At 26.3% G+C, this 127,602-nt stretch overlaps 16 protein-coding genes across 18 annotated transcripts; 7 read left to right on the forward strand and 9 right to left on the reverse strand.

Moving 5' to 3' along the window:
• Positions 1-5,457: 5,457 nt before the first annotated feature.
• OCT59_005852 (uncharacterized protein) lies at positions 5,458-7,934 on the reverse strand (the record flags this gene model as incomplete). The annotated part of the gene is made up of 7 exons (XM_066140882.1): positions 5,458-5,486; positions 5,570-5,634; positions 5,707-5,749; positions 5,815-5,981; positions 6,377-6,433; positions 6,509-6,711; positions 6,801-7,934. The coding sequence occupies 7 exons, from the start codon at positions 7,932-7,934 to the stop codon at positions 5,458-5,460; spliced, it is 1,698 nt and encodes a 565-aa protein (XP_065997726.1).
• Positions 7,935-9,862: 1,928 nt separating this feature from the next.
• OCT59_005853 (uncharacterized protein) lies at positions 9,863-10,424 on the forward strand (the record flags this gene model as incomplete). The annotated part of the gene is made up of 2 exons (XM_066140883.1): positions 9,863-10,315; positions 10,383-10,424. 2 exons carry the CDS (start codon positions 9,863-9,865, stop codon positions 10,422-10,424), a joined length of 495 nt encoding a protein of 164 aa, XP_065997727.1.
• A 12,935-nt stretch (positions 10,425-23,359) lies between these two features.
• OCT59_005854 (uncharacterized protein) lies at positions 23,360-27,451 on the forward strand (the record flags this gene model as incomplete). Its single annotated transcript, XM_066140884.1, has 6 exons — positions 23,360-26,080; positions 26,150-26,349; positions 26,827-27,068; positions 27,154-27,199; positions 27,276-27,313; positions 27,399-27,451. The coding sequence occupies 6 exons, from the start codon at positions 23,360-23,362 to the stop codon at positions 27,449-27,451; spliced, it is 3,300 nt and encodes a 1,099-aa protein (XP_065997728.1).
• Positions 27,452-35,899: 8,448 nt separating this feature from the next.
• Positions 35,900-37,004, reverse strand: OCT59_005855 (uncharacterized protein; the record flags this gene model as incomplete). Its single annotated transcript, XM_066140885.1, has 2 exons — positions 35,900-35,932; positions 36,060-37,004. The coding sequence occupies 2 exons, from the start codon at positions 37,002-37,004 to the stop codon at positions 35,900-35,902; spliced, it is 978 nt and encodes a 325-aa protein (XP_065997729.1).
• Positions 37,005-38,554: 1,550 nt separating this feature from the next.
• OCT59_005856 (uncharacterized protein) lies at positions 38,555-39,720 on the forward strand (the record flags this gene model as incomplete). 3 transcript variants are annotated; one of them, XM_066140887.1, is made up of 2 exons in its annotated part: positions 38,555-38,776; positions 38,986-39,720. In XM_066140887.1, the coding sequence occupies 2 exons, from the start codon at positions 38,555-38,557 to the stop codon at positions 39,718-39,720; spliced, it is 957 nt and encodes a 318-aa protein (XP_065997731.1). The 3 variants fall into 3 exon arrangements, with proteins under 3 accessions (XP_065997731.1, XP_065997730.1, XP_065997732.1); XM_066140886.1 differs by having other exon boundaries at positions 38,774-38,776; XM_066140888.1 differs by lacking the exon at positions 38,555-38,776 and having other exon boundaries at positions 39,133-39,720.
• Positions 39,721-44,266: 4,546 nt separating this feature from the next.
• OCT59_005857 (uncharacterized protein) lies at positions 44,267-45,673 on the forward strand (the record flags this gene model as incomplete). Its single annotated transcript, XM_066140889.1, has 7 exons — positions 44,267-44,522; positions 44,785-44,994; positions 45,062-45,145; positions 45,222-45,257; positions 45,325-45,357; positions 45,428-45,527; positions 45,604-45,673. The coding sequence occupies 7 exons, from the start codon at positions 44,267-44,269 to the stop codon at positions 45,671-45,673; spliced, it is 789 nt and encodes a 262-aa protein (XP_065997733.1).
• A 7,666-nt stretch (positions 45,674-53,339) lies between these two features.
• Positions 53,340-57,845, reverse strand: OCT59_005858 (uncharacterized protein; the record flags this gene model as incomplete). The annotated part of the gene is made up of 15 exons (XM_066140891.1): positions 53,340-53,355; positions 53,428-53,743; positions 53,813-54,254; positions 54,328-54,410; positions 54,798-54,891; positions 54,959-55,429; positions 55,501-55,706; positions 55,956-55,980; positions 56,055-56,127; positions 56,413-56,546; positions 56,624-56,745; positions 56,977-57,157; positions 57,229-57,393; positions 57,604-57,687; positions 57,753-57,845. The coding sequence occupies 15 exons, from the start codon at positions 57,843-57,845 to the stop codon at positions 53,340-53,342; spliced, it is 2,505 nt and encodes an 834-aa protein (XP_065997734.1).
• A 2,305-nt stretch (positions 57,846-60,150) lies between these two features.
• On the forward strand, positions 60,151-60,939 carry OCT59_005859 (uncharacterized protein; the record flags this gene model as incomplete). The annotated part of the gene is made up of 7 exons (XM_066140892.1): positions 60,151-60,241; positions 60,312-60,342; positions 60,425-60,459; positions 60,518-60,532; positions 60,597-60,629; positions 60,801-60,851; positions 60,932-60,939. The coding sequence occupies 7 exons, from the start codon at positions 60,151-60,153 to the stop codon at positions 60,937-60,939; spliced, it is 264 nt and encodes an 87-aa protein (XP_065997735.1).
• Positions 60,940-61,762: 823 nt separating this feature from the next.
• On the reverse strand, positions 61,763-65,743 carry OCT59_005860 (uncharacterized protein; the record flags this gene model as incomplete). Its single annotated transcript, XM_066140893.1, has 13 exons — positions 61,763-61,909; positions 61,972-62,177; positions 62,307-62,445; positions 62,542-63,018; positions 63,090-63,295; positions 63,545-63,569; positions 63,644-63,716; positions 64,002-64,135; positions 64,213-64,334; positions 64,566-64,746; positions 64,818-64,982; positions 65,193-65,276; positions 65,342-65,743. 13 exons carry the CDS (start codon positions 65,741-65,743, stop codon positions 61,763-61,765), a joined length of 2,361 nt encoding a protein of 786 aa, XP_065997736.1.
• Positions 65,744-69,273: 3,530 nt separating this feature from the next.
• On the reverse strand, positions 69,274-70,892 carry OCT59_005861 (uncharacterized protein; the record flags this gene model as incomplete). Its single annotated transcript, XM_066140894.1, has 4 exons — positions 69,274-69,287; positions 69,399-69,703; positions 70,040-70,239; positions 70,314-70,892. The coding sequence occupies 4 exons, from the start codon at positions 70,890-70,892 to the stop codon at positions 69,274-69,276; spliced, it is 1,098 nt and encodes a 365-aa protein (XP_065997737.1).
• A 5,124-nt stretch (positions 70,893-76,016) lies between these two features.
• OCT59_005862 (uncharacterized protein) lies at positions 76,017-78,000 on the reverse strand (the record flags this gene model as incomplete). The annotated part of the gene is made up of 8 exons (XM_066140895.1): positions 76,017-76,133; positions 76,211-76,353; positions 76,425-76,699; positions 76,775-77,110; positions 77,177-77,271; positions 77,346-77,501; positions 77,593-77,676; positions 77,749-78,000. 8 exons carry the CDS (start codon positions 77,998-78,000, stop codon positions 76,017-76,019), a joined length of 1,458 nt encoding a protein of 485 aa, XP_065997738.1.
• Positions 78,001-80,131: 2,131 nt separating this feature from the next.
• On the forward strand, positions 80,132-81,665 carry OCT59_005863 (uncharacterized protein; the record flags this gene model as incomplete). The annotated part of the gene is made up of 6 exons (XM_066140896.1): positions 80,132-80,150; positions 80,460-80,590; positions 80,668-80,819; positions 81,165-81,328; positions 81,400-81,519; positions 81,604-81,665. The coding sequence occupies 6 exons, from the start codon at positions 80,132-80,134 to the stop codon at positions 81,663-81,665; spliced, it is 648 nt and encodes a 215-aa protein (XP_065997739.1).
• Positions 81,666-82,324: 659 nt separating this feature from the next.
• Positions 82,325-83,529, reverse strand: OCT59_005864 (uncharacterized protein). Its single transcript, XM_025309112.2, has one exon. It carries the CDS (start codon positions 83,458-83,460, stop codon positions 82,507-82,509), a length of 954 nt encoding a protein of 317 aa, XP_025183954.2. The 5' UTR covers positions 83,461-83,529; the 3' UTR covers positions 82,325-82,506.
• A 12,253-nt stretch (positions 83,530-95,782) lies between these two features.
• Positions 95,783-97,458, reverse strand: OCT59_005865 (uncharacterized protein; the record flags this gene model as incomplete). The annotated part of the gene is made up of 3 exons (XM_066140897.1): positions 96,379-97,458; positions 95,873-96,284; positions 95,783-95,802 (listed from the first exon to the last, which is right to left on the reverse strand). Exons 1-3 carry the CDS (start codon positions 97,417-97,419, stop codon positions 95,783-95,785), a joined length of 1,473 nt encoding a protein of 490 aa, XP_065997740.1. The 5' UTR covers positions 97,420-97,458.
• A 2,053-nt stretch (positions 97,459-99,511) lies between these two features.
• On the reverse strand, positions 99,512-99,799 carry OCT59_005866 (uncharacterized protein; the record flags this gene model as incomplete). Its single annotated transcript, XM_066140898.1, has 1 exon — positions 99,512-99,799. The coding sequence occupies one exon, from the start codon at positions 99,797-99,799 to the stop codon at positions 99,512-99,514; it is 288 nt and encodes a 95-aa protein (XP_065997741.1).
• Positions 99,800-103,014: 3,215 nt separating this feature from the next.
• On the forward strand, positions 103,015-103,818 carry OCT59_005867 (uncharacterized protein; the record flags this gene model as incomplete). The annotated part of the gene is made up of 3 exons (XM_066140899.1): positions 103,015-103,114; positions 103,205-103,230; positions 103,741-103,818. The coding sequence occupies 3 exons, from the start codon at positions 103,015-103,017 to the stop codon at positions 103,816-103,818; spliced, it is 204 nt and encodes a 67-aa protein (XP_065997742.1).
• Positions 103,819-127,602: the final 23,784 nt, after the last annotated feature.

Below are 127,602 nucleotides of genomic sequence, written 5' to 3' on the forward strand. Positions count from 1 at the left end.
AAGAAATTCATGTGTCAATAAATCAATATATTATTAGTTTTTACTATATCACTAAGCTAAGCAGAACATTATACTTGTGTATAACATAAACTTTAAATATGTTGTATTTTATATTATTTGTATTTTAGATGTAAATTCAATATATTTTTTATTTTATTTATTTGTATTATATTCTTTTTTGAATTCATATTTTGAAAAAAAAGTATAGTTTGAAATCACAATATTAGACCATACAAACTTAATTTTTCGGTTCTCATATCCTGGCCGGGTCAGTTTTTTGTTAAATTTCAAAAAATATTTTTATTATTACTACTATACCAGGTGAGATCTTTTAAAAGTAAAAAAAAATTTCATATGAATTTTACATATAAAATATTTGAAAAAAATTAAAAGCTGGGTTGCCGGGTCATTTTCAAAATTGTTATGTTATGAGAACCGAAAAATCAAGTTTGCATGGCCTAAAAAATAACTATAATTATAATATTAGTTATCGTCACTAAGATGAATTTTCGAAGAGATAATGCATTTAAAAGATTATAATTTATCGATAGACAAGAAGAATTTTCAATATTTATTATGCTGAAAAATATTTAATTTATTATGAAGTTGATTATAAGTATCAAATTATGAGCTTTGGAAAGTTCTTATATGAAGAATTATTTTTGTTTAAAAATAAAAAAAGTTTATATAATATTTTCAGGAATGATTTCCTTTTTTTTATTGGTGGATTCTTAATAAGTTGCTACTACAAATCAGTTATATTTCATATACTAGTTTTCCTAACTTGGATAATTTATACTGAAATTTACTCCTTGATATGTTCAGTTGACAAACAAATTTAATAACTAATTTATTTTTCACTGGAACAAATTTGTATGTATTTTTAATAATTTCTATAATTCAATTAAATTTCAGTTCAGTAATTTATGAATGACATCATTCTGTAAATTAGTATAAGCTGAGTTTTGTATTCAAGGTTGTCTATATATAGTTTACACATATATTTTATCAGAAAAAAGATAATAAGTAGTACTATACGTCATTAAAATTTTGGTTGTACGTACGTTTACAAAATTTAAAATGAATTATACTAGTACTTACGAAAGCTCCAATTTTAATGTTAATACAACTTTGAATTTTCGTACACATATGGACTGATCTATAGAACTGATAAAAATTAAGGGGATTTATAAAATTTATTTCAAATTCAGGGTATAGTAAAGCAGCGGTTAAGAAATAATGTTTTTTGTGATAACGGAAAAATAATTACTGCTCAAGGAGAAGGGAGTAAAATAATGGTAACCCTATAAAAAAAGAATGTCCGGAAATTGTAGCTGAAAACGTCCGGAAAATGTTTATTTGTCTGGAATATGTCCGGAATATTGCAATATTCCGGACGTTGGAAAATTTCCATTTTCCGGAAAATGTCCAGAAAATGTCTAGGAGGGTTCAGACCCGGCGTCCAGAAAGTGTCCGGAATATTGCAATTTTCTGGACGTTTTCCGGACACACGGACATTTTCCGGATGTTTTTAGCTACAATTTCCGGACATTTTTTTTTTACAGGGTAAAAACTTTAAAGACAAAAAAAGAGCAAATCATCTCATTAGTCGAAAAATAATGGTTAAAAAAATGCCAACTGATTATTTTTTTATCGCCAAGAATAAAAAGAGGGTAAAATAAATCTTGTTAAAATATTACTTAATTGTAACATAAATATAGCATATTATTCATTCTCGCAAATTCAATCACATGAGTATGAAAATCAAAAAAGTCCGTCTGAGTACTACGGAACGTATTGTACTAGCTTACTATATACAGAAAAACATATTCGGAAAATCCTGAACATTAACATTCATAAGTATAAAAAAAAGTCTCTTTATTGAAAATGCAGTATGGCTATATTAAAGAAGTTCATTATTTATTTATTTTTAAAATTGTTATACATTTCTGAAGAAATTTTGATAAAGCTATAAAGCAATAATGAGAGAATGTATTTACAACTGAATATACAGTATGTTTGTTTAATTAGCTATACCTGTAATAACAAAAAGTTTGGCTTACATGATTAATGGGTGATTGATTAAATTTTCCACATCAGTGGCTTAATCCGTGCGTACTATAATATTTATAATATTATAATTGTCCATGACTGTTAAGATTCATATTACAGTACTAGTTTCAGATCAAATAGCTAATTGATGTGACAAATGTGACTCATCTTTATAAATATTACAATATGACCATTTTGGAATTAAACATAAATCCGCAGTTCTTGATCTAATGTTGGAAATCCATTTTTCATCACGAAATACAAGTTCATTCTAAAAAGATAAAATAAAAAACACAATAGTATTAAACATACCAATCCAAAACCATCCTCAAATTACAAACTCACCACTCCTAGAATGGATTTACTATTCACCTCTTTTTTGCCAAGAATATTAAATGAAATGTGATACTATTCTAAGAAATACAAATTAATAACACGCTAAATACATCAATCTACAAACTCACATCGCCACACCACTAACATTGTACTTTGTTTCATCTTGTGCTGTAAAAGCTACTATATACTGTAGTTATTTGTCAATGTCATAACGCGAAATTTATAAATAGTTTTTTTAATTTTATCATTACCAATTAAGTCTGTTAAGAGTGGCCATATAACAGTTTTTAGTAAGAGAGTGTTCTTTAATTATCATGGATATTTGTATATGATATTGATATAATTTACATCATTTTCTTCTTTGTAAACCTTACACAGGAACAAAAATGGCAAGATATTTTTTATGTTATTTTTATGTGGTTAAGCCTAAGCCCAACTAAGCCCAATTGAAATTATTAATTTAAATTAAGCCTAATAAGCCTAATAAGCCTCAACTAAGTAAGCCTAACAGCCCAAATTAAAAAACTAAAACTAAGCCTAATAAGCCTCAACTAAGTAATCCTAAGTGCCTAACTAAGTTAAATTAAAAAAAACTAAACCTAATAAGCCTCAACTAAGTAAACCAATTAAACCAATTAAGAACTAAGCCAAATAAGCCTCAATTATATAAGCCCAATTGCACAATTAAAAACTAAGCATTTTTTTGAAAAATAAAAGGATAAAAAATCAAGTAAAAGAACCAATCTATCAATACCTCTCCCTATCTTGAATTTTTTTTCATTCTTAAAACTCTAATATTAATTTTAAAAGTTGCAAACAGATTGTTTCTACTAAAAAAAACCAACATTATATAAAGATATTATTCTTTTATAATAATACTGGATATTTTTATAATCATATATTCTAGAGATGGATATCGTAATATTTATAGGAAAAAATTTCTATTACTTATGAATTTAAAGGTTATTATGGCTACATACATGCTTGGTCTTCTATATATGATTGCAATTCTGCTATATTAAGTATGAAGAAAAATAAAATGTGCATGGCAAGGATAATATAAAACATTTTCAACTTCAGCTAAAGAAATACAACATTTATCCCTGTCGATCCGTTTTTTATATTCCGTTTTTTTTCCGTAAAAGGCTCATATTTTCGGAATTAATAACCTTATATCCACGGAATTTATCGAATTATTTACATTTTCCGTGAATGGATCCGGGAAAGGTTCATTTTTACGGAGTTTTTACAAAAATAACGGATAAATTTTTTTATAGGGTATGATCACCCAAAGAATATGAAATATATTGAAATAAATTATAGCATAGCATAGAATTATGCTAATATACATGGTTTAATTTCATCTGGATAGTATTTTAATAAGATTTCTCATGGACCAGATAAAAAATAAACAGCTAATATAGTAATAGCTCCATTAAATTTTAACAGCTATCATAGTTATTAGTTGTTATTATTGATAAGATATAAAAGGACTAATAAGAATATATTATTCGAAAAATTAAATAAGTCCAAGGTCGTTGGTCACTAGTTATTTTGACTAATAATAATTTACAATTAAGATATATAAGAGGAACAATTTGAATATTAGAACAAAGTTAAAAAAAAAAGAACCAAAGTTTAACAAATGGTTAAAGGAGTAAAAGAAATTTATTCTTATATCATATCATCCACTATTAAATGCATTGAATGGTTTCTTTAATGATGAAATAAGAGTTCCTAACAAAGCTATTCTAAATAATTCTTTTTCTTTAAAATGATTCGTGTACCCCTATAAAAATTTTTTAGAAAATTGATCACATGTTGGAGTTTTCTTGGAATATAAATTAGAAAAATGATCATTTATCAGAGTTTTTCACGGAAAATTTTTTATAAAATCCTTGACAACGAATTCAACTTAACGATAACAACAAAGGAAGTAAAATAGTATCAACTGTAAAAATGATATTATAGGAAGGGAATGAATGAAACTGACAAGAAGAATCCAAAGAGAAAATAAAATATAATACCAGAAATATAACCAGTTTAGAGTAATCTGTTAGGCCAAATAAATAAAATAGTTTCTCATCCCCGTGCGGGTCATGTGAATGTCGTGAAATGTTATTTTTTTGGTCATGTGACACCGGCCGGGTGTGAAACATTTATAGTCTTATTGGAAAAAAAATTATATATATATATTTATTATTTATATATTAATATGCTAATGGTAATAAAATTTATTTATACATTTACGATATCACTAAATTGCTATTATAATTATCTTATTTATATTTTCAATTTAAGGTTAAACTTGAACGCAGATGAATCCAGGGTTTGATCTAGGGTTTAACCCCAGACTTTTTGATCAGTATGGCGGCTCATAATTTTAATGTGTTTAGTTAATGTTACTAGATGGATGATTTATTTGTAAATATATAATAAGTTATATACAGTATATATATATTTTTATTAATATTCAAATGTTGCGGCCATATCTTTGATACGACAAATACAATCATTTGTTCTTTTTTCGTTCATAACGTTCATATATATAATTTTTAAATTTTATTACTGTATTAATATTTATAGTTCGAGATTTCAATATTGAATGTCTCGTAAAAATATCATTATAAAGTGTGAATAGATATTAATTTTTGATGATAAAATATTACATATAAAACAACAATTCAAGTATTTTGAATTAGGCCGTGCTTTGGCTGCGCCACGTTATTAAGAATTTTGATTTTACTAAAATGTTTATTAAAATACTGTGATATGCTGAAGCAAGAAAGTGTTTCAGCTTCGTATTTGACTAAAGTTTATTAAATATAAAAATAAATATTTGTAATTATGCACCCTACTTTTATGTTTTGTAAGTAATATTAATATCCAATTATCGTTATACACGTTTAATACTTTAATATCTCTTAAAATAATATAAGTTCGCATAGCGTACATGAAAATGTAAAAAAAAATCAAATTATATACGAAGAATATTTATTCTATTAATTCGGATTTTTTTCATATCATCATTATCGTTTACACTTAACGGCCTGTGAGAGAAATCTTTTATTAAGTGGATTCAATTTTAATGTGCTTTCCTATTTTTTTAAATTAAAAAATGTATAAGAATTAAATAAATATAAACTCAATATTGATAACATTTAGTCAAATTAATATATACCACTATTTCCATAAGAATCGATTTCTAATTCTTCAAGATTTCGCTTTGTTCCGAGTATGTTTGAGCTAATAGTATTCGAATCATTTGAATTTAAGTTATGTAATGATAGACTAAAAAATTTAAACCTTAAATAGTACCTTTTAATACCTATGTCAAACTCTAGTTCTATTGAATTGTAATCTACAAAAAAAAATTTGATATATTCATCCAAGGATTTAATCATTTATTTACCATTTACTACTTACCTTTTGAAAAATAAGATGAACATCTAGAAATAAAAGATCTTAATAGTCTACTTGTATATATTGCACTTGGATGAGTTTTTCCATTAAATTTAGGACCAAGTTCCTTCAAATTTATTAACTCTTTTCTTTTTATTTCAGCTTTTTTGAATTGTTCTAAATCATTATTTCTAAATACCATTTATTCAAAATCTTACGAATTTCCGTTATAGAAGGTCTTTTTTCCGGATCAGGATCCCAACAACTTTTCATTAAATTAGCGTAACATTCAGGTGTATCTTTTGTAATTTCAGGTCGCTCTCCGTCAAGAATTTTGTAAATCAGATTGATATCATGTTCAACATTAGCAAAAGGTTTACAACCTGTCGTAAGTTCCCACATAATCATACCCACACAATAAACATCAGATTCTTTGGAAAATGTAGATCCTTTAAATATTTCTGGTGCGATATATGGTATCACCCCATATATTTCATTATTTGATGATACGCTATCTACAGGCTGAGATAATCCTAAGTCTCCAATTTGCCATTGATGTGCTTTATCGTATGATAAATCAATTAACATGTTCCCACTATGAAAATCACGATGTATAAATTTTGCATTATGTATTGTTTCGAGCCTAGAGTAAAAGAATAGGAAATTAACTAATTATAATTAATACTGATAAACATAATAAATATATAATTATAAATACCCTTTTGCAATTTGCCACAAAATACTTATTTTTCGTTTATCCCATGTAATATTTGTAAATTGCTCTCGTAAATATTTATGTAAATCTCCTCCCGATGCATATTGCATAACTAGAATATAATCATCAGAGTTGGGATCTTTTGTAAAACCATAAGTTCTAATAATATGACGATTAAGTACATAACAATGTTGATTCGATTTTAACTATAATTTTTGAGAGTAAAAAGGTTAAAATCAACCTATTTATTTTGCAATCATAATAAATAATTTAAATATTAATATATTGTATTTACCTCATCTAAAAAATGTTTACTAATTCCTTGAGAATTATTAAACTTTTTTAATATGACAGTTTCATTATTTCTTCTCTCTCTTACTAACCCTTTATTATAAATAGCTTCATTACTTATTGAACCATCTAACCAAGTCGCTTGATATATAATACCAAATCCTCCCTTTGCTATTTCTTTTACATTTGTAAATTGAGAATATGGTATCCATTCCATCAAAATTTCTGCTCTATTATTAATCATTCTATAAATAGAACTAAATAATGCAGTTGGGTGAAAGTATTTGTCAATATTTTTTATTGTGTCGGTAAATCTAGTTATTTCCAATCGATTGTGAATTTCAAGTCTTAAATTATCAAGAAAATCATCTAAATCGCTATTTCCGCTTCTAAATTTTTCTATATCAAAAATTATTGATGATACTCTTTTACACTTTTTACATTTTGATTGATTTGTAACGCCAAAAATAACATTTGTTGTTAAACAATATCTACATCCGGTATAAAATATTAAACAATTTTCACAATACTTTTGACAGTCTGATGTAAATTTTAATTTTGAAAAACAAGCTTGACAATTAAATAAATTATGCCACCATGGTAAATAAATAATTGGTATTGGTTTTTTAGACAAAGTTGATTCTGTATATTCGGAAGAAATTAGATAACAATCTGAACATAATACAAAACCATCATATGTTTTATGGAATGCCTTTCCACATAATTTACAATTTTTTTCACTAATAATCACATTATTGATTAAATTATCATTCTTATCTACATAATATTTAATATGATGATGGTATATTTGTTTAAAGCATAATATTTCTATGCAATTTCTACAGCATTCTTGAATATTTTGTGGTTCTTTTGTCATACTTATGTCATGTTCATTACATTCTAAGTTCCTTGTAAATATATATACATCTAAATATATATTTTTATCAGTTATATTAGTAAGGTAACCCGATAAACATTTTTTGCAGTATTTTTGATAATTGATTGTTGTCCTAGTATATATATCACCGCAACGAATACAATTTTCATCATCTCTATTGAATGAAATAAATGAAATCGGCACAGGGCTAGATTTTAATTTTGGCGTCGGATCCAAAGAATCATCATTTGTAAGCTCCATTTTATAATATTATATATAAGTAAGTACTGACAAATAATTAGAATTTTTACAACATATATATAGTTTTTTTCGATGATTCATTATTTCGGAAATTTAAAAGATAGAACTTTCTAAAAAGTATTTCCAAGATTTTTTTTATCAATATGCATGGAATTTCAGAAAATTCGTATGTCATTTGGAAGTACTTTATCGAAGGTTAGCTTTGTGATGATCACTTAATTAGTAAACACGTTACATAATTTACGGTTTACAAAACCGCTTGACTAAACAAGGTTAATGTTACATGATTCTAAATTGACAATCACTAGGAATGGGAGGATTTTCACGTGTAACTTTTCTAATTTTTTTATTCATGCCGAATGTTCTTCAGCTTATTAGCTTAATAAACTTTAAACGTTAACGTTCCAGTAATTTAAGAAGGTCTCGCTATTAAAGTTGTCATATTTTGGTAAATAGAATAATAAGACTTTTTTCAATTGTTAATGTAGAAAATTTTCATATTCCTTTATAAGAAAATACACTTTATATTCCTTTAGAAATCAAAAAAAAAAAATTTATTATAATATATTTTTAAACGAATGTATTATTTTATGTACAAAACTTAAATTTAATATAAAGCTGACCCAACAATGATCAAATATTAATATCTCAAAAATATCATATCTTTTTGCGAAAAATAAATTTTTTTAATATACTTCAGATTTTTTTAAAGAACAAGTATAAAATACTATTAGATAACCATCCTTTTTCTCCTTACAAAAGTAGTTTAAGTATAAAATTTAGCTAGTTTTTTTTTAAAAAAAAAAGTCATCAATCATCTAATGTCCTATCGATAAATGTCAGTTGTCCCAAATACTTAACTTTCATCAAAAAAATATTTAAATAATATTCAAAGCTTCGAATTATTGAAATTTTAACATACTGTATGTCATAAAATTTTAATACCTATCATCTTACAGTTTATATAATTACCTAGGGAATAAAAATGACGGATGTTAAGAAATTTTAAATTTAGGTTTTATTTTTTATTTGTTCATTCGATCATCATGATCATATAATATTACGTTAATTTTTAATAAAGTGAAGACTCACAAAAAGATATTGATTTGCTTTGATATCTTAACACTTTCTGCTAAAAGTTCACCCTTGTACGCTTTTTAATATTTATTTTTTTTTCATGTTTAGTTACATTTCATGTTTAGTTACACCATTTAATGGCTGGTTAAACAAAATTTCTATTTGTCGAAGTCTTGGGCGTAAAGTTTTACTTTTTACCTGCATAATTGTATGAAATTTAGTGTCACATGTCGATCAAACTATTAATTGACACATTTTACTATAAATACTATGGATATCATTTGATCTTTGTAATGCTAAGCCACAATCGTATAAACTTCCGGTTCCTAAAAACCGATTCCTATAAATTCAGGACCCCGAAAAATACATATGGAGGTCATAAATGATCGGCAAGATTTTGGCCTAAAATAAGCAACTTTTCAGGGCCGGAATTATGATAATGCTGGCCTGTATCAAAACGGACAATAAAATTTAGGCCGGCACTATCTAAAAAAGGCAAGATTTTCATGAAAATTTAGGTTCTTTTTAAGCAAACTCAAATGTGACCTTTTTATGTATTTTTCGGGGTCCTATAAATTCCAAGGTTCTTATAAAAAAAAAAAAATCAAATAACAGATAATACTTTTTCATTTTATTTGTATAATTTCTAACTATTTTTTCGTTTCTATCTATTTTTTTCATTAGTATAAATAAGCTGTACTTTTTATTTTTGGTTGTTTTCGGTATATTTTCGGTATTATTTTTTTTATACAAGTAAGATATCACCTGATCACAGTAATTCGAAAACGGCGATAAAAGTATTTTACTTTTATTTTTATTTTTTTTTTTTAAAATAAAAATTACTTCTAATCATGTCTTCTCAAGACTATGATATTGAATCTCAAAATGATGAAGTCGAATCTCAAAATGGTGATATTGAATCTCAAGACGATGATAGTGAATCTCAAGATGATAATCAAGATGATGATCAAGATAACGATATCGAATGTAAATATTGTGGTGAAAAATGTATATTTGATAATTGGTGTAAACCATGTCAAATAAATAATTTAAAACAAAATTTTACAAATTGGACCAGTGGAAATGAAAAAGTTGATGAATTAATTCAAGAAATTCAAATGAAAATTAATAATTATGATGATATAATAGTTGAATGGATACCACATAATCAGTTTAATAATATCAAAGAAATTAGCAAAGATGATTCCATTACGTTATATTCAGCATTATGGCCTAATAATAAAAATGTTACTTTAAAATGTATACATAATTCTCAAAATATTACTGATGAATTTTTAAATGAGGTACGAAAATTTTTAATTTCTTAATTTTTAATGATTCAATGATTTCTCTTTGTAATTCAATTTAAAGTGTTTTCATTATCATAATTTTTTTAATATTTTAACAGGTTAAATCGTATCCTATTGTTAATTATGAAAATAACAAAATATATGGAATATCTCAAGATCCAGATACAAAGGATTACATTATAGTACTTCAAAGTAATTACTGTGAAATCTGTGGTGAAATATACACGAATATATATGTTGAATGGTGCAAATCATGTCAAATAAATAACTTAAACCAAAATTTTGTAAACTGGAGCAGTGAAAATAAAAAAATTGATGAATCAATTCAAAGCATGCAAATGAATATTAAAAGTTGTCAAGACTTAATTGTTGAGTGGGTACCATATAACCAGTTTGATGATATCAAAGAAATAAACAAAGATGATTCTTCTACATTATATTCTGCATTATGGATGAATGGTCCATTAGAATATGAATATGATAAAAAGGAATATGAAAGGATCCCTAATAAAAAAGTTGCTTTAAAATGTTTACATAACTCTCAAGAAAACATCAATGAATTTTTAAAAGAGGTATGAAATTTTTGATTCATTATTATCTTCGTAATTCAATTTTTATTTATCATGATAACTTTTAATGCATATACATGTTGTGTTTTAATAGGTTAAATCATATATTATTGATATAAATAAAGATGAAATAATATATGGGATATCTCGTAATCCAAATACAAGTGATTATATTATTGTACTTAGAGATGATTATTGTGAAAGTTGTGGTGTAATATATTCAAAAATAGATTGTAAATGGTGTAAACCATGTCAAATAAATAATTTGAAACAAAATTTTACAAACCGAACCAGCGAAAACGAAAAAATTGATGAACTAATTCAAGAAATGCAAATGAAAATCAATAAACCTAGAGATATAATAGTTGAATGGATACAATATGACCAGTTCAATGATATCAAAGAGATAAACAAAAATGATTCCGCTATAATATTTACTGCAATATGGATTGATGGTCCATTAGAATATAGTTATGAAAAAGAACACTACGAAAGAACATCTAACTACCATGAGGTCATTTTAAAATGCTTATTAAGTTCACGAAATATTACCAATGAGTTTTTAAATGAGGTATGAAATTTTAATTTTTGTAATTTAACAATTTCTTTTTAATTTTAATTTTAATGTGCTTTTATTATAACTTATAAATATATATATTAATAGGTCAAATCATATACTATTACTATTAACAAATATGAAAATAACATACTTTTAATATACGGAATATCCCAAAATCCAGATACAAAAGATTATATTATCGTACTTCAAAATAGTTATTGTAAAAGCTGTGGCAATGTATGCGTATATAATTGGTGCCAATCATGTCAAATAAATAACTTAAAACAAAATTTTACAAACTGGACCAGTGGAAATGAAAAAGTTGATGAATTAATTCAAGAAATGCAAATGAAAATTAAGACAAGTAATGATTTAATAGTTGAGTGGATATTATATAACCAGTTTAGTGATATTAAAGAAATAAGCAAAAATGATTCTACTATACTATATTCAGCAATATGGAAGGATGGTTCATTGAATTATGATTATGAAAAAGAATATGAAAGAACACCTAACTATGAGGTCACTTTAAAATGCCTATTAGGTTCTCATGATGTTACTAATGAATTTTTAAATGAGGTGTGAAATTTTTAATTTTTTGTAATTAACCAATTTCTTAATAATTTCAATTTTTATGTTAACTTTTTGTATTTTATAACAGGTTAAATCATATTTTATCAAAGCAGATGAAAAAAATGATCCTAAAGTATACGGAATATCTCAAAATCCAGATACGAAAGATTATATTATAGTTTTCAGTGATGATTTTTGTGGAAATTGTGGTGAAATATATGCAAATATGAGAGAGAGGTGGTGTAAACTATGTCATAGAAATTATTTAAAACAAAATTTTGCAAATTGTACTAGCGGAAATGAGAAAATTGATAATTTTATTCAAGAAATGCAATCAAAAATTAGTAATTATGATGATGTAATAGTTGAATGGATTCCATATAATCAGTTTAATAATATTAAAGAAATAGGAAAAGGAGGTTTTGCCGTAATATACTCAGCAATATGGAAGGATGGTCCATTAGAATATGACACTTATAATGTGAGATGGAAAAGAACGCCTAATAAAGAAGTTGCTTTAAAAAATTTATTTAATTCCCAAAATATTAGCGATGAATTTTTAAATGAGGTATGAATTTTTCTCAAAATTAACTTATATTTTTCTGTATAATAATTTTCACTTTATATTTTTTTAGGTTAAAAAATATTCTATTGATAATGATGAAAATATTATTCAAATATTTGGAATATCCCAAAATCCTGATACAAAGGATTATATTATGGTTCTTCAATATGCAAAGGGAGGAGATTTTAATAGTTATATTAATAAATATATTGTAAATTGGGTTTGGCAGGAAAGATTATTTGCATTAGGAGATATTATTAAAGGGCTTAAAAAAATTCATAAAAATAATATGGTTCATCGTGATTTTCATACAGGAAATATACTGTCATCATTTAATGAATTTAATGAATATTATATAAATACTAAAAATCCTATTAGTAATATATATATATCAGATATGGGATTATGTGGAGAAGTTAATAATGTAGATAAAACAAAAATTTTTGGAGTTATGCCTTTTGTAGCTCCTGAAGTATTAAAACAAAAACCATATACTAAAGCAGCTGATATATACAGTTTTGGTATGATTATGTATTTTGTAGCAACTAGAAGACAACCTTTTGCAAATTGTGCACATGATAGTATTTTAATGATAAACATATGTAATGGAATTAGACCTGAAATAAATGAGCAAGAAGCACCAAAATGTTACATTGACTTAATGAAAAGATGTTGGGATTCAAATCCGGACAATAGACCAAGTGCTATTGAAATAGAAGAATTAATTAAATTATTTATTTCAAATGAAAATGAAGAAATTAAAAATCAATTTGAAAAAGCAGATGAATATAGAATAGCAAATTTATTATCTATTGAAAATGACCAATCAACTACTCATCCACATGCTTATAATATTTCGCGATGCCTTAATGATATTCCAAATTATGACAATATTTCAGTAGAAGTTTTTGATTTTACCGAGTAAATTAAAATGGTTTATTAAAATTTAAAACTATTTTATTTATACTTTCTCAATTTGAAAATGAAGATATTTACATATCATATTTTCATATTTTTATTTTTTTATCCATCTATTCAAGTTATAATAATATATATTCTTATTTATCTTTTTATTATTATTTTGTTTAACACTGATTATAGAGTATGTGTAAACTTTTTTACATGAATAAAATCAGTCTGTAATTGAACAATGAATCAACTTCTAATATAATATAATTTCAAATTTTACATGCGATGGACCCATAAAATTTTTTTCACTAAAGAATAAATGTCAATACATAATAACTACAAAAGCATAAATACGCCTAATTTTAATAAATTAATAAATTTATTTTCTTTATTTTGTTATCATATTTATCTTCTATAACTACCACATTGTTCCTTTTATCATATTTTGTCAACTCACATTTTTCTCATTACATAACTCAAAATGTTAGCAAGCATAAATCTCTCATGATTAAAATTTTTAGTGAAAATCGATATAATTGCTCGATTGTTGATAAAAAAAATAAATTGGGGCCTTTATATCAATGTTTCTTATGGTTAACACCTGGTATGATATCAAAATTCTTTTAAAATTTCCAGAAAAATCTGATATCATTCCAAAATTAGCATATAATTTTTATTTTATATTAAGCTTTACCGAATATTTCTGAGTTTTTAAAATTTGTAAAGTGTCCCGTACATAGAGAATGGAATCGATTCTAGCAAAATCGAATTGATCGAAAATTGAATTAAAAAATCGAATCTTTTACTATGGCGCAGTAATTTGATTATTTTTATTTTATTGAAATAGTTTTAAATTAATTAATTTGTTTTATATTATTTTTATATAAATTAATTTACTTACATTTAATTATTGCAACAGTAAAATTACTTTAATTTATATATTAATTAACATAAAAAAATAAATAGGGCGTTGCTAAATCTCACCGCAGATGATTTTTACTGATTAATTTTGGCCAGAATTATAATTTGGACAGAGTTAATTGTGACTTTTTTAGTTAATGGTTTAAAAGTGGTCAAATGTTACCATCAACTAGGGTAGTTGATGGTTAAAAGTAGTCTAAATGACCCTAAAAGTGGTCAAATATCCATCAATTAAGTATACAAACTTAACCATTACGAAATAGATTTTCCTAAGTAAAGTGACTTATGCAGTAAAGTTACACAAGATTTAACTGTATATTGCTTTCTTTCGGGCCCATTGGTGCAATTTTTGTACCACCTTGTAACTAAAAAAGTCAAAAACTTTTTTATTAGGTTACACAATTAACCTTGGCCAAATTATAATTCTCACCAAAATTAAGCGGTGAGAATCACCAGCAGTGAAATTTAGCAACGCCCATATAAAATAATAGATTTTTAGCCTATTAAATTGTTGTGGCACAAATTGAATTACGAATGATGATCAATTTTTTTTATGATGTATAGAATCGATTAGAATCGATTTAATCGAAATTGAAAATCGAATCTTAGAATCGAATCTCAAGATTCGATTAATCGTGATTAATCGATTCCAATCCCTACCCGTACATTGTGCATTTTATTTGTTATAAAAGCAAAGACGGTAAAATAATTAATCATATTTAGAGAGCTATAAATTTAAGTTAATACTGATAGATTATTATGTGATCCATTGGATTGTTATTATCATAAAGCTGATTTTTTATACCCTATTTATAGCATGGATAGTGAATTTGATTGCATAGTGTATGTAGGCATTTTTAATTTGAGAAGCGATATTCAACCACTCTCAAAGATTATGAATAATAAATACAACATACAAAATAGAGTATTCATCATTTTTTAAATTAATACTCAATTTCCACATAAACATGGATTGTTGGTGTTAAACAATTAATTTATTATTTATATTAATAAATCAATTGAGTTCAATTTTTTATAACATCTATTTTTATTTATTTTTTTCATTTTTTTTGTTTTTAGTTATGAAGTAAACTTTTGGCCAAATTATGACTTACCGTTGTGACACCAACAATTTTATAATTAAAATTCTACATCCACGTGACCGGTGACATTAAAGGGATGTGAAAAAATAATTTCGGGAGGCAAAAAAAAAAATAAATAAATATAAACAGTGAAAATGCGATGGGTGTGACGCTGGTGTTGAATATTTTTAGGTCACGTGGGGTTGAAAATTTGTGCCAAATCATGATTTATTATGTACAAGGTTTTACTTTCTGCAGATCATTTTCTTATTTAAATACTGTAATGCCAGTGAATTTATAAACTGTACCATATATAATGTTTAGTATTATATAGTTCCTATTATACATTATTAGTATTATTATTACTATGATACTTTAAGAGTATTGTTACTATGATAATCGAAAACGAATCATTATTATTATTCAAAGGGGTATTATTTGGAAAACAAAAACACAAAAAATATTTTACTGAATTTGGAATAGTAAAAAGGGGTGATTCGATTTTGAATTAAAGATCGACAATTTTTATTATTGGTATTACATTAGAACCAAGCATTTTATATTATATTGGAACTCGTGTCAATATTTTATGTTATTAAAATAAATGATTATCTTTGTAGTTCAAGGTGGAAACGTATTTATTACATGGGCTTGAACCCTACAATACCTGAAACAGGAGGAATTCTTTACGGAAATATTTTTCCGAAATTCTATTATAGTTATAACTAGGGTAATTAAGTACAAGTTAGTGAGCTTTTAAACATTATAATTTATTTAACTATCCCTTAAATTGTAAGGGTTAAAACTAATTTATATAATCTATGAAGTTTTAAGAGTTCACATTATTACATTATTAAATTATTAGCAATTTGATAATAAATATGGTGTAAACCCATTATTTTCAATTAGTAATTTGATAACAAATAATGGGTATGCACCATTTTTTTAATGGTTTAATAAAGAAATGGCATGAACCATTTCTTGTTAAATGATTAGATAATAAAAAACAAGTTTGCACCATTTAATTATTAAATCAATTAAAAACTGTGCAAACCTGTTATTTATTATTAAATTTTTTGTGGTCAGCTTGCATGTCCCTTGAATTGCTATTAAAATTTCAAACCGTAATATCTCAGCCAATAATAATCCAATTTTTATGATCTAATAACCATTAGATTTGTCTAAACAAGATAAATCTAATGAGCTATAAATTATCAGTTTCTGATCATTAGATTATAAGATAAAATTAACAGTACTTCAATTGATATCTTATAATAAATATTAATCTAATAATTATAAAATTATAACATTTGATTTGACTTAATAAGATGAATCTTATAAGTCAAAGATCAATAAAATCTGATCACTAGATAGTAAGATAATGTGCTCTAAAATTTTTTATATATGTATAAAAAAAAAAATATTTAATTTTATATATAATATAACATTACATCCTAACAGGTATAATTTTTCAAATATTTTAATACCATAATAAACAAATATTTTATTTTTTAAAAAAATTAATTTATTAATATTGCTACAACAACAGTTTTAAATAATCTTTGATTAATAGTATTAAAAATAAATATTTTTATGACACAGTAAAATTACAGTTTTTCTATATAAAACTCAAAATTAGCATTCTAAATCTACTTTTTAAGATTAATACATCTCATAATTTTATCATGCAAGATACATTAGGTTATATTCTTTTTATAAATCAATTTATTTTTACTATTATAACAATAGTTTTAAATAATCTTAATTATAGGTAAAATTAATTATTTTTATGGCGCAGTAATTTTACACACTTTTTACTTATAATTAGAATTATTTAAAACTATTGTTATAAGAAAATTCCCAATATAGCACCAGAGCAATTTATGCGATGTAATGATGGATCATTTGGTCCTGGGATTAATGCCAATGTTAATATATTGGATGGTTTAAATCGTTCATTCCTGGGTAAGTTGTAGGGTTGGATCGGTCCTAGCAAAGACCGGTCCTGCGTCGGTCTTGGGACCGGTCTTCACGGTCTTCGGTCTGAGATTTGGGGACCAGTCCGGACCGGGACCGATCACATGATTTTTTGTATCCAATAAAAATGAGCCAGATTTTTGTGCTCATCATCTATTTCTATTCTGGCGATTTTTTTTTATTGTTCCATTTTGAAATTTTCTAAATTTTCGAAATGATTTTATTTTAATAAAGTCATATAAAGTTTTAAACCAAACCTCGGAGTTTCACAAAAATGTTTCGTTATTACTATAATTGTAACTTCAGTTACAATTCTCGATTCCAATTTCTAATTTAAGTACTTCGCCATTTAATACAATTCAATTTCTTATTTAAATGAATTAAATCCCACGATTTGTTAACTGAACAATTCATCGTTTCTTACTTAAACACACACGCGAACTCAATTTATGTAAAACTATAATGAAGAAAAGTAAAGAATATTCAGAAGATGAATATAAAGATGCTACTGAATTTGAAGACGAAGAAGAAACTATGGATGATATGACTGAGGACGAACTTGTGGCTGAAGATGATGACGAACACGTGACTGAAGGTGAAGATGAGTTCGTGGCTGAAGATGAAGGTGAAGACAGAGACGAACTTGTGGCTGAAGATGAACACATAGCTGAAGACGAAGATGAGCTCATGGTTGAAGACGAACACATGGCTGATGAACATGCGGCTGATGAACACGTGGCTGAAAATGATGATGATAATGGAACTAGGCCTGAAGTTCCTATCCAGCGTAGTAAAAGGGGAACGCGATCTATTAAATCACGATCACGAAATAAAAGAGGTGAAAGAGGTGCTTCTAAGTCATCTGTATGGGATCACTTTGATACTAAAACGGCCAAATATCCTGGTCGTCCTGTTTGTAAAAAATGTAATGCTATATTTTCAGCTGAATCAGGAACTTCTACTTTAAGAAAACACTTGTCTTCTCACAAAATTGCAGCACTAAAACAACGCCAAAAAACTATGCATGATTACCGTGTTGATCCTCATCCCAAAAATGAACAGGAGGAACGTGAAAAGTTGGTTGCTAATTGGGTTGTATGTGATATTCAACCTTTTAATGTTGTTGAATGTGAAGAATGGCGGCAAATGATTGCCAAATTTGATCCGAGATATTGATTTCACAATCGACACACTTTGAAAGACAATGTTGTAAATTTATTTGTGGAAAAATTAGAAGTCGTTAAATTGGCGGTGCAACAAATTCCAGGAAAGATAGCACTAACTTCAGATATGTGAACAGCCTCAAATAGCTCATCATTTCTGAGTCTTACCATTCATTATGTAGATTCTTCTTGGAAACTAAAAAATTTCCTTCTTGATATTATACCAATCGAAGTTCGACATAGTGGATATAATATGGCGAATGCAATAATGGAGGTTCTTCGTAAGTTCGGTTTAGCTGAGAAAACTTTAGCGCTAACAACCGATAATGCATCCTCGATGGTTACTTGTGGCGAGTTTATAGTAGAAGAACTCGAAGAAGAATTTCGGAATCTAGATTTCACCCATTACCGATGTGTTGCGCATGTTTTGAATCTTGCGGTTAACAAAGGCTTAGATCTAATTAGTGAATCCGTTAAGAAAGTAAGATCTCTAATGTCTTACATTAAATCCTCTCAGCCAGTGCGTGACTCGTTAAAAGCACTATGTAAGGTGAAGGGAATCGATTATCTGGCACCCGAGCTTGACGTTAATACAAGGTGGAATTCTACCTTTTACATGTTGGAAAAGTGGAAAAAAATGGAACCGGCTTTGAATTTACTTGCCGCTGATGATTTAAATGTTCGTAGAAGGTATCTTGATGATGTTGATCGTATTAATATTGATGTAAGTATCCTTTCAGCATATCTTTCAATAACAATATTGCGAAAACTTACTATATTTTAATAAAATTAGGATACCATGGTTCTTTTGAGTCCAATCGAACGTGCAACCCGTCTTCTTTCAGCGTCCAGTTATCCAACTCATGGTGACGTTCGGTTCGTTTTTCTCGGTATCCAGGAGCATTTGTCTCGATATATTAATGATGAAAGTTTTTCGCAGCATATTGTGGCAGATGCAATTTATCAAAAATTAAGTAATTACTGGCCTATTATGAGCGAATCTTCACAAATCTCTTCATTATTAGATCCAAGGGTGAAATTTTCTGCATTTGAAGATGAAATCGAAAAAACTAATGCAAAAAATTTGATATTAAATTTGGCCGGATATGCTTTCTCGTTGTCGCCATTACCCGCAGAAACTACACCGGGAAATAATATTATAGAGACGCAAAGTTTTTTTCGAAATCTACGTAACAATACCGTTACGTTAAATTCGTTAGAAAATACCAACTCATCGGCATCTAGGACACTTGATAATGAAATGGAAAGGTATTTAGCAATACCATTAGAAGACCAGGTTGATCCCCTGCTCTGGTGGCAAGTTCGACAGGAAGAATTTCCGATTTTAAGTCGAATTGCACAAGATTATTTATGTATTCAAGCCACGAGTGTGGCTTCAGAGCAGGCTTTCTCAGTAGCCGGACTAACAATTTCACCACTGAGAAATAGACTGGATGCTGAAACGGCTAGAGTAACATTGTGTTTGAAGAGTTGGATCCGTGAAGCCATTTGTTAATAGGTCATTCGATGTATTTGTTAATTGATGTTTTTGAATTTAATGTATTGAAGTTGCTACATAATAAATAATAAATAAACTTTGAACATTTAAAGGAACTAATATTTATTTAAAATAAGAATATTATATTTATTGGATTTTTGTAAATTTAATAAATTTCAAATTTATTTATAATTAAATTGATTGATTGCATGAATTTTACGATATTTTTAATTAAATTGATTGATTAATATAAGGATTTGTGTGAATTTTTGCTTAAATTGATTAATACAAGCGGAATTTTACGTGAATTTTTACTAAATTGATTAATACAAGCGGAATTTTGCGTGAATTTTTACTAAATTGATTAATACAAGCAAAATTTTGCGTAATCGCTTACAAATTTTGCTAATTTTTTTTGATTAAACCTTTTCATTAATCAAGTGAATCGTGGGACAAATTTCCTAAATATAAATCGGTCCGGTCCCAGTCCGGTCCGGTCCAGGCTGAAAGACCGGTCTTTTTAGGACCGGACCAGACCGGGCCGGACCGATCCAACCCTAGTAAGTTGCAAATGATAGCAACAGTAAAAATAAATTGATGATTTATAAAAAGAATATAACATAATGTATCTTGCATGATAAAATTATGGGATGTTATATTGTAAAAACATGTAGTTAACATGTAAACGTAATTTTCATATTGAAATTGAAGAAATGCATTATGCCGATCTATAAGTAAAAACATTTGTTTTGCATAGCACAAAACTTTCTTGACTTTTATGAACTTTTTAATATTTCTGGAGCTATTAATTAAAGAGATCCCAAATGCAAGGATTATATGTAATTTTATCGGGGCTATAAATTTAACTAATCTTAAAAGTTTGATTTAGAATGCTAATTTTGAGTAATACATAGATAAACTTTAAAATCGCTAAAATTAAGCACGAAATTAAGGCGGGAGACTTATTCATTTATTACGTAAAGTCTGTAAATTTGCAATTAAGTGTAACTTTATTAGGGCTACAAATATAATTAATCTTAAAAAGTAGATTTAGAATGCCGTTTTTGAGTCATACATAGATAAACTGTTAAAATCGTTAAAATTAAGCACGAAATTAAGGTGTGAGACTTATCCATTCATTATATAAGTCTGTAAATTTCTAATTATGTATAACCTTATTAGGGCTACAACTTTAATTAATCTTAAAAGTTAGATTTAGAATACCAATTTTGAGTTTTATACAGAAAAACTGTAATTTTACTGTATCGTAAAAATATTTATTTTTAATACTATTAATCAAGATTATTTTAATTAGAAAAATTAATTTTTTTGATTTTTTAATTACAACAACGTCAAGTTTGACGTTTTTAATTAGAAAAATTTTTATTTTTTATTTTTTAACTACAAAAACGTCAAGTTTGACGTTTTTAATTAGAAAAATTAATTTTTTTTATTTTTTAATTACAAAAACGTCAAGTTTGACGTTTTTAATTAGAAAAATTAATTTTTTTTTGATTTTTTAATTACAAAAACGTCAAGTTTGACGTTTTTAATTAAAAAAATTATTTTTTTTTGATTTTATAACTACAAAAACGTCAAGTTTGACGTTTTTAATTAGAAAAATTAATTTTTTTTTGATTTTTTAACTACAAAAACGTCTTTGACGTTTTTAATTAAAAAAAATTATTTTTTTTTATTTTTTAATTACAAAAACGTCAAGTTTGACGTTTTTAATTAAAAAAAATTAATTTCTTTTGTCTTTTTAATTACAAAAACGTCAAGTTTGACGTTTTTAATTAAAAAAAATTAATTTTTTTTGTTTTTTTAATTACAAAAATGTCAAGTTTGACGTTTTTAATCAAAAAAAATTATTTTTTTTTGATTTTTTTAATTACAAAAACGTCAAGTTTGACGTTTTTAATCAAAAAAAATTAATTTTTTTTGATTTTTTTAATTACAAAAACGTCAAGTTTGACGTTTTTAATCAAAAAAAATTAATTTTTTTTGATTTTTTTAATTACAAAAACATCAAGTTTGACGTTTTTAATCAAAAAAATTAATTTTTTTGATTTTTTAATTACAAAAACGTCAAGTTTGACGTTTTTAATTAAAAAAATTAATTATTTTTGATTTTTTAATTACAAAAACGTCAGGTTTGACGTTTTTAATTAAAAAAATTAATTTTTTTTGATTTTTTAATTACAAAAACGTCAGGTTTGACGTTTTTAATTAAAAAAATTAATTTTTTTCGATTTTTTAATTACAAAAACGTCAAGTTTGACATTTTTAATTAAAAAAATTAATTTTTTTTGATTTTTTAATTACAAAAACGTCAAGTTTGACATTTTTAATTAAAAAAATTATTTTTTAATTACAAAAACGTCAAGTTTGACGTTTTTAATTAAAAAAATTAATTTTTTTGATTTTTTAATTACAAAAACGTCAAGTTTGACATTTTTAATTAAAAAAATTAATTTTTTTGATTTTTTAATTACAAAAACGTCAAATTTGACGTTTTTAATTAAAAAAATTAATTTTTTTGATTTTTTAATTACAAAAACGTCAAATTTGACGTTTTTAATTAAAAAAAATTAATTTTTTTTGATTTTTTAATTACAAAAACGTCAAGTTTGACGTTTTTAATTAAAAAAATTAATTTTTTTGATTTTTTAATTACAAAAACGTCAAGTTTGACGTTTTTAATTAAAAAAATTATTTTTTTTTGATTTTTTAATTACAAAAACGTCAAGTTTGACGTTTTTAATTAAAAAAATTAATTTTTTTCATATTTTAATAAAATGATCGACATATTATTAAAAAATGTTGATTTATTCATGATCTGTCAAGTTAACATTCTTTTTGAGCAGCACAGTTAAACTCTGCGCAAAAAGTTTCTGTACATGTACATGTACATGTTCATGTTCTTGCTCTTGTACTTGTACATGTATATGTACAGAACTGTACTAATACTTAAGATTAAATTGAGAGTTTTTTACGAAAAAGGCAATTTTTTTTGTATCCATGGCAACTATGCATGTGGATGATTTTCAAAATCGGAATAGAAAATTTAGGTGAAAATCTGACCAAAATGAAATGATCAACCAAAATTTTTGCCTTTTAGAGTAAAAAATCGCCTAAAAATCCTACTTGGGTGTTAAATACCTTCATAATTTTAATTTCTCGAAATTTTCTTCCTTCATTATTCAATAAATAAACTATATCATGAAAAATTCTTTCAATCCTACACCAAAATTAAAATCCAGTCCTGTGCCAATTTTGTTCATTCCTTTTAATAGTTCCGAAAATAAGTGTAAATACTGCAAAAATGAATATTCTCGGACAAAATCTAGACAAAAATATTGTAAAAATTGCTTATTTGATTATGTTAATGATCTGACTGACAATAATTTATACTTGGATGTTATATTTTATAGAAATGTAGTTCGATGTATAGAGCATAAGGATTCTGATACACAAAGTATTCAAGAATGGTGCAATAGTTGTTTTAAAATTTTACATTTTAATCAGATATTTATATATTGTTTCGATTCAGATTATTTTGGTAGAAATGAGCTTTATTTAGATTATTTTGATACCAATGATAAAAGAATTAAATGTAAATTATGCGGACATGAGAAATTTTATTATATGAATTTGTGCTCAAATTGCTATTTTATTTCTTCTGAGTGGATAGAATCAACTTTGGTTAAAAAGCCTATTCCGATTGTTTATTTACCTTGGTGGCATACTTCAAATGGTTGTTTAACTTGTAAACGGGACTTGGAATATAAATCTGACTGTCAAAAATGGTGTTCATATTGCTTTATAATTTATACAGGGTGTAGATATTGTTTGACAACAAATATTATTTTTGGAATTACAAATCAGTCTAAATGTAGAAAATGTAAAAGAGTTATTGATATTGACGTCACAGGCATTGAGTATAATTTAGAAAAATTTCTTGCCTTTACTAGTAGAATATTCATTGTTAATTATATGAATAATATTGAACAAGGGTCAAATTTAGTGAAATTAGTATATCAATTTATGCAGAAACTTGAATATCATGATTTTAATCCCATTAAAGCAAATGGACAAATTCGATTTATTTCCTTTAGTAGTAATAGGGTAAAATGTAATTATTGTGGAATGGGATATTCTTCAACGCTCTTATTTGAACAAAAGTATTGCAAATATTGTTTGTATTTGTATCTTTATGACTTAAATGACAATAACGTATGTCTAGATATGCATATAATAAGTAATACTAGTAATACTCATTGTACTAAACATGAATCAGAAAATATTGAATCATGTACACAAAATATTCAAAAGTGGTGTATGAACTGTTCAGAGATTTTATATTTTAAGCAAATAGTTACAAAATATTCATTTGATATGAATTATTATTATGAAAGACAAAATGAAATAATCAAATGTGAAAAGGATTGTACACTATGTGGTCAGCAAAATTTATTAATCAATACTGAGTTTAGTTTGTGTCCAAATTGTTACATAATTTCTTCTGAATGTATAGAATCTACTTCATCCAAAAAATCTATTCTAGTTATTTATTTATCATGGTGTTATAATATTGAGCAATGTATAGTTTGTTCAAAAAGTTTACTCTCCGAGACATCAGATGATTGTCAAAAATGGTGTTCAAATTGTTTTACAATTTATGCTAGATGTAGATATTGTTTAACAACAAATATTATTTTTGGACTTACAAATCAATCTAAATGTAAAAAATGTGAAAGAATATCATTTATTACTATTGACACTAAAGTTATTATGGAAATTTTTATTGTTTCCACAAAACATAATACTGATAATCACAATCTGATTGAAAAATATGTTAAAAATAATAATATTTCCAATCCATTAAAGATATACAGTTTTATAAGTAATCTTTTTTATCTTGATGCAAAATATATTACATATTCAAATTTAAAAAATAATGAAGACTTTTTTATAGAATTTGTATTTATTCCTCATTATAATAGTAATATGTGTCGCAATTGTGGAAGAAAGTATTCTGTGACACTTTTATTTGGACAAAAATATTGTAAATATTGCTTATATTGGTATATTAAGTTTACAAAGTTTACAACCAAAAATATGATGGATGTACATATAATTACAAACAGTATAAAATGCACTGAACATGAACCAAGAACTTTGGATTTTTGTACACAAAGTATCCGTGAATGGTGTATAAATTGTTCTGAAATTTCATACTTTAAACAGATTATTACACAATATTCATTTGATATGGAAGAACGAAGTAAAATGATTCAAGGTGAAAATTGTAATCTGTGTGGAAATCTAATTGATCGACAAATTTCTTTCATGTGTTTGGATTGTTATTCAGTTTCTTCTGGATATATAGAATCAATTTTAACTAAAAAAAAAATTCTAATTCTATATCTACCTTGGTGGGATACTTCTAGTTATTGTATAACTTGTGGAGAATATTTTAAATATAAATCTTACCGTCAAAAATGGTGTTTACATTGCTTTATAATTTATAATAGATGTAGATATTGTTTAACAACAAATATTATTTTTGGGTTTACAATCCAATCTCAATGTATAAAATGCAAAAGAGTGGAGCCTTTTAGTATTAATGGAAATCATAATATAGATGAATTTCTTGATTCTACTATTGATACTAATGATGAGATTGCTAAATATATGAATAATACTGATGACCCATTAAAAATATATGAGTTCATTAAAAATAAAGTTAAAGTTAGTTGCAAAAATATAAAAATGATTGAATATTCTGAAACTGAAGATTTTGAAAGAATAGCAGAAGGAGGATTCGGTATTATTTATAAAGCAACTTGGAATAATAAAAGTTTAGAATCATATAGTAGTATTGTTGCTGTAAAAAAATTTTTAAATTCACAGGATATCAGTAAAGATTTTATTAATGAGGTAAATATGTGTTAATCTTTTATTTCTATTACCCTAATTAAATTAACCAATAACCACCTTATATATTAGTTAAAATCATTTGATCAATATCATAATAGATTTGAACATATTATTAAATATTATGGCATTACACAAGATCCTGAAACACGAGACCATATGATAATAATGCAATATGCAGATGGAGGAGATTTACATAATTATTTACAAAAGTGCTTTAAAGATATTACATGGAATGACAAGTTGGCCATTATATTAGAAATTTCAAGAGGGTATTTATTTATTAATTATTATTAGTTATTATTATATAATGTTAATTAACTTTATTTGCTTTGTTATAGAGTTGATTGCATTCATGAAGAGAATTATTTACATAGAGATTTACATAGCGGAAATATATTATCAGTCAAAAATGAACATTCTACAAGTCATAAATGGCACATTGGAGACTTAGGATTATCACGCCCCGTAAATGTAATTTCATCAAATAACAATATATATGGAGTAATACCTTATGTTGCTCCAGAAATATTTATTGGTAAAGCATTTTCAAAAGAATCGGATATTTATAGTATGGGTATGATTATGTGGGAATTAACTTCAGGTTGTAAACCTTTCGCTGATTCTGAACATAATACTGATCTTATTCTTGAAATTATTGATGGGAAACAACCTGAAATAACAAATGATACTCCTGAATGTTTTGCTAATTTAATGAAAAAATGTTGGGATTCTGATTCTTCAAAAAGACCAGTTATAAAAGAAATTCGAAAAACTATTGGTATGTGGGTGCATAAGATAAAAGATATTGACCAATTTTGTGAAGCTGAAACAACAAGACTAAAATTAATAGAAAAAAGGAAGCTTGGCCCTGAATATGCTGTAAAAACTCACCCTGGAGCAATTTATACTAGTAGATTATTAAACTTTTTAATTTCTAGTTCATCATCCATTAGTTCATCATCAACAACTTCATTTAATACGAAACAAGGTATTAATTTTATTATATTTATAATTAATTATTTTGAAACACTAACGATTTATCAAAATTTTCAACTACATTTTTTATATTTTAGAGTATATTTCAAAAGAATTTGAGTATGATATTAATGATGCTAAATGGTATTAATATAATTTGAATAGTAAAAAATTAAAACAAATATTAATGCAATTATTAATTTAAAATATTTATATTTAGGTCATCTTCATTAGACTCAAAATCTCCAACAAAGCAAGGTATGTGTAAAATTACAAAAAATAAAACTTCAAAAATTTAATTGAAACTTATTATAGTACAATTCTTATTTTTTATATTTCTTAGAGTATATTTCAAAGAAAAGAAAATTGAATTTAATATATGATGATGCTCGATGAATTATAAATAGAAAAGATTAAATAAGTACTAATGTAACTAATATAGCTATCAATTTACAACGTATATGTTTGGGTCACCTTTACCAATTTTTCAAAACTAGTTAAATATTCAACGTCTTGTAAATTCTTCAAGAAAGTGTAAAATTGCAAAAATGTAACCAAAATACAAAATAGACTTTACGAATTATCTAAATGTTAGGCTGGGAAAATTAGATTCTCATAAAATTTTAAAAATGATACGAGGAGGGCGGTTTTTTTTTATATTGAATTTTTTTAATTTTTTTATATGTATTTTTTTTTATTGTATATCATATGATTATCACGAAATAAATTGATATAAATTATATAAATTATAAATCATCAGCTCATTTAAAAATGTAAAATATCTTCCGAATCAGTTTTTGGCTGGGAAGGACTTTCAGTTGAGGAAAATATGAATATTGATGAATTTTATCAAGATGTGGTTAAGTAAGAGGATTATGGGATAATAAGATATCACAGCAATTTTTAGTCATACGAGACTAAGTGAAAAGGAAAAGATAGGGTTAAGATTCCGGACATTTGATAAAATTATTAGTCCGAAATGTAACTAAGATAACTAAGAACTATAAAACCTTTTTATTAAAAAAATCTCTTCAAAAACATGTCATCTCAAGATGATGTCGTATGTTGTTCTTGTTAAATGTTAAAACATTTAACTAAGTGACAATAGCGCTTAAAATGTAGTTATTAATTCCACTAAATATTTTCTGTATTAAGTCAACCTGGCTATCTATTATGAGTAAGCTTATTTATGCTATTCTTTAATTGTAATTAAGTAATTCAGATCGGTAAGAAGATTTGTTATTAAATACTTTGAGAGGAGTAAGAAAAGCAGTAGTTTCAGTTGAAAACAGTTTCTTCAGTCGAATTATTTAATCCAATTAATAGAAAGACCGTTACATCTTTATCAATAGAAACAAGATTTACTTATTACACTTCTAAACCATGAAAATCTGATCAGATATGCAAGAATTTAAAATAGTTCATTTTATACCAGATGAATTATATGATCAGAACGCTCAAATAATTGTTATACGAGAAAAACAGTCAATACAAATAATATATATATTTTATTGATAATAAAGACTAATAAATTCATTTACTGACAAATTGGGTAACCTTATTCAAATTTGTTGATTAATAACTGATTTTAAATTAAACTTTTTTATCATCAAATAGAGAAATCATAAACAATAATTTCATTATATGTAGTATCAATCGCAAAAAATTTTTAACAGCCAAAGCGCCAATCTTATTTTTAAAATATATTATTAAAAATCATATACCAAATTATACCAAATTTACGTTAACAATAAATTAAAATTCACAAATAAAAATCCTTTAATTTCAAATTGATATAATACAGTATACTTAATTTAACGTAAATTCTCCTACAAAATACTAATTTATATTTGGTACTCGTCAAATTTCGTCTCTTCCTCATTAAATTCTTGTACAGAATCTATTAAGATAAAAAATTATATTTGAATAAATTTACAACATAAAACGTCTTTAAAACTTTTAAAACTTTAATTACCTATTTTTGAACGAAAAATCTTACAACATTCTGAAATATTTTAAATTTAATAAATTAATTTTTATTTTTATTTTTATTAAACAGTAATAGTTAGCGAATACAAATTTTATAAACATATCAAAAATGAAAAAGTAAAATAAAAAAATGAACTAAACTATCAGAAGAATCTACTTCGACGGTGGGGCAATTAAATACGAAACTATTAAAGATATAACCAACTACACCTAAAAACCATTTCTTTAATTAACCCACTACCTCCCATACACTAGCCGAAACTTGGTAAGTTGAAGCCCGCCCTGCAGAAGAAAGTAAAATTGACCCTATAAAATTATATAAATCAACTACTAAAATCTACGATGGCGCTACGAAGTAAGATTAGTATAAAATTCTATTATATTTTTGCCAAAATAAATGTAATTTCTAACACTATCTAAAGAATCATAATGAATAATATTATTATTACTACTATTATTATTACGTAATGAACGAACGCTTTTAAACTTTAATTTTTTCTTTTTAGTCAACCCTAACGAACGTTCAAATTCCTTCAAGTGCGAACACCGTGGAATCCAAACCTCTTCAAATATTTCATTGAAAATAAACTGTCTCATTTGAATCAAAACATCAGCAACATTTTTCTTTGTGGTCCAAGAATTCAACAAATCCGAAAGTGACATAGGTATAATTCCTTTAATAATGTCAATAAAAGTAAGCATGTTAGGATCATATGATATATCCCATATATCAAGCGCCATAAGAGCATTGAAATCTTGTATATTATCGTTATATTCTAATATCCAAGTCAAGAGATGATTAATAGTTTTATCTCTAATATTGTTAATGATATCATAATGACCACTACACGTCCATACGTGATTAAAGGTTTCATCATACAATCCACATATAGGGCACATCCAACCATCATATAAGTCAAGCAAAGATTTCTTCATCTGTTCAATTGTAGGAATTTCTTCAATTAACAAGTGAACTTTTTGAGCTTTCGTTTTAGAAGAAGAAACAGAAGTTTCATTGTTATTTATATCACAATTTAAACAACTAAATGTGGATGTCCAGTCAACTTCTAACGTGCGATATTTAGAATTTCTATTCAGATTAATAAATTTTTCTAATCCTTTGTAGTTGCATAAATTTTTCAAAAATGAACGCAGCTTATTTTCAATAATAATACCATTCCAACAAGGAAGAACTTTCATCAAACAAGCGTCTCGTCTAAAACTATATAGCGATCTTGATCAGTATGCGCAATTTTCGCCAAATTATCTACATAATTATTACCCAAATCATCACCATGAGCAGCAACCTTAAACATTTCCACATGCAAGTTCAATGTTAATATAATTCTACATAAAATAGCCCATAAGAAATTATTATTAGCCTTAAAGTATTCTCGTGAGGTTTGAGAAAATCTTGATTTCTTTAATGTTTCAAATTGTGTAATAACGTTAAGCGAATCTGTATTAATCCTAACTTTGCTATTTTTTGGAACAACGCTTAATGCTAAAAGGACAGCTAATAATTCTCCTCTATACGCAGAAGGCCATTTATCAATAGTAGAATAAAATTCGACATGAGGTATATCAAATAAATCACTAATCTGAGCGAACGCGCAACTAATATTACATTGTTCAGTACCTAATTCTATTAATGATCTGTCGGTATAAAATTCAAAAATATAATAATTGTTGTTGTCAAAAGGAGCTAATGTGCGTTGTATAATTAACAAGTCATTTCTTGAAGTTGAAGAATCTAATAGATCCAAAATTATATTCTCTTGCAATTGTGGAGAAATCACGTGATTTTGCGTTAACGCTTGATGTATAATATCATATTTCTTTTTTGCAAAATCAAAAATATTAAAAATATTGAATTCTATTAAGTTTGTAAGTTGACTAGGCGCAAATTGAGAATCTGTTAATAAGGGTACTAAACATTTCCAGTCAGCAGAAAACGTACAAGGTGATCGTGTTGATAATGATGCATTAGCAGCACATCCATATTCCATACATTGATATATATAAGTATGTGTATCAGTACATCGAGACATATCAACATGAAAATGTTTAATAACAGGTCGTTGTGTTTCATCTATTCCTTGAATTTTACCAATAAGTACAGAGTTGAATTGTGGATTATAAAATGCTATTAAAGATCTATTCTTTTTAGTAATATCATATGATCGAGTCTCTTCCACATTATCAACACGAGCGCCAAATAATTGTGTTATATTATGATTCAAATGAACACCATCTAAAGTAATTAAAGATCTAATATCTGAATACCATTTAGTTTCTCTCCATTGTGAAAAAATAGGAATATAAGCCTTAATAAGTATTTCTTTCCATAATAATAAACGAGATTTGTTACCCGAAATAATTTGATCTAAAAATAAAATTTTCTTTTCACGAAGTCTCTCCTTATGTTTAGAATAATATGCATTGTCTACCACATCTTCCAAAGGAATTTTACCACCTTTAATTGTTGGAAAAGTATTACTATCTAAATTTTCTAACGAAATATTATTATGATGACATAATAAAAGCATATTAAGAATATAATTATTTTTTCGTGTATGCGGAACACGATTATAAGGAAGTTTTTTTATCAATGGGCGTGATGTCCATAATTGGTCCTGTAAGGATTTTAAACGAATTTCAGTAACTTTTCCTAATAGACCATTGTCGTTAAGTTGAATACAAAAATCAGTAATCTTGGCTTGAAGTTGATTGTCGTAAAAATCTCTATATCCATATATATAAGGATTATCGAGTATAGCGTTAGGCGCTGAACGAGCGAATTTTAGTTTGTTTTTAAACATCCTTCTAAAAGGAATAATTAAAGATTCTGTTTGTGTTTTTGATAAAGCCATAACTTGTGACCAGTATTCAACTCGAGGAACGATAATTCTATTAAATATATATAAAATATGTTTATCAGTAATCTTCTTTTTATACATAAGATTAACTAAATGGTCTATTTCATTCTTGATCTTGAACATCAAATAATTTCCATCATGTTCAATATTGAAATATACTCCCAGAATACGCATAGGTTCGTGTGGATGTTTGGCTTTAATATTAATTTCTTCACGACCAAACTTGATTGAAATTTTGTCATTATAATTATGAGAATATTTACGCTTCTCAATTGTAGTCCTCATCATAAGCTCAGACTTTTCTTTGTTAATTTGAATATCATTAAGATGATAAAATGTATCAGCGATGTATAACATTTTTTCCAATTTTGATTTTTCATCAGTAATCCATTGAGTATCATCCATATACGCCATAATGGAAACATTTTGTTGATTAAGAACACCTTCTTCTTGAACAACTGATTTTGATATACAAGAAATATTATATCCCAATTGTTGTTTATCAATTTCTGCTAAAAGAGGATCGTAATAAATACACCAAAGCAACGGTGAAATTACTTCTCCTTGATCAATTCCTGTAAGAACATCATAAGGTGCAGTTTTTCCATATGCAGTGATTACTTGATTTTTTCTATCTTTAAAAAGTTCTAAAATGAGGGACGAAAAATCGTTAGGAATTTTAATTCTATCCATCGCTTTTTTGAGTTGAAAAATGTTCACACGATCATAAGCCTTTCCCATATCCTGAGAGAGTATCCATAATTCATTATTATTATCGATTGAATCTTGAATAACTTCATTCATAATCCTTATCGGTTCAAATGTTGATTGTTTAGGCAGACCAGCGAATTGATTTGCCTTTAATACGTTATTATCTTTCAAAATAATTGCTAAACGACGATTTAGCAAGGAAATAAGTGCTTTTCGAGTGGTTTCTAAAAGAGTAATAGGGCGAGAGTTTGATAATTCACAATTAAAGGGTTTAGGTTTAGCAATAGGAAAGACCGTCGCTTCTTTCCATTGTTTTGGTAAATATCCTAATTCTATAATTTTACAAATTAAATAATATAAAATATGATTACAATCATCACTTAGATGTTTCAACATTTCATTTGACACGCCTGAAGGTCCTGTCGCTTTTCCATTAGATAGTTGTCGAATAATATCTAACCATTCATCATAAGATGGAGCGTCCATAATACTAGAATATATATTTTCGTTAATATGAGGCTGTGGTTTATATTGTTCTTTCCATCTGCCTTGTATTGGTTTCTTTCTATTAACAGAGCCCGCCACTATTTGAAAATGACGATTTGTTTCTTCCAGCACCTGATTCTCATCTGTAATTAAAACTTCATTACCATTATGATCTTTCTTATAAATTTTTTCAATTGAAATAGAAACCATTTCTTTTTCTGTAATAGATTGAATCATTCTCCCTTGATCATCTTTATAATTATCACATCGCTTTTTGATGTTAGAGATAATTTGTTCTTGTTCCATAATGTTAAGTTCAAGTTTAAAAACAATTCTCAATTGTTTTCTAATTTCATTAAGTTTGTCAAGATAACTATGGAACTGATCATTATCTAAAAAATTAAAATTATTGTCAGAAGTAACTAACTCATACTTGTCTTTTAACTTAATTATCGCGTTTTGATAATTAATCCATTTGTCGATCATTTCCTGATTTGGATGGTTTCTTAATCCTGTGATACATGAGCGGATTTCTTGAATACGGTTAATGATATATCTTAAATCAAAGTAAACTGACAACTTTTTCTCAGGAGCACATTTGATTTTCTGTTTTATAACTTTTTTGTTTTTTATATTTTCATTAGCAGATTTCATGATAAGTTGTCTAAGAGAATCCCACACATGATCAACATGTTTTCTTTTCGTGATCGAACGATCCTTGAGTTTGATTCTTTCGATTTCATGATCCAAACCAGCACGAAAATTATCCCATGTAAATTCATCATCTTCCTGATCCATTTCATCATATAAAAACACAGTACGAGTTATTTTCTTTTTACTTTTGTTAATCTTAGGTAATGTTTTTCCTATAAATAATTGTGTATCAAGCGATAAAGTGACAGTATTATGATCAGTTGTAAAATGATCATTTTCTATTACAGTACTATTCAAACTTTGGCCAAGTATTGGTAATGAAGCCCAAATATAATCTATTCTTGATTTTTCGTTAGAATCATTAGGCGGAATATAAGTATATATATTTTCGTCATCTTCGTTAAATATCGGAATTGTATCTAAAAGGTGTCTGTTTTCTAGCATTTTGAACAATTTGAAATACCATCTATTATTAACAAATGACATCAAGTATTTTCTATAATTAATGTTGAAATCACCCATAATGATTATTTCCATATTTTTGTTTTTCGCGTCATCAATAACATTTTCGATATATTGATATAGTTCCTCAATTTGTGTTCTTTCTTTTTTGTTAGCGTTAATGTACACCTGAATTAACCTAACATTTTTCTTTTGACTAAAATTTAAGTCTAAATATAAAATGCGGCCTTTATGACCAACCGCTTTATGAACAAATATATCGTATTTATCGCTAACGATAATTCCTACGCCTTGACCTTTACCCCCTTGTTGTGAATAATCAAAATAACCATGGAAACCAAATTGTTGTTGCCAAATTTTTGATTGTCTATAAGAAAGATTAGTCTCGGCTAATCCATATATGTCAATATCATTGTTTTTCATCGTGTCTAACGTGAAAATTAATTTGTCTTTACTAAGGGTACGAATATTCGTAGTAGCTATTTTCGTTATTGAAGAATGGTTTAAAGATTCTTTTGTAATAATTGGATTGTTATTTTCTATTTGGGGGAAATTTTTTTGTTGTTGAATGTTCGAACTAGAAGAAGAAATTATATTATTGTTCATCATAAAAATAATTATACAGCGGAATCGTCAAAAACTTCATCATTATCCCCCAATAATGATGAAGCTGAAGGGCCACCAGCTAACATGTTGTAAAGAGATGAAAGTAAGGATTTAGTTTCCTGGTGATTTTGTTGTATTTGCTTCTGTTGAGCAACAATATTTTGAATGTTTTGATCAGATTTTTGGAATTGTTGTGATTGAATATTGGACTTATTCGCAAGTTCATCTTCATCTTCACTCGATTCAGAATCACTTTTACAGCGTCTTTTTGCTTTAACTTCTGTATTATTATCAGATTGTTGATTTTTCTTTTTCTTACTAACTGGAACTGGATGCGCTTTATCACATTTAAGCGCTTGTTGAGCTGTAACAACTTCACCAATTTGTTTGCCAGTATCGCTAATAAGCGACTCCATATTGAGCAATTTATCTTCAACCTTCCTTATAGTATTAATAATTTGTTCCTTGAATTTTAAAAACATCGGATGGTTATTAAAGTCATCACTATCGTCATCATTATTATCATGATTACTGCGAGGTCTTCCTTGATCACGTGATCCAGAGGGAATATTATTATTAGATTTAGAATTATTTCTGGGCTTTTGTTTAGATTTAGCCGCATCCGCATACGACTTTTTTAGATTTTTCCAATTATCAGCGCCACTAACAAACCATTTAGAATGAGATTTGTTAATATCTTTGTTAGTACAGTCTTTGGCCATATGAGTGGGATTACCGCAAATATTACAAATGCGATCTTCCTCTTTACTCCAGTATAATTGTCGAGTACCAGCGTTGCCCTTTTTGAATTCAATATTCATTTGTCTGGCTGCCACCAAATCATCTCGCGAAGAAAAATGAATGTAAGCATAGCGATATCTTTGATATTTACCACGAATCATAACAGCTGGGATAAAACAAGTTTTCCCTTTACATTGTGTCATAACTTCCTTGAGATCATAACCACTAGTTTGATAATGTAACCCAGATAATCTTAACGAGAATTGTTTCCTTTTCTCGCGTTCCTCTTTGCTCAATAACAATGGTAAAACTCTAACTATGTCTTTGTTAATATGATAACTCCATTGCTCTTTAAAGTAATCAATAGAAGTAGCATCCTTATACGTAATAAAAGCAACTTGGTAAAGACCAGCACCTCTCGTATAAATCTTCTCAATTTCGCCAAGATCTTCAAAGGACTCACGAATTTCGCGTACCTGTCTAAACGCAGGAATATCAATCACTTGAATTGTACGATTATTGGAATTTTGTGACGTATCACTATCCTTGTCATTTGTAGTAGCCACCTTTTCAGGCTTTAATGGGGTAGGTTGAAGTTTCACATTAAACACTTCACCCGAATCACCTTCTTTTTGCTCCTGAATAACAAGTTCTATTTTAAGAAATTGGTCAAATTTTTCTTTGTCCAAAAATGATACCTTCGCCCCTTGCTTTCCCAACGGGGTAACTGGAAGTTGTTTGTTATACTGGATATTATAGGTTTGTAGCGCCTTTTTAATTTTGGTAGTTTTTAGACTTTTTCCTCCAATAAGCTCACCATATGGAACAAGTGCAATGTGTTCTTTTATTTTTTCTATAGTAATGATCGACGGGTCTTTGTTAGAATTACTAGGATCAACATCCATGGGCTGGGACCCTTGATCGGCTTGCAGATTAATCTTATCCTGATTAGGCAAAACAACAGATTGTTGTTGATCCTTATGAGGAGTTGAAATAATTTCTTTGTTAAGAGTCAGAACCTTATTGGTTCCATTCACGTTGTTTACAATATTCTGCGGAGGTAAGGGAGGGTCACGTGACAAATATTTTGCGACCACCTTGGACTTTTCAGTAGCTTTCCCTTTGTCGTTACCAGAAGAAGATTTGGAGTTTGGACCATAAGTATCCTGAACAATTTCTTTTTCCATGTCCATAGCACGTTCAGCTTCCATGGTTTCTGTCAGTTTTTTGTCAGAAGTTGGCTGCGGCTTTTTCCGATAGGTATTCCAAATACTCTCATGATGAGAAGCAGTTTCCTTCGGTGCACTGAAGGTGAACTGGTTTTCAGGACTAGTCGGCCTACTTCCACCTGCTTGGGAATTACGGCTTGAGCTACGTGTTTGTCTACCACCTCTACCACCTCGTTTAGCGTTTCCAGACATTTTCTATAAATTGTTAGATATTTACTGCGGATTTTAAGCGATTTTAACAATTTGCAAGAAAGAGTCCTGATCATAATTTAATAAATTAATTAAAACAATAAAAAGATATTATTGGGCGTTTTTTATAAAACTAGTAACGATTTTGTTGATCATTTGTTGATCATTTATTTTTAAATTTATTATAAATTTTGTCACGAGATTTTCTATGGAAATCATTTCTCAATTTGTTATTAAAACACCTGCTGAATTGCCTCGAAATTGAAAATCATTTCTCTTTTTATAAAAAAATTTCCTTTTTGGTAAAAAACTCTCAAATTAATCTTATATAACTTTATATGTAAATGACAATGACAATGACAATGACAATGACAATGACAATGTCAATGTCAATGTCAATGTCAATGTCAATGTCAATGTCAATGTCAATGTCAATGTCAATGTCAATGACAATGACAATGAAAAAAACTTCTAATGCCAACTTTTCGCAAAAACTCTTCCTGTGCCACTGAAAATACCTGTTAAATTGAGACATCATTTAATATTTGCATGTTTTCATTTGTTTGCTGATCAATTTCGCTATTATAATATTATTTACTGTTGTAGCATTTTCGCTATAATTTAAAAAATTTTTAAATAATTTTAACAAAAAACGTTTTATCGTTAATTAATAAATTATAGTTTTTCAATTTAATTTTTAAAATGTTAATTTCAAAATAATACATGTATTATGACAATTTCTCTCTATAAAAAAAATAAAATAAATAAAATAAATAATAAGTAGAGGTTAGAACCATCCAAAAAAACCTTAACCAGTTAATATGAAAAATATTTAAAATTTTTTTTTACTTAAAATTGTACCAATTTTCGATTTTACTAACGCTAATACATTTAGTTGAAAAAAGACTATTTGAATCACTACCATTATTAATAAATAGGAAAAAATTCGGTATTAAATTTTGAGTTTGGAAACATATAACTGAATTACTAAGTCTCTGGGCAGCATTAAGTAAATCTGATCAGAATTACTGATATATTTATGGTCAAAACAGTTTTAACCAGTTAATCCTGCTAATAAGATCCTTGTGTTAATTAAATTTTGACAATAATTTGTCTTATGGATTATAAAATTTTGATATTTAACACTTTTGGGATTATAGAATTTGATTATGAGGATAATGCACCATTGGAATTTTAATGGATGAGTTCCCTTCAGTGTACAAAAAGTTTTAGAAAAATTCCGAAAATCTTCTGAAAAATACTACAATCTGCAGTAAAATGTCCAAAATTATTCAAGATTTAAAAAATTTACCAGATTTTTCAAAAACCTTTTAGAAAATCTGGCAAAATTGAGTAGATTTTACACTGGCCCCCTTTCTTGAAGTGATACAATTAATTATGATAATCAAGTTTTTTCATCTTGTACTTTACCAATTATATAAAAATCTGTAATGCTTTATTCACATTTATAGATAGTTTGCAGGTGTTTTTTTCTCTACACTCAAAATAATATAAAATCTTTCAATTTTTTTTTATCAAAAAAATTAAAAAAAATGACCGCTACTCTGTCAGTTATCGCACTTGTAGTACGTTTAAGAGAATCCTCTCACACAGCATTTGGGGACGCTATCTATCGTGAGAAAGTTTCCAATGAAAATCCTGTTTTTGGATTCAAACAGTTTTCAAACGCGCTGCACGATTATAATGAGGCGTTTAAAGAAGGGGACTTAGTCCATTTTGGTGGAAAGTTCACTATTGATGACAATAAATTAATGGTAAGTAATTTTTGTATGTATCTAAGGAATAATGACATATAATAATTTTATTAATAATTTTATAATTTACTTAATAATAATAATTATAAAAATGATAATAATCTAATAATAATAATTATAAAAATTTATAAAAATGATAATAATTTAAATAATTTTTTTAATATTAATTACAAATATAATATTTTCATTTGTCTTTTTCATATAAACAGCTCTTAGTTGAAGCGGCATGTGTGCTAGAACCTCAATTAGGACGTAATGGAGAACGTTTAAAATGGGAACCTGAAAAAATTCCATCAACAAAGCCGTTCGTTCATATCACTACTTCTGCTTGTGAACCATTGTCAACATCAAATAATATGAATTTTGTTAAAACCAAATCGTTGATCTATTCACCATTTCATTCTGCTGCACGTTACATTAATTTTGAGATTGGATATTCAAGTGAATCAAAATGGCTTGAATTTGCCAATTTTTTCGTCGCTGGATTTCTTGAAACAATTTATACAGACGGATCAACAACATACGTACAGATAGATGCAAAGTTGATCGATTATGATGTTCGATTTCGTACTTCAACTTCAAGTAACAATTACCAACCCTCACCACAAAGATCAACCACCAACGCATTTGCTCAAAGGAGGAATAAATCAACTCCTAATTCACCAGTAAAAACACATATTACCCCAAAATCGGATTCAAATACCACAGAAATAGAAAATGCATATGAAGAAGAAAGTGATAATGATTCAGACAAAGAAGATACAGTAGGAACAAATCAATCTCCTATAGACCTGGTTATGATAGATGATAATACGCCTATTAATGCTAATAAAACTAAAAAACGCCAATTATCTGATTTGTGTGATGGTGAAATTGATCAACCTATTAAACCGAAAAGAAGTTATAATAAAAAAGGAGGTCGTGGAGGACGCGGAAAGAAATAAAAATTATTTTGCGTATTATACAAATAATAAGAAAATATGTCAAAAATCATTTCCATAAATTATAGAAATTAAATCTTAAAGAAATTAGTAACAGAAAATTTAGTATTATTCACAAGGATCCACATTTTTTTGTTAAAAAAATATTTTTTTTCTATAATAATTTGTTTCACTTCTTTTAAAAAAAGAATATACATATATTTTCTTATATATAATAAAAACATAAAATTTATGATCTGAAATTATGATATAATGGTTTAATTTTATTAAAAAAAATAAATCTTTTTATAACGAGTGATTTCGTAACTAATTAATGTACACGTTAACATAATTATTTATGCTACACATAAATCTAATCTAAATTTATCAAAAAATTTTCTTAATACTGCTTAATACAGGTTAGAATTTTTGCCAATTTACTTTTAATTTATTCATAATTTTAATATTATTTTACAATTTTACAATTGTAATAGCAGGAGATATAATTTGGCCTATCGGTCATATATGTAATACGTATTACCAATTTAAATATAGGATTTCCGATTTTAATATTGCAACATGTGATCACGTATTACGGTTATTAACAAAGAATTTTTTTATTTTTTCAGCTGATTATTTTTTTGTCTTTTCGTTTACAAAAACCTAATAAAATAGAAGTAAAATTTTATTTTTTTTCCTTAAATATAAACAAACACATTTAAATTAAATAACTCAGAATTTAAATATAAACAAATATTATAGTTTATTTACACATATTTCAAATTATGGTTTGAGCATTTTGGCCAAAGTAAATCTTGCTCTTTAATTGAAAGTAGTTCAGCAAGTTTGAAGCTGTTAAGATATTAATCTACATGAAAGCACAGTTAATATTTTTGGAGTTATTTACATTTTTACATAATAGTACTAAGTTACAAAATTTTTTTTACCTTCAGAGCGTATTTTGGGCAGTTTAGTCAAAGTAAATCAACTTCTTATATTAATTGAAAGTTTTTTGGCGGGTCAAAATCTGCTTGGATATTAATTTTCATGAAGGTACAGTTAATACTTGAAGAGTTATTCACGTTTTTCACAATGGAATTTTATTTTTTCTATTTTATCACTTTAGAGCGTATTTTCGGCACTTTAGTCAAAGTAAATCGACTTCTTATATTAATTGAAAGTTGTTCAGCGAGTAATAATCTGTTCGAATATTGGTTTTCATGAAGGTACAGTTAATACTTGAAGAGTTATTCACGTTTTTCACAACGGTACTCATTCACGAATTTTATTTTTTCCGTTTTATCACTTCAGAGCGTATTTTGAGCACTTTAGACAAAGTAAATTGACTTCTTATATTAATTGAATGTTGTTCAGCAGGTGATAATCTACTTGGATATTAATTTTCACGAAGGTACAGTTAATACTTGAAGAATTATTCACGTTTTTCACAACACGAATTTTATTTTTTCCGGTTTGTCACTTCAGAGCGTATTTTGAGCATTTTAGTCAAAGTAAATTGACTTCTTATATTAATTGAAAGTTTTTCAGTGGGTCATAATCTGCTTGGATATTAATTTTCATGAAGGTACAGTTAATACTTGAAGGGTTATTCACGTTTTTCACAACGATACTCATTCACGAATTTTATTTTTTCCATTTTGTCACTTCAGAGCGTATTTTGAGCATTTTAGTCAAAGTAAATTGACTTCTTATATTAATTGAAAGTTTTTCAGTGGGTCATAATCTGCTTGGATATTAATTTTCATGAAGGTACAGTTAATACTTGAAGGGTTATTCACGTTTTTCACAACGATACTCATTCACGAATTTTATTTTTTCCGTTTTGTCACTTCAGAGCGTATTTTGAGCATTTTAGTCAAAGTAAATTGACTTCTTATATTAATTGAAAGTTTTTCAGTGGGTCATAATCTGCTTGGATATTAATTTTCATGAAGGTACAGTTAATACTTGAAGGGTTATTCACGTTTTTCACAACGGTACTCATTCATGAATTTTATTTTTTCTGTTTTGTCACTTCAGAACGTATTTTGAACATTTTGGTCAAAGGAAATCGACTTCTTTTATTAATTAAAAGTTGTTTAGCAGTCAAAATCCAATTTTCATGAAAATGCAGTGGAGTAATTTATATTTTTTATGATCATACTATACTGAATTGCAAATAAATTTACATTCTTTAATGTATTTTTAAAATTTAAATTTTTATTTAATATTACTTAATAAATAAGGTTGCTTGCCGAAACTAGAGGGTTTCGGCAATACTTTCTATATGATTTAATTAGAGTTTCAGCATTTAAACAATTTATAAGAATAAAGACAATATGATTTTTTGTATGTAAATATTTATTTTATAATATTTAATATTAAACTAATAAAATATACGATTAAAAATATAATAAAAATTAAAATTATCTTCTATGTGGGGACCTGCTTCTACCTCTTCTTCTATCTCTACTTCTGTCCCGTCTTCTATCTCTACTTCTGTCCCGTCTTCTATCTCTACCTCTATCTCGTCTTCTATCTCTACTTCTTGATCTACTTCTTGATCGAGACCTTGATCGAGACCTAGATCGCGACCACCTTCTTTCCCTTCGAAATCTATATTCATATCGACGTCGATCATGCGCAGCATGCCGCCGTTGATACTCTCGTCTAAACAGATCTAAAATCCAATAAAAATATTAATGAATTGAATGAATTGCCTAAATAAAATTAATTTAAAATAATAATTAATAATAATTACCAGTTTGTAACCAGAATTCATCATTCATATCGGCAAAATACGCTCTATCGAAACTATTTGGGCTTGTAATAGGAATGCCGTCATCATTATTATTTATTATTCTACTGAGGTTTTCATAACCTCGTTTGAGGGCATTCCATTTTGTATAGCACTGCCTGGGTGTCGCTGCAAATCCCGTTGCAGCGAACACCCTATTTGCTATTATTGTCCATGCATTAACATGGTAGCGGTTTGCAATTCTTTCGAATTGCTGATGTAAGTTTCTTCGCTCCGCAATTAACTGCCTAGCAGCATTAATCGTCCATTGGAATACTGGTGGTGGCGGTGGAACAAAAGGTACTAATGCTGCCATTTTTTATTTTTTATGATTTTTTTGTAACTTGAAAATTAAATACAATTTGAAAATTAAAATACAATTTGGTTTTGAATTGCGAAAAAAAAATTCAAATTTCATAATATTTATAATAATTTTAAAATTCGTTATAATGTTTAAAACATGAACTGATGAACATAATAACATTCTACATAATTAAAGTATTTGTAACAAAATAAACACAGTTTTGATTTTAATGTAATAAATTTAATTAACGCAGTTCTAAATTTTTTTTTGTAATGCAGTTCTTAAAATTTATTGATCTAATGTAATAAATTTAATTAACGAAGTCCTTAAAACTTATTGATTCTAATATAATATGCTTATCCTTATTCCTTAATTAAATTGCACTATTTTTAAAATATAATATGCTTATCCTTATTCCTTAATTAAATTGCAATGTTTTAAAATATAATATAAAATTACAATTGCCTGCATTGCCTGCATAATTATATGTTAACTGGACTTTGATCGCGAATATTTTGCCCTGCATAATTACATCATTTATTTCCTAAATAGTATCATTATTTAAATCACATGATATTAGAATTAATTCTCATTGGATTAACTATTGTAATTATTTCTCATTATTATTATTCCTCACTATCATCATAATTATCGTCATTAACACTTTTATTAATAGAAAATTTAAAAACAAATTTTTATAGTGATAAAAAAATTATTAAAAATACTAAATAAATAAAAGAATTACAATGATGGAAAAAAAAATGACTGACTGAAAAAGGAATAATATTCATTTAAAAAAAATTTGTAATTACAAAAACTGAAAATAACTGGATAGCTGCATCAGGACCCTGAACAATACATATAAAGGTCACATTAAAATCAAAATTTTTTACTATGATCAATAAGCAAATGATTTTGGATTCTATCTCGCCAATTATAAGTGATCTACCTACTACTAATTTGTGATACTACAGACATCCCTCGCGCTCAAATTTTGTGTTCTTACAAATCTCTCCTTATAAATTCATTTGATAGATTTCTATTATTGGGGCTTTAAAAGTTCCTTTCATTATTTTACATAATTTACAATTATAGGTTAAATTATTGAAATCAGTATCTTAATTTTTAAAATTAAATAATCCTAATTATTTCTAAAAATAAATTAATGGTCACGACTTATTAATTTTATTATTTTAACTCCTTAAATTAACTTATCGAGTATTACTATTTTTAGACTATTTTCCTTTGTTCTGAAAATAATTTTTCTGATATGATTTTCCTTTTCCAGAATTTTCCCTCATGTAACATTTATCCTTTTATTTGTTTTGCTAATTTTTACATGTTTACGCGTCACATCTCTTCATTATATAAGTATCTTCATTTTTCCTTCCTTTCTTGTTTTTACTTAATATTTTTCAAAATTTTCCTTCACTACACCTTTACTACACATCTATTTGTTCCTTCTCAAAATGGTTGCCACTAGGAAATTTACCACCACTTCTGCTTTAATTGCTGCTCGTCTTTCTACTACTGCTGCTCGTCCTTCTACTACTGCTGCTCGTCCTTCTACTGCTGCTCGTCCTTCTACTGCTGCTCGTCCTTCTACTACTGCTGCTGCATCAAATAAGAAACGCTGTCGACGTTCTGCCACCTCTAACCGAAAATCTAAAAATCGCTTGAAGGCTTTGAAAGCTGCCAGAAAACCAAAGGTTCAACTTCTTGAAGGTGGGTATTGTACGCAAGGTTTACTAAATGATCTTAAAAGAGGTTGCCTGCAGACAGTATATTCGTATTCTCAGGGCATGGTTCTTGATGGTTCATTACCTGTAGACGGAGTATTCATATTCCCAGTGTCCAGTTCTTAAAAGGATTTTACCTTCTGCAGATCTTTTCTAAACTATCGACTTTATCCACTTAGTTCTCGAACTAACTATCCAATTATTATCATATACACATATATACATATATTTTTTTTAATTTAATTCAGAGGAACTTGAAAGTTGTTGTCGTCATCTTAATCATATTCAGAAACAACTTAATGAGGCACAAGACTCCCTTCATGACAGTATTCAACTAAGGTCTCAGCTGGAAGATGATCTGACTATTGCACGATCAAAAATATTAGACCTTGAAGATGAATTAACGAAGCAGCGAAAAGAACAGAGAATGTTGGGTAAAAAGTATATGGAACTAAAAGGTATATTTCAATATTATATCTTTTAACTGTTATTATATATTATTTCTTTAATTAAAAATTTTATTAGAAGAGAATTATACCATTAAAACTCGTCAACTTCGTTCTCATTCTACTACTCCCGCTACTCCTATACCATCACAACTGACTAAAAGTAAATCTAAAAAGAAAGTAAAATTTGCCACTTGATTTCTGTATTTTGGAAAGGCTTTTATTTCTTCTTTTTTTAGGTTTATGGATGATTCTTGGACAATTATTCATGGTAGGTTTATTTGTGTGGGTGTTAATGGTGACGTTATTAAACTACATTAACATCCCTTTTTTTATTTTTAGATTCCCAGATAATTTTAAACAACATTCTTCATGGTAGATCCTTTGCATGGTGTTTAATGGTGTATTGTTTAATAATATTAATGCCTTTTTTTATTTTTTTTAGATTTTTGGATGGTGTCAATAAATTTTTTGGATAATTATGTGATGGTTTTAATGGTAGTACTAACCCCATTATTTACTTTGTTTTCTAGGATTTTATTATGGTACGTAGGTTTTTTATTAAATTTGGTGATAATGGTGCTATTAAACAAAACTAATAATGCCTTCTTATTTTTGTAGCGTTTTTTGGATAGGAAACGCAAATGACATTAGACGCGATGAGATATCAAAGACATCTGAGACGTATTAGAAGTTTTTTGTTGGAATCGAACCAACTGGAAAAATGTTCCAAACCATTAACAACATTTATAGTTTAGAAAGATAAAATATTAATGTAACACATATAATAAATATCTAGTTTTAAGCAAATAAAATAAATAAATGATGTTTATTAATAAATAATAATATACAATACACATAAAAATCAGTAAAATATCGGGATATATCAGGATATATTATCAATGAAACATTGTATTTTGATAATATACGGCAATAATTGAAAGTGCGAAAATTATTAGTACTCCATAAGTATTGCTCCGATTACTATGAAAATTTACGTGCAGGTAGATTCGACATCGCCGAACAACATTACTTAAACTTGAAAAGGCGATTACATTTGACTAAAATGCATTCCGAGCGTACCGACGTTAGTAAAAAAATAAAAAAATAAAAAAATAAAGTAATATTATTGTGAAAAATACAATTTTTTTTATGAGTATGATGTCTAATTTTATGAGAATTAGATGTAATAAGTTCAATAATGTATTTGAAAACAAATTATCAGTTTAAAAATTTATTTTATAAAAATTTTTGAACGTGTGAAATTTAATTTTATTTTTTATATATAAAAAATTACTCCTGTTACGCAAATCTATATATGACTATTCATTTCTAATTTATTTGCTACGCAAATACAAATATGACGTTATGGAAATTTTACCCCTAAATACGCAAAATTCTATATGACTTAATAAAAAATTTTATATGATGAATAAGCAAATTTTTTTGTTACCGTTCATTCCAAAAGGATGGGAATAGAAAAATTATTATTAATACAACTGAGTTTTTTTGTAAAAAAAGTGATTAAAATTTCATTAACTGGAAAAATTATATTAGCAATAAAGAATTGTGTACATATGAACATATGACCTGACCGCTAATCAAATAACATGGACAGATCATGTTACATAATTCAAATTATTTATACAGACAGTATGACAGAATATTTCTCGGTTTACACAATTTTTTAAAAAGCTATCAATCGGCCGGTAAGTTGTACAACCGATACCAAAACTGCATATATATATAGTAAATAAATAATATTAAATTAATATTAATAATAAATAAATATTGCACATAATTATAATTTATTTATTAAATATATTAAATAATTCACTCAGTTTATACAATTATCGATCAGCCAGTAAGTTATATGGCCAATACCAAAACTGTGGTTTTTAATATATATATATAGTTAATAAATAATATTAATTATTTATCAATATATTAAATAATTTTAGATATAACAGCTAAGTCATATATATAGCGAATAATAATTGCATTAATTACATGATAAATAAAATGAATAATCACGTATTTTACATTATTTTTAGGAAAAAACTGGTAATTAATTACCAGAATTACAAATAAGAAAAATAAGATAATAAAATCCATGTATTACATAACACATATGATCTTCGGGAATCGGATATTTTGGCAGGTTTCGGCCTATCTTAAGATTCGGCCTAATTTTGAAGTTTCAGTCAAAATTACAAATTTCAGCCAAAATTTTGGATTTCTGGAATTTTATTGGTTAAACCCTTTCACAATTTAAAAATAGGGTTTTAGTAAAAGACCCTTTATTTTGGTATATTAACACTGAAATGTAATTAAAATTCTTACATTAATAAATACATTTTTAATTTTTTCATATAATATAAAACTATGAGTTTTACTGTTAATCATTGGAGAGTTGAAGTATCAGATAATGATTCTGAATCTTATTTGAACTCAGAACATGAAAATTTTGATAGTTCATTATTTTCAAGTTATGCAGTTCGTCAACAAGCTAATGCAGATCATTCTCGAATTCCAATTCAACCATCTTTGTCTTCTGCAAACATCACCTTTAGAGCTTATTTTCCATCCTGGCAACCTTCTATAAAATTGTGTAACTTACAAGATCGGTTTAATACAACTATTCTTACTCAATATCCATGTGTTCCATGTAGTTATTGTTCTCGTTTACAGTATCCAACAAAGGCAAAGTGGGAACTATATGATAGAACATTTAAATATCCTTTAGAAGAAGCTTATTCAAATAATCCACAAATCACATTAGTTTTTCATACTGATGATTCTCAACCTGCACGTATAGCAACATGTTCTTCTTGTTATAATTCTAATAATCATCTTAAAATACCAATTCCTGATCCTATACCTGATGAAATTCAAAGTGTGCCTTTATATCATCGAATTTATCTCTCACCTATTCATCTTAGTTGTTCATTAGGCCGAGTTCCAAATAGCAATGCTTACACAAACTATCATCACTTAACTGGAACCTTTAACTACTCAAAAAATATTAATGCACTTGCATTATATTCTGGTACCATTGGTGCTATACTAAATAATAATCAATCAAATTCATGGTATCATTCTTCACTTGATAATGCAGCAAGATGGTTACGAGATCATAATCCTTATTTTAAACCATATCAAACTTTAATTAATCGTGGAACATGGGATGGGGCACCAATTATCTTTCCAAATGCCTCACTTAGTAATACTTCTCAAAATCAAGACCAACCATTATTTAACATTAATTCACGTCCTTCTGCTGTAATACTACCTCCCTATGAACTTGATGCAGAAATTCATAATGAAGATTACCATTATAATCGATTAATGGCAGGATTTTTAACTGATCCATATAATAAAAAATTACCAATATCTTTTTATGATAAAAATATTGAACCACTTTTATTTCCTGACCTTTTTCCATATGGAAAAGGATTTTATATAAATGATGAAAATACAAATCGGCGATTTACAGATAGTTTAGGTAATTATGCAAAATCTTTACTACTTTGTCCTGATCCCAGATGGAGATTATCTTGGTATTGGCCTCATTATATTTATTTAACAATTGAAAAATTAAGAAATCACCAAAATAGAAATCGAATTTTAAATCAATATAATACTTCACTATCACATCAATTAACAACAGCAGATTTAATTACCAATAGTATTTATACTGGACGTCCAATAATTAATGAAAAAAATACAACAACTATACCTTCTTATATTAGAACAGGAGATTCTTATTTTCGCCAAAAAGAACATCATATTAATACTATGGTTCAAGGATCTGGTTTACCACAAATTTTTTATACTATGACTATGGCTGAAAATCATTGGTAACAAAGATCCCCTTCCTTCTAATCGTCCATTTCATACCTACTTGCATTATCATCATCGTTTAGCATCAATGCATCAATATCTTTGGAAAAATCCAAATTTAACTGATTGGGGTAACTGGTTACATCATTTTGAACGTGATGAATTTCAAAATCGTGGAGCAATTCATACACATGGTATAGCTTATTTATCTAAATCAATTTCTGAATTAATTGATTCTAATGTAATTAGAGCAGATATGCCAGATCCCAATTCTGAACCAGAATTATATGAATTGGTTAAAAAACATCAAATTCATACTTGTGATTCACGTTGTGGAGGTCCAGCTCCATCTGGTTCACGTTGCAAAAAAGGTTTTCCTCAACCATATTCAGATACTACACATGAAGATCCTAATTCCTTAAGATATATTTATCATCGTACTAAAGAAGAAGATTTATATGTTATTCCATATCATGCACCAACATTATTTTTATGGAATGGTCATATTAATTTTCAATATGTAACAACACATCAATTTGCAAAATATATGACTAAGTATGTTACAAAATCTGAACCATCAGAATATTTTGATATTTCTGAACCTGATGCATTTCGAAAACATATTTTAGCAAGACGTCTTGGATCAATGGAATTAATGATTCTTTTACTTGGATATTCAATATGTCGATCATCAATTGCTGTTGAATTTCTTCCTTCTATTCCTCCTGAAATAAGAACTAAATCTATAAAACCACTTTATTTATTACAACAAGAAGAACAATTATCTCCCTATTGGGATGATGCCATTGATAAATATTTTGATCGTCCATCTGATAATGAATTTGATAGTATGACATATCCTTTTTATCATTGCAATTATACTATACAAAAAAGTCAGCCAAAAAATGGAATATATTATATAGATAAAAAAAACTGCTTTGTAAGAAAAAGACAAAAAGAAATTCTTGTACATTTTCAACATTTAACAATTCAGCAATCAGAATCATTTTATTATCAACAATTACTACTTAGATTACCTGTTAGAAGTGAAACTGATTTAAAAAGCTTATATCAAACTTATAAAGCTCATTTTGAAGCTAAATATCCTACTGAATATTCATTAACTTTAAATTTTGTACAAAATTCAATGCAATCTAATATTCAAAGATATACAAATAATTATCAAAATTTAGTTAATAATTTGATATCTTCATTGCATGTAAACTTACAAGAAATTATTGGAAATCAGTTAAATAATTTGTTACGTCAACCTATTCGCTCTTTAAATCTCTCATCTATGCTACTTTCTGAAGATCAATACAAAATAATGAATATACTTACAAATAGTTGGGGAGAAAGATTACATTCTAAACATCCTTATTTTTTTCTAACTGGTTCAGCAGGTACTGGTAAATCTTTTATGATACATCTAATTAAAAATTTTTTAGCTGATAAAAAAACTGAATATTTATTGATGGCTCCTACTGGTGTTGCTGCACAAAATGTAAATGGAAAAACTATACATTCAGCACTATATATTAGAAATACTCAAACCTATTTTGAAACATTATCTCATTATAATAATCAACAATTTGAAAAACTTAGCCAGATTAAAGCTATTATAATTGAAGAAGTATCAATGGTATCATCAATTCTTTTATCTTTTATTAGTTCATTATTTGCAAAAATTAACAAATCACCAGTACCTTTTGGTGGAATTCCAACTTTACTAATTGGAGATATTGCTCAACTTCCACCTGTAAGTGGTAAACAAGTTTTTTATGCTCCAGAATGGCAAGAATTTTTCCCACTTTTTCTTACAACTTCTCATCGCCAACAAGATAGATCATTTTATAATATATTAGAAGAAATGCGAATAGGAAATATAAGTTCAGAAACAAGAAGATTAATTGATGAAAAAGTGCAATCATATCAAAGTAACAATGAAATGTCAACTGATACTACCTATATTTTTGGATTTCGTCATAGTGCAGATTCAATTAATAATTTAATCTGTGGTTATCTTCCTATTTTTAAAGATATCTCCTCTGGATTTTTAATTTCTACAGCTATTGATTATGTTAATGAAAAAGAATGTATACCAAAAGAATATGATAAACAATTTAGACATTATACTAATTTACCATCTGAATTAATAATAAGAGAAGGAGCAAGAGTAATGTTTCTAACTAACAAATTATTTAATGAACAACTTTGTAATGGATCAATTGGTGTGGTAACTAAATTAATAAATGAAAATCAAGTAGAAGTGGCATTTCCAATAAATAATGGGATAAATCAAGTTATAGTAGAAAAAATTACAACTTATTTTAACTTACATGGAGCTTCAGCACAACGAACACAATTTCCACTTCAAAATGCATTTGCTCTAACTGTACACAAGACACAAGGCCTTACATTACCCCATGTAACTGTATCATTGGATGAACAAATGTTTGCTCATGGGCAATCTTATGTAGCAATAAGTCGTGCCACATCTTGGGAAAATCTAGAAATCCAATCTTTTGATCCAAATGCAATAAAAGTAGATGATGCAATGTTGTCAGAATTAAATAGATTACAGGAGAAGTTCAATACAATGTATTTATCATAATAGCATCCAATCTAATTTTTTTAAATCACTATACTTAACATTATCATCATATCTAATATTTTACTAAAATTAATACAAACTATTATATTTATATTTATCTTTATATTATTATCACTTAACATGTTACAGAATCAATTCATTTTGATCATTAAATATAATATTTCTTTAATAAAACTAATAAACTCAAAATAAACCATAAAATTTATTATTTGATAAAAATACAAAATACAAATCAACTTTTTAATATAAACCCTATTATATTACTTAAAATATATATAAATAATTACTGAATAATGCAATAATTATATTATAACTCACTAACAATACCAAATTACCCTAGTTTATGTTTTATAATAAAAAAGAATATCATATATTATATACACAATATATAAAAATAGTTACCAAAATTTTCGGTCAACATTGTCTTATCATATCGGCGGATTTGTTTCATCACCTAAATATGCTGAATTTTGGCATTATGCAAGCATAGCAAAGTTAAGGATGCATTGTACGATATCCATAAAGATGTGTGATTAAAAAAAAATCAATTTTGATACGATTTTAATTTTGGCCGGAATTAACATAATTTTGGCCAGATTTATGATATGTAGATCAGTGTAACATCATATGATAACGCTAAGCCACTCCAATAAAATGTTTTTTTTTACTTTCGCTTCTTTTTAATTTAATTTCTAATTTTAAAAGGTACACAAGTAGTATACGAGTCTCAAGTTAAAACTAAAAAATTGATTTTTAAATTATAAATTTAATCTATTACAGTATTTATAATACTTTAAATTTAAGTATAATAAGAAACATAAAACATTTTGAACACTCAACACTTGTGACAAAAAAATAGTGAAATATAAAGATAACCACCCAAACTCTTTTCAAAAATTCACTTTCAAAATATCTTTACAATAAGTCTTCTCAAATGAACCTATATAAGCAAAAGGGGAGAATTTAGAACAATATTATTTAAAAAACTTAGATCTAAATGGTAAAAAGAAAAAAAAAGAAAAGAAATAGAAAACTAGCCAAAAGAATAAAAAAAAACTCCAGCACTAAATATTCATACAACTCACAGACTGACATACCTTAAGTCGGATGGGTTGTAACTATGTCGGATGGGTTAAAACACGGTTTTTTTTAAAATATTTTTTTTTTTAACGTTGGCAAGTTCAAAAAAAAAATTTTTTCAATTGATCTACAACTCACCTGATGTGAAATCTTGTGTTTGCTGATCAGTTTAGTATTACGCAAAAGGACCAATGAGGCAATAAAGCAATTTTATCCCGTGAATCAAATCCGCCCATATGTTATTGTCGGTCACAATTATTGAACTTGATTTAAAATTTGATTTAATTTTGCAGAATAATCTATTTTTCTACTCGTATAACAAGTTGACAGATGATTATTCTGAGTAATAGGTTATATAGCTACTTTGAAAAGAATTTATGATGAAAAAAATTTGAGAAGTCATCTTCAAAAAATTCCAATTATTTGTTACATAATACATACTTTTTTTACTATAACAGTAATATACTATTCACCATTGAATTTTATTGTTTTTATTTCCAGAATTTGTATTGATAAAGTAAGTTTTAGAATTAATAATCTAAAAATTTGCAAAGTGAGAGTATTATTTTGGTTTTGCCTTTAACATTATTTTAATTTAAAGTATATTAAACATATCTGTTTATTTACTTCAATTATTATGAATATTAAATTTATAAATATTAGAGATAATTTTTTTATTTTTTATAAGTTGGTACATTTGCTCAATTACAAACTGATTTTATTTATGCAAAAAAAAAATTTATGTATACTCTATAATCAGTGTTGAACAAAATACTGTGTATTTAATATAAAATATAAAAATAATGAATAAAATGGTAAATTATTCCGATGATAACCTATTAATAATTTTAATTTAATAAATTCCTTTGTTAAATCTTCAAAATTTGAATAAAGGTACTATAACTTACTTTGTAAAATCAATAACTTCTACTGAATTATTGTTGATATTATCATACTTTGGGAGATCCTTTGTAAATGGATTAAGTAACCGAGAAGTATAACAAGCTTTTGGATGAGTAGTTAATTGGTTACTTCTAATACATGAAAATCTTAATTTTTTATTTTGTGCTTCTTCAATTTGCTTATTAATTTCTTCTTTAATTTCAGTAGCATTTGGTCTATTATTTGGATTCGTATCCCAACACTTTTTCATCAATTCAATGTAACATTGTGGTGCTTCATGCTCATTAATTTCAGGTCTAATTCCATTGCATATCTTTAATGCTAAAATATTATCATGAGCACAATTAGCAAAGGGTTGTCTTCTAGTTGCTATAAAATACATAATCATACCAAAACTATATATATCTGCTGCTTGAGTATAAGGATTTCCTTTTAATACTTCAGGAGCTACATAAGACATAACTCCATAAACTTTTGTTTCATCTGTATTACTTATATTACTGACTTCTCTACATAATCCCATATCTGAAATGCATATTTTATTAATAGATTTAGAATGAGCAAAATATTCAATATTAGGCAATATTAATATATTTCCTGTATGTAAATCATGATGAACCATTTGATTGTCATGAATAATTTTAAGACAATCAATAATATTATTCAATATATATAATTTTTCAGACCAATACCAAGATTGTTTAATATATTTATAATTAACAAAATTTCCATCTGCAAGTTGAAGAACTATAATATAATCTTTTGTATATGGATCTTGAGATATTCCATATATTTTAAGAATTCCATTATCACAAATAGAGTAATTTTTAACCTAATAAATTTTTTAAAAAAAATTGTTATATTAAAAGATATTGATTAGCTTCATTAATTTAAAGAAATTATACCTCATTTAATAATCCATTTGAAATATCTTGTGAATTGTTTAAACATTTTAAAGCAACTTTAATATCACGTGTCCTTTCCAACTCTTCATAATTTGTATTACATTGTAATAGCCCATTTTTCCATAATGCTGAATATACTGTAGAAAAACCACCTTTACCTATTTTTTTGATATTACTAAACTGGTAGTATGGTATCCATTCAACTATTATATCACCACAATTTTTAATTTTTAATTGCATTTCTTGAATTAGTTCATCAATTTTTTCATTTCCACTAGTCCAGTTTGCAAAATTATTTTTTAAATAATTAATCTGGCATGATTTGCACCACTCATATCTTATATCAGTATATTGATTGCTACATTTTTTACAATAACAATCTTCAAGAATTATAATATAATCTTTTGTATTTGGATTTTGAGATATTCCATATATATTAGGCATAATGTTAATACTATCATATGATGTACCTTTAGTTGAATATACTATAAAGTTCATCACATTATGATTATCAGTAAATGTTAATTTATTATCTAGTTTTAGTTTAATAGAATATGATTTAACCTGTTAAAATGCACAAAATCATTAAAATAAAGTAATTAAATTAAATGACAAAAGATAAAATTTATACCTTATTTAAAAATTCATTGGAAATATTTTGTGAATTATAAAAGCATTTTAAAGCAACCTTTTTATTAGGTATTCTCTTCCATTCTTCTTGATTATATTTTAATGGTCCATCCATCCATATTGCTGAATATATTATATTACAATTATTTTTATCAATTTCTTTAATATCATTAAACTGATTATATGGTATCCATTCAACTATTATGTCATCATAATTTCTAATTTTTAGTCGCATTTCTTGAATTAATTCAATAATTTTTTCATTACTGCTAGTCCAATTTATAAAATTAGTTTTTAGATTATTTATTTGACATAATTTACACCATTTATAGCTCAAATCAGTATATATTTCATTACATATTTCACAATGCTTTCCATTTTCAAGAACTATAATATATTTTTTTGTATCTGGATTTTGGGATATTCCATATATTTTAATAATATTATCATATTCAACAAAATAGGATTTAATCTATTAATTATTAAATATAAGAAAGGTTATAAAAATAAATTATATTGCAAAGAAATTAGAAAATTTCATACCTTATTTAAAAATTCATTTGTAATATTATTTTGTGAATTAACTAAATATTTTAAAGTAACCTCTTTATTAGATATCTTTTTCTGTTCTATCTTATTATAATTATATTTTAATGAACCATCTGTCCATATTGCTGAATATAATGGAGCAGAATCATTTTTGCCTACTTTTTTGATTTCATTAAGCTGATTATATGGTATCCATTCAACTATTATATCATTACAATTTTTAATTTTCAATTGCATTTCTTGAATTAATTCATCAATTTGATTATTTCCACTGGTCCAATTCACAAAATTCTTCTTTAAATTATTTATCTGGCATGTTTTGCACCATTTATTATTAGTATATATATTAATACATTCTTCACAAATAATCCCATCTTGAATAACTAAGATATAATTTTTTGTATCAGGATTTTGAGATATTCCATATATTTTAGGAAAATTATCTATACTTTCAATAGAATAAAATTCAGTTTCCTAGATATATTAAAAATTATTATATTAAAAAATAATATTAATAAAAAAATTACAATGAAATTAAAATTTTGTACCTTATTTAAAATTTTATTGGTAATATTTTGTGAATTATATAAACATTTTAAAGCAACTTCTCTATTAGGTATCCTTTCCCATTCATTTTGCATATACTTTAATGGGCCATTTATCCATATTGCTGAATATAGTAAGGTGAGATCGCTTTTACCTATTTTTTTAATATTATTAAACTGGTTATATGGTATCCATTCAAATATTGTATCATCATGTCTTTCAAATTCTAATTGCATTCCTTGAATAAATTTATCAATTATTTTATTTCTACTAGTCCAATTTGCAAAATTTGTTTTTAAATTATTTATTTGACATGATTCACACCAATTTAAGTATATTAATGTGTATATTTCTCCACACTTTTCACAATGATTTCCATATTCAAGAACTAAAAGATAATTTTTTGTATTTGGGTTTTGTGATATTCCATATATTTTAGGAGGATTACAAGTAAAATCGTCCTCATCTATTACAATATCATATGGTTTAATTTGCTAAAATATAAAAGATTTTTATTATACACATGTAATAAGGAATCATAAATATTATAAATGAATTTGAAATTTTATACCTCATTTAAAAACTCTTCAGTAATATCTTGTGAATTATGTAAATATTTTAAAGCAACTTTAATATTAGGTATTCTTTTCCATTTATAATAATCATGTTGCAATGGACCATTCATCCAATTTGCTAAATATAATGTAAAAAAATCACCTTGAACTATTTCTTTAATATTATTAAATTGATTATATGGTATCCATTCAACTACTGTATTATTATACTTTTCAATTCTTAATTGCATACATTGAATAACTTCATCAATTATTTCATTTCCACTAGTCCAATTTACAAAATTTTGTTTTAAATTATTTATTTGACATGAATTGCACCATTTATAATTTAAATCTTTATACATTTTACCACAGTTTTCACAATGCCAATCTTGAAGTACTATAATATAATCTTTTGAATCTGGGTTTTGAGATATTCCATATACTTTGACGATATTGTTAAAACGATTTAATCCATAATTTTTTGAAAAAAGTTTAGATGCTTCAATGACACAATCCCTTATACGTTTTTCAGTAATATATGTTTTAATCTGTAAAATATAAGAAAAATCATTAACACTAAGTATTTATATTGAATTATAAAGAAACCAGAAATTCATACTTCATTTAAAAATTCATCAGTAGTATACTGTAAATTATCTAAGCAAATTAAAGTAACTTTTTCATTAGGCTTTCTTTCCCATTCCATTTTATCATAATTATAACATAATGGACCATTTACAAATATTGCTGAATTACTTTCATGTAATGCTTTGATATTATTAAACTGGTTTAATGGTATCCATTCAATTATTGTGTCATTTAACCTATTAATTTCTAGTTGCATTTGTTGTATGAATTCGTCAATTTTTTCATTTTCACTAGTCCAGTTTGTAAAATTTTGTTTTAAATCATTAATTAAACATTGCTTGCACCATTTATATTTTATATTTTTATATATATTATTACAGATTCCACAATAAACATTTTGAAGTACTATAATATAATCATTTGTAGCTGGGCTTTGAGATATTCCATATATTTTAATAATTTTATCATATTCAGCAAAATATGATTTAATCTGTTATGATATAAAAGTTATTTTAATAAAAGCACTTAATTACAAAAAAAATTAAAATTTTATACCTCATTTAGAAATTCATTATTAATATCATTATTTTGTGAATTACTCAAATATTTTAAAGCAACTTCCTTATTAGGTATTCTTTTCTGTTCCATTTTATCATAATTATATTCTAATAAACCATCTGTCCAAATTGCTGAATATAATGGAGCAGAATCATCTTTGCCTATTTTTTTGATATCAACAAACTGTTTAAAAGGTATCCATTCAATTATAACATCATTATGCTTATTAATTTTTAATTGCATTTCTTGAATTAATTCATCAATTTTTTCATTTCCACTAGTCCAATTTGCAAAATTTTGTTTTAAATTATTTATTTGACATGGGTTACACCATTTATACCTTCTATATGTATATACTTTACCACAGTACTTTGCTGAAACCTCAGATTTAGCGACTATAACACTTCTGGCATGTGACTATCATGTGACTATAGAGTCAATCGCTAGTGGCATTTTTTTCATTTCGACTGTCCAGTTTCTACCTCACTACTTTATATTTTCTACATGGAAGTAATATGAAACTTTAATTATTTTTTAATTTTGATAAATACGTTTTTATTTTTGAAAATACAATTATTTTTTTTTAGAAAAATTATGGAATTATATAGATTCTAGCTTTTCACTTCATATCTTCTATATAGCGACGATAAATCATTTATTAATTTTAATGAATAATTCGAAAATAAAATAAAATGTATTAGTATTATTAAAATGTACTTATAGTATTAGTACGAATCAGTCGAATCATTGTAAAATTTAGACATTATGAAATGCATTATAATAAATATATAATAAAAATTCCATAAATTTAAATAATAAATTTAAATATAAGATATATCGATATAATAAAAATTCTATAAATTTAAATAATAAACTGAATATAAATAAATTGTGTAATTAAACATAAGACATATCGATATAATAAAAATTTTATAATAAATAAATTGTGTAATTAAACATAAGATATATCGATACATATAGTTGGGGCTTCATAAACCTCGTAGCCGCGCTTATTTAAGGCAATGTATTACTAGACCTATGCTAAAGATGACTTTAGCAAGGCTTTCTTTGTGAATTAAAAGAAATTTCATACACTTTGCCAGCTGGTGAGCAAGCCTATGAAGTAACCCACATTCTTATAAGATTCACTAATAAAATAATTTAAAAACTTTTGTAAATTTTCTATTGTTTTTCACTATGATCTAATTAGAATATACATTAACTGAAATTAATGTTTGAAATTTACAAAAATAAAATAATAATAAATTTCAAAAATTAATTACCAGCTTTGACTTCATGTTCTTGAATCGGAATATCACGTTCAACTCTTGTTTTTAATTGCCCTGGTCACGATCACCTGGTTAAAGTAACACAATTTTTTATACAATGTTGTGTCATGTAAAACAAAAAATTCCAATATATATTTTGAAAGATATGACGTATATCTTTGCTTTTCATTAATAAAAAGAATTAAAACAAATATCGATGATTTTTTAAAAAGAGTGAAGTTATTACCTGCATTAGTCTTTAGCACTTTTGTCGGACTTGCAGAAGATTCAATTGAGTGGTTAATATATGATACTGCCACGACCATGCCCGCGACCACAACCTGACCTTGTTCACCACCATTTTTTCCACAACCTTCTAATCAAATTAATTGTGGCTTCTTTTTCATTTGGCACTGTAGCTTCTCGAACTTTTCATAATCTTGTCATATTAAATAAATACTAGTTATAATTGTTTAAAAATGTTCAAAAGATTTCTTATAAAATTGAAGGTACTGTAGACATGAAATTATTAATTTTATTATTGCGTGTGGTAAGAAACAAAGTTTATCAAGTTATATAAGGGAAAGTTTAAATGTCTATTTATTTAAGTTTAATATATTTATTTAAGCTTAATATAAGAAAAAGTCTATTTAGAGAATAATTTAAGCTTTAATATATAGAACCATATCGGCTAATAATCAAAATTGGGCCTAATTTTATATAGTAATTTTGATCAACGTTACACCATCACAATTTATTATAGCGACAATTGATCTACAATTAGGGAGCAACAGTTACACATGATAATTTAAACTATTTAACCCAATTTAAACTTTTTAACCTTTGTGGCTTTTCCCTTTTCTTCTTTCTGTTGGAAAAAAAAATCTTAACGAAATGTTTCTTGTTCTCTCAGTTTTCCTGGACGCGAAATTTGGTAAGTTTGTCAAACTTTTTATTTTTAATTGTTTTTATCTTATAAGTTTTATTTCAAAGAAATTACGAAACTTTCTGTTTTTTTTTTTTAGGAGTTCAGGTTTCAGATAATTTAGTACTTCTATGCAAATATGCAAAATTTTAAAAAATGATGCGTAAAAATTTTCAGTAGGGAATAGATATTTTTTTTTAATATGTTTCTTTTAACAAAACTTTCTAACATTTCGTTCTCTCTTTTTTTAGACAGGTTGGAACTTGGAACTCAGCTTTTAGATGGTGAATTCGGTGGGTTTTAGATGGATCTTCTTTATTTTATTTTAACGAAACTTTACTGGAATCGAAATCTTTTAAACAGCAGGAAGGGTCTTTAGACATGTGGGAATCCGGTGTGCTATTTTCATATTTTTTCTATAATTCATTTATTTTAATGAATGGTATTAACGGTTCATATCTTTTTTCTTTTTCTAGGTGGCTCTTTCGGGTCTCTGGAGTTCGGATGTTAAGTGTTTTGATGAAGAAGTGGCTACTAATGAACATTTTGTTTTTCTTTCATATTCTTAGAAGCGTGGGAATTTGGTGAATATTTTTTCTTCAAATTAATTCTATTAACAAAATGATTGCTAACATCTCATCTTTTAAGCGACTTTTTGGCTCTTTGGACATGGGGATTTTGGTTAGTATTGTTGTATAGTTTAAATCTTTGATTTTTAATGAACTATTACTAACAGCTCGTTTTTAGATTTTTTTATATAGCTAATTATTTGATATCTTTGGATAAATGAATGAATATTTTTGGATTATTCAACGAAATGATTACTAACATTTCGTTTCTTTTACTTTTTAGACGATCCCTCTCCCTTAAATAGACAGTTTTTCTCTTCGGACACGTATTTTGGTAGGGAATGGGCTCCTTTTCTTCTTTATTCACTGCTTTTAACGAACAGTTGCTAACAGTTCATTTGTTTTCTTTTTTAGACGCGTAGAACTTTGTAGAATTTTGGTGAGCGGTTTGGTCTTTTCTTTATGTTTTTAACGAACTGTTTCTAACAGTTCGTTCATTTTCCTTTTTTTTTAAAAAATAACGATAAGTTTTTGATTCTTTTTACGCTTTAGATGCGTGGAATTTTTTTTAATCTTTTTTTATTTTAATGAAATGTTTCTAATGGTTCATTTTCTTTCTTTATTTAGACATGACAGGTCATTCAGATTTCATATCTATACACATGTAATATAGATTGATTGTTCTCGAGACAAAGAATTTTGGTAAGTGTGTAATGCATAATTTTTTTTTTCTTTATTCCTCCTTTTAATGGACTCTTACGAACGTTTTTTTCTTTTATAGGCGATTTTTGGTTCTCTTGAATGAGTAAGCGTGTGGGAAATTCGAGTAGAGAGGGTTCTTTTGAATTTATTTTTTAACAGAATGAAACTTCAGGTCTCTTGGATGCGCGGGGAGCTCTTCGATTTTTTCTCCTTTTTAGACGAGTCTGTTTATTATGTATTTACCATGAATCTACTATATATTGATTATGTATTTACTGTAATTATCTACATATTTATTATAAAGTTAATACAAATTTATTATAAATTTATTATAAATTTACTACATGTTTAATGCAAATCATATATATCATTACTTTAAATCATTTATACAGTTTCTTGCTAACATTTATATAGTTTCTTTGTGTTGGCAATACAATTTCTATATTATGATTACATATTTTCTACATTAAATACATACAACTGCGTTAGAACTAACATAGAGTAGCCGTACGCCTACTACATTAAGTGGCGGCAGCATGGCTACTACATAGCCGCGATTTCGTGGGTTTCAGCAAAGTATTCACAATAACAATCTTGAAGTATTAAAATATAATTTTTTGTTTCTGAGATTTGAGATACTCCATATATTTTAATGTCAAAATCATCTGATTCAAATAATGATGAATTATCCTATTATAAAGAAAAAAATTATTATACTTAAAATGAATAGCATAGTAATAAAAATTTCATACCTCCTTTAGAAATTCATCATTGGTTAGTTTAAAAGAATTATCGTAAAATATTAAATTGATTTTTTCATTAGGATTTCTTTTCCATTCCATTTTATCATAATTATAACATAGTGGTCCATTCATCCAAATTGCTGAATATAACGTTGTGCCCATTTCTTTGATATAATCAAACTGATTATATGGTATCCATTCAAATATTGCATCGTCTAATTTATCAATTTTTAATTGCGCTTTTTGAATGAATTTATCAACTTTTTCGTTCCCGCTGGTCCAACTTGCAAAATTTTGTTTTAAGTTATTTATTTGACATGGGTTACACCATTTGTACCTTTTACCTGTATATATTTTGCCACAGTTTTCACAATAACAATCTTGAAGTACCATAATATAACCTTTTGTATCTATGTCTTGAGATATTCCATATATTGTAATAATATTACTATGATCGTCATTTTCAATAGTATATGATTTAGCCTGTTAAAATATAAAATAGTTATTTTAATTAAAAACGCTTAGATTAATTAGATTAAATTAGATTAACTTTCGAAGGATTCAAAAAAAATTTCAGACCTCATTTAAAAATTCATTGATAATATTATTTGAATCAACTAAATATTTTAAAGCAACTTTTTTATTAGGCATCCTTATCCGTTCTATTTTATCATAATTATATTTTAATGGACCATCTGTCCATATTGCTGAACATATTATACTATAATCATCTTTATCTATTTCTTTAATATCATTAAGCTGATTATATGGTATCCATTCAACTACTATGTCATCATAATTTCTAATTTTTAGTCGCATTTCTTGAATTAATTCAATAATTTTTTCATTACTGCTAGTCCAATTTATAAAATTAGTTTTTAGATTATTTATTTGACATAATTTACACCATTTATAGCTCAAATCAGTATATATTTCATTACATATTTCACAATGCTTTCCATTTTCAAGAACTATAATATATTTTTTTGTATCTGGATTTTGGGATATTCCATATATTTTAATAATATTATCATATTCAACAAAATAGGATTTAATCTATTAATTATTAAATATAAGAAAGGTTATAAAAATAAATTATATTGCAAAGAAATTAGAAAATTTCATACCTTATTTAAAAATTCATTTGTAATATTATTTTGTGAATTAACTAAATATTTTAAAGTAACCTCTTTATTAGATATCTTTTTCTGTTCTATCTTATTATAATTATATTTTAATGAACCATCTGTCCATATTGCTGAATATAATGGAGCAGAATCATTTTTGCCTACTTTTTTGATTTCATTAAGCTGATTATATGGTATCCATTCAACTATTATATCATTACAATTTTTAATTTTCAATTGCATTTCTTGAATTAATTCATCAATTTGATTATTTCCACTGGTCCAATTCACAAAATTCTTCTTTAAATTATTTATCTGGCATGTTTTGCACCATTTATTATTAGTATATATATTAATACATTCTTCACAAATAATCCCATCTTGAATAACTAAGATATAATTTTTTGTATCAGGATTTTGAGATATTCCATATATTTTAGGAAAATTATCTATACTTTCAATAGAATAAAATTCAGTTTCCTAGATATATTAAAAATTATTATATTAAAAAATAATATTAATAAAAAAATTACAATGAAATTAAAATTTTGTACCTTATTTAAAATTTTATTGGTAATATTTTGTGAATTATATAAACATTTTAAAGCAACTTCTCTATTAGGTATCCTTTCCCATTCATTTTGCATATACTTTAATGGGCCATTTATCCATATTGCTGAATATAGTAAGGTGAGATCGCTTTTACCTATTTTTTTAATATTATTAAACTGGTTATATGGTATCCATTCAAATATTGTATCATCATGTCTTTCAAATTCTAATTGCATTCCTTGAATAAATTTATCAATTATTTTATTTCTACTAGTCCAATTTGCAAAATTTGTTTTTAAATTATTTATTTGACATGATTCACACCAATTTAAGTATATTAATGTGTATATTTCTCCACACTTTTCACAATGATTTCCATATTCAAGAACTAAAAGATAATTTTTTGTATTTGGGTTTTGTGATATTCCATATATTTTAGGAGGATTACAAGTAAAATCGTCCTCATCTATTACAATATCATATGGTTTAATTTGCTAAAATATAAAAGATTTTTATTATACACATGTAATAAGGAATCATAAATATTATAAATGAATTTGAAATTTTATACCTCATTTAAAAACTCTTCAGTAATATCTTGTGAATTATGTAAATATTTTAAAGCAACTTTAATATTAGGTATTCTTTTCCATTTATAATAATCATGTTGCAATGGACCATTCATCCAATTTGCTAAATATAATGTAAAAAAATCACCTTGAACTATTTCTTTAATATTATTAAATTGATTATATGGTATCCATTCAACTACTGTATTATTATACTTTTCAATTCTTAATTGCATACATTGAATAACTTCATCAATTATTTCATTTCCACTAGTCCAATTTACAAAATTTTGTTTTAAATTATTTATTTGACATGAATTGCACCATTTATAATTTAAATCTTTATACATTTTACCACAGTTTTCACAATGCCAATCTTGAAGTACTATAATATAATCTTTTGAATCTGGGTTTTGAGATATTCCATATACTTTGACGATATTGTTAAAACGATTTAATCCATAATTTTTTGAAAAAAGTTTAGATGCTTCAATGACACAATCCCTTATACGTTTTTCAGTAATATATGTTTTAATCTGTAAAATATAAGAAAAATCATTAACACTAAGTATTTATATTGAATTATAAAGAAACCAGAAATTCATACTTCATTTAAAAATTCATCAGTAGTATACTGTAAATTATCTAAGCAAATTAAAGTAACTTTTTCATTAGGCTTTCTTTCCCATTCCATTTTATCATAATTATAACATAATGGACCATTTACAAATATTGCTGAATTACTTTCATGTAATGCTTTGATATTATTAAACTGGTTTAATGGTATCCATTCAATTATTGTGTCATTTAACCTATTAATTTCTAGTTGCATTTGTTGTATGAATTCGTCAATTTTTTCATTTTCACTAGTCCAGTTTGTAAAATTTTGTTTTAAATCATTAATTAAACATTGCTTGCACCATTTATATTTTATATTTTTATATATATTATTACAGATTCCACAATAAACATTTTGAAGTACTATAATATAATCATTTGTAGCTGGGCTTTGAGATATTCCATATATTTTAATAATTTTATCATATTCAGCAAAATATGATTTAATCTGTTATGATATAAAAGTTATTTTAATAAAAGCACTTAATTACAAAAAAAATTAAAATTTTATACCTCATTTAGAAATTCATTATTAATATCATTATTTTGTGAATTACTCAAATATTTTAAAGCAACTTCCTTATTAGGTATTCTTTTCTGTTCCATTTTATCATAATTATATTCTAATAAACCATCTTTCCAAATTGCTGAATATAATGGAGCAGAATCATCTTTGCCTATTTTTTTGATATCAACAAACTGTTTAAAAGGTATCCATTCAATTATAACATCATTATGCTTATTAATTTTTAATTGCATTTCTTGAATTAATTCATCGATTTTTTCGTTACCGCTGGTCCAGTTTGTAAAATTTTGTTTTAAATCATTTATTTGACATGGTTCACACCATTTATAATTAATTTTTGTGTATATTTCACCACATTTTTTACATGTAATATCATCTTGAGATTTCATTGTGATTTCAAGTTGTTTTCTTCGGAAGAGAAATTTGTTTAATATTATGATCGGCACAAAAAATGCATCATACAAATTACGTTTGATGTGCGACCGATCAACAAATTAATGACTTACACCAACTTTATTTGTGAGACAAATATAAATCTTGATATGCAAAAAAAATTTCATTTATAACAATTTTAAGCACCTTTAACAAAAATGTAAATAATGATTTTTTTTTTTAAGATAAAATATTAGTTGATTATTATTAACAAAGAATTTAAATTTATCTAATAATATAAAAATAAGAACTTTTTCTGAATTTTTATTTTCGATCCGGATAGAAACCGTTATCCGGATAAACTAAAAAAAAAAATTGTACGGTTTTTATCCGGATTATCCGACTTAGAGGATAGATACCGAATCTGGAGTTAGAGTTTCGAACCGGATTTATTTTTTGAATTCGGATTGGAAACGAATAAATCCGGTTACCTTCGGTTTAATCCGGATATAATAAATCTGTTTTAATTTCGGCCAGATTAATTATTAAATTTTAAATAAAACACGCAGAGGCATTGCAAAGCACCCTATTACGTCATTTACATAAGTTTTGATTAGTTATTTGTTTAATAATACTTTTTTTGCAACATTTCTAACAAACTGAAACGTTTTTTTTCTCACCATTAGACACGAATCCAGGCTGCTAAGTGGGGAAGGGAGGATTGGACGCAAACCCTTTAGACGCGAACCATGGGGAAGGAGTTGAGGAAGGAAATTTCTTATAATTAAGTAATGTTCCTAATAAAACATTTATTTCTTTTTGTAGAAGTACCATTAACACAAACACAAGGTAAATAGGAAAGGGTGAAAATTTTTAATTATTTTGAAGAAATGTTTTTAACGAAACATTTCTTTTTTCTTCTGTAGGAATACTGTTAAATGTTTAGCCGATCAAAAAATATTAAATTTGCAGGGTTGGGGGAAAATTGAATTATTATATAATAAAAAAATCATATTTGCAGAAATTTCATACGCACAAAAAGCATAATTGACCGGCATAATTCTGGCCAAATTATAAATTTGACCAGAATTATAATTTCCATTTAGGAAATTAAATGCAAAAAAGGATATGATCGGCATAGCCGTTGTTATAATTCTGGCCAAAATTATAATTTGGCCAGAATTACTGCCGATCAATAATAATCTTTGCTATGATAAACCGGATATAATAAAACCGAATATAATAAATCCGGATGAAACGAATCCGAAGCAACCAAATCTCTCCGGTTTTAAATCCGAACCGGGAGAATCCGGATTTAAATCCGAATGTCGAAGGTCGGATCCAAACTCGGTTTCAATAAATAAAATTGGTATCATTAGCTTAATCAAATTCGTATTACAAATTTAACGTGTGAAAAAAAATAAATTTTTAATTTCTTTCAGCACTATGAATTTTATCTGAATTATATTAGAAGTTTCAATTTTTGAAATCTTAGAAATGTAAATATTTTTGGCACTTGCACAAAATGTAATATGTATCAGTTCGTCGGAAATGTCACATGAGTTGACGATCATTAATAAATAAAGTTTGTGTAACCTATCATGCCAATCAATCTTTTAAGTAAATTAAGCTATATATATAATAAAAAAAAAAAAAAATTTACCGTTTATTCCTTATATGCTTTTCGACAATTTTTTAAAATTTTTTTTAGTTATTTTAATATTTAAAATAAAAATATTATCTAAACTTTACACACTTTTTTACCTACATGTCGATGATTGCACTTTTAAACGTACTTGAAAGCTCGTAAATACTACCCAGATATTTGTATTTCGTAGCTATTTTTCGTTTTACGTAAAAAAAAATTGACGTTTTGACTGCTGATTTTGTAAAAACTGCAAAATTTCGTTTTTGTATATATGATAACAAGGTAAAACATATATTAAATCAAGAATAACTTGTTTATTTAACTTTGTAAATATTATACAATAATAATACATGAATTTATTTGATTTAATTATTATTTATTAATACGATGATTCCACCAACCATATACCCTTTTCTTATCCCATTCAGCTCCAAGTAATTGAAGCGTCTCGTCATATATATGGCTTGGAATCTTTTCATAAGCCAACAGACGTTCCAGTATTTGCTCTTCATGCGCAAGTACTTTTCTTCGTCTTTTGGAAGTCTGGTTATTATGGTCATCAAAACGTAGCTAAAGTAGCAGATGTGTAGGAGATTAGGCATGATTTAAGTCCACACAAAGTATAATTTTAGCTTTTCTCGCTACTAATCACATCACTTTACCAATCGAAGAATTTGAAAATGGTGTTATTTATGAAAGGAGTGAATACAAGGAAAAACCAAAAAAATATGGAAAACATGGAAAACATGGAAAAGTCGGAAAACTTGGAAAATATGATGTCTAAAATATGAACTTGGAAACTTGGAAAATTCAGGAAATTAGGCAAATTTTGGAAATTTGGAAAATTTGGAAAATTTGGAAACTCGGTAAATTTGGAAAAAGGAAAAATGGATTCCGAAGATTATAAAGACAAACCAAAATATACTAAAACTAAATACTAGATTTTATTTTCTTTATTTTTTTAGTCAAAATGTTTTATAACGTTTATCCAATTGGTCAAATTATGTTTTTTTTTATTCAAGTATATATTGATAGCTTTTATCGAATTGAAGAGTTTAGTTACATCATTTAGAATTTTTAAATAAATCACAAAATTTTGTCAATTTTTAATGTGTCGTTAAATTTTTTTTTTTTTTACAATTATCTTTTGTGCCGTGAAATTGGATCTTTAAAAAATAACTTTCTATTTTTCTTTTACTTAGCTACAATTATGAGTAAATTTTATTATTAATATATATATATATATATACTGAAGTCAATAAAATTTTTGCTTTCAACTTTCAACTTTAAAAGGTCATCATAGTCTCGTTTTTTTCATTTAAACTTTGAAAATTTTAGTCGGCCTATAGAGAAAAGGATTACAAAATATTCGTGAGGAGTGAAAATCTCATAAAAAATGTGTTAAAAAGATATTCATATTGTTATTATTTATTAAAAAAATTATTAATTAATTTATTACAAGTAAATACGAAACTTTTAATAAATAAATATAAAGATATAAATAAATATGAAGATATAAATAAATATAGAGATATAAATATACAAATAAATTATAAAGATACAAATAAATGAAGGTTTCTAAGGTTTCTTAGATTTTTTTAATACTAAATAAATGTGATGTACTTTTTTTTTAACAAATAATTTTTTTTTTATAGAGGTTACCATAATTATATCGTAGATAATAAGAAATTCTGGCTGAAATCTAGATCGGACTGGGCCGGGTTTCAAATTATGGACTTGTTCAGTATTCCAATCTAGAAGACCGTTAAATTAGTTACACAGATTTGTTAAATTTAAATCATAAATAACTCCTTCAATCCCCAATTACAAAATACAAATACAAATAAAATAAATAATTACATAATAAGAATAAATATATTGATTTTACGTAATCTGAGCTTAATTACTTTTATCTATAATAAAAAATAGTTTAATTAAAATTAATAAATCAAAAAATCACACGCAAAATTTTGTTAGCATTATAAAATAAATTTAAATTATTATAGTATGTTATATATGTTTACCTGAATAATCTATTTCAGTATTATCAACATTTTTTGGTTCTGGAAGATTTTTAAAATCTAAAAGTTTACTTGTATAAACTGCTTGAGGATGTGTCACACATGATATACTAGTATCATTAGATATTAAAGGTAACTTTTTATTAATTTCATCTGCTTCTTTAGCTTGTTTATAAATTACAGAATTCGCTTTATCATCATCAATCCATAAATCATAAATTAAGTATCGTAATTCACTTGCATTAGGTCGTTTTAAAGGGTCAGCATCCCAACATCGATTAATAATGTCAAAAATTAATTGAGGAATTCTATAATTAGACTTTGGCCTCAAACCATTACAAATTTTCATTGCTAGGGATTCATCATGAGCTATATCATAATAAGGAGGGAAACCTGTACAAATTTCATATGCGATAATTCCATATGCATAAATATCACTTGCTTGAGTATATTCTTTTCCTCTTAAAACTTCTGGAGCTACATAAGGTAATACTCCATATATTTTTTTATTACTATTTTTAGGGGATTTGACATTTGCTGGTTGACATAATCCCAAATCAGTAATATAAGCATTATTATTAAAATTGCTTAATATATTCCCACAATGAAAATTCTGATGAATTAATCCTTTATTATGAATATACTGAAGATTAGTTGCAATAGTATGTAAACTATCCAACTTTTGAAACCAATTCAGTGAAGTGAAGTTGTTATTTAAATGTTGTCTTAAACTACCTTTTTTTAATTCCATTACCATCATAAAATTATTTGTTTTTGGATCTTTGGTAATGCCAAAACAACGAACTATGAAACTTGTATTATATAATAAAATGCTTGATTCAACCTTAAAAGAAAAAAATTATAAATATTATTTAACATTTATTTTAATAATACTAAAATATATAAAAAATATCTTACTTCTTTTAAAAAATCTGCTTTAATATTTTGTGAATTATGTAAGCACTTTAAAGCGACTTTTGTTTTGTCATCCCGGTCCCATTGATTATTGTAATAATTCCATATAGGACCATCTTTCCAAACTGCTTTAAAAGTAGTTCCAAATCCCCCTTTTGCTAAATATTCAACATCTTCAAATTTATCATATTCAATCCACTCTATGATATGATGTTTAACTTTAGCTTTTAATTGTGCTTTTTGAATAAATTTATCAACTTCATGATTTCCACTTGTCCAATTTTTGAAATTTTGTTTAAAATGTTGTGAATTACATGGCCAACAATATCGATAGTTAGTTTTAGGTTGATTACAATTATCACATAAACCATATTCTTTATAACGTTTTTTTAATTCTTTGTCTATTATTAGTTTATCAATTAACGATTCTTGTTCTTCAGTCAAAAAAAACCGATTTAAATCTTTTATTTGTTCAATTACATCATCACTTAGTTTATTATCAACTAACGATTTTTGTTCTTTAGTCAAACGATGACGATTAAAATCTTTTATTTTCTCAAATACAAGTTTAATTTTGTCCATTTCAATAAATAATTTATTTAAAAAAATATATTATTAATTCGTATAAAATAGTGGTGACAAACTAATAATTAGTTTAACGTCGAAAAATTTGAAGGGGGGGTGAGGGAATAATTTAAACAAATATGATATTTAAACATATTAAATTTTCGGAAGTTTTCGGTAAAATCGGAAATATTCGGTACACCCAATTTCAGAAAAGAGAGGGGGTGCTTTAAACATATGTGAACATATGTGTTTAAATAAATTAAATTATTTAATTATTTTAAAAATTTTCAAAAATAAAGGAGAACGTTAAACAAAAAATTAATTTGGAATGGAAATGATTTCAAGATCGACAATAAAATTATGAAAAAAAGACTAGTTAAAATACACAAAAATCTGATCGGCAATTAAATTGATTAAATGACGAAATTAATTAAAATTAATAAGAATTTTCTAACTATTAGGGGTGATGATCACCGGTGACTGAATTATGACGATCGACCAGCATTAAAAAAATATAGTGCCGGTAAAAATTGATAATTCTGGCCAACGGTGATGATCGTCCCCAGTGATATTTGAAGTAAAAATCAATTAATAAAATAGATGAATAATTACTAAAATATCGTTATAAATAATATGATTTAAACATTTCTCAACTGGCAAATCTATCATATTCAATCCATTCTCTAAATTTTACAAAATCATATTGTAATAATATATAAATTTTTTAATTATCACAAAAATTATTAATTTAAACGTTCTTTTAGAGCTGAATGTGTGTAAAACATCACATAATTGGTAATTCACAAATTAATCTTTTCCAAAGTGAGTATTAGCTTTCAAACTTTCAATTTTTAATATATTTTAATTCTTTATAATATTTCCGCTAGAATATGCAAACTCCATGAGATGAGGAATTTACCGGTGAAACTATTCTGTTTATTATAAGTTAAAATAATTTGATTGGCTGTCAGGGTCACGTATACGTTTGGTCAACCTGTGGATTTTTATTTTTTACTTAATAAATATTTTTTTTCAATTCTTACAGATCGGGAAATTTAATAAATAGCTTCAGATCAAAAACATCTTTCACTAATACAACTCATTAATAAAATAGATTAATACTAGGTAAATTAGATATATAAGTGTTGATTATAAATAAATATATACAATAAAAAAAGTAAATAAAAATATGAATAATAAAATCAACATAAAAAAAAAATTGAAAAATAAAAAATATATTTGTAAATCGAAAAAAAAACTAATTAAAATCAATTTTTTTTTTACTAAAAAATTTTTTTTTTTTTTAGTGTTCAGTGTCCGGATTACAACATTTGAGCGTTGGTTAAACCGAACTTCTAACTTGGAGGCGTAATATTAAATATTACGTGATCTAGTATAAAAGTATAAAAAGCGTAAACAATTGTTCACGCCAATCACTTTTGCCAAGAAAAAAATATGATACATGCGAAATTCCATACTAATACAATAATTGGACAAGTATCCAAAATTTTATTAATACAGATAAAAATAAATTTCATGTTTGACGATCTATACCTGTATATTTTACTACATTTCTCTTTCTATCTACTCAATATCATATTCGAACTTCGAAGGGAACGTATCTTTTTTAACTTATTTTTTGTATAGGTGGTACCGTGGTAGGGACTCCCATATTAGCCTTTTCTTAGGTGCTAGTCGCGATGATTTTTTTGTGGCGGTATTAAAGTGAATTTTGTGTGCTAATTTGTTGTTGTGTTGCGTTGTGAAACTATCTTGATAATTTCATAATTCAAGTGATATTTCTTCCATAGTAGGGTTTCGATCCTCGGGTTGGATCGCAGATTTGTTGAAAAAATTGGAAAATCGAAAAATGAATTATCAAACTAGCTTTTTTTATTCATTACACAATGTACTGCATGTATCGGCCATTGCCGCAGGTAACATTTATACAGTGATAAAAAATAAAATATGAAGTTCGGGACGCCCAATTTATCTGCAATTTGAACGTAGTTACATGTATTATAAAGTCATTGATTATAGGAGATCGAAACTTTAGAATTCTTGATCAACGAATTCTTTAATTTTTCGTATCCTTATGGAATAACAATTTCCGGGTCAATCTTTTTTGCCGATCACGATTAATGATGTTTTGATATCTTTATACTATGAGCCCCTTGCACTTCCAATCCAATTTGATGTTTTTGAAAAAAGGCATCAAGCTCTAGTCCATTCAAGAAAGGAGGATGATATTCAGTAATAGGTTCCTCATTAATAATTTCCTTAGCTGTCTGGATGCATCTGGTTTGGAATTTGCGATTTTTCTTAGCTCAACACTCTCAACATCATATCTAACATTCTCTCTCTATACTTCTCCAACTTCTCAAGCTCAGATGACATAATTAAGAATATTTTTATTCATTACGGGAATTATTAAATATTATACTACGAATGAATATAAAGAATTGCTTTATTAATACACACAAAGATAAATACAGAGTTCGGGACGGAGCCATAATACATGCAAATAAATACAAAGGATATGGTGACCATTGGCCAGCCGATACATGGCGAATTTTCTATGCTTAGAACTATCTACAGTTTTGATTTTTCTGCAAGATTACTCGATGACCTATGCCTTTTTATTACCCTTGGTTCCTCTCTACTTTGTGAAACTTCCACCGGCTTCATACAATATGGTACCCATTGAATTCCCTTTAAATAAAATAAATCTATTATTTTCAATCATCTATTAAGTTAAACTTTACCTATTTATTCAAAGTATTTTTTTTTTCATATAAAGTCGTTCGAATTTCTGATAGGGATGTGTTTCAGTCTGAGTAGAATGGTCTGAAACGGTTTGAAGACCGTTGTTCTCAGTCTTCGGTCCAAAAACATGAACATCGGCCTTATTACAATATTTAATTTAACATTATGAGGAAGACATCATTAAATGGATTATTTTTAAATTAATTAGGCAATTAAAGAAAATTTTTGATAAATAATAAGCAATACGTAACTAATAAGTAAGTACTCTGTACATATTCAACCTAGAATCAGTCTTTTGAATCAGTTCTAATTAAGGCTATTAAGAACGGTACGGATAGAGGCTTTGAGATCAGTTCAAGACTGATTTAAAGAGCAATCAAAGTTGGTTCGGTTAATCCAGGTTTAAAGTTTGGTCATTCCTAATTTCTAAATATATTAAAAGAAATGAAATCTATTCAAAATATGATCGCGATATTATCAGATATGAATCTGCGTGTGTCAAATGTGTCAAATGTGTCAAATTAGAAATAATCTTTAATAAAAAAATATGAAGAAATCATTCGAATTAGATAAATAAATTTGAATAAATGAAAAAAAAGATAATAAAATAAAGTATTTATTATTATTATTATTACTATTATAATTTCTTTATTAAACATAGAAGGAATAAGAAATAAGGATTAAAAAAAAATCTACTCTAAAAGAAAAAAAAGTGTGACTAATTACGACGCCTTAAGTCTCACATTACTGCCTTTATCCTTCCTTCTCTTTCACTAAATTTATGAGACGGTCCGTGTCTCATCTTTGACTTCTTTTACCTTCCCTCTTTTCTTCGCGTACTTTTTCCTTTTGGCTTGACCTCTAAGATTCTGTTGTCTTTGATTTCTTATGTTGTTAGTAGATTGTAATTGATATTTGATACCAACGTTTCGTTATGTGCCAACGGTACGTTCTGTTACGGAGATAAAAAATCCCTTGCGTAAATCTTTGTAGTTTGTAGGAACTCGAAATACCCTATTAATTGATTTTGAAGTTTCATTATCTTAAGGATTTGATCTTCAAGGAATGCAATTTTCGAGTATCATTGTACCTGCACGTCTCCCAAATCTTTTTCAGCTTTTTATATCAAACTTTGAGAAGGTCAACGAATAAAATACAATATCTTACTTATGATTGATCACCACCATACTATTCAATTCTATAATCAAGAACAAGAAATATTTTTAATTAGTAACATATTCTTGCTTTTTGTAGTATATTTAATCAAACTTACTATTCTATGATTACGAAATTCTTTGATTACCTCGTAAATATTGCAACTTCAAAGTCTTTATGTAATTATAATGTATAATACCATTAAAAACTGTAAAATCTCGTTGTTTATTTTTTTCCCTCACTGCAAGACGTAAAACTCTCCCGTAAATGATGACAAATTTAGATATAACTGCCATGAAAAAAAGGTATCAATTGATTATTATGAAATAAAGAAGGTGAAAGAATTTCAGACTGAAGTATTACCTAATAAAACGTGAAGTACGTTGTTAATTCTTTTAAATTGGGAAAATTTAAATAAAAAATTATTATAATCATGCCTAGTATACAATAGAACTTGATGGAAATTCGGTGAAAGTTTCTTGAATATATCGGTCTTTAAAAAAAAAATTCTAAGAAAAATAAATATATATTTACATGATAAGTTTCAATAGTCTCATTAACAATCACAAACCTTGATATAAATATTATCATAATCGTTTTATTCCTTTAACATAATATCATCCAGAATTCGTGATCTTATTGATTGAAAATATCATTTTTTTTTCTTGCCATTAACGTTAACCGTAAGTTTCATTTGAAATTATTATTGTACTATTTAATTGTCTTTTTTTTTTATAAATATAATTAACTAATAAAACTTGATCTATTGTCTAATGTTTACACAAGTCTTTCGAGAAGTGAGAAAAAAAAGATCGATCAATTATTTATTAGATCTATATATAGATGTTACACGATTTTTCTTAACAAATTAATTAGTCGAAACGCACTTTTATATTATTTTTAGAAATAATAAATATGATCTTGGATTATTCGGACACATGAATTTTTCACTATTTACAGCAACAATTTCTGCGACACCATCATTATCATTATTTCATTATTTAAAGTACCAACTAAATCACAATTTTAAAAAAAAAATCTTCCAAACTAGCTTAATTAAATGTTATTTTATTTCTTCTGATTTAAAGTTTAATTATAACAATTAAGAAATAGAAAAATTCACAAGTGTTTGCATCTACACTGATAAATCTATAGAAAGCATAATGTTATATTCAAATAATTCACTACCGTCACAAAACTCTCCTCCGATGTTCAACATCATGCTTTATTTAAATTTAGCCTTGGATCATTTTCAGCAACTAATCCACGACACTTTCCTTTTACGTTGTTTGAGAACAGATTTCTCACCGCTTGCTCGGTTTCAAGCAATTTGTTCTAAATAGAATAATAGATCCATAGGTATGAGTAAGCAAGCATTTATGATTATCGAAAAAAATAATAAATAGTTTTACCTCAAGTGATTTAAGAACACAGTAAGTATCCTCCAGCATGTTGCAATAATTTTTATTTAATGGTAGGGTACATTGATCAATCAATCCGAATCTGTACATACCATTTCCTCTCCAATCCATCGCATAAAAGTTTAGTTTTAATCCTGCGTTATCAAATATATAAAATTAATTAAAACCATCAGCCATTCCAGTATCTGCTATAAATAAAACATACCAACTTGGAGCCAACCATAGACGATGATATCCATACGTTGCTCGTCAAAAACATGCTTACACTTCATTAGTAAATCGTTGAGACTATCTCGCATGACGATCATAAGTGCTACTTTATCAAGAAATCGTTTTTCTTCATGGGCTGTAGGAACAACAATAGGTTGTAGTCCTCCGACGACCTTTCCATAAATCGCTTCAAATTTATTTGATGTTCTAATTAAAATACTTCTCATATCGACTCTTTGTGTATTTAATGAATCCACTTTGATCTCTCCCCTACATATAAAAAAGTATCAATACCGAACATCGCTAACCCGTAAACTAATACAACAAATTTATTTACTTACTTACCAAACATTTTGAATATGATCAGATGTAAAGATACCACGAAATAAAGGGAAAATTAAACTCATCTTTAATTCTTCTTCCGTTAATATACCCTTTGTATTTATTTTTATATATTGAATAGCATTGTCCAACTTTTTTAATGTTTCATAATTTTCATCAATTTCATAGATTCTTTTACAACCATTATCGAAGTATTCCTGGACACTTTCCTCTGCCGGCACGGATTCCCATTTAATACTGTTTGCAAAATCCTGGGCCAATTCTTTTATATCCTTATCTGTGAAATCTGTACCATTCAAGGTTTCATTTGTAAGGTCTAAAATTCCCCAATAAGCAGGCCTATAGGAAAAAAAATATTTTTAAATTATATAAATTGGACTAATTTTACGATCAAGCTAAACTTACGTCATGAATTTACAAGATTTAGAGACTTTAGCTTGGTAATTATGGAAAGTTTCAAAAACATCTACACCAGAAGAGAGTAAATAATCAAAAGAATCCTAATTTAAAGATAATATAATGAGTTTGTTGAATAATATTAATATGTATTTACAATTACTGTCTTAAAATTTACCTTATAAAAATTAAACCCTTTTGATGATGGCAACATAATTTCTTCTTTAAGAGTCATTTCGTTCATTATTGTATCTTTGTAGGGCTCATCAAATGTTGATTCGAAACCATCCATTGATTTATCATTTAAATAATCGTTATCATGTTTTACTGCACCCTATTATAGAGAATATAATTCATGAATTATTTTATACATTAGTGAGCTGTACAAAGTTCATCAACAAGAATATGTAATATTATTAACAAACCTTATATGATTCTCTATATCTTTCATTATTAATTCTTTCATATTGTATTTTTAGTTCTCGAATAAGTTCTTTAGTCTCAGGAAGCTAATTAATATTAAATTCTGTGAGCAAGATAATAATTAACATTTTAACAACTTATTATCTTTTGACGTTTACCTCTTTATCGATTATAAGTTTCCCAGCACATTCGCGAAAATACGAAGCGATTACCATATTTTCATGTATCCACTTCAACGAATCATAAAAATCGTCCAAACACGTCTTATATTGTGGTAAAATACGCATATTTTTACAAATCCAATCGATATAATTGCTTAAACTCCAAAAACTCTCGTCGACAGCGTAAAAATAAGGAAAAGAGACAGGGGGATGCTGTGGTTTAGTTTCTACATTAAAACAACTTTGCATATCGAAAAGTTCGTGTTAATAAAAAATTCGAAGTGAGAAGATTGTTGATCGTAAGGAAAAAAACTATTATGTAAACGCGACATTCGCGACAATTTATTTGGCGGATCACATGAAAATATTATATCACGTGATCCAACGAATAAATGTAATGAAAATTTTTTTTTGATACAGAAACTTCTAACCTTATATAGATTTGAAGAATATTTTACTATATTTGTAAAACAAATTATTTTTTTTCAGTAAAAGTAATTGTCATATTTAATTCATTATTTGTTATCATTAGAATTACGTATATTGCAAGCATTTATCACATGTTAGAACAGACGAATTAATCCTATTACTACTTAATTTATGGTCTTAAACGTTACTTATTTTTCATCATTATTATCTTAAAGAATCTCCTTCATCGATATTTGTTGTTATATACAAAATCATCAAAATAAAATTCGCGCTAAATCATGTGTGATTGATAATCATCAGTCGTCTCTAGTCACTCTAGATTGTTTCAATAGAGAAAGAAGCACAACCATGTGTTTACTCAACACTCATAAATAAAAAAAGCAAATTTAGACGCACTAACATCTGAATAAATTATACAGTAGTTGTATATAAACATAAAAAAAATTATCAAATACCAATTCTCGAAATTGTGCTAGATTTCATTCGTTTACGCAACAAGTTCCATTTGGATTTAAATGATCTAATAATTTTAATAATATTCGAAAAATTTAATGAATTATTATATAACAGATAATGTTTAAAAGTTTTATTCCGAATTTATTAATTAGTGAAAAAAAAAAATAAATATCAGTTTGTTTTATATTAAATTTTTTGAATATAAAGATAAGATTTTTTAAAAAATTTTTTGATAATACTAACAAGTTAATATCATCTTTATTACTAATATCATCTGTTTTATAATTTAATAAATTTATTTTTTAAATTTTTTTTTGTGTTCATGAGGATATTTAAATGTCGGGATAGAGATTTTGAATTTTCAGGATTAAGAATTGGATCGGGATTCTGATCGTCGGGATTTCATACTTTTTTACAGGGGTTTCTTTTGACATAAATAGCCTCTTTATATTATTGCTAATTAAGGAAATTTTGGATGTATTGTTTTTCTGTAAGATCATTGAAATGTACAGACGTATTCCAAAATTATGTAATGCAATTAATCAATATTTCAATGGGATAACGTTGAAAGGTCTCCGACTTTTAAAACGTTTCACCGATAATCATTTCACTAAAAGGATCAATTTTACCGACAGTTATAAAATCTTAATCCACTTATCCTAACCTTATTCTAACTCTAATCCTATTCCCTTACCCAAACCTAGCACTAATCCTAAATGGTGAAATGATCGTCGGCGAAACATTTGTCTTCGAAATTACCCTATCGGTGAAACGTTTTTTGGTGAGATAATAGATAATTGTCGGTGAAATGATTATCGGAGAAATGACTGCGATCTCGTGATGAAATAAATAAACAAATTCCACATATTTTGTAAAAGAAAAACACGACATGATATTTTACAATTTAATATCATACGATAATTACGATATACCAAATTACTGTCTCATACCTTACGAATACTACTAAAAAATACAGTATTCACTCATAAATTGAGAAAAAAACGTAATTTTGTTAATTACAGTATTTTATGATAAACGAAAAATTTAATTAATTATGTTGGTCACCAAAAATTTAAGACACTAGATGACAAATGCTTACCTTCAAGTACTTGGGAATCAATTAAAATATCTATTTTAATTTGGTCTTGCAAAAACGTCTTAAAAATTAATTTTACAACATTAAACCTACACCCCCCTAATTTTATTTTTAATACTCGGAACAAAAGTGTATACTCGTTTATCCTTATTTGTTTGTTTGTTTATTTATTTATATGCGAAAAAATAATTTTCAAGACATGGCTTATTTGTGTAATGAAGCGTTTTTTTTTAAACTTTTGAATGCACAAATTTATTAAGAATAATTTAGTGAAACAAATATTATTATTGATTAAATATAATACGATAATGTTTTTTAAAAAAATTCAGTCGAGTTGCATTAAATAATAAAGTGACTGAAAAATAAATTATTAAGAATTTTTTTTTTTTTAAAAAAAAAATGTCTTTATGTTCTGATTGTAAAAAACCAAATACTAGAATATTTTAGTGTCAAAATTGTAACTCAAAACGATTTCAAGAAAATTTCGATAATTGGACCAGCGGAAATGAATTAATAGACAAATTTATACAAGATGCTCAATTAAAAGCAAGAAATTATAATGAAGTTATAGAATGGATTCCTTATGATCGTTTAAGAAATATATTATTTCTCGCTAGTGGTGGTTTCAGTACCGTTTATAAGGCTATTTGGTTGGATGGATATATTGAAAAATGGAATAATGAAAGGAAACAATGGTGTAGACATATTAATTCAATAAATGATGAAGATTGTAAGAATTCAAAAGCTAAAGATGTTAAATCACCACTTAGTGGTAATGAAAATAGGTTCGGTAAAATAAACGTAGTACTAAAAAGTTTAAATAATTCCAAGAATATTAATCCCACTTTTTTAGAAGAGGTAACGTTAATTTTATTGTAATTCGTTAATTATATTGTCTATTATCTTATTTTATTTTTATATTATAATTTATTTAGTGGGAAAATTATTTAAAATTTGTATATTCGGCTGGAAATGATAGAATACTTTCGGTTCAATTATATGGAATATCCGAAAACGTTAAATTATATGGTCGTATTAAACGAGGTGAAACTCGGAAATTTAATAGACAATTTAATGATAAAAAAATGTAACCCAAATGATAAATATGGTAATTTTATATTACTTAGCATAAATGTAATTTATTTCACGGTGATCTTCATAGTGGTAACTTGTTATTATCTACTGATATGCACGCTCATATAAGTGATTTGGGTTTAAGTCGACCAGCTGATAAACCTTCTAAATCTGGTGATGTTTATGGTGTAATTCCTTATATCACTCCTGAAGTTTTAAATGGTGGACCTTATACAAAATCTTCCGATATATATTCTTTTGGTATAATCATGTGGGAAATGACTTCTGGCGTTCCTGCTTTTAGTAATGTTCCTCACGATTTTGATCTTATCTTGAATATTTGTTGTCATGAATTAAGACCAAGGATCGTTGGAGGTACAGAAGTTGAATACATAGAATTGATGAAAAGATGTTGGGATCAAGATCCTGAAAAAAGACCATCATCTTTAGAATTAATTGATTATTTTAGAACATGGAAGAATGAATATAGATTTAATTGGCACGAAAGAGTACCCGTCCCAGGTAATAAATAAGCAAATAGTGAAAACATATTAAAAAAATTTTACTGACTTATTGTTTTTTTTCGTCAATAGAAAATACATCTCTTCAATATCATCCAAAGTCTTGTTACACGAGCAGATTAATTAATTGCTCCGAATTAAATAAAATACCGTCTAAAACGAAAAATGGTCATAGCAGAATGCCTAGTCATGGTAACAATTATATACAGTACCGATAATTTTTTCTTTTTTTTTGCATTATATTTACTGATTTTTCGTATTTTTTTAAAAAAATAGCTGATTGTCAACTTACCCAGGATATTCTTGAAAGCCTTCAAGATGAATATTTACGAGATTGAAATGATTTTCTATAATTGGAGATACTATATTTTATAATATACCTATCGCAGTCAGGGCGCAGCAGTTGTTATTTTTTGTACTGCGGGATATTCGATACCCGAAAGTGGGCATCCTATAATAATAACAATATGAATGAAATCAAGATGATAATTTTCATGTTTATAAATTTTATTGCGCAATTTTGTGTTAATATATTACATTTTATATATATATATATTTATAAAAAATTAAATCATTTAAATCATTAAGGAATTTAATTTGTTTTAACGGATTTTTAAGAATCTTTTTATGCATACATATTTATATGCCAAAAATGACTTTGGAATTCAGATTATTAAATAAATACATTAATCCCCTGTCGCACTAAGTGTCACTCATGATCACCTTCATACTAATTTTTAAAAATTGCGAGTGATTAGCTGAGTTTATAAATGACCGGGAATCTTCGTTTAGTTATTTCCCGGTCTTATATAGATAGCCGGGAAATTACTAATTTTAGTTTAAAATAGTTAAAATAGTTAATATTTAACAAGATATATTATTATGTTCTGTATCCGATAATTTGATAATTTTGACATCTCACTACAAACTACGTGGTACGATAACGTTGCACTTCATGGTTTTTACTTTGGTCGATTAATCAATCAAATTCCCTATTGTAATATGACACTCAAAAGATCAATATTTTATAAATTTATTTCAGTTTTGTTTTATACATACAATAAATTGTCTTAAATTTTTTACAATTTTTTTACTATAATGACCTAATATACCCCCTATTAAGATAAAAGAACACAATAAATATTCGACATTATTATGTCTTTAATAATTTTATTAGCATTATAAACTGCCAATTCTTTTTATGCACAATCCATATGGTCTAATATCATCATCTTCTGGTACTAGCCAAGTATTATTATACTTACTTAATCTTACAGGGTTAATTCTATTCTGAAAAACAACCTTCCATCTAGCATTCTGGCGCTCAAATTGTGTAGCAAATCTTTCGGCAATACTGATTTCAGGGGTTGAATATATTCCCGTCCCATATGAAAAGCGTACTCCTCTTTCATTTCGATAACCCTCTCTCGCAATTTGTTCTGCATTGTCTACATCAGTCCCATGATAAGAAACTGGCCATTCACGAGAACTAGTACCAACACTTCCCAACCATATTGCATCAGATCCATACCTTCTGGCAACATTAAGAGCAAATCTTTTCCATCCATAAGGTCGTCTGTATAATTCCATTCCACGAAGGAAAGTTTCTCCATTATCACTTATATTTGTAAAGTCACGATCATATGATGGATCTAATAAATCAGGCCTTATAACATAAAAATCATGGCCTCCAACGACTTTAGACAAGACTTGTATTGTACAACCTTTCTGAATATTGTAAGATGTTAGAGTTTTATCGTCATTCAGTTGTTTACCATTAAATATAAGACGTATCATCTTAATAACTGTTCCAAACTTTGCACAAATGACGTTTTTAAACTCAAGAACGGTGATACTTGTATCAACAAACATTGATTGACTATTCCCAGCGAGAGATTCGAAAGGTTTGACGAAAATTTGAATTAGTTTGTTATTATCAGAAAAAGTTACATCTTTAGGAGGATCAATATCTTTGATTTTAATTCGTATTAAAGATTTTTTATAAATAGTATCAAGATCTAAGATTTGAGCGGGATCAATTTTTAAACCATCAGCTTTGCATTCATCATACGTTTTTACGGGACATTTAATTATAGACGAAATCGCTGAGGCAACAAGTGATAATTGAGACATTTAATTTTTTCTAGTTAATTTACTAAATTTAGCTCCCATAAGTTTATCTGCTATTTTCGAAATTATTTTATGAAAAAAAAAGAATTTTTTTACGTTATTTATATCTTTTAAACAATTAATTACTAACCGTTTTTATTACACCATATTTTTTGATGCGATGATCTGCATCAACAAAATACGTCATGAGTACTTGAATATAAAAAATACATATAAATAGAAACAATAATAAAAAATTTAATATTGTGCTCAGCAGTGTCAATACTCAATACAATCACTTGATCCAAACCTAAAGAGGAAAATTTATTCAAATATTACAAAAATTAGTATCATCTTTACCCGAAACCTATAATTTTAGACAATATATTTAAAACATCAAAACAATATTGTATTCATTTCATTTTTATCACAATATCATATGAAGATATCAATCGGTATCATTGTCCGAAGCGTATGCGTAGGACACTTCCATTCTACTCCAAACCATGTGTTGTCTGTCTGCACGCGTGTATGACCAATAAAATCTTAGGATCAGGTGTAATCTTAAATTTGTTTACATGTATAACATTTTTTGTTTATGTCCCCTGATTTAAAATTTCTTAAAAATTTTTATGTCCCTCAGTCCCTGATTTAAAACTTCTTAATATTTCTTAAAAGTTTTTTACGCCATTCAAAAAATAACCAATAAATTTTTTAATTTCTTATAATTTTTTACATGTTTTTTATGTTTTTTAATTTGTATTTGTTTTTTTTTAAAATAAAATTAAAATAACTGAAAATAAATAAAAAATAAAAAAATAAAACAATTGATTTCATAAATAACACTGAATTTTTGATCGTTGTGTTGTTGATTTCTTATTATGAGCATGTGATTTATGACGCTTCGGACGCATCAACGGTTACCGTTTCCTAGTATAATCATATTTTCTTTCAAAAATATAATGTATATAATTTATTTTATCATGTGTTGCTCCGATATTATTCGAAAAAAAATATCACGTTCATTTTACGCATTATAAACGCAATCACGTCTCTTCAATAATTTTATGTATTTTTAATTTTTAATAAACTAAATAAAATTATCTAAGAACGAACAATCTGCAGAGTTTTCACAAGTTTCATTTCAAATCTTAAAAGCTTCAAAATTAAACATAACACAAACATTACATATTGTATATCTGATATCAAATATAATGTACTATTATTATTAAGAACAAATAATATTTCTAAGAGCAATTTATTTTAACCAAAAACCAAGGACAATCAAATTAAAAAGAGTAATTTTTTACATTTTAGGATTGATGTTACAAAGATCTAGTCGACACATTTATCTATTGTCTTACGATTTACAAAATCAAACTCAAAAACATGGCCGAAATTATTTGGTAATTCTTGCCAAATTTGTAGTACCCGTCATAATTATAAATATGTTACATAACTTCATAATGCGGGGCTGGCAGACAATTTCGGCCTGAATTTCGACTTTGGTAGAGTTTCAGTTTCGGGATTGACTGGCCGATACCGTTATGCCAAAATTACTGAGTTTCGGCCAGATGAACATTAAAAATCGCGTAACTATACGATATACTAATACAGTTTCAGATTCCAGAATTGCCAATTGTTTAGTAGGATAATTATTCCTCAGTACAGGTCATTCCTTTATACCCTAATAATAATTGGCAAAACCTTATTTTGATTACAATTTTTGCAATATCGAACAATGACAATACAAATACAGTATACAATTAATTTCATAGTATAATGTAAACTTGGTATATCAAAGTTGCAGTTTAGGGCCAATATTTCGATATCTTAAAAATGAAATAAATAAAATAAAAATAACAAGAGTCCATCATTCATGGGGAGCTGTGAAATTTATAATAAGGAAAAAATGCTGTTTCAGCATTTTATATTAATTTATGAAAAAAATTGCTGAAATGATATTTTTTTCATATTAACCTAAGAAAAAAATGCCGAAATGGCATTTTCGTATCAATTATTGAAAAAAATGCATTTTCAGCATTTTTTTTCATATTGATTTATGAAAAAGTGCTGTTTCAGCATTTTCATATCAATTTATGAAAAAACTACCGAAACAACATTTTTTTTATCTATATAACTAAAAAAATCAATGTCATGTTTAGACTACCCTCTGTATAAATAATTGTGAATTGTGTAATGTGCGGTCTGTCTGCTCCTGATCTATTCTGTAATAATATAGGTTTTTTATTTCTTTTAGCTCTCTATATTATAGTTAAAAATAATTAATTAGTGAATGCTGATTATGTCCACAGTTGATTACTAATCTATTATAAAAAATATTGTATTCTTTTTGGTTAGATTGATAGTCCGGGAGGTTGACCAGCAGTTGGGTTGAAATATTCGGTTACTAATATTTATTCTTTTTATCTAAATAGTTTTTAAAAACCGATTTTAGTTTATTCCTTTATTTATTTTAATTAATATATTAAAAAATACCATTAAATTCTAAGAATTTTATTTTTTTAGTATTTTTAGTATTTTTACTTCAAATCACCGAGGGTGATCGTCACTGTTGGCCAGAATTATCAATTTTTACCGGCACTATATTTTTTTAATGCTGGTCGGTCATCATAATTTCAGTCACCGGTGATCATCACCCAATGATAGTTAGAAAAATTCTTTTAGTATTTTTCTATATTACTGAATTTTTTTCTATTTTAGTTTTAGTAATGTTTTTTCTTTAATTGATAATAATTTCTTTTAGTAATTTTCTGATATTCTTTTTCTTTTTAGTTTTAGTAATTTTTATAGATATTTTTTTTTATTCCCGATAATAATAGACCGCAGGGACGTTTTTTGTTACAGCTTTGGTAAATTTTTTTTTTGATGATAATTTTTTTCCGATCATATTGTATCTCCCCGATAACAATATGCCTTTCTTTCATCTATTTTTTATTTTTTATTTTTACAATGGATTGGAATTTGTTTTCATTTAATAATTTTTATTTTATTTTTTTTTTTTAACAATAGATCATTCAGTAATTATTTTTTTTTTCATTAGAAATATTTTTTTATTTTTTAAAAAAAAATTTTCCAACAATAGATCGGACTTTGCCCTTTCTTTATGTTCAGTAACTGACATTTACTAATATTAATTGGTAATAGTTAGTTCCAGTTATAAAAAAAATTTACTTTTTTTTTTGCTTCCTGGTAACTAACACTTAAGTAATAGTTCTATCAATTTTTTAGTAATAACAATAGGCTTTGGTGATAGGGATTGGAACCGGTTAATGTTAACCGGTTAATTAACCGGTTAAGACGGTTAACCGGTTAAAGGATTTTGAAAATCGGTTAACCGGTTAAAACTATATTTACCATAATTCTAGTCAGATTTATATAATGCGGCCCAGAGACATGTAAATTGCGGCCACGTGTTCCTAAACTTGAAGTTTTAATGCCGAATTTTTTTCTATTTATTTATAATAATTTTAGTGATACATAGTCTTCCTTATAACTAAATATGCAAGTAAAATCAAAAATTGGTACAATTTGCAGTAAAAAAAGTTTTTAAAATATTTTTGATATTAACCGGTTATTAACCGGTTAAGACCCTTGGTTAACCGGTTTTTAACCGGTTAAGGTTTTTTTGGACGGTTCCAATCCCTATTTGGTGATAAGAATATTTTTTTTTTTTTTTGTAACAATAGATTTGATAATGGAATTTTTTTTTTAATATAAATTTTTATTTTAAACAATAGATTACTATGATATAAATCTCTGTATAATACATTCGTATGATGGTATTCTTGGTGATGAGAAATTTATTTATTTTTTTTTTGTAACAATTAATTATTCAGAATTGATTTTGTGATGAGTCTGTAAACGTACAGTAAACCATAAATTCTATAATACCGACTGCAACATTTGTTTAATATTATAATATTTGTCTCAAAGTTATTGTAATACTAAATCATTCTAACTTAACATATTGTAAATACACTTCACATTATTGTATTGTAAATATTGTAAATATAATTTATATCATTCAAATATAAATAATTGTATTATACTAATAAATATAATGTATTATTCTAATATAATAATCATATTGTAAATATAAATTACTATATAAAATGTCCTCTAAATTCTTAGTCTAATATTAAATCAAATCTACACCTTTCTTATTAACACGCAAAAAATTTTTTAATGTGTAAAAGAATTTTTCTATATAAAAAAATTTTTTCTGAGGGTACTGCCTACCTTTTAGAACTCTTTTTTAGGCTTTTTTTACACTTTTTAAATTTTTATTTTATTTAATTTTATTATTTATTTTATTTTGAATTTCAATTCTTCAAATTTCTAATTACAAACAAAATTTAGTATTATAAAAGTAACAAAATTTCTAGAATTCTCTTTTCAATATATATTCTGGCGCAGCGCGACGGGTTACGGCTAGTATTAACCTAAGAAAAAAATGCCGAAATGGCATTTTCATATCATTTTATGAAAAAAATGTCATTTCAGCGTTTTTTTTTAATATCAACTTATGGAAAAAAATGCCATTTCGGCATTTTTCATATCAATTTATGAAAAAAACGCCAAAATGACATTTTTTCATATTAAGAAAAAAATGCCAAAATGGCATTTTCATATCATTTTACGAAAAAATGCCATTTCAGCGTTTTTTTTAATATCAACTTATGAAAAAAAAATGCCATTTCGGCATTTTTCATATCAATTTATAAAAAAAAAACGTCAAAATGACATTTTTTCATATTAACTTAAGAAAAAAATGCCGAAATGGCATTTTCATATCATTTTACGAAAAAAATGCCGTTTCAGCGTTTTTTTTAATATCAACTTATGAAAAAAAAATGCCATTTCGGCATTTTTCATATCAATTTATAAAAAAAAAACGCCAAAATGACATTTTTTCATATTAACTTAAGAAAAAAATGCCGAAATGGCATTTTCATATCATTTTACGAAAAAAATGCCGTTTTAGCGTTTTTTTTAATATCAACTTATGAAAAAAGGTTACAGTACGATTTCCTGAATGCCTTTTTCCTGAATATATCTTTTCCCGAAGTCATTTGCCTGAATGCCAATTTTCCGAACTGAACATTTTCCTGAAATATACAATTTCCCGAATCCTTATTTCCGAATCCCATGTCCTGAAGTCTAATTTCCCGAATCCTAAATCCAAATATCCTGAATCCCAATATCCCGAATTCAAATATCCTTAATTCCAATATTCCAAATTCTAATATTCCGAATGGACAATTTCTTGAATTATATAATAAACTGTATATTTTCGTATGATTTATAAATAAACTATATAATAAATTTAAAAAATAAAAAACTAAGTTTTATTATTCAAATATATTATAAGCAGATATAATGTTAACAATTGTAAAATTTATTAGAGATTTATTAATATAATTCAACTTTTTGTAATATTAAACTAACTGTATGTTACTAAACATTCTTAATTTCGCATTATGAATAGAAAATTACTAAATGAACAACTTTATCTATATAAAAACACCAAATTTTACACTAATTTATTACTTTTACATACTATGACACATCAATTTGTTGCAATAGAAAGCATTAAAAATATTCCTTTATTATATCAAGTGTTTGACTACATCGACTCCGTCTGTTAGCTTCAGGTGTATGATATGTTCTTTAGTACTTATCAATATGTGTTCCTCACCCTCTAAGTTAGTCATGGCTCTTCCACTGCAGCCATACTTTTTTCTGAACTCACAAGACCAATAATATCTTTGGTTTATATTTTTTTCTTTTGTATACAAATATCCATATACATTGATTTTTGGATTACATTATTTATTTTAAGTATTTGTTTTAATACAAGTTAGTTTATTACATGCAGTATTATATTTATACACATTATATATAATTTATTGATTAGTATACTAAATAAAATAAAGGTTGGGTTTATGAAATTAATAATTCTAATTTATGATGTAAAATTATACAAGATAATATTAAATTCAGTAAGATGTCCATTCAGAATATCAGGGTTCATGATATTGGAATTTGGGGTAAAATAATTCAGGATAAAAGAATTTGGGAAATTGGATGCTTCATATAATTCCAGAAATTGAGATTCGGGAAATTGGCATTCGGTAAAATAGAGTTTCAGGAAATGATCAATTTCTGGAAATAGGCATTCAGAAAATTGGATTCGGGAAAAGGTATATTCAGGAAAATGGTATTCAGAAAATGGATGAAAAAAAATGCCATTTCGGCATTTTTCATATCAATTTATAAAAAAAAACGCCAAAATGACATTTTTTTCATATTAACTTAAGAAAAAAATGCCGAAATGGCATTTTCATATCATTTTATGAAAAAAATGCCGTTTTAGCGTTTTTTTTTAATATCAACTTATGCCATTTCGGCATTTTTCATATCAATTTATGAAAAAAATGCCGGTTCAGCATTTTTTTCATATTGACTTATGAAAAACAACACTGTTTCGGCATTTTCATATCAATTTATGAAAAAACTGCCGAAATGACATTTTTTTCATATTAACCTAAGAAGAAAAATGCCGAAATGACATTTTCGTATCAATTTATGAAAAAAATGCCGTTTCAGCATTTTTTTTAATACCAACTTATGAAAAAAATGCCATTTCGGCATTTTTCATATCAATTTATAAAAAAAAAACGCCAAAACGACATTTTTTCATATTAACTTAAAAAAAAATGCCGAAATGGCATTTTCATATCATTTTTTCATATTAACTTAAGAAAAAAATGCCGAAATGGCATTTTCATATCATTTTATGAAAAAAATGCCGTTTCAGCATTTTTTTAAATATCAATTTATGAAAAAAAATGCCATTTCGGCATTTTCGTATTATTTTATAAAAGTTTAGGTAATTACTTACCTTTGACGTTCCAGTATGATGATCATTTGTTAAATTTTGAATGAAGATCAAAAGAATTAAAATATTTTATCAAAAACTATTATTTGATGGCTTAATTTAGACAATCAATAGATAATTGATGTACCGGTTGATGAAGATTTGTGAAATTTATTTTTTTTTATTTGATAATTTTTTTTATATATATGTTGTGCGTCAAGTGTCGATTTGCGTCAGATGCAGCTGACGCGCGTCAGATGTAAATCGACACTTGACGCGCGTCAGTTAATAATTGACAACTGAGGCGCGTTGGCTGTCATCTGACGCATTAATAATCAATAAATTACTATTGTTACACCATCTACTCTACGCTCTGCTCTTTACCTTTTAACGTCCTTTTTACATTTTAATTATATCAACATTTAATCTTTTAATTTTTTAATGGAATACAACTTTATTAGCAAGGCTACACTTGATAATATAGTTAATAATTATATAAGCTCTCTGCCAGAATGTCGACAAGAAAAAGCTTTAGTTAATGAAAATCTTTTTGAAAGAATAAAAAAAATATTACTTGATCCTTCCAACAAAGAAATTGATACAAAGACTACACGTGAGTGGGCAAGAAAACGTTTTATCCTTGAAGAGATTACTCCAGGAGATTATAGGATTATGGCCAAGCGTGATAATAAACCTGTTTTAATTGTTGAAAATATGTATGAAGTATTATGCAGGATACATGCTGAAATTGATAATCACGCTGGTCAGAAACAGTTATGGGAATCAGTTAAACAAAATTGGAGTTTTGTAAGACAGGAAATTGTTGAAAAGTTTGTCAACAACTGCACTATATGTGCCACCCGAAAGCCTTCTTTCCATCCTTTAGCAAGTAAACCAATAATTGCAAAAAACTATCTGTCTCGTGTCCAGGTAAATTATTTATATTGACTATGAAAAAATTCATTTTAATTTAAGAGTATTTCTTTTCTACAGATAGATTTGATTGATTTATCATATGACGCTGACGGGGATTACAAATACATTTGTCACGTTCGTGATCACTTTACAAGATTCTCTTGGGCGAGACCACTAACTTCCAAACGAGCTATTGAAGTGGCAGCCTTTTTATTTGATTTATTTTTTTTTATTGGCTCTCCTCCAACCATTTTACAATCTGATAATGGGAAGGAGTTTTGCGCAGAAATAATAAAGGAACTTGTTGGCCTTTGGCCATCTGTAAAAATTATTAATGGAAGGCCTCGTCATCCGCAGTCCCAAGGTTTGGTAGAAAGGGGAAATGGTATTTTACAACAAAAATTGGGGAAGTGGAGAGAAACTTCCGGAAGAAAAGATTGGTCATATGGGCTTCGTTTAGTAGTCTTGTCCATGAATAATTCCATTTGTAGATCACATAAAAAAACTCCTTACGAACTAGTTTATGGTGATAAACCTCGTGGAAATTGTAGTTTAATTGATGAACTATTTGCCCGAGGCATTTATGACGAAGAAAACATTCCTGAAATGATCAAAATTGCAGATTTTGAAAGTTCAGATGAAAATTTAGATAATGATTTTGATTTTAATGAAAATTTACTTGGTAAATAAGTTGTTATTATTACTAATTATATTTAACTTAATATTTAATATAGCTTTTTTTATTTTTTTTAGATTCTCCAGCATCATCTCATATGGTAATATCTTTATTTTACTTATTTGATTTTTCAGTTATTATAATTTTTATTAATTTTTATCGTAAATTTTATTAGTTTTATATTATAATTTATTAATTTTAATTGTAAATTTTATTAAATAATTTTTATTGATTTTTAAATAAAATTTTTATTGATTTTTAACGAAATTTTTAATGATTTTTAATGAAATTTTTAGTGTAATTTTTAATTAATTAAATGATTTAACAATATTTTATATAATTTTATCAACTTTCATTATTTTAGGTTTCGCAAAACCAAGATAAAGCAGTATATTTTGAAACCAGGGAGAATGAGACGTCAGAACAGCCTATTCCTATTGACCCCGTTCTTATTGACATTACAAATGAAGCTTCATCACAAGAGAGAGTTACAAACCATAAAATATTAAGAGAAGCTGCTCGGCGAGACCTTGAAAATTATACTGAAAAGATGGTTAACCAAATGAATAAGGGAAAGAAAAGACCAAACAACTATGAAGTTGGAGATTTAGTACGAATCTCTGTTCCAAAAATTGATCGCTTTGGTACTGACCGACCTATGCTCCCATGCAAAATCCTGGAAAAAATTAATAATCAATATCGGTTAGGTTCTCAATTTGGAGTCATTAATGTCTTCTATTCAGCAGGAGAAATTAGCCCCCTTGGTGTTAACCAATTTCCGGAACTTGAAATAATACCTACAAGTACAATTACTGTTAGAGAGGCTGCACGTCTCCAAAATATAGGTTCAACCACAGGTACAATATGTAATTGTAAAGGAAATTGCAACAGTAATAGGTGCTATTGTAGAAAAATGGGAAATAACTGTGGAAGCAGATGTCATGGTGGTCGACAATGCCAAAACAAAAATGAAGTTAATTAAGTAAGTAAAATTTTACTATCTGTTTATTATTTTTATTATATAATTATCATTCGTAATAATAGTATTTTTAAAAAAATTGTATATTTAGAGTATTTACCAAAGAATAATTAAAGGAAGAGATTGTATAAACTTTTAGTTCATTTGAAAAATAAAACAATAAAATTTCTTAATTTGATGAATAAAAAAGTACCAATTGTAATTAAAAGAAATTGCGTCAGACGACAGCTGACTTGCGTCAGATGACAGCCAACGCGCCTCAGTTGTCAATTATTAACTGACGCGCGTCAAGTGTCGATTTACATCTGACGCGCGTCAGCTGCATCTGACGCAAATCGACACTTGACGCACAACATATATATTGAAGATTTTTTTTGAGGATTGTTAAAATTATTAAAGAAAAAATGACTCCATATCAGTGTATATTGAAAATTTACGAGAAACTCAACCAGAATATGTTGTTCCTTATCCAAAACTATATGAAGATAATATGAACTTCGAGGAAAAGTTCCGATTAATGAATGAAGCCACAGAAAGATCTAAGCGAGTTGGTGACAGAGTCCTGTGGTTAGTTAATTTGTTTTATCTAGGACAATTGTTGGAACGACAAACTAAAGATAATAAGCAACGAAACTATTATCGACAACAATTAACGGAACATTACCGAACTATTGTCACTCAAATGTTCTATTTATTCGAATATCTGGGAGTCGAACAAATCATGCGCACGATCCGAATAACGCCCACATTACTCCGAGAGGTTAGCCAAACCGAATTTCAGAAATTGGTAACTAAGGCTCTTCAAATTTTCAACGGAGTTGAAAACTTGAGCGGGGAGTGATGTTACGCAGTAAATTGTTACGCAGCAATCACGTGATATAATTGAACCCGTGATGCCGATCAATGTAGTAGATGTCGAATATGTTCGATATGTTATATATGTCCGATATATAGAATATATGGTATATAGGGAACATATAGAATAAATAGTATATATAGATAATATAGTATATATAGGGTATATAGCATATATAGCATATATAGTATATATAATATGTATAGCATATGTAGCATAAATTTAATATATTAGATATTATTTTTCTTAGTAAAAATTTGTTATAAAAAGACAGTGTAAATGCGCATTAAAAAAAGTTCAGTTCTTTAGAACAGTTCTTAAAAATCTTTAATAAAATTAATTAAAACCCATATACCCTTTATTTTCGTGTTGTTATTTCTTATACACTTTATTTTTATTCATTGTCTGTATTTGGTTAGTTTAATCCCTTACCATATTCGCATTTGATCGGATTTTTGTTAAGATTTACATTGAATTAATTGAATTAGTATAAGATCTACGCCGATCCTATTAATTTCCGACCCTACCGATCCTTCTGCTTACACTAAATATACCGCTTATTTTTAAGCACACAAAGAACTGACACATAACAATATTTTTTTTTTTCGGTTTTTTTCCAACCGATTCTTTTTTTAAAAATTTTTCATTCTTTTCACCGTTTAGATTTGGTTTTTTTTTCCAAAACCGAAAAATTATTATTTTTTTTTTTATTAAATAATCTTTAAAACTTGTATTATTTTTTTCGGTCTTTTCTTTTTTTTTAGACCATATTATTAATTTTTTTTTAAAATTTTTTCTCGGTCTTTTTGGTCAGAATTTTTTTCGGTACTAACTTCTAAACCGATTTCTTTCTTTATCCTTTTTCTTTCCCCCAAAATTTTTTTTTCTTTTTCTTTCGAATTTTTTTTATTTTTTCTTTCTTTTTCCTTTTCGGTTTCTTTTTTCAACCCAATTTTCCTCTTTGTTCCTCCTACAAAATTTTTTTTTCGTTTTTATTTTTATGATTTTATTTTTGTTATTTTCCAGTTTGGCTTTTTCCCTCTTTTCCTTTTTGATTTGGTTTTTTTTTCTTTCAAACCGAATTTTTTTTTCCCGAATACATTCTTTCGCCATTTAGGTTTGGATCGGTGATCAGATCAATATTGCGGAATTGCCTTTTTTCCCGATTCTTATAATAATATTTTTTTGTATCAAACTCAATAATTCAATAATAGACTAACATAATTAATTAATTATTTATTTTTTGTAACAATAGATTGTTATAATTAATTTTCGGGAAAATTTTTTTTTTAATATTAATTAGTGAGATATTTTTTTTTCTAGAGGATGTAATTTTTTTTAATGCTACAATGAAATTTTTTGAGATAAAAAAAAAAAAGATTTTTTTTGTAATAATGTAACAATAAACTATTTATACAAAATTGTTTTTGTAATGAATTTATAAATTTCAACAGTACTGCAACATTTGTTTCGTGTGATAAATAAAATTTGCATTTAATATTAATATTTCATATACTTTATAACACTTGCACACAATTCATTGTTATTTGTATAATCATATAAATTGTGTAATTTATTACGTTTATTTCCTACTAATGGCATCATAATAATAATAAAAACTTATTCACACTACATGGCAAATAAAATATAAGTGTGTTATTACTCTCTTACTTGATGGGCAAGTATCATCCCCGGCGCGATGTGACAGGTTACGCCTAGTGATGATAAAATTATTTTTGAAAAATCAAGTTTAAAAATTCAGTATAAATTCCGCATCACAATATTCATTCCGTATACATATAGATTTATTATAGGGATTTAATCGCTGTTCACGATATTACGTAATAAATGTATGAAATTATGAATCAAGTGATTTATTAATATAAAAGTTTGGTTTACTATCTCTAGGACTACATTATCAGTTATGTTGAAATTTTCTTGGTTTAATCTTAACCATTAATTCCGTACAAACATTAATAAAATCAGAAGTAAATTTTAATGGAGAATTCATATCAACTAATTCAACATCATATTTTCTATAAATTAAGATTAATAAACATTTTAATTCTATAATTGCTAATTTTCTTCCAGGACAAATTCTAATACCACCACCAAATATAGGAAAAGTATTCTTCATTTTTTTCTTTTCAAGTAAATATTTATCACTTTCTTCAATTCTATAAAATCTATCAGGATCAAATTTTTCAGGTTCAGTCCAATAATCTTTATGTTTCATTAATGCTGAAGCAAGCATTTGAAAAGTAGTTCCTTCTGGCCAATCATAACCTCCAATATTATCATTTTGAGCATTTACACGACCAATAAAAAAAGCTATAGGAGAATGACGATATACTTCTTTTGTAACTGCATCACAATATTCTAATTCATCAAGATCTTTATTTGTTATTGGTCTTGTTAAATCATTACCAAGAACTCTATCAAATTCTTGTATCAATCTTTGTTTCACTTCTGGATAATGTCCAAGATAATATACAACAAAGCAAATAAAATTCGCTGTCTATGATTTTTAAAAAAGATTTTAAAATTAATTAAATTTGAAAGCAAATATTTTTAAATAAAAAAAATAAAAATAATTTATTTTAAATACTTACGGAATCAGTACCTCCGACCATTGCTTCGAGTATATTACTAAAAATTTCTTTATCAGTCATTGGTCTTAATAAATCAGCGTCGTCAACATGTTTCACAGCGTTGATATCACGTGATGTATTCGCGGTTATGAATGACGTTAACATATCATGACGAAGTGGTTGATCTAATGGTGTATTTTCAATCTCAATCCTTCTTTCTTTAACAATAGTATATAATTTATCAAATAAATAATCTTTATTTTTCAATAATTTCTTAGCTTTTCCACGAATAAATGGAATATAATTACGACTAAACTTATTAAAAGCGAAAAAATAAAACATTCCTGCTAAATAAGTTTCAATTGATTCAATAAATTTATTCGATTCATTTAAATTTTCATTTAAAGAATTATTATTATTATTGTTGATTAACATATTATAATAAGAAGCTATAGCATCATTTTTTGTTCCAGTAGAAATTTTAAAAATCATTTCATTTGTAAATCTACGCATCCATTTTATAAGATCCAATTCATAATCATCACCAAGTTTATTCCAATAAGAATCCATTTCATTCCATAAATCATTTGTCCATTCAATAGCTTGATAATTAAAACTTGGAGTCATTATTGCTTGACTAAAAAATTGACGATTATATTTCCAAGATTTAAGATCATTATTAAATGCTACTCCTATACCATCAAGTCCATATTCAGCGAAACCTTCAGTATTATGTAATCTATTAGGATATTTAGATTTTTTTGAAGGTATATTCATATTTTCAATTAAATCAGGTCTACATAATATTATTAAACGTTGACCTGCTAAAATTATTTCATACATATCACCATATTTTTTATGTAATGATAATAACCAATTATCAACTCCATAACCAATTTGTTGATATGCATTACCAATAATTGGAAGTGGAAATGGACCTGGTAAAGGGTTAGGACGAGTAAAATAACGATAATAAAAATGTGTTACATAGATAATTGAAGAAATTATCAATAGAGAAGGGATATTAGAAATTTCAAGAGATGAGATAATTGTAGTAATCATGTTTTTTTTTTTAAAAGGTAAAATTGATAATTGTGAATTAAAAAAAAAAATTTATGGGAAAAATTCGACTCTTATATATGTAAAAATAAAGGTTAGATTATAATTAAAATAGTAAAAGGTAAAAAATCAAAAGTTTCGTTTGAACTTTTGAAGTACCAATAAAATTAGTACCAATCGCATTTTATCCTGAGTATTGAGTATAATAAAAGTATATACAATAATACCAAAATTGGTATTATATTTAATTAACGGAAAATTTTATTTTTAAATCCTTGAAAATCACGATATGCATTAACAATTAAAGTTATAATAATTTCGGGTGAAAATACACCCGATAGTGTTATTTATTGATTATGTAGTTTCGCTAACATTCCTTGAATAAGAATCTTTATTTAGAAATTTTATGATGGAATGATTACACTAGTGAAACTAGTGAATTAAATGATTTTTTAATACTTACCTTAATTGGAAATTCCACGTTTTATGCAGTGAAAAGTTAATTTTACGTTTCAAAGAAATATTTTTATTGTATCAATAATTTCTTTTGTGAGGATAAAACAGGTATTTTTATTGTATCAATGATTTCTTCTGCGGATAAACAGATATTTTTATCGTATCACTAATTTCTTTTGCGGATAAACAAAGAAAAAGTGCATAAAATGTAAAAAGGGAATTTTACCTGCTAAACTTCATTTCTCCGAGATTTCCGGCACTTACCAAATAAATCGAATAATTTATTAATTAATGCCACGTAATTTTTAATTGTGTAACATAAAAACCTGTAACATGCCTGCGCCCAACCAATCCTTTTTTTATTATGGTTAAATTTGATTCCGGAAAAGTTATCCTTTTTGGGATAGTATGAATGACCGCAGCAGATCGTACTGAAAAAAATTTTCGAGTCAACCGCAAACGAATTGGAATCTGGCGTGGCGTCAAATAAAAGTAAAAAATTATGTAAAAAAAATTATTGTAAAAATCAAAATTATTAATGATCGACATAAACTTACATCGAAATTACGCATGAATATTTTACAGTTGACTTGCGGATCACGAAATTAATGTTTTGTTTTATTATTCCTTTTTTTTTCCAAAATTTTTTTTGTATTTTTTTTTTTGTAATATAGATTAGTATTATACATATATACATGTATTGTTATTTATGGATCGAGCTACGACAGACGTCTTCTTTTTCTGATTCATTATTTATTTATTTTTTCACTAACTTTTTTTTTCCGGTAATATTTTATGATATACATCAAAAAATTATAGGATGACTTATGTGTAATAGTTATTTTGTGGGGAACTGTGGATATCAATGGTTTTCATGGCGCAGCCGTGAAAATCATGATATTCCTCTGTGACTCCGTGATATAACTGGTTTATATCACGGTATCCGTACCATAAAGCCATTTAATATACTTATTTTGACTAATATTGATAGACTTTTTACCCATTTTTTTTACCACCCGTGAGAATATCAAGATTTTAACTAGGAACCATGGGATAAATCTAAATTACTTGACTCAAATAATCTGTGTTAGATGAAAGTAATCAGGTACAAATTAAATTAAACAACAGTTAATTAGTTATAACATTATTTATTAGTTCTGAAAGTTAAATTAATTTTAATTACGTAATATAATGTATTGTTATGTCAAGTTATAACTAATACTTTCACGAATTTTACAAAAATTTTTTTTTACCATTGATATCCGATTTCGATCAATAAAAACTACCGTGTATCTAATATTCTTCATAGTTCATATGAGTCAAAAAAAAAAATATTTAAATATTGAACGCTTGTATATTTATCACGTGATAAACTTATTTTGGAAATGAATTTCCGATTAAAAAAGCGCATCATTCACAATGAAAAAAACGAAACACAATGTTTCCTTTTTCAATTATAACCGTTCCTTATTTCCCTAGAATTGAATTCATGTAATATTTGCTTATTTAATTGTTTATAATGTTGTATCATGTAACATTTTAATTATTATGTTGTAAAATGTTAAAAAAATTTTGTAATCTGAATAAGCTTTGAAAATAGAATAATTTTTAATTTTTTATAATAATAATGTACATTACTTTATGTAATTGAGTCAATATCATCATCTTCTTTCATAAAATAATGTGCATTAATAATTTTAGAAACCACAGTATTAACATTATCTTTCTTATCTCTAGTATGTTCAATTATTCTACTAATTCCTAAAGCAATTAATCCTAACAATCCTTTAGTTAAATAAACACTATTACTAAGTAATACGGCAACTATATAACCTTCTAAAAGAATAATTATAATAAGTGAGGTTGTGTATGCTATTCTTATAAAATTTATTAATCTTTGACATGATTTTTTTAAACAATGATACATAATTAGATAAAAACAAATTATGTTGATATAAATAAAAATAATAAAATATATAATATATAAAGTTATTATACAATTTATTTCCTCAAATTTCTGAGTACAAGTCGTAGGTGGTCGATCAAATGTTTATTTCTTACATTTCTTCCTATAGTAATAGAAAATAATGAGATAAAAGGAAGTGTAAAAATCCAGAAAGGTGCGGTCTTTTTTTTCTTATAAATTTGCCCTATAAAAAAATTGGATACGTTTTTTATAAAGTTTTTATACGATTTTTTTTCCTTAGAAATAACGTATCATAATAGGATACGGAAAAATGCACAATTCCGTATCACTAAAAATATGGTTTGGATACGGAATTTGCACGGGATTTATATGGAATTTACATGATTTGATCACTGATTTTATCACGAAATTTATACGATTTGGTCACTGAATTTACTATTTGTATTACAGTTTACTATAATTGTATTTACATAAATCTAATTTTACTTTATTAAATTAAATAAAAAATAAAAAATAAACAAAGTACAGATACATTATGAAAATTCCCTCCTTATTAAAACCAAAATTATCTATAAGTTCAGGTTCATTTGGAGTCAAACAACCTAAAAGAACAAAAAAAAGATTGGAAACAAAACCCCCCCTCATATAGTATCTGCAATCGTTCAAGTCACCAAAGGTCAGCATTCCTACAAAAAAAGAAAAGAACTCCAGAATGTCTGACCTACATAAAAGAAAAGAATTATGAGGCGTCTAATGAAAAAGAAACCAAAACAACAAAATAAATCCAAAACTGACCTACAAAAAAAGAAGACTCCGAAGCAACAAAACTGAAACAACCTACAAAAAGAAAAGAATCTGAACCTAACTTACAAAAAAGCAAGAAAATTAGAACTGACCTAAAAAAAGAGAAAAATCCTGAATCATCCTACAAAAAGAAAAGGACTCCCAAACTGATCTACAAAAAAGAAAAAAGAAACTGAATATTCTTACAAAAAAAAACCTGCTGGCCTATGAAATTAAATAAAAAAGAAAGGGGAATAAAGAATAAACCAAAAAAAATATTTTTTTAAAAAAAGGGGTAACGAAGTTAGGAAAGTTAAAAAAAATTTTTTTTTAAAGGGAGGACGTCAAAGTTAGAAAATAAAAAATTTTTTATAGAGGAAATAGAAATAGAAAGAAGAAATTTTTTAAAAAAAAAAGAAGAGTGGGAATAAAAGAAAAAATTTTTTTTTAAGGGAGTGACGAAAAAAAATTTTTTTTCAAAGGAGTGACGAAAAAAAAAATTATTTTTAAAAGGGGGTGACGAAGAAAGAAGAAAAATTTAGAAAAAATAACAAAAATAAGACAAGAGAAAGAGAAAGACAGAAAGGAAGATCGGAAGATCAAACTCATCAAAGTATTGAAAGTAAGGGTTTATATAAAAACAAAAAACGTATCATAACAAAACAATAAACAATCATGTGATCTTGTGTTATGATACGGGATTTTTGTCTAAAAATATTAAGTTTAAAAATTCCGTATACATTCCGCATGATTAATTTTTTCCGTATACATTTCTTATACATTGGTTTTTTTAAAAAATGTTCAAAAATGAATTGCTTATTAAATATACGGAATTTGTATATGGAATCTATAGAAACGTACAAAAAATGTATACAAAACGTATCCTTTCCGTATACATATTTCTTATAGGGTTGTAAACTACATATTAATCCGATTATATTAATAAGAGAAAATAAGAACCACTTAATTTTCTCCAAATTTGATTGTGTTGAATAATATATATAATTATAATATGGTGGAAAAGCGAACACGAAGAGTACCATAAGACAATCATCGATTATATTTATTATTTGAAATCGATTTCCATCTTTTGAGGAACGATCAAAGAGTAATATGATTAAAAGTGGTGTCAAACCATTTACTAAAAACTCGAAAACATCCTGACTTGGATCATATTTGGAATTATCATTTTGAGCAAGAACGGGATTGGATATTATGATAATCGTAATGATTATAATGATTTCTCGCATTATGAAATTTTGAAAATTGTGCAAGTAAAATTTTTGTATTATATGATGTATACATTTTAATAAAATGTTTTATTATATATATATCTTGAATTCTTGATTACTTAATCCTTTTAATCATATTTATAAATGAATTCGATGAAACTGTCGGATTAATTGAAAATTTCTTCAATAATAATAGTACAAATATGTTTAAAAATAAAATATGTCTTTGTGTATTGTTTGTTAAAGGGATTTTTTGTTACATAATTTATTGTTTATGTAAAACGTAATGATTTAAATAATTTCTTGTTATAAAGCAATTTAATGGGATCTTCATCACATATGATTAAATAGGTAAAACAAAGTGTCTCTTTATAGTATATAACGAATGTACATGTATTTACTTACCAAAATAGAATGAAATTACCGTTGAAATAATATAATAAAAACGGAATTTTAATTTTGGTTATTAACCCAATCAAAAAGATCAAAAATGTATAACAAAATAAAATATTAAATGGAAATTTCTTATATTCTTATTTAAGTTCGTTTAATGATCGCGCTGACGGGCTGTGTCATATAAATGAATATCCGGCTGACCCCAGTAAAAAATTTTTTGAAATTCTGGGTTTGGTTTTTATTATTATTTAGTCTTATACTAAACACATTCTACACTTGAGACCTACACCATTATTTATTATATTTATTATTACAATTCCTACATGTGCGCGTCGGGCCTTTTTTAGAATCACCAAAATACACAAAGTCAGGTGATTTCCGCAGCTTATCAATTGATGAACGTAATAGTCGTAATACGTAACAAAATGGTAAAAACGAAGAAGATTAACATAACATCAAGACAAAAGTTTTTTTCATAAATACTACTAACAAAAAAACAAGGAAATATACGAAATTGATTATAAATCAACATTTCCTAAAAATATTAATGAACGTGCTACACTTGATTCTTAATTCCACCATAGAGTTTAATACGTGAAATACTGAAATATGCAATGATAGCTGATCAGCAAACGATTACCTCACTAATTCACACCCATGTGATTGAAGTCAGATTTTGACCTGCATGCACTTTGTAATCATGCTTTGCTAATTAATAAAAAAGTTACTTTCTCTTTTTTTTTCGTACTTTAATAAATATAACTTTTCCATAACAATATTATATACATATTCAAAATATCTGAAATGAATGAATTGTTTAAGTGGATTGATGAAGCTATTGCTAAAAAGCATATTAAACATTACGAATATAAATATTTCAAAAATATTCAAGAAATTGGTATAGGTGGGCGGTGGCTTTGGAAAAGTTTTATCGTGCGAAATGGAAAAATTCGTATCAATATTTTGCGTTAAAAATCTCTTAATATTGATGAAGGTACTATCAAGGAGCTCGTTCATGAGGTATAAAATATGTATTGGTAAATAAATAATTTATATTTTATGTATAATTTAAATAGATCGAACTTCAACGTGAAGTTACTTTCCATAATAACATTATTAGCTTTTATGAAGTTTACTATTTCAGATCAAGGTAATTAATTAATAAAATATTTTTTTTTAAAAAAATAATGTGTTTTATTATATTACAATCAATTTAAAGTGATAAATTCTTTATTATTCTAGAGATCAAAGTAACAGCATTAAGAAATTATCTTTTAGTAATGGAATACGCTGATGGGTGTTCCCTTAACAATTATTTCAATTATTTGAAAGAAAATTTCGAGAATCTTACATGAGAAATTAAACTTAAACTTGCTTTTCAGTTGGCTAGTGCCGTGTCATGCTTGCATGATGAAGACATAATACATCGTGATTTGGTAATTCATTCAATTTATTGATGAAATAATTATTACATCAATTATATTATTTTATCTTAACGTCAACAATTTATATTTTATTTTCTTATTATAGCATTCTTATAATGTTTTAGTCAATCAAGATACTATTAAATTGGCGATTTTGGATTGTCAAAAAGAATTGAAGCATTGACTAAAAAGAAAAAAGATTTATTTGATGTAGTTCCTTATATGGAAAAAGTTCAGTAATAGATCTTATTCTTTAAATGAGAAGAGTGACGTATACAGTGTGGGCGTACTTTTATGGGAAATATCATGTGGTAAACCACCTTTTTATGTGAAAGGAGAGTCATATGATTGTAGTTTAGTCTTCCAAATTATACAAGGTCATTGTTCCTGATACTTCCTATTGAATATGTTAAGTTTTATACTGGTTTGTTGGATATTTTTTTATTTATTTATTTATGAAAATGGTATTTTATAATTGAAATTTTGATTTTTTTTTTATAATGCTGGGACAACTACTCAGATAATCGGACATCTATTTAAGAAGTTGTTGAAAGATTAAATGCAATGATTTATTAAAAAAATAAAAATGTTGATAAGAAAACTGATCAAATAACAAATGAAAATATCAGATATAGTTTTAAATAGTATTGAAGAATCATCACATGGGGAATTATCTCAGATTATCCAAAAATTCGATAAAGTTAATAATGAAATTCGCGACATCAACAAGTAATCAAATTATTAGCCAAAATATTTTTACCAGAAAATGATTTAAGCGTAATAGTTAATAATATTACAAAATTTATATTTGAAATGCTAAATAATAGAAATCGTTATTCATTAAAAAAGAAAGTTCTTGATTTTCTAATCAAGATTATGCAATTTTTTTTTTACTTGGAATTTTTAATTTTTATGGAATTGAAACAATTGGAAGTAGTAAGATGGCGTTTAAACTATTTATTAATATTTCTGAACAAAATCATATATTGGCATAATATTTAATATTTTGTCAGCTATTGTTATAATTATGGATATGGAACTTTACGAAATGATTCATTAGCTTTTGAATATTTTGAAAGATGCAGCCAAGAAAAATTTAGCAGTCGCACAATGTTGTTATGAGTTATCATTATAGTAATGTATTCCTTAGTACTAGAATACTAGATTCAAACCTTTATTTTTACTGGCATAAAAAAGCTGCAAAGAATGGAAATAGAGAGTATATGTAACATTATAGAATTGGAAATGGTGTTAAAAAAGATATTGGTATATACTCAAAATTACTTAGAAGAATTAACGAAAACCAAGTAATTTGTGTAAATTTATTTGTAATCTGCAATAATCTATTTATTAATAAATCATTTTTATTATAAATATAAATGTAAATTTAATTTATAACTAGTGTTCTAAAAGGTCAGGTTTTGAGGTGTATTCAAACTCAACCTGAGTGTATAAGTCATAACTCAGACTCAATCTGACTCAGTTTGGCCCATCAAGTTGTATTTAATATAAAAAAAATTTAAATTTTAATAAATTATTGTCCAAAGTAACTGACTTGGAAGGTCCATGCAGTTTATCAGTTTATGGGTCATCAAATCATGTGACCCAACCTAACCCCTAATTACAAGTTGAGTCAATAACCTGACTCTTTCAGAACACTATTTATAACTATGTCAAATTAATTTACAGATAAATTTCTATAACAAATTAGTACTAAATAGCATTATTAAAATCACTTGTAATGCAACATTAAATGTTATTTTATTTTAATAATATTCAATCTTTAAAGAGTAAAGTTAGATTATTATATATTTTCTCTTTAGTTATAAACTATCAGGAAATTTACTTAAAATATTAAATTTTTTTTTCATTTATTTCATGTAAAATATATATGTAAGGTTTAGTATATTATCTATTTATTGTTACATCAGTTCTTTCAGGTTTATAAAATAAATGATTGCAAGAAATATGTAAGCAGAAGGTTATGGTTACATGAATTATGATGATCAAATTAAATGTGAAGAATCTGCTGAAATTGTATTAGAAGTGACATTTGCAAGCTTGAAATAGGTTTTAGTTAAATGTGAAAGCAACAGCACCAGTAGGTCGGCTTCCCTGTTGTCAATCATGAAAGTATTAATATTCAAATCCTATTATCATTTTGCATTAAAACTCTCATACTGCTCCTCATCTGCATTAAGGTAGAGCTCATTATTTATAATAAAAGGAATTACATTAAAAAGTTTCTGAATGAAATATAATATAAAATTTAAAAATAAATCAAAATAATACCAATAATATAAAATATTCTTATAAAACCTATAGTAAATTTAAAGTAAAACTATTAATTTATCAATATATCTTATACATTGACATTTCATCATTTCTTGAATTTATTCAGTAGGATTTTCATTACATGAGAATACCATAATAGTATAGATATTTTAGAAGTTAGAGGAAAATGTTTTATAATGATGAAAGAGTAATGAAAAGAAAAGAAAAGGAAAAAGCAAGGTCTTATATAAAGAAAAAAATGTGACTTGAAGAACACGTTAAAATTAAGCAAAATAAAATTGTCACAAAAAGATCTGAGTAAAATACATTGATCTGTTCTCATAATCATATTAAGTTTCAAAGATATTTCTTCTTGTAATCTTTCATATTCTTTAATCACCTTTTCATCTGCTTTACCAGAAATTGAAATTTTTTTAAAACAAAGAAATACGATGATTCTTTTTAACAACAGCAATGCATAAAAATGCATTTAATTCAAACCATTCATTCTTTTAGTTCTTTTGCCCAAATAAGACTTTTCTGCCTATTTGTTTTACCTACAAAAGGTTTTTTGCCAATTTAACCATAGAAGCCTTATTTATAAAGTACTTTTTTAAAGTTGACTCACAACTACCAGTGTCATTCCATAAATTCTGGTATACAATGAATTAAAATATGCATATATTGTATTTATAGATTACTAGTTTAGGTTAGCTTTGTTCCGGTAGTGCTATTGATTTGTATTAGGTTTCTTTTTAGCCATCTTTTCATGACAGTTTTAACTGAAATGGATTTGGCTTGGATTTTGATGTTTGTGCAGAATGGAATTTTTGATAAAGTTTACCTTTTTTAGGATGTTACATCTTTTGAATAATAAAGAACCATCTTAAAAGTAATGGTATTGCTTCACTTTGTATGAGATGGAGTAAAGAATAAATTTAACCATTGTTTGTTTAATATACAATTAAGTCGGATTAGTTTTTTTTGTAAAACTAATAAAAATCTTGCCATAAATAATTAATTAAAAGTGCATGTTTCCCATTAAAAATAATTAAATAATTTCAAAATCAAAGTTTTTTGGCATAATTTCTTTATCACCTCCCATAAATGATACATGAATTCAGCTCTGTATTTTTCTTTTTTTTCCAAAAATGAAATAGAACTGAAATTCCAAGTATTCAACAATAATGTTTGTTCTAATTAAATCATCAAAACAATTTTGTACTTTAAGTTCTTGGAAATTCTAATAGCCAAAAATTCACAATTGATCCTAAATTCTTAGCATTAGAACTAGCTTAAATTTATATTTGATATAAATGTAATCTTCTTTAAATATTTATTTCCTTTTTTTAGAAACTTTAAATTTTGTATATAACTTTGATCCTGACTCCTGAGAGTATCCTGAGGCATTTTTATTTGCAATAAAATTTCTGTTACAGCAGAATTTGCAAAAAATGAGATTTAGCCATTTAGGAAAGAAGATCTTCTGTATGTTGTCAATTAATTATTAAATCATTTGTTTGTATTTCACATGCCTATTTTTGCCACTATTTTTATTTTTATTGTTGTTTACTATTGTTTTCATGTTTATTATTTTTACAATTCATTTTGTTCTTCAGCGGTATCTCTGCTTTTCTTCAGTTCTATTTTTTTTTAGTATGAAATTAATCATATGTATCTGTTACATTAAAAGATAATAAATATTTCAAAAGATTTTCATGGGTCCAAGTGACATAATCATGCTTGCTCAAATACTGTTCGATTGTATTCAGAAGTTCTGGAGAAGTTGACATCTATAAAGAGTTAAGTATTATTCTTTGTTGTTAGCAAGGAAGTATAATATTTTGGTTGTAGAATATTTCAATTTACTGTATGTATGCTCAGTGGAGAGGGACTTCTTAAATTTTTTTGTATTTAAATTATGATTTGTAATTTTTGTTAGCTGGTAGTACCTATTGATAATATGAAAGAAATTGAGAAAACAAATAGGAACTAGTATTTAATAATTTGGTATAATTTTTTTATGTTAAGTTTTTTACATTATCATAGAAATCTTATTCTGGTTGTCTTCTTACTAGCGCTAATAGTTATCATATCACTAATGCTAATTGTTCTTTTATCAGTGCTAGTTGTTGTTTCATTGTTCTGGTTATCATTGTTTTTCATAAATTTTATTTATATATTATGTCTTTAGTAATAATTTACTATATTATTCTGATTGTTTATTTTTACCTTCTGTGTTTATTTCTGATTATCAATATTTTTTATTTACTACATTCTAATGGTTTTATATTTAATGCAATACATTGTTGCTTAAAATGTTCTTTCCTTTGAGGTGATGCTCGGATTTTTACATATATAAATCAGGATCTTTATAGTTTATATATTCAGCCATAACTTTTTTCATAATATATTCAGCAATAATTTTTTTCATAATAATCAGTCAGAACTAGAGTAAAATTAGTTTCCAAAGAAGCTAATACTTTGTGTATCAGTTTATTTTTCTTTCTAGGCTTTTTTGATTTGTTGTGAGGTAAAGGAATAGTAGCAAGTATAACAAGAAAAAAAAGTAATTAATAAGTAAAAATTAGCCACTTCACAAATGATTTGGGTATATGGATTCCATAGATGAAAAATATTAATATTAGAAAATTATAAATCCAATATATATTAGATATTGCAAATCAAAAATCAAAAAATTACATTTTTAACTCCAGGGTGAAGATTGTTAAATGTAGGTTTAGGCTTATTTTTCCTTGTCCATATTTCTTTTCAATTAATTTGTTTATCTTGAGTAGTTTTGGTAATTAGCTTACTTTTTAGTAGTTCCTGACTTGTTAAAATTTTACAGGCATGCACAAAATAAAGTGTTTAGAATTTTTTTAATAGATAGAGAAGTTAGATTTTTTGTTATAAAATTTTTTTAAAAAAAAAGTGAAAAATATTTCTTTTGAGAGTAAAATATATTTTTGAGTTTTTCATATCCTATTGCATGATTACTAACAAATATCACATAAAAATCTGAATGTTTGTAAAAATTTTTAATTAAATTGTGATATTATTTGGAAATTTTAATTGGCATAAAGAATCTTCCATATATGCATTGTCAGTAAATGCCATGGCTTGTCAAGAACCCTGGAACATATTGGATGATCAAATCCAAGGCTTTCAACATTTACTTTCTCTAATTCCGTTTCAATCCTTTCCCATATAGTTTTTTCATAGCCGGCACTTTTACTCTTGAGCTAATCAACATTACATATTAAATGCTTTAAATTTGCATTCGCATCATCAGACCATGTTTTGGCATCAATCACAAGAGCTTTCATTCCTGTGAGAATTGTTCCACAATTACTTTTAACTTGTATTGACAGTTTTTCATATGCTACGGATTGTTTTAATAGATATGATTTAATGGAATTTTTTTTTGGAATATATTTTCACATGCTTCCATTATACCTTATTCTTCATAATATATTAGTAGAATATTTGTTCAGTTTTTTTTTATCTTTTTTTGAGTTCATCTTCTCCAGTTATTGATGTTAATAATATATTACACTGATTCTGTTAATTTTGCTGAGTCATAATTTTATTTGCCTTGCATAATTATTAGAAATTTAGCAAATGAATCTCAAAATGGTGTTGATTTATCTAATAACTCAATCTTTTTCAGCTGGATCAAATTTGAGGATAATTATAATACTAATAACAGTATATTTTAATATTTTGTCTTTTACAGAATATTCTTGATTTCACCTTCTGTTTCTTTCTTTACTTTTAGCAGCTGTGGAATAATGGAATTGCAAGAAAGAAATTTTAAATATTTTGAACTAAGTCACTAAGAGATACAGTCATTAAAAATGAAAGATGAAATAATAATTTTTTTTGTGTGTTTATATTATATGCACTATTTATATATCTTTATAGAAACAAGTATTCCATAGAAGGAGTTGGAAAAAGTGATCAAAGTTATCTTCCTTAATTTTGAATTCAATATAATTTATATAAATTTCTTCATATATAAAATCTAAATAATATAAATCTTTATTTAAGATTTTAAGATTTTCTTTTTGAATTTGTTTAGAAATTGTTTTTTTTGTCTTCTTTCCTGATCTTTTGTGCAAGATTCTACCTAATAATAAATTATTTATTAAATAATACTTATTTAAGGATTTTCATGGTTCCTTTAGATTTTTTTCTTAATTCGCGTAATTTAGGATACTTTTCTTTATCTATTTTATTCCCTTGCTTCATTCTCTTTGTTTTCAAGAAATTCTTGATTGATGCATGCATATTAATTATAATATTGTAATTATTTTTTATCTCAGTTATACTGTTATTTTTCCTTTCTTTTTCCTAATTATTCCATTTTGTTATTTTATTATTTTGTTTTTTTACTATTTAGAGTTTAACTTTTTTAAATTCTTACTTTATATTGATGTATTAATAATGTTGGTGTAATATCACATTTTTTAAATATTATTAATAAATTTTTTCGCCATATTATAGATGAATAGATTTGTGAAAAAAATAATTATTATAAAATAGATTAATATATAATTATTAGATTAAGAGGAATAAAGTTTTCAAAGATACAGGAAATACTTATGGATATTTCTGATATAAGAATAATCTTTACTTTGTTGGTGTAACAATTCATGAACTACCCTAATTTAACCAATAAAATTTAATAAATATTGGAGAAATCAATAAACAGTTAAGAGAAAGAATTCCGGATGTAAGAGATGGTAATAATTTTCCATTGTTTTTTATAATTTGCTAAAATTACTACTATTTTTAATAATTTGGTAATTATTTTAATGAATGCAACTTAATTTGATTAAAATTTTGAATTTTTTCAACATGATGATAAATAAACAGTGTTTGTTTTTACTGTATCATCATGTAAAATAACATCATAAATAAATGTATATGTATACCCTATATCATCAATATAGGAAAATATATTTCAGCAGCATTACAATCAGTCTACTTTACCAATCAGAGTATATGAATTTCTTTTTAAGCAATAAGGGATTATTATAAATGCATACTGTTGAATTTTCTGATATCATTTATATTTAATTTCAGATAATTATTTTCTAATGATTTATTACTAATTTGAAGACTGAGATCATATAATTATTCTATTAACCCTCCAATATACCACCAGTGTAGAGTAAGGAATGCCTCTATATCTTCTCATAATGAAGAAGATCTCTATTAACTACTGGTATTGGATAAAGTTACCTTTGTAACTTCTTAGTGGTCTTAGTAGGATGTGAGAAAGATGCAGATATTATTCAAAAGAATTTTTTTTAAAGAAATATATTATTTTAAAAAAATTGTTTAGATTATAAATTCTTATAAAATAATATATTTATTCATATGATATTCACAAATAATGATGAGAGTTGATATAACTTCTAACCATTCTTTATCTTTGATAGGATCAAGTATATTTGAATATATTCCATTATCAATATTTATTATTTTGTTATATTCATCTTTTCAAAAGTCAGGAATATCTAAATAATATTTTAGAATTACTTGTGATTCTTTATCTGTAATTCTAATATGAAGCCAGATAATATATCTAGAATAAGCAACTATACACCAAAACTCAATGTGGCAATTTGTCATATACCATCTGTATTTCATAAGGAATTTGGACTCTGAACATGCATAGTTCTTCTTTTCTATTTTTTTGTTTCCTTCTAGCTAATGCCTGAGGATCAAGTAAATAAAGAATATTATAAACTTTTTCTAATCATTTAGAATATGCTCTGTATCTCCTTGATGACCTCAATAATGGAAAGGTGTGATAATGGGGATACAGTCTAGTCTTTTTTGATAAAATATTTTTAAATAAGTATTTTATAATATTTCTATTCTATCATTAAAATATCTCATTTCTTATAGATTTTCTGCAGTTTTTGTAAGTTCTCTAGATGTTTAAATATTTCTTCATTATTATTTAAAATTTTCTCCTAAATGCATACTGTTCTTTTATATTATAATTAAATAAAAGTTTATTCATATTAAGCACCATTTAATATGAATAAACCATAAAGAAAAATATATGCTTAGATGTGTAGATGTGGGAGAGTGAAAGAAAAAGATAAGGTAGTCGCATATTTATGAAATGATTTCTTTTATATTTAATTTTAGATAATTATTCTCTAATGATTTATTACTAATTTGAAAACTGAGATCTAATAATTATTCCATTAACCCAACTATATACCACCAGTGTAGAGTAGGGATTGCTTCTGTATCCTACTGGTGGCCTCAGTGCGTGATGGGAAGGTGTAAGAGAGATGCAGTCACTATTCAATAATGGAATATTTTAAAAAGATATATTCTATAATATTTCTATTTTATCATTAAATGCCTTCTATTAAATTTAACTCACTTAATTCTTTCATTTTCTGATATAATTACAGGTAAAAAATGTGATGATATTAATATAAACACGCATATTTTAAAATATCTATGGCTAATAATATAATATATGTATATCAATAGTTGTATAAACCTGCCAATATATCAAATATTCTGATTATTTTGTAATGGATTTTTTGGTAATTTTTGCTAATCTTGTAGTTAAATTTTGCGTGTATCAAGCTTTTGGCCATCATCAATATGTGAAAATTTCATATAATAATATTGTCTATTTTAAAGTCTGTAATGGTCACACAACAATTTGATCAAATTTGATACCTTGCATCAATTAAATCTGCAATCTTTTTGAACTCTCTTTCCTTCAATGCTCTGTTCATGAGGTGATTTGTTGTATTGCGCAGAACATTGTCCTTCCATCATATAATTCTTTTTTTTTCAGCCAAATTAAATTGGTCACATTATATTACTGCAGTATTACTGCATTGCAAGATCATGATAGATGGTGTAGAACCAAGTGTAGCAATTCAGTTTTAAACAATGTAACAATTGACAATTATGAATATCATTAATGTAAAATAGATATTTAAAAGCATTTGTTGCATAATAGTTTAACTCTTTTTTAAACCTGATGAGTTTATAGATTCTTTCATATTATAAAGACTTGAGTTTTCTTGGGGTTTCTAATAATGTTATAGGATGGGTTTTTGGTAGTTTGCTGTTCCAACCATGAGGTTTATAGGATCAGAAATTTCCATTGTTTGGTATCAGTCTTAAATTTAGCTGTGAAATCTGCATGAGAATTCATGGACATAACAAACCATGAGTATTTTTTGCATATGTAATATGTAAGTCTCAGAGTCTGACCTTTTTTATCATAATATAATTTAACCATTTGGTTATTTTCCATTTTCTGATTTTCATTTCTTTCAAACTTGTAAGGATAAGGAGGTAGTGAAATTTTTGAAAAATATCAAATAATATGTCTACTATAGAAGTTTTTGCTTTAGTAATACAATCAAAGGTGAATAATCTAATCTTAAAAAAGTAAAAAAGTTATAAAAGTATTTTAAAATATTGAAATAAGAAAAATTTTGGTGCATTCTATGAAAATATAACTAAAAGTGTATGATATACTATGTCAATATATTCAGCTTTTTTTACTCCAGAATTAAAAATGCATGTCTTTAGATGGTAGTAGATTGTTAAAGAAATGCCTATAATATTTTTGAAGTTAATGGAGTGAGTATTTCATTTTGGATTCTAGTTATTTTTCTCCAGAATCCAAAATGAATGTCTTAAGATCTATTTTGAACTCTTTGTTTTCTTTCCATTACTTGTTATGATTCTGTTTAAAAAATATTCATGATCAGATTTATATAATCTTTAAATTTTCTTGTAAAATAAAAGTAAACATCACTGCTCTTTGTATTCTCTTTATTGATCATTTTTAAATAATATTGTCTATTGCATTTTTATTTTTTTTTTCCAAAACTATTCTGAATCTTTTATGGTCTCTATTATTTTAAATTTGCTATAATAATCTCTTAAATTGTCCAACATATATATATGTAGTATGATGAGAAAGGAAATAATTTTAACAAAGAATATAATTCCAATAAAATAAAATATTTTTGATTATAAATAAGTTTGAAACCTTCATGTTTGATCTTTAAACTTATTCTATACTAAGTCTTTTCTAAAATTAATTTCTAATCATAAAGTCCCAATATTTAGTTTTTTTGAATTGTTTCTATAATGTTCTATAATGTTCTTCAGATAAAACATAAATTTCCAGATTTTTTTTTAGTGTAACCAAAAGAAAAACATTTGTCTGATGTGAATCCAATGACCAATGGTTATATAAGAATGCTTATTATAAAGTAGTTAAAAAAAAGTGTGGTTGTCATTTGTTTTCAATACTCCCTTGTAATTCTTATTGCACAAACGACTTTTGTGAAGACTTAATAATTGCAAAATCTTCACGAATTTTAACTCCTTCTTGAAGTTCTTGTACCTCTTGGTTCAACTGCCCTATTTCTTGACAAAGCTCTTTATTTTGGAGGAAAATTCAGATGCAGGTTGTACCATCTAATTCTCAACAAAGTGTGACAAGAATAGATTATAAATGGGTGTCACAACTCACAAAATTGATTCTCTGAAATTAACCAACAGTAATTAAAACAGTTTTCTTCTTTAGCTACTAAATATGTAAATGAATGGACTATATATGAGTTTATTTATAGTTTTTAAATTGTATTTCAACAAACAAATCTATTCAATTTAATATTGATTTTACAAATCTTGTCAAACCTAATTTTAACTTAGAGGTGCTGTAATAATGACTTCTTTTCCTTCTAGTCAGGTATCTTATAACTTGATTTAAATTAATATATCATACAATTGCTGAGATATTATTGATATTTTAGTTTGTATATTGAAAATTAATTGGTAAATCTGATACTACTAAACGTATTATCATTGATGTAAGTTCTATCTAGAATTATTTAATTATATTTTCCATTTATTTTTGCCATTTATAGGTAATAAAATCCATTATAAATCTAAAATTGTTCTTTGGAATCAACTATTCATATTCAAGTTATGTTATCTGCAAAAGGATGTAAATAGGATATTTAAATTTTATTTTCAATAAATCTATATAATATATAAGTCTGAAAATATTTCAAGAGAATTTTGTCTTTATATATACAGTATATGTTTGTTATATTTAAATCGTTGAAATTTTCATACACTCTTCATATATCCAAATTTATAATGCATATTAACTATATTATGAAATGTTCCCTTTTCTTGTCAATCATATATTGATTTCTATCTAAGTGAGAGAGATTGAAGCCATATATGTCTGCGCCGATTCTTAATCGACTATACTGCTTGATTTTGGAATTAATCACAATATCGTTGCTTGGACCAATCATGAGCAATAAAAAGTAATGCATATTTTTCTATATCATCAGATAAGGGTTTAAAGTCAAAAGTTCTTCAATTAAGCTTAATTATGAAGATATATCCAATAAACGAAAAGTAAAAATGGGAATGAAAGTAAATGTGGCTTTTAATAAAAATATAGCAAACAAATTATTGAGAATGATTAAAGAGCCAAATTATATAAATAAAAATTGAGTTATCTATTAATATATTTGGTAATGAAATATGTGAATTAATATTTATCAAGTATATTTGTTCATATTATTATTCCGATAAAAAATTTCATGCATATTTTAGATAGTGATAATAATAAATATAGTAATTCACTGAAGTTTTAAGTGAGAAGAGTTGATAAGGTTAAATGGACATTAAAAGATTATTGATTGTACTAACTTTAACAATCCTAAATATGGATAATATGACAGCAGGGTACGACAAATATAAGATTACGACAAATATAAGATGAATTTTATATAACGATATGTAGAAATAAGAAACTTAATGAATTATAGATTTTACAAGGAAATATGTTATGTTAAATATATTCTTTATTGCTCTCTTCAAAATCAATATATTGATATTCTTGATTAATAAACTCAGTCTTTGCATATTGACAATGCTTAATTCCTTGGTATTTGTATTTCAATAAATGGACAGTCTTTGATTGAAATGCATCAACCTGATCCGTTTGTTGAGTATTGTATCTAAGAGTAAAAATAAGAATATAGAAGTATATGATTGTTTGGTCTAAAAAGATTATTTTGAATAAGAGAAACTTGTTAATATAAAAATATGAATAAATGGGATATGAATAAAGTGAATGTTTATTATTAATATTGATTATTTGAATAAATTACGATTATTTATAATATGTTATAAAATAATTTGCTGATGCAATCAATACAAGTGATTAAAATTTATATTAACGCTAAGGTGTATTTGGGATAATTTTCATACATAAGATTAGATGGGAGAAATTTTTTTTTTTTTAAGAATAAAAACTTGTTGAGAAAATTTTTTTAATGGAATATTAACTTTTCAGTAAAGTAGGTGATTAAATATAAGCGTTGAATAGAAGTAAATTTTTTGAGTTGAATAAAAACAAGGGGTTTATATACTGTATACAAAAATGTGGCAGAGCTAAGGGTGACTCGTGGCGCAATTTTTTTGGCAAAGTTCGGGCTATGCAGAAACAGGGCTCTTACCGAAAATGTAACAAGCGTTAATCTGATTTGAGATATTAGAGATAACTATAATATAAAATTTTTCAATTATTTAATTTATTTTTAACCATAAACAGTTTAATAATAATAATTTATTACTTAAATATAATAGATATTATGGCGATTACGTATACATTAGTATTTTCTTAAATAAAATATTTATTTGTATATTATTTTCATTATCTGTACAAAATCTCATAATAAAGACCGGTTAATAATATGACATTTGGTACATTTGCTGCAAAACATCCCGGTTTGGACCGATCTGAAATAATCTGATGGTATCACAAAAAGGAATAATCATCGACCGCAACCAAATTATGAAAAAAGCTTCATTGCTAGTTTATTTTGAATGTACCCTTATTTGACAAGTCTAATATACAAAGAAGTTTTATATTATAATAGGACCCCGAAATAGGGTAAGGTAGCGAGCATGCGTATTTTTAACTCAAAAAATCGTGTAGATCCTTCCTTTTTAGATAATTTCTTTAGATAATGCCAATCAAAACTTTATTACCTATTTTAGTAACTGACTGAGGTTAGCATAATTTCGGCCCTGAAAAACATAATTTTCTGAAATCACTTGACCTTTATATATATATTTCGGGTCCTATTGTAATTATATAATTATTACATACAAAGTCTTAAAACGCTTTATAATTTGCAACATATTCAACATATTGTAAATATACTGCCTATACCAGATAAAAATTAAAATGTTGACGTCATCAGATGTTTTGCTTTTTTCAAGCAAAAAATAGTTTAACTTTTGGAATTAATCGATATTTTTTTAAGTGTCTTTAATAAGGACGTACTGTATAGATTATGAGAGGGAAAATAATATGTCGTCATCATATTTATCTATAATTGGAAAATAAATTGTAATTGCATAATAGGTAAATTTTACTATTTTGGAGAAAAAATGTTAAACAATATCTCAATAAATTGATTAATAACCTTAGTAACTTTTTGACCTCATGAAAGACGATTAAAGTTATATCTATATATATTTAATTACATAAGATTTATTTTTTAAAGTGAAGCATAGTTAAAATTCCTGATGATTGCATAATTGGGTAACATGATTTTATTTATTGCTTTTTCCAATAGTAGAAGTTAGAGCTTCTTGCCGGAAAAAAAAGATTATAAAGTTCAATGAAAAATTCGTGATTTATACCAAGTTTGCAAGTAGTTATAAAGTGAGCGTTTTGCGTCCAAATTTTTTCCGCTCATATGATGACATAATACATGATTACTCCTCTCCTGAGGGAGTTCTCATTTCAGTCATTTGACTACATCTCTATTGTGTGCATTTTGATATAAAAAAAATGAAAGCCCCCTTCTGAGGTGTTTCCACAGGCAAATGAGGCAACCCGCCCTCCCACTCACGAATGGAGCCATTCTTCCACCCAAAATAATTTCAGTTGGAATAAAATGACCATATTTCTCAATAATTTCCAAGAATTGTCAAGGCTCTTTCGTTTTGTTTTGGCTCTGAGATAATAGTATTACAGGTGGAAAATATCGTTAAGGTCGGAGTAAGAGAGAATTTTTTTGCGCTGATGAATTATTATGACACCAAAAATATCATTAACGCGTAAAAATCCTGTTATTAGTAATTCTTATCTTTCTACTGAAAGTTTGCAAACAAAAATCTAAAAATTGAAAATTTTAATAATAATGTTCAAAGACACTAAAGAATTCCCAATGTTGCTTTATGTTAATGTCTATGATGTCTTAATTTCAGATATTAAATCAAACGACTTACACCAAAAAATATCGGAACAACTTACTATCAAATTCTGATCAGGAATTAGATGAAGTCGAAGGGAAAAGGTTTGTTGAAGGTAGACTCATTGGTTTGATGACTATGAGAATAAAAAACACTGTCAAGAACATATCTGCGAAGAGGTGCTCAGTTCGTACAATTTGTCTATCGCTGACCCAAACAAACCTATAAAAGAAACATTAAATAAAAGACCAACAAAAGTGGTCTTATCACTTTTGAATCCCATTTCAGTGACATAAATCTTCTTGGCGCAGATTTTCTGGACCTTTATGATGCCCAACTATTTGCAGACTACGGTAAAAGTTATTTCACAATAAAAATTAAAAACATAACTACTGAAAAAACAGTTGCGACTTCTATAACCAATACGGCCGATATTAATCCAATAGTTTTTGCAGGGCCTATTGTTATTTTGTTAGTAGTGATTTTAGTGTATTTGTTCGTCAGGTTTAGGAGAAAAATGACTACACCTTTCCGTGAATTACAAAACTTGCCCAATCCAGAAAAAAGCCTATTAGCAACGAGCAGAACAGGAAGCGGAAAAGCAAAAAGGGAAGAAAAAGAATCTCAGTAAAAGTCTTATTTATTGTTATGATTTATTATTATTCTGAATTTAATATATTCTCTATCAAACTTTCTTTCTCCATTTCCATTATTCTTCCTTCTTCCACTATTACGTTTTCTATCGCTAATAACTTTTTTAGATACCAAACCTCTTTTTCTTTACTTACTGCTAAATTAACGAATCTTTATCTTTTGCAATTATAATATTTTTTTTTTTATTCAAAGTTCAATTGAACAAAAAATTTATTTATTATTTTTCATTGATATACAGTAAGTAGTCGTCTAATAAAATGAAGGTAATAAAATAATATTGGAAATTGCGCCGGCTTCTAGGCTTTTTACATGGTAGAAATGGCGTTTCTTTCTCACTACTTCATACTATTAGCAAGTTGTCATTATTTTTGCAGTCTAACTATTTATTAATTAATTTTACAGTACTAAATTTTGGATCCCTCCGTCATAATAAAAGCTTTTCACGGTAACTTTCCCAATCTTTTCCTGGTAATTCCACAAATTCCATGAATTCTTGTCATTCTATATTCCTTTAATTATTCGTTAACGTAAATAATATAACTAGATTGATAAACACATTTTTTATTAGAACATTACCGAATATGAAGAATTCCTTGATTATATGAATTATTTGAATTTTAGATTTTTTCTCACGTATATATAGGATATCTATTGAGTACTCTTCAAATAAATGTCTAACTCGTTATTTCCATCTTTTCACTCTCACTATACAACACAGCTTAACCAACTTCCTCGCTCCATAAAAAATGACGTCTCACAACTCGAAAATATCCACTAACAATAGAGAGGCGAGTAGTATTCATCCATAAGTGGAAGAATTATGAATCGTGATCTTTTCAATTATACAAAGAAAAAGGATCGTCAGCGACTAAAAACAACAGCAAATATGACCCCAGATTGGACTGATATTCTTAACAGGTTAGTTTTATTCGAACAGACTCTTTCGGAACGAGAAAAAGTGATACAGTAACTGATCGAGAAAATCTGTTGCATCAACGTGAAGATTATTTTACAAAAGAAATGGAATGAGCAAAATTAGAAATTCAGAAGACGATAACTAACAAGATTAAAATGGAAAACGACGCAGAATCCCAACGTTTCGTTTGCAAGATGAACATGATAGATTCGTAGATGACCTACGTTCATTAAATCAAAAATTGGAGGACCAATAATTTCTTCTCGTGAAAGTGCTGTGAGTAAAACCTTAGATATATATGAATTGGTGTTATTTACGTAGAGACGTTGAGAATGACCCAGAGATTCGAAAAAATACACATTTCGAAGAAGAGAGCAAGATAATTTTTCCTACAATAAAACATTAGGATTAGAAAAATTACAAAAAGCCGCTATTAAAGCAACCGATCATAGATTATTTTCTGGATTGCGAGGTATATTTAAAAGAACTCATTTATTTGTACGAAGCATCTTCTTGAAATAAGTCTTGCGCTTTCTTTAGCAATGATTAGGCCATATTCAATGGCTAATTTAAGTTGTTCAAGTTTTTTTACACGCAAACTATTACATAAATCTGGGCATTGTGAAGCATTGTGCTGAATGCATGATTCCGGTTGCTCAGCAGTCTCTTGATGAGGTACTTCCGAGTTCTCAAGACAATTTAGTCGAGACTATCCAAAGGGCACTTTTTTTTTGTTATGGGTTCAGCGTTTATCTCATCATTCTTTGGGGTAAGGTTTGCCCTTTGCTTCTTATGGACGGAAAGAGGGACAGTTTTCCACTACTATTTACCGTGAACTCACCTCTCTTTATCCAGCCTTATATTGCCAAGGCACACCTAATATTATTAATGATTTATCTTTCCTATTTTTATCCCTCTCTGTTTCGAACACTAAGAATTCATCACTAATAGTTAATTCATTTTTCCCTTGACCAATAGTTATAGGCAGGTCATAGATTGCCCCTACTGTTTTAGCCAAACTAGCTATACGTGTAATTTCGTGAGAGCTATTTTTGTCTATCCCTATTCCCAATTTCTCGGCAATATTTTGTGAAATTATTGAGGTATCTGACCCGTGTCAATCACTGCATAAGGTATAATCGGTATAATCTCTGTATTTATTTTGCAACAAACCGTGGCCACATCATTTGGAGCCTTAAGACGAATAAAATTTATCTCAAAAGGCTTAGGGTAGTACACAACCGATCTTTTACATGACTGCATCTTATGCAATTGGGAATCTCCTGATCCTTCATGATTTGACTCTTGTGACTTTGATACGTGATTTGGTACCAGAATATTCTGTCCTAATCCCGTAGGTTGCTGTATATATCTAGGTTCTTCACCGCACCGAATACTGGAAGAATAACAGTAAGCGCATTTTCAGAAGTAATGTAATTGACCTGTAATTGATAGACCGCTGGTAACAAAATATCGTTATATAAGCTATGTTCAATTCTTGATCGTATCGGATTGACTGAAAAAATGTAAAACCAATCAGACCATAGTTACAATTGAGCTCAGTTTTTTGATTGATCGGATTGGTTATATTACAAATTTTTGTAGATCTATTTTGACTAACCGCTGACCGCATTAGAAACCAATTATCTAAGGGTGCAAATTTACGATAATTCCGATCCGGTCTAGAATTGAACAGGGCTATACTTCTGTGACCTGTTTCCATATATCTCTTCCTTCTCTTCGGGAGAGTAGTTGGAATATATTGTGCTAAGAGCATGACTTTTATGCTAATATATTCTTTGTTGAGATGACGGAAAATTTCTTGCACAATTCTTTAGGGCATTGTGCGACTAATGATCTTATTAATGATTTGAATGATGCTCGAAATATTCTTGTATGACGTTAATATCCTTTTTTAGTTTTCGAGAATAACTACTCCATTACCATTCTTAACTCCATTGTCTTTGGTTTTACTTCGTGAGCTCTGCTCAGGTTTTTCTTGGTAGATTTCTTTTTCGTTACTTCTTTAGCCTCTTACCATTCTTTTTTATACTCTTTTTTTAACTTTATTGATTCTGAAATTGTAAATTTGTAATTTGTAATTGTATTTGACGCAGATGTATAGAATATTGTTTTTTGTTTGATAACCTATAAAATGACTTATATTTACTTACTGTTTACTGTATTCTATTATTTATTTTATTAAATTATCACATATTTTCTAAAATAGTAACATCCATTGAGGTATTTTAAATATCATTGTATTTTGAAAGTTCTTTTGTAAATGGATTGAGTAATGAGTAGTTGGTTGGCTATTTTCAATAGATAAATATTTAATTGTGTATATTCCTCTGCTTCTTTAATTTGCTTCTTAATTCCTCATCTTCATGAAACAGTTGCTAAAATATTATTATGAACGCAATTTGCAAAAGATTGTCTTCCAATTGCAATATAATATATATACAGTAATTATACCAAAATCATACATATAAACTGTTTCTTAAGTATATTTATGAAAGTAATTTGGCGACAACTAATAATACAGAATAACAAATAAATAAAAATTATAACTTTATATTACGAGTATAATGATAACATAGTGTGAAGTATAATTTTTGTAATAATAATAATAATAATGTTAATTTTATTTTCAAAACATGATAATATAATAACAGAATTTTAAATATTCACTTTAAAAAAAAAATAAAAATAAAAATGAAATAATGAATATGTTAAATATCATCAAATGTTATCATACCAACATTCAATAGCCCTATAAAAAATTTTTTATCCAAATGTTTACATTATTTCTCCATGGCTTTCATAAGAATTCTGTAAAAATGGTACATTCACAGAAAAAACTAAAATATAAAACATGAATCAACATTTTTTACAAGGTAGAGTATAGTAATTACTTTTTACAAAATTTTAATTTTAACTATTTGATTAAAACAGCAATAATAGTATTCATAATAACTTTAGTTCAATCATTAATCATACAGTCTAAACAATCAGTATCATCTTTTAAAAGATCTTCTGTAAATGGATTGAGTAATCGAGAAGTATAACAAGCTTGTGGATGAATTGATTGACTATTTCCAGTAGATAAAACATTTGTTTTTCTATATTCTTCTGCTTCTTTAATTTGCTTAATAATTTCTTTAGTTTTATCAGAATGAAAAGAATCATTGAACAATTTTTCTATTTCAATAGAACTTGGTCTTTCATCTGGATCTGGATCCCAACATTTTTTCATTAAATCAATATAAAATTTTGGTGCTTCTTGTTCATTTATTTCAGGTCTAATTCCATTACATATATTTAATGCTAAAATATTATCATGAGCACAATTGGCAAAAGGTTGTCTTCCAGTTGCAATATAATACATAATCATACCAAAACTATATACATCTGCTGCTTGATTATAAGGCTTTCCTCTTAATATTTCAGGAGCTACAAACGGCATAACTCCATAAATTTTTGTTTTGTCTACATTACTAACTTCTCCACATAATCCCATATCTGATATATATATATCACTTGTAGAATTTCCAGAGTCAGTATAATTGGAACCATACTTAATTGATACCAATATATTTCCTGTATGGAAATCACGATGAACCACTTTATTTTCATGAATTTTTTTAAGACCTTTAGCAATATTGCTTATTACACTCCATTTTTCAGACCAATGGTAATTTCTAATGATAGTACTATTGTAATTATTAAGATTTCCACCATTTGCATATTCAAGTACAATAATATAGTTATTTGTATCTGGATTTTGGGATATCCCATATATTTTGAGAATTCTATTATTATAAATATTAATAGAGTATGCATTAGCCTATCAAAAAGTAAAAACAATCATTATTCAGAAGTGCTTAATGAAACCTAAAAAAATAAATTTCATACCTCATTTAAAAACTCATTAGTAATATTTTGTGAATTATGCAAGCATTTTAAAGCAACTTTTTTATTACTAGTCCTATTGTGTTTCCTTTTATAATTATCATATTTTAATGGACCATCTTTCCATATTGCTGAATAGACTGTAGCAAAACCACCTTTACCTATTTCTTTAATATTATCAAACTGATCATATGGTATCCATTCAACAATTATATCATAATAATAGTTAATTTTTAATTGCGTTTTTTGAATAAAACTGTCAATTTTTTCATTTCCACTAGTCCAATTTACAAAATTTTGTTTTAAACCATTTATTTGACATGGTTTACACCATTTTTCCCATTTTACTGTATATATTTCACCACATTCTTTGCAATTACAATCATTTTGAAATACTATGAAATATTCTTTTGCATTTGGATTTTGGGATATTCCATATATTTTAAGAATACCATATTCATCATTAATGGAATATGTTTTAACCTGTTAAATATAAAAGTTGTTATAATAAAGTACTTTTAAGGATTAAATTACAAAATTAGAAGTTTCATACCTCATTTAGCAAGTCACTAATAACATTTTGAGAATTATTCAAGCATTTTAAAGTGACTTCTTTATTAGGTTTTCTTTCATATTTTATTACTTCATTATTATATTCTAATGAACCATTCTTCCATATTGCTATAGCAAAGCCATCTTTTCCTATTTTTTTAATATTATTGAATTGGTTATAAGGTATCCATTCAACAATTATATCATCATATCCTTCAATTTTCAATTGCATTTCTTGAATGGAATCATCAATTTTTTCATTTCCACTAGTCCAGTTTGTAAAATTTTGTTTTAAATTATTTATTTGACATGGTTTACACCATTTAGCCCGTATTTTTGTATATATTTCACCACATTCTTTGCAATTACAATCATTTTGAAATACTATAAAATATTCTTTTGCATTTGGATTTTGGGATATTCCATATATTTTAATAACATCATATTCATCATTAATGGAATATGTTTTAGCCTGTTAAATATAAAAGTTGTTATAATAAAGTACTTTTAAGGATTAAATTACAAAAATTGGAAGTTTTGTACCTCATTTAGCAAGTCACTAATAACATTTTGAGAATTATTCAAGCATTTTAAAGTGACTTTTTTATTAGGTTTTCTTTTATATCTTATTTCTTTATTATTATACTTTAATGAACCATTCTTCCATATTGCTGTAGCAAAGCCATCTTTTCCTATTTTTTTAATATTATTGAATTGGTTATAAGGTATCCATTCAACAATTATATCATCATATCCTTCAATTTTCAATTGCATTTCTTGAATGAATTTATCAATTATTTTATTTCCACTTGTCCAGTTTGTAAAATTTTGTTTTAAATTATTTATTTGACATGGTTTACACCATTTAGCCCACATTTTTTCTGTATATATTTCACCACATTCTTTGCAATAACTATTATTAAGTACTATAATATAATCACTTGTATCTGGATTTTGGGATATTCCATATATTTTAGGATTTATATATCGATCATATTTATCTACTTTAGTGGAATATGTTTCATTCTGTTAATATAAAAAGTTGTTATAATAAAGGTACTTTAAGACTAAATTACAAAAATAAAAAAAAATAAAAGTTTCATACCTCATTTGAAAATTCATTAATAACATTTTGTAAACTGCTCAAGCATTTTAAAGCAACTTCTATATTAGATATTCTTTTATGTTTCCTTTCTTCTTCATTATATTCTAATAAACCATCCTTCCATATTGCTGTAGCAAAACCATCTTTGTTTGTTTTTTTAACATTATTGAATTGGTTGTAAGGTATCCATTCAACAATTATATTATCATGTCTTTCAATTTCTAATTGCATTTTTTGGATAAAATTATCAATCTCTTCATTCCCACTAGTCCAGTTCACGAAATTTTCTTTTAAGTTACTTATTCTACATTGTTTACACCATTTATAATCAATATTTGCATACATTTTATCACAGCTTTCACACATAATATCATCTTGAGATGACATGATTTAGATTTTTTTGGTTTTTTTAAAAAACAATAATCGACGTTAATTAAAGAGAAGGCTTGTTACAAAATTTAAATTGAATTGGAAATCATGTGGTAATAATTACGTCATATTGCTTTAAGTGTAACATAATACTACTCAATAAATTTGTCATACAGTGCAAATGCAGATCAAAATATAATCACTTGTTGATCGGAATGTCGATCATTTTGGAATGATACAAATGATGAATATTAGATTTTAGGCTAAGAATTACTTACCTAAATGAAGTGCCTAATAAATTTACTGCGCATTATCTTAAGATTTTTAGATATTCTTCATCAATAATTTCTTATATATTTTTATTTTGTTATAACTTAAATATTTATACTTCTCCTATAAAGTTTACAAACTAATAATTGAAAAGTTTATTGTAAATTTAATAGATATCTTTAAAAGAGCAAAAAATTAAGTGAATTTGTAGAAGTTGACAATATATTTTTCATAAAAGTTAGCACTTAATTTGTGACATACTAATATATTTTCAGTTCTTACTTTATGATTATTACAATTGGGAAACTTTAGTAATACCACATTAAGGGTAAAAAAATTTAGTGAATCTTTCAATTGTCAATTTATCATACCAAAAAATAATCAATTTGAAAATTGAACATATAATAATTTGTAAATATAATAAAGATTTCACTACTTATTTCTCATTGCTTAATTTTCTCTTTATGTTAATTATTGCACAGTGGTGAAGAGGAAGTTGTGATGATGTGCACACACCATAGGTTGCTTACTGTGCTTACTAATATAACATTGTTTAACATGTTGCACAAATAAAAAGAAATAGAAAAATAAATATATAATAAAGATTTGGCAAAATTTTAAAGTATACAATATTAAATAAAAATGGAATAATTGGATACCATTATTTGGTATTGAATTTATTTAGTACTTCACAGATCATCCTCAGTAAATCTCACATCCCGAGAATAGCAAATATCAAAACATTTTTGAACAGGAATGACCATGATAATTGATAAGCATTATTAATAAAACAAACTTTAAGCGTTTGTACATAACTTGAATAAAATTCTAAAATTGATTTTTAAAAAATTTGCTGTGCCACTTTTGAAAAAAAAAATGACAATCATAAAAATCTAAACTAATAAGTTAATTTACGATTAATTTTTTATTCTTAATAACTTATCCCGAGCCCACATTTTTATTTACTTTGTATCACGTGACATTTAATTGTTGCTTATAAATAACATTCTTAAATAAAACCCAGTTTAAAACTAATTAAATAAAATAACTCGTTGGTATTTATAAAAATATTTAACCCCTATAAAAAAAGAAAATTCGGAATTTGTCCTGAAAAGTATGGAAAATGTCCGGAAATTTTCTGTGCGTCCGGAAAACATTCGGAAACAGTCACGTTTTGGAATACTTTCCAGATGCACAAATTCCAGACATTTTCTTGACACTCCAGAATTTGTCCAGAATTTGTCCAGAATCGAGCGTCCGGAAAATGTTCCAAAACATGACCGTTTCTGAATGTTTTCTGGACGCACGGAAAGTTTCTGGACATTTTCCATACTTTTCAGGACAAATTCCGAATTTTCTTTTTTTATAGGGAAATTAATAATAATATAATAATAAATAATTGTTTTTTAAAAATTATCCTAAGACTCTAAGCAGCTAAACTCCATTTTCAACACACTTATGTATGTGGTATTAATTTTCTTCATTATCACCAGTGTTGTATTTTTTTTTTTTAATAATAAATTTCTCAAGTTTTTATAAATATTTTAATTGGGTTAAAAAACTTGTCAGAACGAAATTAAAATTTGTAACCGTTCAATTAATCGGCT

Source organism: Rhizophagus irregularis, chromosome 14, assembly GCF_026210795.1.
Source record: "Rhizophagus irregularis chromosome 14, complete sequence".
Taxonomy (NCBI): domain Eukaryota; kingdom Fungi; phylum Glomeromycota; class Glomeromycetes; order Glomerales; family Glomeraceae; genus Rhizophagus; species Rhizophagus irregularis.

Bases quoted from the DNA above. Each gene is read 5' to 3' on its own strand.
- OCT59_005864 (XM_025309112.2), bottom strand. From the start codon at position 83,460: ATGTCTCAATTATCACTTGTTGCCTCAGCGATTTCGTCTATAATTAAA.